This window comes from Podarcis raffonei, chromosome 2, assembly GCF_027172205.1.
Source record: "Podarcis raffonei isolate rPodRaf1 chromosome 2, rPodRaf1.pri, whole genome shotgun sequence".
Taxonomy (NCBI): domain Eukaryota; kingdom Metazoa; phylum Chordata; class Lepidosauria; order Squamata; family Lacertidae; genus Podarcis; species Podarcis raffonei.
The window spans coordinates 66,973,466-67,077,760 of record NC_070603.1 but is presented as its reverse complement, the minus strand read 5'-3'; the positions used below and the strand labels follow the sequence as shown (position 1 = coordinate 67,077,760).

Genomic DNA, 104,295 nt, shown 5'->3' with positions numbered 1-104,295 from the left:
AGGGGTGGCTGGTGCTTATTGGCACCAACAATAGAACCAACAATAGGTGGAGCCAGAGCCAATGACAGGCAGAGCCAAGTCACCGGTGGAAGTTTGTCCCCAGCTGCCTCCCTGTTGAGTTCTGCAAGGGAAATCCAGAGACCAAGGAGGAGGAGGAAGCTGACAGGCAGGGTCATCCCCTTGAGTGGTTGTAAGAAGTAAGAAGGCTGAGGAAAGATTGAGGTTGGTGGGGTGGTGCTCGGTTACCCTAATGAACCAGCCCCCACTGATATAAGCTCAAGTTTACACATCTATGTTTGTTACTTGCCAGCTGCAAACAAAAGTCTTGGATGTGTGGATGGGCTGGTGTGACAAATATTACCAGCACAACTTTCCTTCCACCCAAAGTCAACTCAACAAATTCTTTCAGTTGATATAGTTCACACATGTGGCTAAGCAGGGCTTTTTTCCCCAGCCAGAACTTGTCAGAACTCAGTTCCAGTACCTCTCGGGTGGGCACAATTGTCATTATAAGAGAACAAGGGAGGCGTTCAGCTGAGTTCTGGCACCTCTAGAAAAATAGCAGTGTATTATGTATGATTCATGACTCATCAAATGTAGGTATGAATGTGTGAACCAGATTTCAGTGTGGAGAAAAGGGGTGTACAGAAATGAGGCTCACATGGATGACATTGACCTTACACGTGGGAATAGGGAGGAAGGACTTTCAGGAGAGGAGATTGAATATAGGGACTATGCTCTTGGGTTGCATACAGAAGAAGCTAACTGTACTTAGGTCCCATTGAAACTGGTATGGTTAGTAATAGCTAACTGAAGTCCCTTGATTCTGTTTCATTTAGCCTGGGTCTGACCCCCTGTGAGTTTGTTTAAGAAGTGTTCGGCAAGCCCCAAATACTGTTTGACTACACTGAAATGAAAGGCTCGGACAACAGTGTTGAACTTTATTCTCACAGAATGCCTGGAGCAGAAATCAAAAGCAAATAAGATCCTTATTTCTTAGATAGCAAAACATGTGCTAACTATGCACGTACACCATTGAAACATCCAATTCCCACAGAGAAGGTGAGCAAGTTTATAGACAGGGACTGTATGCTTTGTATGCAAAAGGTCCCAGGGTCCAATTTCAGCATCTCCAATAGACTGTTCTTGCTGGGCTGACATTTTATCATCAGGTCTAGGCCCTGCTGGGACTTTCCATCAGCCTGAGTGGTGGCTGCTGTGCAGGACACGCCCCCCCCCGGCATACCTTGTTCTGGTGCCAGGAAAGAAAAGAATAAAAACTACAGCTGCCAGTAAAGCTGATCCCAAAGGATGCTCCCCTTTTGAGTTGCTTTGGCCCATCCCCTTTAAATTAGTTTCATAGGCTATGGTTGAAATTGGTTCCCCGCCTTCTAGGCTGTTTCTTTGTGATTTTCTTTGGACCGTTTCCAGGGTATGGGACTACAGCTGTCCTGGACTGGTGTGAAAGAGAGAGAGGTACTGTAGTATCAGGCCCTTGGAATGAGAGTCCAGCTTTGCATGGAACTATGCCCTTCCTGGGGGAATGATTTTTATCCCAGGTGACACCTGGCCCATGGGTCATGCTTGATACCTTTAACACTAAGAGACACTGAAAGCACCATATCCTGTGACATAAGACTTGCTTGTATTGCTGTGTGTGGAGTGCTTCTGTTTATGCAGTATGCACCTGGAAAGTCTTGGGCTTGGTGGGAATTGGGGTATCCTTTCAATCTGAGTGGCCAGTCTGCTACAGGGGCACCTTCTGAATGATTTGTTATTATAATGACGATACAAATAGAGTGCCCAATAGATTGAAGTTCTTTAACTGAAGCTATTCAACCTCATTTCCTATCCTACACATTGAGAGAGAATGACTTGTACCAGGTCATCCAATTGACCAAGCTGGCTAGAGTTTTTTGTACTATTGGCATAGTTCCTCCCTCTACTAAATTCTTCTTTCTACAGGTGGAAACTGATAATAAATATTCAGTGTTTACATGCCCGCCAGGGGGTGGGGAAAAAAATCATGGATATTCTTCTCTTTCCGTATTAGATTGTTCTCCTATTTGTGGTCCAGCCTATTTGAATTTCAAGCAATTCAAACAGTATCATAACAAGAAGTATGATTTCCCCCTACCTGATGCAGTTTGGAATGGAAAAGGGATCTGAATACAGTACATGCATTTGACAAATGAGTCCCTTTTTACAAGTCCCCCCTCCATCCCTCCTAATGAAACTTCCCTGTAGAACACTGGTCTCTTAGCAATGCAGCCACACTTGAAATACTGGTTTGGAAACGGTGTGCTGTGAGGCTGAGGCAACTGTAAGTATCTGGAGTGTAGGTTAACACAGGTTTTTGTCCCTTCTGGTATGTTCTTTGGCTGTATGGGGAGATATGGAACAACTCAGGGTACCAGCAATCGGTCCCTCGCTATTGCGGTCTCCATACCACACTTTTTGCCATTGATCTGGACATTCAAGGACAATTCCTCCTGCAGGAGGCTTGGCTCAACGTTCGGGACACAAGTGTATGAGAGGGTATCACACAGCAAAATCAGGTGCTTTGAGGCATTGTGAAAAAGGAGCATTGTGATGGGGTGTAGTTTCGGCTTCTCACATTCATAACTAAATGGGAGGTCCCATCCCCCACCCACCCAGCTCACTTGACAATGTAGAGGGGTTATATTAGCACTGGATGAAGAGAAATCACAGTTGCAAAAGTGGTCAGTGATCTTTAAAGTGATACAGGCATCTCTCTCTAACATGATCTGCGTGAATATTGTGGTCGGTTGTTTTTATTGTAAGTTTTTGAAAACAATAATACTTTTTTTAAAAAAGGTTCATTGCTAAATTTTTCAGTGTGTGGCTGTAACAGAAATTATTGCTTCCCTGGTGAATATTATCCAATTGCTTTGGAGAAATGAAATGGCCATGTCTGCTTTCCAGAGGGAAAACATTTTACACACTAGTACTGTAAAGGAGAGTGGACTTAACTATGCTTACGAAGACTGACATACACACAAAGCCATGATTGTGTGTGTGTATATAGGAGAATGGTGGTCTGAGGTAAACTACGTTTAGCCTCAGCTCCCTTCTCCGTCTGCAATAGAAAGATAGCTCTTGATTATGTTGAAAAGGTTACTGATATACTGTATCTGAAATTCTCTGAACAAATAATCTCAGTAATCTTTACAACAGCCCTCGACGGTAGGTCATTATTACTAGTATATCCATAAACAGGGTGAGGGCTGAGAGTGCCTTGTGCAGCGTACCTAGTGCTCATGTAACTGGGGTGAAATTTGCTAGGGAGATTTACCTCAGCCCACACTTTCTGTGAGCTCCAGTGGCTATTGTATTCTTGCATTCAGAGAGGCATGAAAAGGGTGGAAGAGAGGTTAGCTTCACACAGGTGCAATCTCCAGTTGCTTGAAAAAGCCCTGGAGAGAACTTAGATGGCTCTGGGGAGGCAAGGACTTTCAGTCTTTGCAACAGATCCATGGGGCAAGACTTACTGGGGATGAGCTACTGTGCTTGTTATGCCTGACATTCCACTATGGGGTGGTTTATTGCTGTCTTGCTCCTGACACTGTGCTTGCTGAATTATAAGCGTAATAAGAACATGGCAGTGACAAGCATTGTGGCAACTGGATGGGCAAGGGAACTACAGCTTGGAAGATTTGAATCCCCAGATCTAAATGTAGCACCGAGACCTGTATAAGCCCCAATTTGGGTTGATTCGCCTCATACCCCAAACCACCTGTTTTTGTAATAATGCTACAGCAACTTTGTCACCCTTTCATTCAAACCATTTATGACTCAACTTTTATTTTTCCCTTGTTAACAGGATTCATCCTAGCTTTGCTGTACATATTGTTGGAAGTTGCAATACAGGTCATCATGTCACCACACACAGGGTGTCTTATCGATACAGAAGCATTTTGAATGGAAATGAAGAACTTCTGTTGACCAATGATGAAGGAACAAAAATACAAAACAAGATATATCATTTCCCGCTGCATAGCAAATATGATTCAAGAATTCAAACACCATAGTTGATCACTACTGTGAATATACCGCACCATAAATAAATGTAAATTCATTGTACAAAAAAGTCCTGGACAAGTCTTCATACAAATATGATACATTTAAAAGAATTATGCAAAGTCCTTTTTTAAAAACATCTGTTCTTAAAAACAGCACCTTGCTCATGTTCTCAAATAGACAAATATCAATTAAAACCAGAATAATACAGAAGAGAATAGGAATTAATATGACCACTGACACTTCTGCCAAATTCTGTTGGTAAAGGGAACATGAAGTGCAGAGAGTTTGTTCTTTAACGTCAAGTCACAAAAAAATCAACCTGATAGACTGTTTAAAGCCTGAAAGGGCCACAGCTGTTCATCATCATTGCTGAAGTAGTCTGGAGTCTACATCCTCAAGGCTTGGTTTATCCTTTTGTCAGGCCCTACCTTGTGGTACGTACCTTTGTGGTTTCCTGGTTCCCACCAGAAACACTTAAAAAGCCAAATGACATGTTGCACACCATTGCATGTTTCTTTCCCGGCCCCTAAACATGGCGCTTGTTTTTATTTTATTTTTACTGAAAAACAACCTTGGAAGCGGCAATCAATACTTGAGACAGTGATGAGGATGGGGTTAGGGCAGCCTAACTAAGGGACAGGGAACATATGGTCTGTGTGCCAAATTTGGTCTTCTAGAGGTTCTAATTTTACTCACAAGGCCATCCCCTCCCCAGACATGTCCACCCAGACACCCTCAAGGTTGTGTAGGGCCATGTCTGCAAAGGAATGACCGGAAGCCTTAAAGGAGACTCCCAGTTATTTTATGGCAAGGAAGGCTTGGAAGCTGTGCCTTTTAAATCTGGCACCAAACACAAGCCCCATTGGGACTGGTTGTATTCAGAAGCACCTGATCAGAGGGGAGCCTGTCCCTGTGGAACGCCGGGCCTGCAGACAGCCATGAATTTAAATCCATCTCCAAGAGCAAGCCTCGCTTTCCGCAGGAACCTTTGCAGCTACGGCTTGAATTGTAAGCTGCGGATGCAAAGGGATAATTGGGAACATAGAGCACTTCCGATTCTTCCTTTGAAGCTTGAATCACCTGATGTCATATGATGCCAGGGGAATGACAGGTGGGCATGGGGGAGGGGGAGCCCAGATCACCCCCCATCCTTTACCTAGCCCTTTATCTTTCAGCCACTGGTCTACTCAAAAATATAATGGGCTGGAGCCAGAGAAGTAGACACAGAATTCTGCTCATGCAATGGGGCTTTCCTGGCCTGGCTCCTTTCCACTGTGTCCCCGCCACCATACACACACCCAAAAAGGCTGGGCATGGCATGGCCCACCCAAGGCTCAAAAATCAGCAGAACTCCAGGAGGTTTTCTTGCATTCCATTGGCACAGGATGAGTTTGGGTCCAAGCCATTGGGCCTCTCCAGTATGCTTTTCCACCTACAGGGGAAAAGGTAAGGATGACTGATCCGGGGTTTGTAATTCTGATAGGTGAGAAACACCTTTTTCTTTTTAAATAAAATAGAAGGTGCATTTCATGCTTACTCCCCCATAAGCTATGTGTCTGGAGTAAGAACTGTCTGTCCTCAGAGGAGTTCCACTCCGTGCTTCTGTATGAATCACTGTTCTGGGCATTCTTGGAAGGCAAGTAATGGCACTTTATGTAAGAATTATCCTCTTACAGTAGATGTTGATGGGAAGGCTAGGACAGAACAGTGGATCACAAAAGAGATGCATCCACAGCATCTTCCGGGGAACATTCTTGCAGGTATTCTTAATTATTATATTTATTTGTTTCTTGTGGCATAAAGTGTTCCTGTGGGACAGTGTATCTTCACACACAGTTGGGGACAGACTTAGATGTTACATTTCTTTTTTAGCATGGAGGAAAATCTGGTTCACTCAGCTCACTCTTTGATAACAACTTTGTTATTTAGTCTGCAAGTAGGAGGACCAGAACTATCTCATAAAGAGCATCCTATGAAGGCCACTGGGATTCTTTGCTGGGAATTCAAAAGATGGAAATCTCAGGGCAAAAACATCCTGGGAGAAAGGAAACCATGTTGGACAGATACTTTAAAAACTCTAGGAAATACTGTAAACTTACCCTGAGTTTTCCCCACACTCAAAGACTCAGAAGTCAACCCTGTTTTCCTTCTCACTTGTGTACTTAAAGCATTTAGGATTTCCCTATAAATAGCATTGATCTCAACAGAGAATAACCCACAACCCATGTGTGAGTAACAGTGTTAAAATGCAATGTGTGAGCATAGCTAAAAATTCCATTTCATAGAACTGGAAACGATTATTGGAATTATGATCATCTAGTTGACTCTTCTATTGGATATGGGCTGTTAAATATAACATATTGCAGCTGATACTACAGAGCAGGCCTCGGAATGGCATTTGTTCTGGATTGTAATGACTTTCTCAAGTGGCCTGAGTGTTTACACCTGTGGTATCATGCTCTGTTAAGTAACCACCACAAAAAGATTGAATTTTATTTTGAAAAGGCTGTGGGAATAAAAATAAAAATGAACAGCATCCTATTTGTCTAATTCATTAGATGTGTTCAGATTCTAACTCGGGGGTGTTTACATAGTGTTTGGTTCAGTTTTGCAAATCTGACGTTGAGGGTTACTAAGGTGCATGAAGAGAATGAAATTCAGGTAAATGGACAATATGCGCTCTCAAAAAACAACAACCCTGAAGCACTTTAATTGTTGCATTCGATATTTAAGATGGGATTTGCTGGAAGTTAATTTCCCCCCTTTGGACTTCCAAGCCCCTTTGTTTGTTTCTGCCTGAGTTAAGAGCCTTTAGGTTGCCTTAATTCCACATTGCAAGATGTATCTTGCAGTTTGAAATGCTGCAAACATGCTCCCCAGATTCTGTGGAGGGATATTTAATAGTTACTTTGGAAAGAGAGCCTTTAAGGAAATAAAGGTATCTGCCAAAGGAAACATACTTCATGGTAATAATTCCATGTCGTTGCTGTCCCTTGAAACAGAATGTTCTTCCTGTGCCTGACACAGACAATTAAGAGGTTTCTACTTCATGCGCCCGCAAGGAGAAAAAAAATGCTGAGTCTCTGGCTTCGTAAGATTTGTCATCATGCTGTGACAATGAACCAAACACCAGCAATTAAGTACTGTATCAGCTTTATGGTGAGACAAAGGAGGAAAAACACAGACTTAAAACACCTGGTTGTTGTTGTTTTTTAAAAACCAACACTTTTTTAAAAAGTGGCGATTTCTCTTGGCAAAAGTTAGACTAAAGAACTAAATGTCTGGAGTCTAGGATAAATGCTGGATGTTCTGACATCTGCCCTGACAGTGATGGAGCCTGACAGGGTAAAAATTAGGGCAACAAACCAACATATACATTCCTTCAACAATCTACCAGGATGTTTTCCTGAGCAAGCCCCAGTGAAGTGAACATGGTTATGCTCCTGCACGTCTCCCTTTCATTGTTTTGTGGCTTGTATAGGAGAACTTTCTGGTGCATTGTGTGCCCTTTGTCCAATAGACTGCATTTTAAATATTTCCTTAATGCTTTATTCTGAAATCTGTAGCGCAAATCAGAAGGGAGATAAAATGCTGCCTTTTCCTTCTAGGAAATTCAATCTAAAGTACCTAAATATTAAAGGCTTGCAATTCTGAAACCCTTAAATAGTCACGGTAGGCAACTGGGAGACAGGAAACTTGCATGGTAAATAACTCAAGTGCCTTATGATAGCCTAGCAGAAACTAATTCTTCTCTCAATATCTTATAGAATTTATTTTCATTTCACGCTATTATACAGCCCTAAACTTTGGTACCTGTCTCAGTAGACTTGTTCTAAACTTTCTCATTAGTTTGGAGAGACTTCTCTGTAGCATTGTCGCATGGCTTCTTTGCATTGTCTCTGGTATTTTCTCTCCAGGCTTTCTCCTCCCATACACATCCCTTTCTTGTTTCTACCTTCTACAGGTAGTACACTCTCATCTGAGCTCTAGGGTACACTGGTGACAGGAGGTCTCCTTTGGTGTAGGGAACTGCAGAAGCATGACCTTTTGAGCCCCGCCTGGATCTCCAATTCTGTGAATCGTTCACACAGAAATTCCTATGCTTACCTCTTTGTTCTACAGGGTTATGACAGGGCAATTTTTAACTTTTGTTGAAATTCTGCATGCCTTTGGAACCACACATATTAATGATATATAAGCTGCTGCCTTTTGTTTGTCTCTAAACGTCCTGAAGTCATGCCAAATCTATTTTTTAGCATTGTTTCCAAAGTTTGGATACCTAAGTTTGAACCGATTACCAAATGTCATATATTTTTCCAGAATGGGGAAGTGTACTGATCTCATTATTCTATTGACTATATCCCAAAGAATGCATCAAACGCATTTCTCAAAGAACTTACTAGTTCCTTGACCCGGCAACTTTATCAAGAGTCTGGGTCATGACAATCAGTGCCTCTTCTCCTGGCTGTGTAAAATCCTAGACGCTCAGGTAAAACTACTGCCAACAGTACTTGGTTAAGGGGAAGGTATTATACAGGGCCACCATAGCAGTGATAATCAATTCAAAATATGAGAAGACTCTTTTGTCAGTGCTCCACTGCTTAAGAAAAGATGCATCATGAAACTTAGAAAGGTTAATAGCACTGCCCTATACATGTGGCTTGTTTCCAGCTAATTGTGCACAAGATTGCACCCGAAACAATTCTAGAAGGGCAGAGGACAACAAGGCAATGACAAAAAATCCTCTAATTCTAGGTGGAGAATGATAGTCAATATTCCATCTCTAAAAGAACCTGATTTTTTTGATTTTTTTTTTTGCTTGCGTAAATCACACAGCTCTTTATCATCTATTGCAGAAACAACTTAGCATTTCTGAATGTTTTAAACATTTAAGCTGTTGTTTCCCATCAAGCAGGAAGGCTTTTCAGTCTCATGGTGCATCAAGCGGAAGACTTGCAACACAATGAAGCGATGACTGCTTCAACTGTAACCCCCCCAAAAAACAACAACTCTTTTAAGGGCCATAGAGTTTTGTGCTTGATTGGGTTATTCTTGGTCATCACAAAAGCTGACGATACCACAGGAGAAAAAACCACATTTTGCTCCATCTCACCACATTTTCAAAGCTATGGGTAAAACCAACCAGAAAGATACTATAGAAGAACATGCATTCAAAACAGGCCTTCTAGGAAAATGCTTCTTTGTATACTGGGTCCATCCAAGTCTGCACTGTTGACAGATCTGTGTTCTCAGGGTTTTCCCTTCCAGGCCTCTGAGATCCAGTCGCTCCTTCCTCACTGACTTCAGATGCAGAGACACAAATGCTCACATTTCATTTCCAGCACAGACTATTTAACAGGTGGTGGCCAAGGACTGGTGGATGGGGGGCTGGAAGCAGCGCACATGCTCGACTGTAGAACTGTCTGTTTCCACTGACTTCATGTACTTGTTCAGGATGGCAAAAATCTCATTGTTCAGAATCTGGTACTTCCTGATCCTGTCAGCCATTTTTTTAAGAGGCTAGAGAAGAAATGAAAAGACAGGCAAAGCAAAGAGCAATGAAGCTTTCAGACCTCTGCTTCTACAGCTAGCCTAATGCTGAAAGGCTGGAGTGAAGACAGCTAGAGAAACTAATACCTGGCACACTTCCTTCCTAGCTTTTTGCAGTGACAAAATGCCAATAACACCTCTTATTCCCTACGTATCTATTAGCAACATAATGACATCACTTGACTGACAGGTGGGTGGCCCTGCCTGCCTGTCAAATTTGGGCCATGAGGCAGATCCAGATAAAGATCTGGCCCACGAAGCGAGAAAGGTTCCCCAGCCCAGAGGTGCTTATCATTATCAATTGAATTTATATACCACCCTATACCCGGGGGTCTCTGGACGGCTTCTTGTGTCAGTGGCGTAGCGTGAGGGGTGCGGGGGGGGCCGGCCGCACCGGGCACAACATCTGGGGGTTAGGGTTAGGGGGCGCAAATCCACGGGTTAGGGGGCGCAAATTACTTGCCTTGCCCCGGGTGCTGACAACCCACGCTACGCCACTGTCTTGTGTTCCACTCCAGGTAGCAGGTGATGTGATGTGAAATATCTCTGTCTCAGACCACAGTCAGCCAATGCCAGTTGGAGTAGACCAGTGGTTCCCAATTAGCTAATTACTGAGGACCTCCTATTTTTCAAAAGCCAAGCCACGGACCCCCCCACCCCACTTTTGAAAATGTTGACAACTCTATTGTAGTTATCTCTGCAAAGCAATTTTTTTGAACAAAATGTGTGGTAGCCCCTAATAAGCAAATAATTTTAGATATACTGAAAAACAGACCATAAAATTTGTGATATTTCCATGCAAAAATGACAAAAAATTAGTTGGGGAGGAGAGGCAATGGTGAGGGCCGTGGACTCCCTGGGTGATTCCACAGACCCCCAGGGGTCCCTGGACCCCTAATTGGGAACCACTGGAGTAGACAATATTAAGCTAAATAGTCAAGCAACCTGACATTCAGCTCAGTGTTCACCCCCAGACTTACCACATTCTTTATGATTTCGTCTTTCCCATCCTGCCTCTGTACTTTTAACAGGTGGTAACAGAAGTCAAAGAGATCAAAGCGACGCTGCTGTCCCAGGAGGACTATGACTGAGCAGCCAGCCCAGTTCAGCCCATCTCCAAAACATTGCCTGGAGGGAAATAGGACATAGAAGAAATTACTTATCGAGAATGACTGGCTGGCATGGTGTTATTGAGTTGCTTGTCCTGAGAATTCCTGGTTGCTTGATTCTTTGTTAAGAGAACAGCAAATATCAGTTCATGAGCAAATCAACTCAGAAGCCAGTATAACGAAAGCCAGTGCTTTGTCTTAGGCCAAATAGGTCAGAGTCATTCAAAAGATAACTCACTTGACTACCACTAGAGAATCCCAGACCCCATTCCTGGCATCAGAGATACAGTGTCCAGTCATTAGTAAAGCAGCCCACACTCCTGCATGTAGAAGCAAACCTCAAGTAAGGAGGTATTTGCAGATTTGCTATAGCTTTCCTGGCTGTGGGGAAAGATCCTCTAATACATGATCATTAGAACTCAATGCAACCCAGTGCAGGCCTACTCACTCAGCAGTGAATTCATTCGTCCCCACGGGAATGCAGTACACAAACTGCATGGCACTCCAGAGCCGGTGGAACTCAACGCACTCGTCAACATGCATGACGCCATTGGTAGGGGGAGGCCCACGCCAGATGGGGTCCTGGAGGTAGCTCCGAATGCGAGTCAGGATAACCTCAAACATGGACAGGCCACAACACAACCTCTCCTTGGTCAGCAAGTCTCCTTCACGGGCTATGGCTATTTGCTGAGGAGGAAGAGAAGCCCAAGAATAAAAGAAGGTGTAAAACGTCACTTTCCACACAAATGCTCATCACGTTGACCTTTTCCTTCCTGTGTTTTGCACTTGGAAATAATATTTCTAGTAGGAGTTTCCTTTGCCCATAATTTGTGCTTAAGAACATTGCGGTACTTTTGTCATTTAGATTAGGAGTGAGTTGTCAAAAGTATCCTCCCTTTATCCAAATATTCATTACTTTGAGGATAACCAAGAGTGTGGTGGAAAAGAGAAGCTGAAATTTGCTTCTCTAACAGGTGTTTCTTTTTATTATTATTATTATCTTCAAGATTTCCTGCACATTTTATTGTTTCTGCATACTTAATGCCTGGCAGCAAAGTACTGCTATGCAAGGGCACTTTGTTTCTGCAGAGTTTGTAGTGTACGTTATATTATGATCATGTCTTTTACATGCCTATTCGTTAGACTGTTGTTAATAACAGCAGGTTATTGTGAAATATTAATCAAAATATGCACATCCACACTAGTTATTTCATATATGCTCTTTAGGATGTCTTAAAATATACAACTGAATGTGCAAGTTTAGCTTTGATAATCAGGGATGCCATCCTCTATGAATATTTTAAATTCAGACAGATACTAAAAGGGAACCAGGGTTCCAATCATTTTTTTGTATGTATTTTAGTTATATTGACTAGAAATTGACGGCTGGTTAAAAGTAAGATAAATGGGTAAATAGGTTTTCTCCCATTTGTTAATAATCTCAAAAGTTGAATTTAAAAAGCATCGACAAGTTAAGATTCCTCCACCCACCCAGTTTTCTAACACTCACTGCTAGAGGGGACCCCCTCCACATTTTACAATAGAAACAGGGCAGTGTATTTGCAGACTGAAATGAAGGAGGGTCACACAGGACCACTGCCTGGAGAATTGCACTCCTAAGTTGTAAGCTTTTGCTTGATGTAGAACAGTAAGATGAGTAGAATACAAATACGCAGCACAGAAATGGGAGGCAGGATGGCAGGATGAGACGTGGCAGCACGGGGAACAACTAAAGGCACTTCAGCCATCATACAGTTATGTCATCTCAACCCTATGTAGGTGGTATATAGCAGTAACTGCTGATAATGTAGTTGCAACCAACCAAAAGCACAGCAGGATGGATTTGACCTATTCGCTTTGAAGGGGATGTTGCAGCACCATTTTGGCACAAGCCATTCGTCATGTTGCTCCAGCTTCACACAACTTTATGACCAGAATGTCAACAATCCCATTAAAGACCCATCCATCATTCCCTAGTGGTGGTGAGCTGTATCTGAATTTTTGCTATGTAACCTGGAATTGTTTCAATTCTGGATTCTTGGCATGGCTGACTTTAAGTAAACTGGTCCATTTTTTAAAAACACATTCACCGTTTTTCTTTTTGTATCTTCACCGACTAAAACTGGAAGACAGAGAAAATTATGACTAGACTTTCCTATCCAGGAGTAAGACAAGTGACATACAGTAAGGCATTTATAGGCCTGGAAATATCAACTCCATACGTTTCTCAGTTCTTGCATATCAAGGATTCTTAAGTGGGAATCATACATAAAAAAACCCCCAAGGGTAAATCCTATTGCTGCTGTTGTTTGTAACAGTGGTGAACAGTGGTGTTCAGAGGCAGCTAGAATTCTTCATTAAAGTCAAAATACACCAACAGGAGGGTCACAGGCTCTCCTTCTTGGCTGCAGAGTATCAACAGATTCCCAACATTCCCAGACCTGATACTATCTCAACTCACCATCTATTTTTCAGTTGGTAAATATTGAGATTAGGAGTTCCACCAGTGTTATCTAAGGCGTAGTTACAAGGACATTCTGTTGGAGAAGTAATTAATACTCAACAGAAAGCAAGTGTGAAGAGAAGAAAGTCAAATTACTGTACAGAACCTTTTCAGATAGAGGCTTGGATCCGAAGAAGAACAAGGGGAAGGAAGTTGGTGGAATGTGACTTTCTCACCCGCTCCTTCCCCCAGAAAGCCTTACTTAAAGCTTTAGTATGGGAAGATGAAGGGGAGAGGGCAAAAGAATTGGGTGGAGGCACCTTCCGTGGGCCAAGTTCTGTTACCATTCTCAATGTATGTTGGAGCCAAGTGCTGTTGATGTTCTTCTGACATTTCCCGCAATAAAACGCAAAGATGTATGCGGCTCCCCATTGCATACATGCCTGAATGTTGAGAGATCCATTTCTGCCCTTCATAATAACTTCTGCCCTACCATGGGAAGCACTGGTGGAATACAGCTCTTAAAACAGGCCAACTAACCTACTTTCATCAACAGAATGGGAAGTTCACCCACCCCAGGTTTGGACAACTGTCTCACAACAACTAACTCCTCCTATTAATCAGGTGTAAATGGATATAAAGGAAGCAGGTCTGTGGCTCCTGTGCCTATGAAGAAGTTGACAGGATTTGTGTGCCTCTTGCCCTGGGTTGTTTTATGTGCACATCCAGCCCAACAATATCCCCCCCATGACAAAGGAGTAGGAGCTGTGAATGCACATAATGTCTGAGGCAAGTGCTCCATGTGGAAGTCCAATCTGCACAGTCTTTCAACCCATGCTCTCTTCGGAGAAAGAGAGAGAGAGAAAGAGAGAATGAATTACACAACAGTGATCTGCTGGCATCAAACGTTACATTAAATGTGTGTTGGGGGTTGCGGAATGCACTTCTTCAAAACAGAATGAGGATTGCTGGGACAACGTAAATTGAAAGAAGACTTGCAAAATATAGCTTCCCTTTTCCTTGGGCACAGGGAATATTTACAGCCCTCCTGCAATCAGGGTTTGAAGAAATGCTAGGTGTTCAAAAGTTTCAAATAAATCTAGTAAGAAGTAAATAAATAAGCTAGTTAGGAGGACACATTCAACAAAGAGAGCCACATTCAACAAAGTAGCTGCACTCGCAGGAACTGGTGTGATGAGTCCTGCTGGCGCAATGGGACTTTAACCCTTCTCCTCCCCCATGTCCTCCTAAACTGGCTCCGGGAGGACTGGAGAACCCCCAGAACATCATGTGCAGGGAAGAGAGGGGAGATTGTTCTGTTGGGCAAGCTGAAACATTTGTGCTGATGGGACGGTTGGAAGACTGTAATGTTGAATTCCTATGTCCTACAATCCCACTATTTTATGTACGTAATGGATAGTTAACTGCCCATCCAAAGCTCTCTAACTGCCTATACATGTTTCTGAATCTACTGCCTTGGTTGTCAGCCTAATTCCTTTGATTAAGAAAACAGAACACAATATAATAGATTACCTGGCAGAAATGGGTCTTTGGATGATGTAAGATGAACACTGCTAGATCCAAGCAGGGGTCTAACTAGTTCAGCATCCTGTTTCCCACAGTAAAGTTTCCAAGCAGGACACAAAGCCAAGAGCCCCAACCTGCTGTTGTTCCCCAGTGACTACATACAGCCATCACAACTATTAGCCATTAATATTGATAGCCTTGTCCTCAATTAAATAATCACTGGTGGCAGCATTCAAAAAGACAATGGTGTACATTAGGACCAGAAAATTCTTATAGGGATTCCCAGTTAAATGGTCTGAGGATGTGGAGAAGTGCCTGGGTGGAAGGCCATGGAAACCCATTCAGCACTGGCCTCCTGGCAAGGAACTCGCAGCTGCCAGGAGGGAGAGGGGTGGCACGGCGAGGAGGTTGGTATTGTCAGCCTCTTGCCACCTCTCCCTGCGGGAAAGCACCAGTGACTCACATGCTAGGAAGTTAGCATAGTGGCTTTGACCCGCCTGGCAGGCTGCTTCTGGTACTGGAAAAAGGGTTCCCTAGGGAGATCCTGATCCCATCTCTCTTACATCACATTCAATTTGACCATAAGTTAAGCACTCTTGCCTGTCACTGATCACAGTCATACATTGTATATGCTTAAGGTTGCAACCCTATACTGAATACCTGAGAGTAAGTTCTACTCAACTCTGTGGGACTGATTGCATAGGAGTATACTTTAAATTTCTTTTACTGAATCAATGGGATCACCAAGAGTGCTCAAATTTTTCTGGCTTGTTACTCTACTGTTTTATCTTCCCTACGAAGAAAATTGATGTGGAAAATAATAGGAGGAGCTAACAGACTCGGAAATTTGAGTGGAAAGCTATACAGCCAGTTAACTAAGCATTACATACACAAAGGCACACAACCGCATACACATAACCATCCTTGTGATTTTTTTCTTTGAATGAAATGCCCCCATTCTGCTGGTTGTAAAGGCAAGAAAGCTCTACCTATTTCAGTCACCTGCTGCGAGCCAAACCACCCATTCAAAATCCAGACCACAAGCAGAGAGCAGGTGCACTGTAGAGCAAATAGCTTCAGATGACTCATGCAAGTGAGCCAAGCCACAGGCTGCAGAGAAGAAATATTTGGCCTTCCAGAGGTTGCTGGACTCCAAATCCCTTCAGCCTCAGCCAATATGGCCATGGTTGGGGAAAGACAACCATTCAACAACCTCTGAAGGGTCACAGGTTCACAACGCCTGTTGTAGAAGAAAGAAAATCTCCCAGGCCAATCTGCTTGGAAGTAATTCCTTATTGCCTCTAGATCTGACAATCATTCAGAGCCACTTCCTGTGTTCTTTTTAGGTGCACAACTATCATTTTTAGGTATACATCTCATAAAATGTATGTGGAAACATGCATGACAGATGTACCCTCTTCAAAGCTCCTTCAGAGAGTTGGAGAAAGCCCCAGAACAGCTGGGGGTTCACCGGGGGAGGAGAAGTTCCACTGTGCAAATGGAAAACCTTGCACTGATGGAACAAGTTAGCTGGATACTACCCCAAATGGCCAACGAAGAGGAGTACACACTCTTAAGTATCTTAGACATATTATGTTGGAGGCAGAGAAGCTGGCAAGTTGATCACAATTGATGTGGGAAGTGCTGTAATATGCTATAAGCCAGGTGTCAGGACATAGATTTGCCACTGCAATGCAACAGTGCTGGGTTTTACAGGAATAAGAGAGAGGGTTTTAATTGTGGTCATATTTGTGATCATGTGGCAGCAGATTTGAAACAGGAGCGGTTGTTCATGTGAACCCGTATTTTGACTCAAAATCCATTTGGAATAGCCCAATAACAGGATCGTGGTAATCAGGAACAATCTGATTCTTTTTCTATCTTTGCTTCAGTTAGCTTCTGAGTGATATCAGGGGCCATCATGAAACACACACAGTGCCCTGATCCTCACTAAAGATAATTTAATTTTGCTTGGTAACAGTGAAATATCTATGGACAAACTATACCGTGTAGAACTGAAACCAAGTCAGTATCCAGAAAGACTTCTTGTAGCTCAGAGATAATCTGGGAATTGCGGGGGGGGGGGGGGTAATGTGAAATTTTTAGTTACCCCGTGTGGGTTTCAATGTCATCCTTACCTGCGGTGTTCCCAGCCTCTCTATTAAGGGAACCAGGTGAAGTGGGGCATATTTGGCTTCGAGACGCTTCATGCGTACCTCCAAGCGTTCTCCTTCTGTTAAGCGAGCAGCAAACAGTGAAATGAGAAAGCAAAACGGGAAAAAAAATTCCAGCATTTCAGAGTCACCTCCCAACCATTATCCAATTCTGGGACCAGTGTGACGGAACAAAAGCAGGGTAGCGCATCGTGAAGAAGGGACTCTGCGATTTACAGCCGCAACACCAGCACATCTTGTTTTGAAAGCAAACATCTTGCTTTTGCCGATAAGGGTTGTGCAAAGTTACCTTTCATGAGGACTGCTCAGCAGGGCGACTAGTAAATTCAGTTCAATGAATGGCTGACTAGTTGCTAAGGGCCTAAGCAAGTTTCGTTGAAACTTATCGATTGCCAGCTATGTCTCTGCAGCTCTATAGGTTTAACACATCTATGGGAATAATGACTGATATCTGACCACCTCTCCACTCCTTACCTTTGATGTAGACCCTGGGCAAAATATTTTGGAAGGGAGCAGCATGCAGCAAATCACACACTTCTTCCTGGGACTGAGGCAGGAGGAAGAAAGATAAAAGGTGTTAAAAATTCCCCGTGGGACTAGTTGTTCAGCTGTCTGAAAGACTTGGGGTGGCCATACTGATCTATGTGCCTCCAGAGGGCTTATTCAAATATAGCCCAATCTCATGGGTGACAGAACTGGAAGAGAATGCCTTTTGAATCCATGTTAAGTTTATGCAAACCAATAGAAGATTTTTTAAAAAAACTATGGTAAAATCTGGAGCTTTGCTGTGGTTCTTTAACTCATCTAGTAATAGGATCTAAGGCAAGGATGGAAAACGGTCCGAACCCTGTGGCTGAACACTCTGCCAGGATTCCAGATAAGTGCTGCTCAACCTCATTCTACTTTGTGTGACTGTCTGCACCAAGGTATACCTTGTGTGGTTACAAACATTTACACGTGGTGTACACTTGTAAACCTAAACCACTTGCAAGTAACTTGTGACAAAAGCAGTATATTAGCAGTAATAATAATAATAATAATAATAATAATAATAATAATAAAAAACCTATGCAAAGCTGGAATTGTAACTCAACTTCTATTCCTTTTATAAATGCCTCCTAGCCAGATCCTTCTGCCCAGGAATACCATGTATCTAACAGGTCTAATGTGGAATAATAATAATAATAATAATAATAATAATAATAATAATAATAATTTATTATATATACCCCGCCCATCTAGCTGGCTTTCCCCAGCCACTGTGGACAGCGTACAACCCATAAAAAATTGTAAAACATTAGACATTAAACACTTCCCTAAACAGGACTGCCTTCAGATGTCTTCTATTTATTTCCTTGACATCTGATGGGAGGGCGTTCCACAGGGTGGGCGCCACTACCAAGAAGGCCCTCTGCCTGGTTCTCCAAAGACCTCTCTGAATAGGATGATGACTTAGCAATTGCAGAAGGACAGCTCAGGCCTTGCAGTGTATAAACTGAGCCACTCAGAGCAGTTCTCTCTTCCATCAGCTTGCCAATGAAGAGAAGGCACAATCTATGGACATCTCCATACAGCACTACAGTAAAATAACCCCTTACATTTTATGAAACTCAGGATAAGTTAGTAGTGGGCCTTCTGACAAACCCAGGCCCTACTAGTAGACATCATGGCAATATTAAGCTGTATTGCATTTACATCTGCTGTCCTAAGTAACTCCTACTGGGAATTAGCCTAGGTCCTCAAAACCTCAGGGTCAAACTAGAAATGGCGCTGGAAAATATCACAGATATCCCAGTTTTCAATACATAAAAGCCACCAGAGGGGTGGAGGTAGTGATGGTAGTGCCGCTTGGATGGTGCTTGTGGCACTGTGAAAGGGTATTAACTCTTCCACCACACTGTTTTCCTGATTAAAATTCCCTTCCCCCCAACCCCCCCCCTGCTATTTACCGCCCAGAGGAAAATATATAACTACCAGGTTACGCACTGCTCTAATCCAAATTACACACACCTCTCAAGTTGGCTTTTAATTAAAATAAAAAAAGCAGAACATCCTGTTCATAGATCTTTAAGTCTAGTTTGCCCTGAGGCTGACCCTGCTTTCGTTAGTTGGGACTGGCATTCTGGACCTGTTACCTGATACTGTGTGACTCCAGCTAACACCTCAGCTTGGGGCTTAAAATGGCAAGCTTAAACACAGTCAATGTCCCTCATGTATCCGGACCTGGCATTGCAGAGAAGTTTAACGAGGTACAGACTTTCCCAGTACAAAGCCCAGAGGAAGAATCCTAGACAGGGACGCTACCAGGTGTGAAAAGCAAAACAGCTTCCCTTGGTGTGTTCTAGGGTCTTTTGGGGAGGGCAGCTGCTGCAGACACATCCAATATCTTGCCACTGAAAGCAGTTTGGAAAAACTGCTCTAAGACTCACACACACAAAAAAGACTGTCTGGTGGTTCATTCCAAGGAACATGTGCAACAAAGGGAATGCAAATGTCTGTTTGGCACCACATTTATAAACACGCTTAGAAGCCAGTGTAGTGCATGTAAGTTAGAGAATGCAAAAAAAATCACTGCAATTAATCATTGCAACCGTCTCTAGGTTTAGAAAACACTATCTCTTGGGAGGGACTCTGTAGCTCTGTGGCTGTAAGGCCTATGTTGATGAATGAGAAACCTTACATAATGTCATATGTATGCTTGGTTTTATGATGCTCTACAAAAGGCATTTACTGTTGATGCAAGCAGATAGTTAAGACCTACAAATGTTAATGAGGAGAGAGAAATAAATAGTATCCAAATTTCAATCCTCAGCACGCTCTTTTGGTAGTAAGGCCCAAGAGACCTTAGGAGGGACTTACTTCCAAGTAGCTGTGCTTTTGGACTAGGCTGGAAGAGGGTGAGAGGGAACCACAAGAAGAATGAGAAGCAACTTGAAAACACATACAGATATTCAAAGGTAATCCAAAGTGCAGACATACAAAGAGGCAAGACCTGGGAAGCAATAATGCTGGAGGAGACTTGAGTAATGGTTGGCAGCAAATTCTGCATGAGTCTACAGGGCGGCACAGCAACAAAGTAAACCATGATGGCTGCAGGCTGCATGCAAAGAGGCAAGACGCTGCAAAAGGGGGAGGTGCCAATATATCTCTGTGCGAGGACACATTCAGAATGCTGTGATCAATTCTCCAATCACCAGCCATGCCTTGTAGTGTCAAAAATACGTGCACAGTTCCCTCATCTAAAGCCTTCGCTGCTTACCAAAAATAGCACAATGAACGTCCTAGAAGATGGGTTTCAACTTCCATTGCAATACTTAATAGTTAACTGTCTAATGGTATGTGACTGCTTCCTACTTTTCAAGAAACCCCATGCTAAATGTCCAATCTCATCTCAAAAACAGAGGGGAGGCCTTCATTGCTGACTATGGCAGAAGGAATTCTCCTTCCATGGCGGGCAATGAAGAAGACGTCCGTCAGCCCACATCTCTTATGTTTAACTATCTGTGCTCTGTGGCACATCCCAAGCACAAGTTAATAGATTAGTAAATTGATAGATTAGTTTGTCCTTGGAAAAGGAAATGGGTTTCTTTCTTTTTTATTAATCATACAAGAAATTAAGTGGCATTATGATGTTCAGGAAATCATGAATTCAGAAGGTCTTTGTGAAAAGACCACTCTATGATTGGCAAAACCACTAGTACTCTGGAACTTTTATCCATAATAACAACAACAACAACAACAATAACAACAACAGTGAAATTTAAGAAAAGTAAGCTTGTGTCGAAATGTTCTCTCTTCAGTCACAAGCAGGAAATATATAGACACTCGTAGAGGAAAAATTAATAAATCAGTCATATCGAACACAGTAACCAAATTTGTATTGGATTGAGTTATGTGTGCCTTTATGGCCATCAGAAAGTACAAAGGAATGATTCATTTTACATTATTTAATCCAAATCTTCACTGATGAACTTAGAACTGAGAGAAAGACTGGATAGGTTTATTCACATACAACACATATAATTTCTGCTGATCATCCTTTCCCAGAATACTTGTCCTTGGACTATGACCCTGATGCGCTTACCTCCATGCTGCTATTGGCATTTTGCTCCTATATCAAAATAGTATTGGCTCCCTAATACACTAATGATGTGTCTCTACTATGAGAAGCAACTCAGTGAATAAGTATCCAGTAAGGGGGTGGGGGAGGCTGTTGTGCACATTCAAGTGCACGTTAACATTATGCAGATCGGAAGGACCAACATAGCCACAATGGGAGAAAATGCCGTTCAAGAGAGCTATGATACAGTCAAGCATCCCAAGAAGACACATTCTTCCTCTTAAGAGAAGATGGGATGCACCAAAAGGATTGGGCTGGGCACTAAGGGATATCCAGAAAGCAACTATCCGCACTCATGATTTGGTTCTGGTGCTAAACCAGGTGTGCAGGAAGCAGTACAGTGGAGGTACTTTAAGAATTCAGGCACTGTGTTTGCAAATTCAAACAGCAATGTCATGCAAAGTATGCAACCTGTACAGATATCAATATTACTAGCAATCCTGAAGTGGGGTCTATAAGAACAGGCAAGGGACCGGCAAAGGATGAAGTCGAAGGGATACATAGACTGTTTGGATTAACTCCGAGCAGGGTACATACCCATACCACATAAAAATGCCATGCAAATGAGAGTCCCCAAACCCCCCTTTATCCCTATAGCTCCATGCCATGTGTATGTAACACACTAAATCCACAACGAAGCCTCATGATGATCTGTTCTTCCAAACCAGTTAAAAGCACAGAGCCTTTCTGTTCCTGAAACCACTCCACAATCCCCACCACTTTCATGTTAATTTAATTCCCACATGCCACGGTTTGTACATTCTGATTTCCACCAGCTATCTCCTCAAGTCTATTCTCATTAAAATGGCTTTACAACCGATGCCAAACCATTTAAACACACACACACACACACACACACATGGTGCCACCCTCATTAATTAAATCACAGCTGCATCAACATATTAACTGAACTGGGTGAGATCATCTGGTTGGTTGGTTAATTTATCTATTTAAAACCCTGCCAATTTTTGAAAGAATTCATTTTAACTCACCAAGGCCTGCTCTATGAGAAGGCAGAAAAGAATGGCATTACCCACTTCTCTCAGACTCTGGAACACATCAGTCTTGAGCTCTGCATACTCAATTATGTCCTTCAGCTGGTGATGGAAAAACTCCAGGATTCCTGGTAAGAAGCAAAAGAGAAAGGAAGAAATTAACTAGGGATCGATATGATAGGAAAGAAGGGTACCAACTGCGAAGAGCAAGTTGGTGTTGCCTTTGGAAGTAGCTGTGGTCCTGAGCGCCTGCCTCATACACTCTCCTTTCATTTCAACCTTCTTAGAAGTCTATGGCTCAGGCTGCTCCACACCTGAAGAGCAATGCTGTGGAAGGACGCTACTGACAGCCAATCATACCCGGAAAAAAGTAGGGGAAAGAGAAAGATACTCCAGATGCCTCTGTTTCTTGTGAGCTCAAGATGTTAGGAAATACTACTTTCTCTAAGGCCCTGTACAGAGTAGGCAAAACAACAATAACAAAACCACTGCAAACTAGAGGATTCCTATTTGGAATTTAGTGACCTTCTAGTCCTACATTGTGGCCCAAGGGCAAGCTGGCAGGAGCTGAGAATAGCAAACAGAGAGGGCTGGAGCAAACTTATATAGCCCCATCAATTCAGACTAGGTCAGTATTGACATAACATGTGCTGACATGCTGATGCTGGTGTTCCACCACCGTCCAGGCCAAATACAACTCCATCCCCACCTGAAATCTCTTGAGGTAGGTGGACAGAACAGCTTTCTTGAATGATAACCTGGCTATCTGCTCCTGGCGGGATGTCAGCATGGACTCTCCATAATCTTTAGTCTTTTAGGAGACTTCTCCACACATCGACATCAACAAACTGAAACCACAGGAAAAGGCAGTGCGGTGTAATGAACTGAACACTGGACCTATGCCAAGGATACCTAGGTTCAAACCTCCATTGTTATGAAGGTTGCCTTAGACAAGCAACTATCTCTTGGCATAACTTATTTTACAGCAGGATAACCGCACATAAGCCATCCTGAGCAGAATGGTGAAAGTGCATTAATACAAATTTCACAGATAAAAAAGATGCACATAGGGAAGAACTGACATTGACAGCCATCTCATGAAGCATTCCAAGTACCAACCTGGAGATCCATACTCATGCCTTGGCAGGCGGCAGATCTTTGGCATCACCTCTATCAAGGTTTTCACATACTGAAGGATGGTCCCTTGCAACTACCAGAAGCAGAGGAACACAAAGGTCAGCTCTAGAAGATCAGCATAAACTTGAAAGCTTATTCTGTTTTACAAAGTGGCCACAGATGCGGTTATGAAAATGATTTACAACAGTGGTTTCATTTTTTTAAAAGTTCTAAACAAAGCTTCAGGGGACCCTGGGGAATGGTTGTGGCTCAGTGGTAGAGCATCTAGTTCAGTGGTACAGCATCTAGGGATGGGAGAGGACAGTGTCTGAAATCCTGGACAGCTGCTGCCAGTCATCACAGAAAATATTGAACTGGAGGGAATATTGGTCTGACTCAGTATAAGGCAGCTTCCTATGTTTCTAATTGCAAAGTGAGGTCTGGGGAGATCAGAGAGAGACTGATATAAATGTGCACTGCAGATACAGGTCCAGGAACATCTTCCATTTCCCAAGTTCCTGGTGCTTAATTTTGTTCTCATTGTCTTTGCTCCAATACAATGTAATTGTCCAGAACAGAATATTTTCAGTGGAGATATTCTGCCAACCCAAACAGGCATCTCAATGTAATGGGAATTATATTCTAAAATAATATACATTTTATTTTTAAAATGTATTGTTCAATATACAGAGTTGTTTTGACTTCCTGGCCTGAACCTCATCCACAACTGCACCATTACCAGGCTCTTGACGATCTTCAGCAATTCTTCCATCACCACAGCAATCCCTTGGTACCCAAGGAGCCGGCAGATTGTCTTGAAATGAGGAGGACCCACAAAGTTCCGGTAGGAGCTATAGATGTGGCTATAGGCAATGTTGAGTGGCTGTGGGGGTGGGCAAAAACAAAAACATTACTGGATCTTCAAAATATATTGAACAGCTATACAAATAGTTTGAAGCTTGCAGATCACTAAGTAAACATTTTCCTATTTTGCTAATAATATAACAGAATCTAGTGGTAGGCTGACAGAGAATTTTGAATTCTCTGCACAAAACTCTGGAATCTCTGTCCAAAAGCAAATGCGCCTTTCATGCAGTGTTCTTTTCCCTGTTGTTATCTGTGTTTCTTTGCCAACTCTGGACACATTTTTCTTAGGCTGCACTCCTGTACACACTTTCCAAGAAGTGAGGTCCACTGAACTCAACATGTCTAACTTCTGAGGAGACATGCATTGTTCAATCTCCATTTATAAGGAAAGTTAAATGAACAAACTGTGATTGCAACACCATTACTACAATAAGACACTGGATGTTCACTTCTGTTTAACATGTCCGACAAGTACCCTTTGGCCTTCTGTTGGCTTTCCTTGTATTATTCTAACATCATGATTACAGCCTCCTATAAATCATTAGCTTGTGCATCAATAAGGTACTATATTTTGATATCAATGAGATAATGCAATTAATGTGGATACTGGAGTAAATATAATTAACATGATTGGCTGGTGCCAAGCAACGGTAAATTGGGTCATGACATATAAACAGAGGACTCTTTGCTTTGTATGTTACTTCATTTTCATGAAGCAATTTATGGAAGATTGGAACACCAGGTGTGTTAATGGGAGTGTCCAAGTGAAATCTGAATAAGCAATAGTGAGAAGTGCTTTGCTATAGTCCTGTTTCCCAAGACTTTCATCATAGCCTTGTTCAGACAAGTTCAATCAATACGCAGAGTGAGCGAGGAGCAGGATTGTGTGAATTGACCCTTCACCTCAACATTTTGATCAGAGCTCCTGATCACAGCCTATGCACAACTTTCTAGTGACGAGGTGAAGGTAAAACAATATATTTATAAAAATTTAAAAATAGTTCAAGAAATGCACATAAGGATCACTTTATGTGGGACAGTGATGTTAAAACAAGTAAATTCTTTAAAAATGTGTAAAAATAATTACAAAGATGAGCACAAGAAGTGTAGTTAAATTTCTCCCTGTATTAAGTAGCATAACAGTTTGCAGCTATTACAAATACGACAGCATGTGGATGCTAAACAGCTGATGAATATTCAAAAGTGGATTTACACACTGAAAAAGGAAGACTGCAGCTACTGAACAGAAAGGGATATAGCAGCAGTGAATCAACATGTTCTTCTGTGTGGGAGTTTTAGCAGCTCTTTGTCCCTCCCTGAATTCATATGTAGCAATAAGCAATGGAACAGAAAGGAATTAATTCAGTTGCTAATGGATACTTGTGCTTACTTCATATTCCTGGAAAATAAATATGATGCCATTTTTACAAAAGGACCCCAGAAGTACTTGCAGTTCTGAATTTTCAGAAATTGTTTAAAACATGGAAGGCATTATGTATCGCTGTTTTTGAGGCTGGAATCCTAAGCACACATTCCTAATAATAAGCTCACTAAACACAGTGAGACCTGCTTCTGAGTAAACATGCATAGGATTGTACTGTAAGATTGGTTAATAAAAAATAACTACTGCTGATCACAGAGCTTCAATTCTAGTTGTGGATATTTTTGGATACAGTATTTTTGGTGTGGATTAAAGAGAGAGGGGCACAGAGAGTGTTTAAAGAGTGCTCCCCACTTTACCTGATTTCACTTATGTGCACAGGGGGCCAGAATGTTACCCCCACATAAGTGGGGAGTCATCTTTATAGAAGTATCTTATATATATTTGAATCCCTACTCTGTTTCACAGTCACACCAGAGACACTTGACATCAGCTCCACACCTTATAGCAAAGGCAGAGTGCAATTTCCTGTACTGCTACCAGGACAGACAGAGTCCTTAAATTAGGAAACAACAGAGAATACCACCCATTCTTCTTGCATTGGGTAACTAGAGACTCCTTAAATCAGAATTACTAATGTTATGCTACCAGTATCTTTTGGGTGAACAAACTCATGAAAACAATAGTCATGTGCTATATTTGTACATATTATTTCCTGTTTTGATGGAAAGTAATACATTCCATTTTTTTAACCTACAATGGTTGCTGCAAAAGGTGCTATAAAGGTGCATTTACGTGGGTGGCTGGCTGGCTATTTTCTCTTGACAGTCATCTCTGACAAACAGTTTCCTACTGCCCTGCTTATAAAATAATAAAAAGGAACCTGAGCCATCCAAACATTACTACGGTATTTTAATTTCAAGTAGAGTGACAAACAGTAATCTACAGAAAAAAGGAATAATTTTTTAAAAAGCTCGTCAGTTTGCTCAACAATGCTTTAGAGAACCTAACATGAGAAATACCTAGTGCTTTCCAAATTTTCTTTATATTTTCCTGTGGATACATTTGAACATAGGAAGTCCCTAAGACTACAGCATGCAATTCTGAACCTGATCCCAGTCATCTCTCTCTTCCTTTCCACTTATATAAATGATAGAATTGTAGAGTTGGGACCTGGGGGGGTCATCTAGTCCAACCCCTGCAATGCAGGAATCTCAACTAAGGCATACATGGTTTGCTTAAAAACCTGAAGGAGGCCGTTCCACTCTTGAACAGCTCTTATTGTCAGAAAGTTCTTTCTGATGTTTAATCAGAATCTCCTTTCTTGTAATTTAGCACCCAGAACAGCAGAAACAAGCTGGCTCAATCTTCCATGTGACAGCCCTTTAGATGTTTGAAGATGGCTATCGTATTTTCTCCCAGACTCTTCTTTTCCAGGCTAAACATGCCCACTTCCTTCAACTGTTTCCCACAAGGTTTGGTTTCCACACCCTTGGTCATCTTGGTTGCCCTGCTCTGCACACGTTCCACCTTGTCCTTCTTAGATTGTAATGCCCAGAACCGGATACATTACTCTTGGTGTATTGATTTTCACATGGCAAGAGTGTTCATCAACTGTAAACACTGAACTTTAAAATGACTAAAACAACAACAACAAAAAGATCGACCTGCAATTCATCTAAACGGCTGTTGGTTGATTTGCTCCTGTTACCTATGTTTTACTGCAGCCCGTAATGTTCGAGTAAGTCCATCACTCCAGACTGTCAAGTGTATTTATGGAAGAGACATGTAGGCATTTCTCTACTGACAGGTGAAAAACAGGAACTAAATCTCAAGAAAATAGCTGTGCTTGACAGCCCCTCTCATCAATCTGCTTTGGTGGGTAAATTTTACTCTTCGATATACTAGAGCCAAAACTAATGAAAACCTGGCCATATACTTCTCTGGAGTCAGCACTGCATCCTAGATCCATCACCTGGGGTCCACTGGGCATGTGGACCCCAGGAGAGCTGCCATGGAAATGTGGTCCTCAGTGTTAAAAAAGGTTTCTCCAGCCGTCTTACACAATGAAGGGCTGCTTAGAATGAATAAATAAATAAATAATGAAAATACAGTGGTACCTCTGGTTACGTACTTAAGTCATTCCAGAGGTCCGTTCTTAACCTGAAGCACCACTTTAGCTAATGGGACCTCCTGCTGCTGCCGCACCCCCGCCACGCGATTTCTGTTCTCATCCTGAAGCAAAGTTCTTAACCCGAGGTACTATTTCTGGGTTAGCGGAGTCTGTAACCTGAAACGTGTGTAACCCGAGGTACCACTGTATACCAAGCAAATTAAGTGCTATCTTTACATGAAGCAGGTAAAATGGATCAGCTTCTGTTGGTGGTGGAGCAGGAAAAGCGTTTGACCTACACAAAATTCTTCACTCTACAGAATGGGAACTTAGTGGAGGAACAATCTATCTGCTGTGGCCCCCATGTGGAGGCAGCTGCATATTGCAGTCAAGATGGTAGCATCTCCATACTGCAGGTTTAATATGTGCAGGTGCTTCCACATCAGTCCCAGACCGTCCTCCTTTCTGTGACATGATGAAAGTGCATGAAATTATGCATGGATAATTCTCCTAGGCATTCAATGAAGGTGAAGATTAAAAGATAATAGGAAGTGCTTCTTCACACGGTACATAGTTAAACTATAGAACTTGTGACCACAGAAAGCAGTGTTGACCACCAACGTGGATGGCTTTAAAAGAGAGTTAGGCAAATTCCTGAAGAAGGCTGTTGAAGGCTACTAGGTACGATGGAGGACTTCATGGTCAGAGTTACTAATGATTCTGAATACCAGTTTCTGGAAACTGCATAAGGGGAAGAATGCTCTTGGGCTCAGATCCTACTTGGTTTCCCACAGGCATCTGGTTGGCCACTGTGAGAACAGGATGCTAGAACAGATGGCCCAGCAGACTCTTCTTAAGCTTACTGTGTGAAGAATCTCTATGCTTGTGCTGGAATAGCCTGAAGATCACTACTGAAGTACCATGGAGACCTTCCATCTGATGTAGAGGAACAATGTGTCATGTCATATTAGTCATTCAGATGGTTTCAACTGGTCTGTTGCTGGAGTAATGTGTAGAAAAGATCTAAATCTTGGCTAACACAGACAATAACATTTCCTATCAATGTGACTTTGCCGTCTCTGCAATCAGATAGTACCATAGTGTTTTATTTTTTAAATAATCACGTTTCAACTTTCTATAAAGCAAATATATGGAGTCATTAGCTCTGATTAAAAACCCAAGCCTAAAAATACAGATTGTGATGATCCAAAGAAGTGATCGGAGCACACCAGGGTGGGGAACTTGAGGAACATGTCTACAGTTGGGGGTCTTGTTGTAAACGCCTTTTTCAATTCCCACTGCAAAGATATCAGTAGTGTTATCAAAGAAGTTTCTGTCTTCAGCAGTTGGAACTGCTACGGCAACAGCAATGAGCAAATTTCCTGCTGTGCCTGCACCCTTCTCTCTCTGTGTGTACACACCTTTAGATAATGGCCACTAACTTAATGATTTTAGTGAAAAACATGCTTACCATGTTTGCCTCAGTCCAAAGCTCTACAGATGCTCTGATGAAAGAATGAGCTCCAGAATTTGCATTGACTTTTCTTTCATTGTAGTGTTGGGGAAGGGCTTTGCATGTGGCCTAACACTGCTTGCTATGTACATTGGAACATTTTTAGCCATGAAACGAACCTCAGGTTGGAACAGAAAAATGTACAGGAGTCAAGAATCTGATCCTGCATTGTGATTGAGGGTAATTCTTAAACAACAGTTTCCCAGGTCTGATGTCATGGGAAACCATGGTTTTGAAAACCCACAAATGCAGGGTGCTTGAGAACAAGGCAGAAGTGGGGTGATGAGAAGGAAGCCATAATTTATTGGACTGGGATCATTATGCATGAACCAGGCCCATCTGTCTATAGTAAAGGGGTAATGGATAGACTTCTCCAAAGCTTGTTTTTATTAAGGAAAAGCCAATAATAAGGAGAAAAGGAAGTTGAGACAACAGGTGGGGTGATGGATATTGCGATATTTGTCCAATGATAAAGGGACATTATGGGAGGGTTAGTAACATTAACATTTAAGCAAGGCAATGCGGTAATGGAGCACTGATGCAGACAGTTTGTGCAATAATGTGAGGACTGCACCAGCCCCCTGCTGTATTTCCTGGCACAAATCACATGGAAACTGGCCAAATGGACATCATTTGTGAAAAATGTCTCACTGACCCTCAGATACACTAATGTTACAGAAAGCCGCAATGCAGTTGCTACGCTCTGACATTAACTGAATTAAGGTGCATCTTTCATTAAATCATTCATTTAAATGAAACTCCTTCCAAACTGGACTCTGAATACCCAATATGTTTCCTGACTCACCTTAGATCCATAAAGATAGTACGGCTGGACGTTGGCTGGTTTATCTCTCTGGGGTTCTTGGGTAAATGGAATGGCTGTCCGTACAAATCTGGTATTTGTGAAAAAATGGAAGAAAATGGCGTCCAAAGCTTGTTTTGGAGTAGATGTGTATCGCACTATGATTCCCTCCTTACATTATTGCTTTATGCACCAAGTTAACTAATTATTTTCCTACATGAACTGGCAGTTTACTAATATTTTCAGTCTGAAACAGTATTTTCCTATTTTTATTGTATTCACCTACCAAATATAGTGGAAAAAACCCCTTTTATTTTACTTGTGAAATGAACATTTCTAACTGTTAATACCAATCACTAGAATTTCAGTGTTACTGAAAATATATTTTATCATAAATGCTTTTTCAAAGAACTATATCAAACAATGCTACATATTTTTATCCGCAGTTTAGTCAATAAGCTCATTATAATGTAATATAATGGAGTTCCGTGTCTATTATAAATTCTGTGGGCTGTATCCAATGGTGTAGAAGGCAGAGCTCAGTCAACCAACCTTTCTCTTCCTCTCCTCCCTCCTCTAGCCTCTGAAAACCCTCTTGGGCGATGCGAAAAAGGGCTGCAATATGAGGGAGGAATTATCCAATATCAAGTGGAAGGATTTTGGTCCAGTAGGACCCCTGCAGGGGCTGCAGGGGGGGGAAGAGAGAGATCAGCTGTATGCTTTTTGTTCCCACAACTTTGGATAGAACCCCATCACATTTGTATACAAATATTTACAGTATCCTCTAAGATTCCCACATTAACCAGCTTTATGTGACCCTTCCCCTTCAATCCAACCCTGACAGCTTAATGAGATGTCATTTTTCTGATCTAAAAATAACTATGCCGAAACCCTGACCAACTCAAGAGCAATGCCTATAATTGTTTTTAGTTTCAATACTCTATTGTGAAATTGATTATGTGTAACCCACCTTGGTTTGGGTCAAGAAGGATGAAAAGTATGAGTCTTGAAATGCACCCATAACCTATAACTAGCCTTCAAACTGCACCTCACTTTGAATGACAGAACTGTAGAGTTGGAAGGGACGACAAGAGTCTAGTCCAGCCCCCTGCAATGCAGGAAACCTTTGCCCAATGTGGGGCTTGAACCCACGACCCCGAGGTTAAGAGTCTCACGCTCTACCAACTGAGCTATTTGACATTTTCTTCTTACCTGTTAGTAGACCCATTGTAGCAGTAATTAGGTAAAAAGTCAAAGTTCAGCTCCCAGAAGACATGCAGGGTGATGCGACCATAAGGAGCCGAGACATTGTGATTGGCCTCTCGGAACATGGCATCGAAACTGTCCAGGGTCATGTGCTTGCACAGCAGTCTGTGCGTCAGACGGTTTATCTCCAAAAGCCACTCAAGCTCCTGCACCCAAAGAAAGGAGTGGGCACTTTTCTAACAGGTTGTGGACTGAAAACACCATACATCTGATCTGAACTGATGCCAGGGGAAGAATTATAAAGACAACACAATATTCTTAACATTTATATTTATATCGCTTACTTACATCAGCTGACTAACCCTTACAAAGCTTATTATTGTACCCATTCTGCAAACTGTAGAAGAAAGGGGAGACGCAGGCTGAGACACAGTGACCTCCTAAGTCCACTGACTGGATTCATGGCAGAGACAAGACTTAAGGGGTTCAGGCTGAATTTTCACAAGGCAATCTCTTAGCCATTGTATCATACTTGGCAATTGCTTAGTGACCCAACTATTTGAAAATCCTCATACCCCAGTGCCTCTTCTTTGCCAAGAAAAGAACCAATAAATTTTATCTACTGTATTTTTCTGCCTATAAGACGCCCCCATGTATAAGACTCCTCCCTATTTTGGGGGACTCAATTTTAAGAAAATGAGGGGAGATAGCCCAAAGTTGTTGAGCTTCTCCCCCCATGCAGCTGCGGGCAGCAAAAACTCCCTAGATTGTTTCCCATGTGCAGCGGCATCAGGGGAAGTTGTGCTCCCACCTGCCAGCTGGTTGGCGGGAGAGAAACTTCCCCTGATGCCGCTGCGCGCGGGAAACAATCTAGGGAGTGTTTCCCGTGCACAGGGGCACTGGGGGAAGCTGTGCTCCCACCAACTAGCTGGCTGGCAGCACACAGCTACTCCTGCCTGCACAGCTGCGGCCAGGAAACACTTCCTAGATGCTCACTGCGGCATCGGAGGAAGTTGCACTCCTGCCAACCGGCTGGCTGGCGGGCATGCCGCTCCCCCCCATGCCACTGTCCATGTATTGGACGACCCCAGTTTTTTGACACAATTTTTGAGTCAGAAAACATCATCTAATACACAGAAAAATACAGTATGTTATGCTGAATGCCCAAGGTGTGGAGGCTATCAGCAACTACTGGAGGATGTTGACAGTTCTTCCCCCATCTGCAGATAAGTCCAGTGAATGTAGACAGTCTTCTACGGCACCATTCTCAAAAGATGCATATAGGATTGACAACTTCCCTTTCTGATTCCTGACTGTAACATATACACGAGAAAGACCTGAATCTACATACTGTGAGCACATTAGTAATAAGAGAATAGACTCCACTGGGGATTATAAATGTACTAGAGATGCAATATTTGTGCATTGGGAAGCAGGTCTTTCCATTCTGCTTCCTCTCCTTAATCCAGACCTGAGAGGGTCTTGGGAAAGATCATATGGTGCCCAGAGGCATTCTGACTATGAGACCATGACTATCTCGATCTTCTCTCCACAGTACAGCTGTTCTATGTAAAAACTTACAAAAACAAAGAAAGGAAAAAATGTGTTGCGGTTACTACTGTTGTTATTTAGGAACACCCCACTCCAACCTGCATCATGTCATCCAGCCTTAGTAGAGCCACTGGGAAAACTTACCACAATGGATGTCAGATCCTCACTTTCAAAGCGACTAATGGCCTGGTCTAGTGATTTGTACATTGCGGCTGAGATACGCTGAGTGATGAGTCTATTTAGGTCGATGGATCGGCCCAGCAGCTGTGGAAGTCACAAGACAGACAGCAAGTGAGAAGGTGATTAAGAAGTGGTCCTTGATTCGGAATAACTATGCAGAGAGAAAGAACTAACTTGTACCCCATATGTATGAGTTGGCCTTTCTATACTAAAATGGGGGTAAGGATTTTGATCCATTCATTTCAGCAGTCAGGGAAAGCCCATGCTTGCAAAGGAATATGCACAAGGATCTGCTTCCTCCACTGTAGTAAAACTGAGGGTAAGGGAGTAATTTTATACATGAAGTGGAGCTTCAGTCGGTAAAAAAACCCCTGCTGGCTGGGGCATATGAGCGAGAAGGGCTGTAGCTCAGTATCTGCTTTGAATGCAGAAGGTTCAGTCCCACATCTCCAGACAGGGCTAAAAGAGAACTCTGTCTGGGAGGCTCCCAGTTAGTGAGCAAGACAATACTGAGTAAGATGGACCAATGGTCTGACTCAGTATAACGCAGATTCCTATGTTCCCATTAAAACAATAAAAAGGAGAACAAAGAACGCTTCCATATTTGAAAGTATGCCATGAGATGAATGGATGAGAAATGCCAACCATAACTGTCCATTCTACTAAAGCCCATTATTTCACTAGGGATAGAAATCATATTATGAGTAGATTCACACAGTTACTTTTAAGGGCCAAGAAATTTTTGTATGTGTGTGATGCTTCTCACCAAGCAACTACAAGAGTACCTTTGGCTGGCTTGGGATCTGAGATGTGCTATATGAAATTATTTAGGCTTTCATATTTACATCTCTGTGCATGGCAGAGATTGGCAACTCAAAGATGTCTGGAATGTAAACCTGATGTACAACTCCTCCCCAGCTGGCAAGCCAATATAAAAGAATCTTGTTGCAACTGACTTAAGTTGTACCTGGACATGTCTCTGTTTGAGCAACGTTTCATAGCGGTTGGATGGCGGGTAAGGTATAATCACTCCATAATTCTTACATTCAGCCCGGAATCGTTTATCCAATAACACACTGTAATTGGAAAGCAACTTGTCAATGCTTTTACTTGAATGGCTCATGAATGGCTCAGTTTATGTTATTAACAATATTTCACCTAAAAGTAGCGCTAGGCAATAGGTGGTGAACTTGATGCGCCCCAGAAGTCCAACAGAGTCTGGAGGTCTCCATTTGGCTACCCCATGCTATACACATTCAGCAAGGGTATCTGAACCATCAAATTGATTGTGGGATTTAGTGCATGAAAAAATCTGTAAGTTACTAACATAGAAGTTCTGTTTCCATGATGCAAAATTTGGAACAGAGGTTAGGCAACATATTTTGGATACGTGACAATATTTAGTTGTTTAAAAGGTAGTTGCCAGTCAAGAGTATGCAATACAGTACTAAGCAGTTCGTGTTATTAACATGGACCATTTTCAACTCTGTGCTAACAATCTCCTCTCATTTCCCAGCAATGTATATTTGTTGTGATCTCACCACCTGCACAAGCCATAAGATCTTCAGATAAGGAAGCAGTCTGTCCTTTAAAGAAGTACATAGCAGCTGATACAACACAGTTAAAAGCTTGCCATGTTTTGACAATTGAACCAAAACCATGCAGAAGTCTCCTACCTGCCAGCCATTGCTTTATAGTAAGCAAAGATCTGGTCTGCCAATTTGTAAACAAATTGATCAAAACACAAGTTGACCTGTCAGAAGAGTGAAAGAAACAGGCTTTAGGACCAAAATGCATAAGACTGGACAATTGTTTATGAAGTTACTAGAACAATTAGGTAAGAAAAAAGAAAATAAGCTCACTTCTGCTTCAATTTCATCATAGAGAAACTGCTTTTTAAACTTGGTCAAAGCATAATAAGCGCTGTCGTTGTAGAGGTCCAATGGATACAGCACATACCTGCAATGAAAGAAACAGGCTTAGGACATGCCAGCACAGTGTTTGGGTATGACAGTCACCTCTGTTTCTTTCTTCTTTAAAGCAGAAGTTCTCTGCCTGCTCACTTAGCACTAAAGCCAACCTGGAGTGTGTAGAATCTTGCCCTCAAAAGTATTTGTATATGAGCAAGAAGGGAAAGAGCACATGGGAAGCATGGGTAGGGGGGGCATGTCCAAGGGTGCAAGAAGTAGGAAGAATGGCAAACGGGAGCCAGTGACGGCAGACAACGGAAGACCTGATAGAGATACAACCAAAAACTGTCCTTGGGTACAGCATCTGCTTTGCATGCAAAAGGTCCCAGGTTCAATTCCTGGCCTCCTCAGGAAGGGCTGGGAGAGAACCGTGCCTGAAATCGGAGAGCTATTGCAAGTCAGCATGCACAATACTGAGCTACATGGGCCAGTGGTTTGATTCTGAATATGGCAGCTTCTTGTCAGAGAGATCAGGACCTGCATTTCGGTGTGCCATGGACACTTTGTAAGCATGTGTTTAAAAACCAACCAACCAAGCACACCCAGTGGAAACTTAGTTTCGTGCATAAAATGTAATCAATATTTACAATTTAACAATGCATGTTATTAATCCTCTGACTTTTAAAAACAAATTTCTTCACACACACAAACTGAAACTGATGGAAGAGTTTGAACTACCCAAGTGAAACATACCCCCCTGCCATAAATCAATCTCACTTGTTTCACAAGTTCTAAAAAGACCAGAGCAATGAATGCTGATTTTATGTATCACCTGAGGATCCCCCCATTAGGCAAAATATCTGGCTTACCCTTTAAGCCAGTCCTCATTGCCACCCACCCATTCTGATGGCAAAAGGAGACAATGTACCCCAAATGAAGTACAGAAGGCATAGTACCTGACCTTAGACACTAGGCCACTATTTCCTTTTACATGCTAGAAGGAATACATGCTACAATAAAGACAAATGCCTTCAGTTTGCCATCTCAAAGATATCCAACCCATTTATTTCCACAGATGCATTCCACAACATCCTTGAGCTCTTACTCCATCATAGAAGGTTCTTTGGTTTCCAGGATGTGATCTGTTAGAATCCAAGGCATAGACATCTCAATAGGGAACTGAATCCGGCGGCCCATGGTCAACTCCAGAAAAAATTCCCGGAACCAAAGCTGGGATAGGTCACAGCATTGTTGGAGGGCCTCTACAAACACAAATAGCGAAGGAAGGTTTAATACTTATGAAGGATGAGCAGAAGGCTAGTCTACATCTGCTATTATAAATTATAATATATATCAGATCTAAAAGCATATCCGAGTTAAGAAAAGAGTATGTACATGATATATGATTTTTATTTTAAGATATAAATATGCTTCATGGCCATAAACTACTGTATTCAAGAAACCAGTTTAAACACACATGCTAGCAATTTCTGGCAAGGTTCACATCCAGATCTAAAAGCACCTTAATATGAGCTACAGCAAAAGGGAGAGATTGCCCCAGATGCTACTATCCTTTGAAATGTTAACTCATATAAAACATGTATTCATATCAACAGAAAGGCTGCCTGAGACGCTACTATCCTTGACGTATTACACACACCAAACATGCATTCATATCAAACCTGCGTCTGTTACTACCTACCACTAATGTTGAGAAGATGAGTGAAGAAGAAGGACTGTTTGTGGAACTCTTCAATGGCCAGAACTATTGGTCCATCCAGGCTGCTCCTGAGAGTCTTCTTTGAGCCACTTTTGTCTGCAATGAGCGATTCCAGCATGGTTCTCACCATATAAAGCTGCAAGAGGAGAGCAATTATTCTTATTATGCAGGCAACCCCCCATTTACGTATGTTCAATATGTACCTGACTGTGCATACAGTCACAATAAAATTTACTTCCAAGTAAATTGCGCCAAACCCAGAAGTGAATTTTAAAATGGCAAAAACGGCCCTAGAAAGGTCAGAAGAGGCATGGAAACAGCACCTAGCAATCCCAAGAGCCTTTGAAAGTGCAATCCCAAGAGCCCTTGCACCAACCACTGATGCCTATGGAGGGTTGGGGTTTGAGCAAAGTTTGGAGAGAGCTACTGAGGTGGATGTGGGTGGCTGGTAAGTGCTGCTGGATTTTTTAAGGGGTTTTCAAGAATGTTTGTAGTTTTTTCCAATTGATTTTCAAATATATGCACTTTCACTGATGCATACCGTGCCTTGGAATTTAACCCCTGCATAAATCTCCTACAGCTAACAACTGCTCAAGTGTGAGTTTATCTGTACTTTTTCTTAAAAACCTATAAACAAAATTCCAGCTCAAAAGCTTGTGGGCAATTTATATTTCCCATGCCACTTAATTGCTTTGCTCAACCTGGAACACTGTAGTACAGCTCCCATCAGCCCCAGACAGTGTGGCCAATGGTCAGGGATGATGGGAACAGGAATCCAAAACATCTGGAGAACACCAGGTTGGGGAAGCCAAGTAAGAATGGAGATCTGATTTCATCCTGGACTACTGTGTCTAGGTGATTGGGGGTGGGCAGCAAGGATGTGCCCTCTTCTGCCTCTGCGTGGCACAATTGCCAGGCTAGAAGCAGGAAGATCTGTAAGTGTGCCGCCATGTTGATCCTTAGCACTGGGTTGCTGATAATAACTATACAGAAGCAGACACCAATAAAATCGCAATAAAATTTACTTCCAAGTAAATAGCTCCAAACCAATGAATATGAAAGGTCCTGTGTGTTATGTGTTGATTGGAATATATCTTGTTCCTCAGAGAACTACTGTGGAGTGGGAGGGGAATGAAAACACCATTTCCAGCCTCCATGATGTATACGTAATACTCCAGCATCATTTACTAGTTTTTCATTTCTGACAGTGCCAATCACCTATCAGGTGAGAGGATCTAACCAGACTTCCAGAGTACCCAAGATGTGACCTACACCACCTGAGCTAATAGTTTTGATATCTGTTGGTCAGGAGGATCACGGCTCCTTGAAAAGGAAAAGTGCACAAGCAGGCTGATGTTACTGGAGAGGCTTCTCCTTTTATAACCAATGTGTTTAAGGCTGAACTGCAAGCCAACTGCACGTTTAGAACAGCAAACAATGTTACGAACTGCAACCTCCTACTTGTGCAGAACAGTGTGATTCACAGAACATAATTCACATATCAAATAATTATACATGATATAATTAAGACAGTGTGACTGGTGTTAAAGAGAAACTTTAAAACAAAAGCATTCTAAATGTTTAGTTTACAGACACAACATCTTCGAGTCCCAAGCTGCTCTCAGCAGAGAAGGAGGTACATACCTGTGTGCTAGAAGGCCCTACAGCTCGGCGTGGGACCTTGATATCGAAACCGCCTTTGGGGTCCTTCTCACCTCTCAGACAGGGGTCATTTGGAGGCTCACGCCCTCCCTCCCAATCACAGATTGTCTTTCTAATTGCCTGGAGGACACTAGGAAGATGAAAGAAATTTGATTCAACTCTCCACTGAATAGGGCCTGGTAAATCACTGTTTCTTCAGACTGGCCTACCTCACAGGACTGATGCAAAGATACAATTAATACAGGAGCAGTGCGGGTCTTTTTAAAAGCCTTGGGGCCACAGCGCATCATGGGAAACCTGATAGGGCCAGTGGTACTGTGGCCAGAGGCCAAAATGGGTGACACAGCTTATGTGATCCTTACCTTCCAGCCACAGGAAAGTCAGAGTTTTATACATAAACAGAAGAACTGTATGCATGTGGTCCTTTGGAGTTTATTAATAAAGCAGTTTATTAAAATACATGGGAATGTTGGTGTTGTCTGTTTATCCAATCATAATCATCATCATCCTGCTATGGTTTCACACAAGCCCTTGGACAATAATGCAATTGTTGGGGGATTGTGAACCTTTGTCTTTATTGCTTAGGAACATCCTGAGATTATGGATGCAGGTTTTAACCATGTCAATAGCTGCTATTGTTCTTTTCTTCCAACACAGCTCTTGAGAAACAAAGGTACATTTAAGAGTAGAACTAAATTATGATTGACATGGAGTTGCCACTAAACCCATGTCAAATTTTCCCTCCCTCCCTAATGTTCAGAGATGCTAACTCCTGCTGTGACCTCATTCAGTTGTGTGTTGCTCCACCCCTATCAGAAGGAGCCAATGATATGGAACATCAGAGGGGAAAGGCTTAATGTGATAATGTCACAAAATGGATTAACTCTGGGGGAACTGCATTCAGGGCTGCCATTTTTGACAGTATTGTGTTGAGTGCAGCATCTGGTTTCTCCCTTAAGAGTTCACAGCCAAGTTTTGCTTGTATTGGGAAGGCCGGCCTCACCTGATTAGGACATTCTTCTTCTTCCTGACAGCTTGCCTTAGTGGCTCTCTCAGTGTCACTTGAGCAAAATCCTGCAGAGCTGCATAGATTGTGTTCCTGATGGCTTGGTTGAAAACACTCTCCATGCGGCCCATGAGCACCTGCAGACCTTTTATCATAGCAATCACCTGAGTAATTAAAGATAAAAAAGGATCCTTTATTTTCAATGCCCTCATGCAGTAAAGGGAAACATGCCAAGTCAATTTCCCCCCACTAATGTTTGGATTGCTGAATCGGAGCAAATGGGAATCTGTAGAAAACCCAAATTGCCATTTGCTCTGATTCAGCTTTAAAGAGCAGGTTTTCATAGGAAAAGCTCTGGAGAAAGAAAAAGAAAAAAGATGCTCTGACATGGAGCTTTAAAGCATGGGCATGTGCCTGGAAAGAGCATGGAGAAAACTAAGTATGGATAAACCCTAACACTGGTAGTGTTTAGTGGGACTGGTGTTGTTTTACCATGTATACAAGCCCTTACAGATAAAAAACATAGCAGAAACAACTTGGCCAAAGGAGAAAATGTTTAACCCCAAGTATACTGAGCCTCACATGCTAGCACTCCAACCACCCTTTTCCAAGAGACATTTGCCACTTTGAACGTATTGGGACAATGCAGCCACCCACCTCCACAAACGCAAACTTCTCCTCACTGGTGTAATTGTACCGTGTGGCTCTTTCGTACTCCTCAGCGGTGCCTGGGCAATCTTTGTTACAAAACTTATCAGTAGGATGGACCAGCTTCCAAGAATACTGAATAGAGAAAACAAAAGCAGATATTGTTCAAACACTGCTTGTCATTTGAGAAAAATCTTAGTGAAACCATTTCACGATCTCACAACTCCTCCACTGTATGCAAAATCCTTGCTTTATTCACGTTAAGTTTTGTGGCGTGGTAATCGATGGCCACCAATCAGGCTGAATAAGAATTAAACACATCTGACACCCTGAGTATTGTACGGCTATAGCCACTACTTACCACTTCCATAACATGTGCACTCCACTTGGACAGAAGCTGCAGTCCCCGTAAAGCCAAGTCAAAAAGCTCCCTGTATTCCTCATCTGACTTCTGGCTGTCCAATCCTGAGCCAGTCACAACCTGGAGAACATCAGATAAGTACCTCTGTCTGAGGGACACATGCCTATTGTAGCTTAACAACTGCATCTTATCCGATGCCACTATCATATCTTTTTAAAAAAGCATTACCCTCTCCCTTAACTGAGTTTCAGGTCTGAGCAAGAAAAAGTAAACAGTTGTACAAAAAACAGAGATGACAGCCCTGAAGAAAAGGGAGCTGGTGCAGAAGAACTGAGAGAGACATGGTGCTAAGTGGAAAACGAAACAGGAATAAACTGGAACCTCAGAAAGAGGCACATTACAGAGTGGGTATGGACTCTGTAATGATGGTGGGTATGGAGGATGAGTTTTGGCCATTCTGCATTTGTCTTTAGGTTGTAAAATGGTTGCTTTTGATTTTGGGGTCTTCTGCAACAGAAAAGCAAAAAGTTCAGAGAAAGGTTGAAAGTATGCGGCAGTGGGAAGTTTACAGGAAGGTTAAAAGCATGGCACAAAAAGTTTAGCCTAGGGATCTGGCAAGTTAAAAAAACCAGAAACACAACCAGGATGCTACTCTCCTTTGGGTTGGCTAAAAGTGGGTAGGGGCAGTGAAAATACTGAATAAAGTAAACCCGGAAAACAGAGTAGTTAGCCCCCACTCTTGAGGGGTGGTTTTATCTGCACTCTAACATTACAGATGAGATTTACCCACTAAGCATTTCTGAGCATTTCCCCAGGTCCACATCCAACCCTTCCCCCTTTCATTCCACAAATTGCTCCAGGGCCTTTGTTTCCCTCCATGGAAGCTTACCTCACTGTTGCTGTAGCGAGCAAGTTCGGAGATGAAGCGGATATGGTCATCTCGGATCTGAACCATCTGCTCGCAGATATTGTACTGGGGACTGATGCTGCTCTGAGTGCATGTCCACCTGGGCAGAAAACCAACGCCTTTATGTGACTGGGTAACACTCAACACAGTGGAGCAACAGTTACTGCTTGAGACACTTTTGCTCCATCACTCTGTAAATATGTCAATTCTTTCGCTTGTTGCTTCACCCGGTCAACACATGGGAAAGCGTGCTTGTCAATATCCCTCTGGATGACATGTTACACAGCCAATTACTTACCAAGGGCAACACTGTGGCCTCATCTTTCATACCTTCATGAAGCATCTATAATGCACTTATTTTGCAGTCATGGAGAAAACTGGACTGACATGAGAGAAAAGGGAGACTGGTCTTCAGCATCTCTTATTGTGAATGTATGACTGGAACCCAAAAGCAGCAGCTGGGAGAAGTCTCCTAAATACTTTGTCTTATTTGAAGGATTTGAGCCACTTTTTAGGGCTAAGTCCTCACAAATCAATTTAAAATGGAGTGAGAAACAAGGTACAAATAGTCGCAGCAGAACCAGTGTAGAGATTAATCCAAGCTGCTGCTCTGGTATCAATTAAAGGCAGCGTGAAAAGGAAGCCTTTGATGCCACGGTTGAAGGGACAAGATACAAGTTTATTGAAGGGGGGTCTATAGTTTTGGAGGCCATCACTGACAATGCCCTGTACACGCCAACCTAGCTGATTTTAATGGTGGGAACTTGAGGAGGACCCCTGGGACAGATGTTAGCATACTGCAAGGATTACAGGGGTGAAAGTGGTTCTTCAGATAACCTGGACCCAAGCCACTGAGGGCTTTAAAGGTTAAGACCAGCACTTTGTGTTGGGACAAAAAACCTACTGGTATTCAGAGAAACCGGAACAAATTTGTGCATTCATATTTTCTAGCTCCCACGAAAATCCAAGTGGCAGAAGTTTTCCACAGCTGTAGCTTCTGGACCATCTTCAGAGCACGCTGCAGTAGCCCTCATGTGCTCAGAACAAAAACAGCAGCAGCAACAAAAAGTAACAAAAAAAAACCCATTCCACAAACTGAGTTGCAGGGTCTGTGTGTATTATGCCTATATTATACCTATCTGGCAGAAATGAATCATCAGAGTAGCTCTCTGTAAATGAGAATTTGAATGAATTAATTCATTGATTCAGTTCAGACATCACACCAAACCATGGTTTATTCCTACCATGGTTTAGAACCCAAACCATGGTTTGATTTTCCAAATGTACAGGCAAATTAGCTAGTCTGCTCCCCCAATTTTTGTTCTGCACAGGCCTCTAGAGGTTTGTTAGTTTAGACATCACATCAAACCACTTTGATGTATGTTTTTAATTCTGGTTTACTGGCCGATTTCAAACTACAGCTTGTCAGTTTGTACATCACACCAAAACAACAGTTAAACTTTTTGTATGATGTTTGAATTGAATCACTAACATTTCCTGTGATAAATGTGCATTGTTTACAGATTCAATAACTGGCCGTATAAATGCTTAAAATAAATAAATAGGTGCAACAAGTAAAAAATGACACTGTTTGCATACCACAGTAAGCCATTATTGATGACTTACCAAGAATGAGGAGTGTGCTAGTACAAACTGCACAATTAGTCAGGTGCAAGAAGGAACAACAAGCAATGCAACTTAGTTTGTCATTATGTTTGAACCAGGATCATGGTTTGTTCCTCCCCCCAAAGCAAGCCTAGAACAAATATTGGATTTGTTATTGTGGTCTTTTCAGAAGAAACAAATGACAGCCCCAGATTTGGACATAGCAAAAAGCCAAGTTTCATGGTCTGTTGCTCCTATTCACATAAGAGGAAGAACAAAGTGGGAGTGATTAGGGTGTGTGCACTAGAATGCTGCTAATTCATGATTAAGCCACCAACCATGGCTTACCATGATGTGCAATTTGGCCGTTTGCCATGTTGTTCCACTATTCAAAATCTGCTAGGTCTTGTGGGGTTTTTTGGTCATTAGCTATTTAAAGATACAGATACTTTTTTTATCCTGTTTTTGGACTCTGAACTAGCTCTCTTCAGTGACATTTTGGTAGATGCATATATGTTAACTATGTTGACGGTAGATGACCATCTCTAATTATATCTTCAGATGTCACACAATCTCAGTATAAAAGCATATATATTGTTTTTATCCCATTTTTGGAATCTGAACTATGTCTCCTTGGTGACATTATGGTAGCTGCAGTTAAGTTAACTATGCTCACAGTGGATGGTCATGTCTAATTATATCTTCAGATGTCCCATGATCCCAATACTTTGCTCTTACCCTTTCAGTGTCCTGCTTCCCCCAAAGGAATCGGCAGGTTAACAGGGATGGTCAGAATTATAAGGCCATACAAGAAAAACATAGTTAATTGCATCTCGGCACAATGGTGAAATGAATAAGGAGCAAGAAAAGTAAAGGACAGGGTATGAAAGCACAGGAAAACAATTCTGCAGCCCGTTAAAGTCCAAAATCTGTTCTCCCTGGAAGGAGAAAGTTGCAGGGGGCCATGCTGCTCTGACTGAAAACTGAATGAAAAAGGAATTGTTAGTAAGTGAGGACAGTTGGAAGAAATATTTCACATTTTTACTATTGGGATGGAGTTGGGAGATATTTGAAATGGGACTAAAACATACAAATTGTTAAAACAGCTTCCACAAATGGAAAACCTTTCCATATACCGTGGAAATTAGTTCATGACAGTTAGGATCCAACAGACTGTGTAACAAGTTAGGACAGGCATAGGCAAACTCGGCCCTCCAGATGTTTTGGGACTACAACTCCCACCATCCCTAGCTAACAGGACCAGTGGTCAGGGATGATGGGAATTGTAGTCTCAAAACATCTGGAGGGCCGAGTTTGCCTATGCCTGGGTAAGGATGATCAGTGACAAACCACACATACATGCTGGTGAGGGAAACCACTTGTTAGATACTTTACACCCATGACAAAATCCAGGGCAGTATTCAATGAAATGGTTTTGCATGCAGAAGAATTACTGCTGGCGCAACAGGACTTCCTCCTACTTTCCTCCCTTTGTGTGCCGTCCCAAATCTGCTCTGGAGAGTTGGGGGAAACTTCAGAACAGTTTTAGTTGGCGCATGGGGGTAGAACAGAGGGAGAATGTTTCATTGTGCAAGCTGATGTCCTTGCTCTGACAGAACCTTAGCTTTAATGCTGTGCTGAATACAACCTTCAGAATGTTAAATAAATATGCACCCAAAGGACACTGCCATTTTCAAAAGCTTGATATCTGTAAGGGTGATTACTTCCTATATACGATTGCTTCATGGACTTGCCTTGCTCTGAATCCAAGCAAAGAGCGCATGAAACAAGTTTCACATACTTGGCTTGTATTCACGGTCATTTCACGGAAGTCACAGAATGACAGCACCAGCTTGTGGAGTGTAAAAGAAATGGAAGTTGCTGTCCAATACATACCAGCTGAGAGATGTGGAGCAATATTTTAGCAAAGGTGGTGTTTTCGGCAAAGGTGATATAGAACAAGATCTTGCAACACGTTTAACAGCAGTCTTTAGAACTCATGCATGTAAGTGGCCCTACGGATGGCTGCTTGAAACACAACTGCGTGGAGATTGCTGCATGTACCTCCATTTCAAGAGAACACCCATGCATCATCTTGCATGTGTGAACTGAGGTGGGAGATCACCAAATGAATATTCAGCAGTGTATCTATTTAAATTGATCCTTGCTAAGCAATGACTGACATGGTATCTAAGGCAGCAGAGCCATGTTGTATGCATACTTTGGTGTTCAGTGTCCACTTCCATGTCATCAATTCCCTTCAAAGAGATTGCAGCTTGAAACAGTGGGTTTCACCTTATATTTCTTTGAAAAACCCGTTTAAAATTCCTGCATTGCTATCTTCTCTGAGAAAAAAAGTAGTCTGTACCGGACAGATAGAGAAAGTGTAGTGTCCATGCTCTGGAGAATTTTAGATCCTATTGGAAAATGCGGATAAAAACTACCCAGAGCAGGCACACCACATTCACATCCACAGCACAACCATCCATAACTGCTGCATTCATGGTCACCAAGCATAAAAGCATACAAGAACAGGTGGCAGACAGGTAAGTACAGACACTGAACTTGGCATTCACAAATATATTCACAATACATGCAGTCACACATGCACACATTCTTGCAATCACATAAGCACACTCCATATACACACACTGATGAGTATCAAACTTGCTCCAATCCTCATGAACATCTATCAGTCTGTAAAAGTACGAACACACCTGTATGCATTCAGATACTGGCATTCATACATTCATATCCTTTCTAAGCACAAACCACCAACATCTGATGCACACTCATACCTGCAGTCACCTACAGGTATCCTCAAGATATACCTATTCAGGCTTACAATTTATGAACAACATGTACATAGATAAGCATAGACACAGATGTGTATGGCATCCTTCCTCAACCTGATGCCTTCCAGCTGGTCTGGACTATAAATCCCATAAGCATCAGCAAAATGGTCAGGGATAATGGGAATTGTAATTCAACATCTGGAGGGCACCAGGATGAGGAAAACTGACATAAGGTACTGGCACATCTGTCTAACTAATGAGCATTCTGATGGTAATCCAGAAAGTCTTTGTAAGATTAGGTATGGGAACATAGCTAGTAAGGATCCAGTCAAAAGGTAGGGCAGGAATGAATGCAGAGGGCAATATGGGTCTTGCCTAGATTGTCTCACATCAGTGCTTCTGAGACTAGCTTGGGTGAGATCATGTGTCTGAAACAGATGAAAGGAGGAAGCACTAGCTAGCAGGCAGCAGATAACTCTAGGCAAGTAGTCAGTGACAAAATCTGCAAGATGTGGGGGAACTATCAGGGAATACAGATGTCGCTCTAATAAGAGTCAGAGTTTATTGAGTCCAAAAACTGCTCCTTGGTTGTGCCGTTAAAGGGGCACAGCCTTGGCTCAGTCAAAATAGGGACAGAACAGAGAAAGATAACTAAGGTTCCAAAGCAAGAACTCTTTTTGCTGGAACAGAGAATAGCTTGGACTATAACCAAACAATTTATTTCAATGGGTTTAGGTACACCTAATTCTGCACAAGATTGGGGTTTTCACCCAAGGTACAGCAAGGAAAGGATGAGGAATGATGAACCCACACACATCTGGCCTCAAAGAACTCACTACTACAGAGTCACACTCAGTAACACAATCACATGGACACACACACTCACTTGCAGGCACCCATGCACAGATCTCACACACAAGAGCAGGAGAGTTGCAAGTCTCTGGCAACTTCCTCTCTTGACCAGGACACACCAAAGCCTAGAGACATTATGGCAGGCACTCACTTGGATTTGTTCTCCTCATAGTGAGCACTGGTCTTAATGTATCTGGCCAGCTCTATCTGCATATCGCCGAATAAAGGAACCACCTGCAGCTGCTGGAAGAAAAAACAAAAGATGGTTTAAATAAGGCAGAGAGGCTCCCTTGGGTCTGAGAGAGCAATACAAGAGATTGGGGGAGAAAGGGGTACTTAACCGCCAGAGATGAATAAAGTTCTGGAACAGTCTTCCCAATAACTTTTGGATCAGCGAAGAGCCTTACTGAGTAATGAATTGCATACATGAGTTGTTTCATTGACTCAAACCAGATTCACACAGTAAAATCACCATGATGTGACTCTTGACAGTCATTTTTGCATGGTGATCATTTCTTCTGAAGATGTCACCTACATGGTGAGATGTTACTATATCCTGGGGAGCATTCAGTACCCCAGTAAATATTCAGAACTCACTAAATGGGAGCATATGACAGCTGACAATGAATAAAACTACTCATCAAAAAATCAGTATGAAAATTCAGCCTTGAGATGCTTTGCCCAAACAGACACAGCAAAAAAACACATAGTACGGTAGCAGCAATGTTCTACAAGAGAAAAGGTATCACCATGCTTTGACCCTTTTAACAGGAAGTGTCTCTTTAACCCAGTACTTTATGTTGTTCTTCCTGTGATGGTAACAACTGTAGTCTGGGATACATTTCTTCCTTAATATTTTGTTTGCAATTTCTTCTCTCTTCTTCCAAGGCGGTACAAAGCTCGGTTTATAGCTAACTGTATTAAAACATGGACAGTGGGTTTAAATTTCAAGTGTGATGGCTGTAGATTTTTGGTGCTTCTCATTTCTGAAACACTGCATTAGAAATTGGTTTCTGTTTTATCCTTTGTTGGATACAGGAGTCACTCTGTCATTTACATGCCTGGGAGAAATATAGCACGGAAACCAGTAACAACATGCAGATCTCACCCATATGTGTGTGACAAGGGAGCTCTGGAATTCATTTTGGAACCAGCCCACAGCTTCAAAGGATGGCAAGGTCAAAAAGCTTACAAGTACCTTAAATGAAAAAATTCACTCCCTTTACTACTCAGTGTCCTTGGCAGTGGACCCTGCTGGTGGGAGTGAGGCTATGTTGATAAACAGAAGCTACTATCACAAACAGATCAGGTTACATCGTTCAGCTGGTAAATGAAGAGTAATATTGTCACATCTGAAGAGCAACAGATGGCGTGCAGCCAAAGGGATGCAATTAAGCTAAAATGAACTGCAGTTCTTAAGTTACACTTCATAGTGGAACACAGTTTTCTTAATTAGCTAGCAACAGCAAGCAGAGGTCACAAGCTGGTGAATGTATCTGGCAGTGGTACAGGTCAAGTTGCTGCTAAAGGGTGGGGGCCCCCAGAGGTTTAAACTTTGACAATCCTAGTTTGCCTTCATCACAGGAATAGTGTGTGGCTATGAATAAATAGTACATTTCCAAAGCTCTTGCTGATAATCTGTGGGGTGAATTGGGATGGGATAGGGGTGGGTAAAATGGGAAGAGAAAACCAAGTTATTTTGGAGCAGGCAGCGAAAACTGGATAGGTTTTCAAAGGCAACAATGGGGCCCAAAACACCTTTTTTTAATAAAACTTTTCTTTAACAGAAATTTACTTTTTCTGTCACAACTGGTGGTGTGCAGCAGCTGTAGTCAGCAGACAATTGGCCTGTCCAGTCCCCATCCCCCCGGTGCCTCAGTTGTAACAACACCACATCATGATGTAAGGTCATTCCGAAGGCATTGTCGGGAGGAAAAACGGTCTGCAAACTCCATCCCAAAGAATGAACAGCACAGATTTTCAAACAAGCTTTGGCTATTTGGAATCACTGTACTTCGTTCTAACATTGCTTAAAATGGCAAGACCCTTCATGCTACAGCTACTAGGAGTGAAATTCCTTTATGTTGAAATTTATTTTGAAAAAGTTAAGTTTTCCTTTGTTCCCTGTGCATCTCTGTTGTAACCACTACAAGACTGGAAGAAACATGTTAACTTTGGAAACACATGGAAAACATAAATCATGAGGCTGAGGTTCTTGGACACATTTTTGCCACATGTTTTCAGTCAAGTGACTCCCCTACACACATTCATTACCCTCACAATATAGACATCAGCCATGAGAACTCATTCTTCATACAACACATGAAGCAGATTTCAGAATTCCAAAACTTGGTTGACAAAGTTTACAAGTGGTCATTGGGTCCACTCATAGGATGCCAGTAACACAGGTAACGGTTAAATTGTGAACTTTTTAATATATGCTGTCTGCCAAATTTTGTTGCCATGTTTGAAAACATATTACACGTGACAACACTGAGGAGAGAAAGAATCTCAACGAAACGTGGCATTCCAAGGAGCACCTCAACCTGCTATCTTGCTCTTCCTCATTGAGTCTGCCATTTTATTTCTCTCCACACTGGCAGAGCAAGTGGAACTTTGTCAAATGTCCACCCCAATAAGGCCATTCTAAAAGCAGTAAGGCACCACTGGCATTTTTCAAAAAACTGATATTGGTGTCTTGGTTACTGAAGAGGGCAGGGTTATCTGAAGAACTTTTCTTTGGCTCCTCTCCACAGTGTACTTGCCTTCTGCTTGCGACACATTCTATGATCTACATTGCATTGGTTGACATTGGTGCGAAGCCAGGGCTTGATGAGTACATTATCCAGCCAGCTGCCCCCTTCCAACTATTATGCACCTGTAGTTTTTGTTACACTTTTTTGAGCATGATATTTGCATGGTGTTAAAATACTCAACACATTTGGAAGGCTTCATTTGCAATTGTACAGTACTGACCCCAGCACCTCCCGCCTGCCTACCTATGTAGCTAAAATTCCAAGGCACTTAAATTCACCACTCATGGTAATGAAAGCATTGTTGATAACACAGAATACAGCATTTTCAACAGGGATGGAAATGGACTCTCACTATGGCAGCTCACAGCTTATATGTTGTGGGCACAATATCTGGGTATAAGTGGAGTCTACCTGTTGCATAACATAGGAACAGATTGCCCTACCCAATATAAAGTCCGTAGCAATGCTGTAAAAATCGAACGTGAGTACAATGACTCTGAAATGCTGCAGATATGGACAGTTAGCAGCACCATGACAATATTCCTCAAAGAAAAGTGATGGAAATGGGAAAGAGTGGCACACTAAGAAGCAGGTTGAGACTGCAACTTTAGCAAGTTTTATCCAATATCACAAACATGGCATCAAACAAAAACTCAGCTGTTCAGCTTACTGTAATGTCAGACACTGAAGATTTCCAATGCAATTGCATTCCAGCATCTCAATCTTTCACAAATTGTGCTTGCTTTGCCCCAGACAGATATCCCAAGCAGCATGACCACAGATTCCTTTGGAGACAATCCTAAGCCAAAGCAATGGCAGACACTGACCTTGAAAAACTTGTCAATTTTACTGAGGTTGATTCTCTTCTTGGCATCTAGTTTGTAAATGTTACTGACATTTCCGTCCATGAGATAGAGACCAAAGCCCATCACCTAGCAGAAAAATGAGATAAGCATAGAGGTCTGGTGGGAAGAACAGTGATATTTTCAGGAAAGTTATAAGCTAATCCAACATCACAGCTAGGGGTGTTTACGGCTTATCAATTCCAATTTTATTTCTTCTGAAATTCATTAATAATCATAAGAAGCTGCCTTATACTATGCTAGACTTCGTGCATCTAGCCCAATATCGTCTACTCTGACTGACAACACAGGTGAGGTAAGGGTTGTTTTTTAAATGGTAATGCTAGGAATAGGTCCGGTCTCTGTAATGAGGAATGTTTCCAAGATACAGCAAGTTTGCCTTTTGTGTGGTTCGGAAGCTTAGTTCAAGGGTAGAATCCTAAACTGGAGAAGAAATGTTTCACACCACCTGAAGACTGGTCTTTATTCTCTGAGGGTACATTACTTACTTTTCTATCCCACTTTTCAGACAGTAACAGTCTCTCAAAGCAGGCACATATCAATTGCCTCCCGTCAGTGGGAACTGTTGCCTGGCAACTGGCAACTGCAAGCAAGGGAAGGCTTGCCTACATCATGGGCTGAGTGAGTGTCAGCTGCTCAAACCCACACTCTTGTCTTAAAAGACACCAGTTGCCTAGTCGGCAGGGGCTTAAGGGAAACACCAAGGATGAGGGAAGGAACTTGTAGGGATACTATGTTATTTTTGTACCCGATACCAGACCTGAATATGGTTTTTATTGTGAGAAATCTTATGTAAGCTGCTTTGAGAGCCTGTCAGGGCTATGAAGTGGGATGTAAGTATTATTAGTAATAATAATAATAATAATAGTAGAAGTAGTAGTAAAATATGTGGAAGGAAGAGGCATTAAACTGACTCTGCCAAAGACTTGATCCCATTTGTAAATAAAGGGCTGTTGTGTCTTCACGAAGAGGTGAAACTTAAGCCTGACACAATATGGGTAAAAGAAAAAAAGGTGGAAGCAAAATGGGGAGGAAAATAACCAGGAACCATAAAAACATTTATTTTTAGAACAAGGATCACAATGAGAGAGGGAAAGATCAAGAGACAGATAAGTCATCTTTGGAGAGAGGTAGAGACGTTACCTTTAGGAGCATATGCTTCTCACTGGGCGTCAAGTACATCTTGTTTTCGTAGTAATCCACACAGATGTTCACAATATCAGCCAACAACTCCTCATAACCTGGAATGACTTCTAGCTGCTGATGCAGGCACTTAAAAAAACGTAACAACCCACAAGACCCTCAGTAATTTCAAACAAAGGACAAAAATAAAAATGTTTAAAGACTGTGAAACTTAATTTAATTACTTCAGTGTACAGAGCCAATAAGTATTGGTTATGGCCTTTCCAGATAACAAATGCAGGTAGAAAGGAATTGCGGCGCAATGGTTAGGGCAGCCTTCTCCAACCTGGTGCCTTCAATATTATTATTTTTTTGTACTGAACTCCTATTAGCCATAGCTAGTATAGCCAAAGGTCAGGAATGGTGGGGATTGTAGCCGAAAACACCTGGAGGATACCAGTTGAGAAGCATTGGGACAAGGATTGGAGAAACCCAAGTTCAAATCTCTACTCAAAGGGGCACCTTGGGCCAGTCAATCTTTCTCCACCTAACCTACCTCACAGATTGTTGCAAGGATAAAATGTTTAATGGGGGTGACAACAATCTGACAACAAACCTAGACTAGGTCAATTATTTAACTTTGCTAAATTATTTAATTTTAATTATTTAAATAATTCTATGTTCAAGATGACAGTCTATGACTTAAAAACAGGAATTAAAGCTTTATAACGCACATAAAAAGCAAAACAGTAGTAAGTTAACTGAGCACATGACGGGAGAAAAAATAATATAAAACTACCATACCTGTGTGATCCTGTTATGATTTGCTAGGAACATGGAAAGGTTCTGCGATTCCTGAATAGACTGGGGATCAGCCATTTTCCTCAAAAACTGGGCTGCTCTGAAAGACAACAGAAATCCTACCTTGACCAGGGTATTTCTGTACATACTATGCTAGTTTGTGGCCATGTAATACAGGCCTGTAAAAAGAGCCTTTACCATAAGGTTAAGAGAAGCATTCCGTTTCATTATCTTTGCTTCCCTAAAAATAGATTTCTACTGCTAAATATTTCTCATAGACTGCTGGAATAACACAGGGCCTAATTCCAAAGGTCCCAACAATTCACCCTCTCAGAACGGCAACACTAAAAATGCACTGGCATTCACCAATCTCACCTTTTGTAGGCAGAGTGGTCGTTTTTGACACTGCACTTCATATTTTTCAATTCATCCAGGACAGCAAACATGTTGATAAACTTTCCCAATGTCAGTAGATACGCTTCAGAAACAAAGTCTTTCCTTCTCTCTGCATGACACAAACGTTTTACCTCGCTGCAGAATCGCTCAATGGCCTTTCTCTGGAAAACAGCAACAAATGGATAATTCAGAGGTGGGGTGAAATGGGATGGCCTTGAGCAAATAGTTGCTGAGAATAGTCTTGTTCTGACTACGATCAGGATCCCATTGCCTGCTCTTTCCCCTTTTCAGCCTCAACATTACCATGTTTCCACCCAGCAGTTGAAATCATTGTTCAAAATATTGACCTTTTAGCTTTATCGACGAGAAAAATTCAAGCAGCAAAAGTAGTTGAATAGTATGTATGTAGTTAGTTAGTTAGTTAGTAGATGATGATAGATAGATAGATAGATAGATAGATAGATAGATAGATAGATAGATGATAGATAGATAGATAGATAGTCTGAAATAAACAAATATCAACTCAGCAAGCAGCAGGGCAGTTTTATCTGCTGAGATGAATAAAATGTGAAAATGAAATGTTAATGTTCTCTTCTGCTTGTCCCCTGCAGCTTTTCAGGTAGAAATTGCAGATCTCAAAACACATGTTCAAAACTGCTGACAGATCTTACAGGAAAGAAAACAAACCCACATTTGGTGCTCAGAGCAGCATACCTGAAGCAGAAAATGGTTCTCAGACCTAACCCCAACATTGCTGTTCCATTTAGTGTCCCTCAAAAAGGTGTTTAGGTACTTTGGGCAGACCACTGATTTGGCTGCTGTTCTTTATACTGCTACGTTAAAGAGGAAAAACTTCTGTTTCAAAAGGTTGTCATCATCTGAGATCATATTCTACGGCTTGCTCGTTTATAGACTATGTTATGTGCCACAAGTAAAGACCCAAACTGAATTTGAGAGACTAAAACTTTGCCCACCATCAGTTATGCAAGTAGTTTGTTGACTCAACAGGGGGAAGGCACAGAAAGTTTTGAAAATAGTACGGAAGGAATTCAATGCTGCACTAAGGCGATCGTTCCGTCAAGGCAAGTGTTTGGGCTTGCCAGATGGAATGATCCCCCCTTCCCCAGCCCTGTGCAAGGACTTCTGCTGGCAGGACTCATTAGCTGAATCCCACCCAAAGTTGAATCGTGTCAACTAAGAACTTCAAATAGGTCAGCTATGTGAATGAAAAGAATGTTACATTTTTGGCAAATGTGCCAAATTTAAAGCAGGCACACTGCTCTCCCACCTCCCCGCAATGAGATACGGTGAACTAAGGCACATTCCTAGAAGCATTTTCAGCTTTACTCTGCAACATCAGAACTGACCATGCTGTTGAGCAAAGGAGATCATATTGAAACAGGAATTTTGAAGCTCCCCCAAAACCTACCTGAAAATACATGAACTTCATGAGCTTTGTAACTTCTGGCTCCAAGACTTCCACAGTCTTTTCGTAAATCTCAACCCGATTTGGCTGTTCATTGCACTTTACCTGAAGGACAACACCTATTTTCATTAGTTATCCTAATGGGACAAATGTTCTGCTTTTTTATTTTGACAGCAGCGTGACAGAGATCTGTGATAAGGAGAGTCACCAAGCCAGATAATTTTGTGAGCATTTTCTAAATAGTAATATGTATCAAAAATGATCTTTGGCCAGCAGCACATACTTTATATTTGCTTAACACTTTGTTTCTATTTGCATTTGGGAAGACATCATAATATTGCATTTGCATTTTCATCGCTTATTCTTTTTTGTTTCTAAATTTTCTAAAGTTTTTGGTTTTTTAATTAAATCAAATCTTATCTTCCAAAACAATTTAAATAAAAAACACTGCTTTTTAATTATTTTCCTTTAGAAGAAAAAAATCTTCCACACTTAATAAGACCAGGTTACAAAAAAAATTCTACACTTATTTTCATATATTAAATGACTAGCTGAATAAAGAGATCTTCTGTAGCAGGACAGCCTATACCTATATGAACCTGCCAGAGCCCAATTATTGGCTTCAAAGGCCCTGTTCTCTAGCCTGACACTAAAGTCAATTGTTTTGGCAGGTACTAGGGAAAGAGCCTTTTCAGTGATGGCTCCACAAACGTCTGCAATTACCTCCCCCAAAATTATGGTTGCCTCCCTCTCTTGTGGCCTTGAAGCGGCACCAAAAGATTTCTTATTTATTCCACCAAGCTTTATTGATGGTGCCCTACATAGATTTTTATTGTAATCAGTTTTGTGAGTGCTTGTGACCTAAAAGGTGAACTAGAAACAGATTGAATAAATACACACGAAGCCTCTGTGAAGTTAACTGAAGTGTAGCATACACTGCATGGCAGATAGGCAGAACAACAGAAGTAGATACATCAGGGTCTCAAGAATTTGTGCACAATTTTTTTCTTTATCTCCTAAGAGTCATTCCCTTCATCAGTATGATCTAGTGGTCTTTTAACCTGGTTTGCATAAATTCGCCTGCAATATGCTTCAGTGATCAAAGCAAGAAACTAGAGCATGTGATCAAAAATTCATGTGAAGCAAGGAAATATTCAGCTGGGATTTACAAAGGCTAAAGGGATAGGGACGCATTAGTCAAACAGCAAAAGATAACCCTTAGGAGAACTGCATATTGATCCAGCTTGGAGTCCATAATGGCACCAATACCAGCACTGCTTGCTGAATTAGAGTATTTCCCAGGCTGCATATAGAGCAATCTGGTATCATACTGAATTCACACTGGAAATGGTATTTATAAGTTAATCACAATAGCCCAGAGGAGGCCTTAACAGTGCTTAGTGCAATGCTATTCTCTGTGACCTGTATGGCATTTGGAAGCTTATGCTGATGAAATAGGAATTTGTGTTTAATATAGGCATCTTAACAAACACAGTGGGAGAAAATTTGGATCCCCAGAAGACAAGCTCCTGACCCAGTAACAAAGGCCCATACGAACATAAGAAGAGTCTGTTGGATCTGGCCAGTGGCCCAACCAGTCCAGCATCCTGTTCTCACAGTGGCCAACTAAATGCAAGCAGGCCCTAAGCACAACATCTCTCTCCCCTCCTGTGGTTTTCAGCAACTGATATTGAGAAGTATACTGTCTCCAACCATGGAAGAAGAGCACAGCCATTATAGCTAGTAGATACCGATAACCTTATCATCCATGAATTTGTCTAATCCCCTCTTAAAGCCACCCCACCCTGATCACACAAACTCAGAACCTCAGCACCGCTTCATGAACATTTTGATAGTGAGAAGATGGAAAACGTGTATCATCCTCACCAAGACCCAAATCAGAGCCCCTATGCCAATACCTTAGCCCAGGTTCTCTGCAATTCTTCTAAATATTTCCATCCCTTGTTCCCCCTGGACTGTAATTTCTGTCTGAGTGGGCTGGGCTTGAGTCCAACCGTACATCTTACCTGGGGAATGGCCCTGGAACAGCTCCTCCAGGTGTAAAGCATCACTGCATATTCATGCCCTTCCTCCAGCATTTCATTCTGGAAGACAGACACACATTTTGGCAGAATGGCAGCGCTGGTTACCACAAAAAAACCAATTACACTTCAACCAACTTTACACCGAGTCCCCTTTAGTGTAGGCAGCTGTGTATAATCTATGGCACTTACCATGCTTGAGTGCACTGTAGCTTGTTCAATATACCTAGCAATGCCAGTTACAAAGGCATTTCTGTCTTCAAAATTGGTGTCAAAGTTGGCCTGCGAGCAAATAAAAAAACAAGGGTTAATGCCGCTCGCAGTTAGAGCAAGCTCTCACGCACAGAGTAACACTTATTTGATAGCTGGAACACATAGATTTATTATGCAGTCACTACAGTGTCATTGTCTTTTATCACCTCAAGTAATTAGTCAACAAGGGAAGCCATAGTAGCAGGTTTTAATAAACCGTATGGTGTGGTCATTCACAAGGCAGTAGCCAACAACCTGGATGAGTGAATTCATGCTTATTTGATCATTACTGTGCTTAGAACACACACCTATAACCAATACATGTTTCCACAAGACAGCATGGAAAGAGAAGCAAAGGGACCATAGCCCTGTTTGAAAGATAGTCAATCAATCTCAGGAAGGAAACTCTTATACAAGAAAAGGTTCCCGTGCTTTCACCGGGGTCAGCGTCAGTCAAACTTTCCCCAGAGAAAGCATGCAATGCAAGAGAGGGAAAAATATATATATGAGGGAAGAGTTCTGAAACTTTATTAAGGCCTGGAATCTCAGTGGTATAAGGTCTCTTCCACCTCAGTCATTTTTTATTATCTAAACAGTCAAAACAGAAAGAAATTGAGGCATAGGATTTAATCACCCTCAGCTTCCCTCCTCCATCTCAACCTTTCAGCTTCCTGCTCTGTTGAAAATATTTAGACCAACACAGGAAACAACTTCCCTGATTTTTTTGTAACTCCTTGTGGAAGAATTTATTATTAAAAGAGCATGGTGTAACATCAGCTCGTGTAGCACTGACCAGTTTTAGCAGAAGATTTACACTGGTTGCACGACGTGATACTTTGGGTCGAACTTGGTAACAGATGTGAGCAGTGAATATGCCACTTTGCATGTTTGCAAAATACTTCACTACAGCCTATTTGTGTCAGCCATCGGCCATAGCAACAAAAGAACATTGGGATGTACAGAGAACAAAATAAAAAGGTTGATTATATAAAACACAGTTTAGGATCATGAATCTGCAATCAAATAGTGGACATTCTTCTGAATGCCCCAGCTAGAAACCTTGCAGTCATCCTTTGTTGCTTACTGTATTACATATTTCCCCAATCACAATGTTTTCTGCTTGACTTCATAATACCACGAACTGCAGAAATGAATGGCAAAAGCATGCAGGCCCTAGAACAAAATGTTTGAAGACCTGCTGTTTACCTGGTACATGATAGACGATGGAGGTGGCTCGATGCATGGCTGCTGATCAGGTAATGGCAGCTCCTCCAGCAGGTCCACATTGGACAGAGCATCCTCCAGTGTTACGTGAGTCGTCATGGCTCCAAGCTTTCAGACTCACAACTAAACTCAAAGAAAATAAGATTATGTTAGAGAACCAGTGCCAGAAAACTTAGGGATTCAGAACAAATGGAATCAAATTAGACAACAGGCCAACATGCAAACACATGCCCCATTAAAATCAGTAGGAATTAAACAAGATGTAACTATGGATTAGAATGCAGACTGGGCTGTAATACTACACACACTTAGCTCCACCAGGCCAACAACACACCATATACTGCTGAGTTAACCTGCATAGGACAAAGCTGCATGGCTGCATTTCCAAAGGGAAACTGCCATAAGATAGCATTAAGATAGCCTGCTGGTAGCCCATATGTGGATCGTTGAGATCATTAGGAAAACCACGTTGACTTGATTTGATTCACATACACAAGCAGTTAAGACAAGGCTACACCACAATCATATAGTGGGCAGGTAGATAAAATGTTTTCGTCTTGAGAAAGATAAAAGAGACACAGATGAGAGGTACAAGGATAATTTGTAGCATTCCAGTACCTTGTGTATCTAAAGATCTTGTGACTACCTTCTGCATGCCATTTGTGCAATAGTAACCTTGTAATGCGGTTACCATGCTATGGGCAACAGCACACCATTACTGTGGTGCAGCCGCTTTAAGAAGCATTGCCTCACTGTCTTAAACTATTTCCATACACAAACAGTCCCGAATAACACTCTGGGAACTCTGCTCTGCTTTTTAAAAATGTACAAACTTTATAATTTCATGTTACTACGGAGTCCCCTGAGTATGGAGAAACCAACCGTTTGTCAGAAGTCCTCAATGATTACACTTTCACAAGTGACACCCAGAAAACATTTCCCTTATTTTGCAGCATCTTTCAATAGCTTCTACTTATCCAGTTAATTCAACTGGAATGTTCATGTGCTTCTTTTAATATTCTGTGTACTTTGTTATTTTTCACATCAGAAAAAGGAAACAACCAACAAATGTCTACAGCACTTGCACAAGCGCCTGCAGAGTGGTGGGAAAGTGTGGTTATATCTGCAAAGGAAACACAACCTTAAGAGAACATGTGCAGATTCAGTGCAGCAGATACACTGGCATTATTACTCAATAAAATAAATGCCTCTTCTACTTCTGTTTATGAGGTTTTATCAATTAAGTTTGGCCTCTGTCAATATAACCCAGAGGCCGACATTGCTGAATAAACTAATTATTATTCCTGAGTCTGTAAAATTCTGATAATTCATCCGAGCACACTATACAACTGTTGAATTATCTTTACATTCCCATGGGGCATTTTAGATTGGATCAAACAACTAATTGATTCTTTAGAGGACAAACTACATTCTCTGAAGTCTACTGAATGAGGAGTTGGGGGGGGGGGAGATGTGCAAAGGTGTGTATGTCTAGTGGAGAAATGTGTTTCCTCCCCTTGTATCAGGGTACAAGGACTTATGGATGTCTATTTATCTTTATTTATCTGTGGACCAGTAGGCCCTGCAAAACTGTAGTGTTCGTCAAGGCTCTGTTATTTAACGCGTGTTACAATCTCAAGTATGGAAGCGACAACAGATGGACACAACAATCAGATGAGGTAATTCTGAAAAGGTCCTTATGGCAAGTGTGATAAACAGCTGTCACAGCAAAGCAGCTGCCTGCCTAGGCTTTGTGGTCAGTGATTTACAAGGAAAGGTTTCCAGAAGGAAGAAATATGGGTCACACCAACTATTCTCATTTTGAAGGAGCTGAACTGAAACTCCTTACACATTCATAGAACCCAAGAGCTTGCATTTGGTTGCCCCTGGGAGCAAGCCCAAAGGTAGGCGGAGTAGCAATCCTCTTGAGGAATGCACACATTATAATAATATTCCCTCAGAGGTATTGAAGTGAATGCCTCTTGTTTATCTCACTGCAGTCTTGCATGAAATGAGGTTATATCCCACAGTTCGATTCTGTCACATTTTTATTCTGTGCATCTCAGGGCTGCTTCACACCTACTGATAAATGTGCAAACCTGGCATTGAGGTTTCCCTGCCAGGTGATGTGAGGTGATGTGAAAGTCCTATTTAAGGTGCCTGATATGTGATAACGCTTAGCATTTTGAAGTGTTCAGCAGCTGGAGAAGAGGGCTGGAGTGCCTCAGAAAGTGGCCATTGGTCTCAGAACTGGAATGTTGCATGTGGACAAGAGCATCTCTTTCTGACATGAACATTAATTGTTTTAGTCATGCAGAGAAGCTTAGAAAACAATAACAACAAATTTCTTGAAGTTGCTGGATCATTCCATGTTACATAATGTCTGCAGCCTATTTATAATAGTCCCTTTGCCTTCTGGGCATAAGATACATGACTAACAATGCAATCCTTATCATTTCCACTTAGAAATCTTATTGCATTTAGAGCGCTTACTCCCAGGTAAGTGGGCTTAGGACAGCAGCCCAAGTTTATCTTTACAAAACCGTGTTAGAAAGCAAAATATCTTCAGTGCAAACTCTATTCCACATAGCAGATTTCATGCTGTGCTTCTGCTCCACATATTTCCTTGTGCATGTGCTCATGAAATGAAGGAGACTACATGTGCGTTTAACGGCTTCATGACATGGGGAGGTTCAGCAGGCATGGCTGCTCCTGTCACTGCTGGTTGCTTTGAGATGCTGTTTTCTTTGAGGGCGGAAGTTTCACTAGCAGAGTCTCTGTGTGAAAATGTTGTTGAAAGTAAAGGAAGCTAGGGCAGGTCTGAAGCTAGAAAGCCTTGCTTACAACATGGCTGAGTATTGTTATCACTCAAATATTGCTTCTTACAAAAGTTTGGCTGTAATATGGAAAGGGGAAAGGATGTACTATTCCCCTCTAAAGCAGCACAATTGTTCATTGATATCATTCCCCCCAAACAGACAAAAATATTTAAATGAGAACAGCGAAGCAAAATATATGCATATTCTGCATAATTAGAATTGCCAGGGGTTTTTTTCTGGCTTGGTCCCTGGCATGCTGAAATGTTAACAACCCTACCTACCATTGATTCAACTTGAAAAAGCTTACACACTAATCTCATGTCTTTTCCTTTTCAATTCATGATTTTAAGGAGAGATTTTTGTTGCTATAATGGCAGAATTATCAAGCTTTCCCACATGAGCCAAGAACATCTGCTACTTAGTGCCGCCGCTGTCATCATCTCCACAGCCATAAAAGCCAAATAGTTCCTTCTTTTTTCCAGTGATACTGCAATGGGGTCACTGGGTCAGTGATCCTCAAAAGGTCAGCAGGGGGTATTAGCCAACAGAAGCCATCTGTGCCTCGTGGGTTTATATGGAACAGAGCTGACAAAGCGAGTGTTCAAAAGAGAAAACAGGATGGGGTGGGAGGGATATAAACTGTACTCTTTGTGGTTCATGTATAGGTGCAATACTTCCTGCGCTGTCATGCCTGACCGACTACTGTTACAGCACCAAGCTCTCAACAGATAACTACTGTACATACTTTCTACACTAGAAGTGGATTGCATCAGCTAACTTGAAAGAAGGGACTTTTTTCCACACACCCCCCCCAAAAAACACAAGGAGACTTTTGACCTTTCACACAGCACATACTCTGCTTCAAATTACATGATGAAGCACAGAAGACACTATCTCCAAAAAATCTTAAGTGATCCGCCCCCCTTTCTTAAAAATTATTTTCTGTGCAATGCCTTCTGTTCTTCACAGAGGACCTAAAAAGAGAATTTAAGTATTTCCAGACATCACAAAGCCAGCCTAAACCAGCAACTCCCTAGGCAAAATTATCACTAGAGGAGGATGACCTTGTGCTGTCTGGAAGCACTTGTTCCATGATGAACATGGGAAAACTACTCAATTGGTCTGGGGCAATTGCTTTCATAAATGTGCAGTCACCATCCTACGCAGATCAAAAGAATAGCTCCTCCATGTTTAACAAGGAGCATATGATTCAGAAATCAACTTAGAACGGCTCCATCTTCAACACTGCAGAATTCCAAAAAACAAAGTTGTGACTGAAGAAGATAGTCAAAGAGTCAAACTACTAGAAGACATTTGAACAGCAGGTAATCATCAAAATGCTACCTGCAAAACAGATAAACTCAAGCAGGTCAACCAACACACACACACACACACACACTGCAAAACAACAACACAAAACTGCCTCCCAGTAAACCGCTAGCAATCAAAACTGTCACTTAGCAATTCTGACCTAAGGAATAGCCCTTCTCAACCTGAGCATCAGTCATGAGCCTGAGAAATACAATACCATTTTATATGCCAAAGGAAATGTTATAGGGACAGTTCGAAACTCTCCATTCACAAGTCACATTCCACGTGTGGGAACCGCTCAGGCACAACCAAGGCAAGGTTTCTGGTCCCTTCCTTTGCGCATGAGCCGGTCTTGGAGAAGTGGAGAAGTGTCTTTCTTTTCTGGCCTCAGAGTCACCTGAGTCCTGCTCCCCTGCTTGCTTCGAAAAGACTGCTTGGGTGTTGGATGAGAAGTGAAGGGGGTGGGTGTGAAACTCTGAGCAGAGGCGCCTCCCCCCCCCCAGCTGGCCATCTGGGGTAACTGCCTGGTGGGCAGCAAGAGGAGTGGCACGTTTATTATTATTAGTGCCGGGAGAGGAGGTGGCCGGGAAGAAGCAGCTCTGGCTCAGGCTGTGATGGTGCTTCCATGCAGGGCTAGGAATACGCAGTCGCCTTTCCCCTCCTTCCCTCCATCCCTTTTGCTCGGTGTCGCCTCACTCACATTCACTGATCCTGCCTGTGGAGAGAGGCGACCCCTCCTTGGAGTGGGATCATGGAAGGACACTTAAGTCTTAGGTTTGCAAACTGGACACTCAAGGTGGGCGTCTCTGCCACAGTGTTAGAAACTGAGATATGAAAGCTAGGAGCTAAACGGCACCTTAACCCTAGGTTATGGGCGCAACAACAGAATGTCTAGGCACACTTCTTTAATAACAAGAATACAAAGCTGAAAATGAATGAACGGCAGCTAAAATATTATGTTCATTTTTCACATGGTCTAGTCCTCATGTGAAGACTGCAAAAAACGAAGCCATGCATACCCTGCCCACCCCCCTAATATTCTTGAAAGTGTCTCTTCTCCATGCTTCAGAGAGTGGCTGGAAGTGAGGAAGCAGAAAAAGGTCCTCCTTTCCTTCCACTCTGCAGGCAAGCCCTGGATTCTCCCATAATTAACACATATTAACACATAACACATATTAAAGGCCTATACAACTGATGGCAAAGTCTGGGGACTGTGTTCCACAGCTGTGATGTTGTTACTGGGAAGGCCTTCTGGCAGGTCATAGAACCCCAAATTTCACTCAGGGTTGGAAGCACTGGAAGGACCACCCCAGTAAACCTCAAGCCATAGGTAAGCTCATATGGGGAGCCTATAACAGCAAAGGTGCTCCTGATTCTTGTGTTGAATCACGGAAGGTTATATAGAGAAGGTTCAGGGAAGGCTTTCTGTTATTCTCTCAGTTTCAGTGCAGCTGCACCCACTCAGGCCATTCCTTGGCCTGGCGTCTAGGTTTGGAACTCACAGGGCACAACAATGGCATTGCCCTCAAAGAGGTGGAACTATATCTTGCTCTTGCATTTCAAAGTTGTACCCTCAATGTACAACTCAGGACTTGCTTGTCCTCGGTGTAAAGGAATTGTAATAATCTGATACTGTACATAGTTTTCCATAAAAGTCTTGCTGTTACACATTTTTTGAAATCGTTTTGGATTAGTATATATATGAGCACCTTGTCTCAAATATTTTGTTAAAAAAATATTATTTTGTTTGAGAATGATTAAGAAAAAACCACAAAAGTAAGGCCTGGGTGGGACATTCCTCCCCCCCCCCGATTCCTTTTTCAGGCCTTTCCATCTCTAATCCAAGATTAGCCATATTCAGAGTAGACTTGATGAATTAATAGCTATGACTAAGTTATATCCATTAATTTCAATGGATTGACTCTGGGAGGAATTCAGTGGAGCACTAATGTGATTGTTCTATCAGGACAAGCAATTCGGCTTGCTAGACGGACTGATCCCCTCTCTTCTCCATGAGCTGCTCCAGGGGGTTCTTGCAAACAACCTCCCCCCATAAGCCAATTGCAGGGGGTCTGCAGGGGAGGGAGGGGGAGAAGCCCTGTTGCACATGCATAAGTCCTTGTGCAGACCTTCTGGTGATGGGACTCATTTGTTGAATCCTGTCCTCTAAGTAATAGTTAATTGGATGTAAGCAAAACATTCTAATTAAATTATCAAAATGTGTGCATTCTGAATAAAGTAAATACCACATATTCCAAACTGACACATATTTCACAGAAATAATTAATATTGAAAAATGAGTTGGGTCAGCTGTCCCATCTGTTATATATCATTAGCCCAAGGAGCTTAGAGATCCAATTTTTGATTTTACATAATATATTGCTATGGTGGTAGAGTTCCTGCTGTGACCATAGGTCAGACTATGGCCAACTCATGGGTTCTTCTGACCCACGTGTGGAAGACCATTGGTCTAATGGGAACCAGCAGGAATACTGCAAAGAAGCTAAAAAATGTAATTGAGGCACACATTTACTGAACTACCATCAGCCTAAAGTTTTCAATAGTTTTAATAGTTTTCATTAGTTTTCAATAGTTCAAAATTTTTCATTTTTAATACCAGTTCTCATCTCATTTGCTCAATTCTATGAATTAATGTATGACATTCATTCCCACCATATGTCCCTATGCTATCACTGTACTCCACTGGGATACTGCTTTTCTAAACACTTTATACCAAGAAGAACTATTAGGGGGTCCTAGTGGTGTTGTAGAAATACCTGTCGCTTTGATGGATAGCTATATATTTACACTAAGCCAGGACATGGAAGCTATGCAATTAAAGCACTTCCTATAAGCACACATTAATTCTTATGAAATAAAATTCTGCTCTGTAACAACAAGCTAAGCTAATGAAACATCCACCAAATTATTTGAAAATGCCCTCTTTCACTGTTGTCTACAAAGCGTAACATTAGTTATTTATTTAAGGGACATATACTGTACTACACTTTCTGAGAGTGTCCACATAGTACCTTCTCATACAGTATTTTAAAATGCAAACACATTCCAAAAAACCTTTTAAAAGTCAGCAACAATAAATAATAATGTTAAAATCACCAGCATAAATTTTAACTCAGCCTTAACCCAGTTAACTCATTCATGTCCCCCTCTATCAAAAACTTTAAAAAAAAACAACGTGTGAGATGGGGGTCTGCCTAATCACTACGGAACTGCATTCCATAATTTCAGGTTATATACATTTGCTCATCAGTCAAACTGACTTTACAGGCAGGCACTGAAGTCAGCCCTCTGAGTTCTTAAGCTGTGGGGAAGACCATATGGCTTCAAGTGATCCTTTAAATAACTTGATTGGCTCCAAACAGTCCCGGGCTTTAAAGGTAATAACCAGTACTTTAACATGGGTCCAAAAATGCACTGGCAACCCAATCAAGGTAGCATGTGCTGACCACCTGCAAATAACCAGATGGCTATGCTCTACATCAGCTGAAGTTTCTGAAACAGATTCAAAGGCAGCCCTATGTGAAACACATTACAGTAGCTCATGCACTGCTAGTTCTTCCTAGTGGGCTTCTATGGGTTCCAAGGTCTGTTTCATGAAGCCCCCACACAGGACACCCCTCACCACACAAAACAGCTCTGTTGGACGACACTGAGGTGGACAACGCTATATCACAATGGTGATGGACACATAGGATTTGTTCACTATTATCACCATCAAAGGCCAAGACATCAAGTGAGTTCTTACCTGTATTAGGTCATTTTGGCTACAAGTTGTCTGACACCCTGTGCTCTAGCCGTGGAGCCTATCACTTAATTACTCTAAGCTCCTACAAGTATATAGGAGTATATAGGACTCTGCAGATGGCCAGCGCTGACAGTCCAGGTCCCTCTGGTTCAATCAGCCAGCAAGGATGGAGCATCAAAACCATCCCAGACCCCTGGGAAGCTTACAGGTCAAACCTGATCAAGTAATGACATTATCATCTGTTCCAGACAGAAGGCAAGATCCATTGTGAGTTCTGCAACATGCACTGGCTGAGATATAATCTAAGACAGGTCCATGATTGTCATGCAGGCCATGAATTCCTGAACTACACCAGACAAAGTCACCTTAGCTTTTATGTTGAAATCACCCAGAACTATCTGCCTCATGCATTGATGTTTTCCCTGTGATGACTCCTTTCTTTCCTTCCCAGGAATATAAGGCGGTAGAGACGGAGACAAATAGACAATTCCTTGTTACACCCCTAAAGGGACACTCCCCCTTCTTCTCATAGCTGAAATGTTAGAATATACATATCTAATACAAGTTGAAATGGAAGACCCAATGACTGCATTTGGATGGGACACTAAACTATGATTTAGCATTAAGTGCACAAGCCTTGAGCTTGCACACTCCTCCAGCTCCCTCTCTTCTCGGGTGGCCACAAGGAATACAGAAGTTTCCATTTCCATCTAACCAGAGTTACTTATTATGTCAGAACAGCTCCAGGCGCATACCCAGCTTCTTCTCCATGGGTACTGTGGTGTATCTAACTTCCCATTCTGGCTGCAGTTTCCAACATAGCACCAGAAGCCACTGCAAAAGATCTTCCAACTTTCAGAAATAGCATTTAACTCTTGTTTGGATTTTAAATGACTGTAAGCTGCCTTTGGGGAGTGGGAAAGTGAGGTACACATAATAAATAAAATAAAATAAAAAGCTAAAATGAGGTTGGGGAATGAGAAGGTTTGCAGGAAAACAATTGTAAGAAAAACAGATGATCTAGAATATATGCAGAAATGCACACAATGACACCACAGGGAGACTTCTAAAACACTCATTTAGGAGAGTGTGGTTAGTTCGTTGGTAGGTAGGTTGGTAGGGGCTGTTTCCTAGATGACTTCTGTGAAGAGGTGCATCTCTCACTCTGAGAACTGCTGTGTTGAGCAAAGCTTGGTTTTAAAATAGTTGGAGCCAGATGATTACTTACATTTCAGCAACCAAAAATCCTCTACACATCCTGAGGTGCAGTTCACTGTCTAATACAACAAATAACACCTGATCACAGCTTGCCTTCCTTTCCATTTCCTGCAGGTCAGTTCAACCTCATTACTTAAGATTATTTTGATGTGAAACCCAACAGCCCCAGCCACCACAATGACAGCAACAGATGGCTCAGAGGCCCCCTCTGAATCACCAACAATATCCTTTTCAGCTGCAACTTCAAATTCTGGTTTGTTCTTTTATTTATTTATTTACATTTAACTCCCACTAGGCACATATGGGAAAAAGAGTCCAGAGAAGCTCCATCAGAACTCACCCACTTCTATTTGCCCTTCTCATGTTTTCTCCCCTCACAGATCTCAGCTGTGACTTGTGCAGCAATTCTCTGCAAAACCAATTCCTCTCCTGTCATCTGGGACCTTCTTGGCCCTATAAACTAGCTAATTCATTTCCAACCCACTCACACCTTGTGGGTTCAAAAGTTTGACTCAGACAAATGCTTCTGTATAACATTGTTTAAATGTATTCTCAAGGATGGAATGCAGATATGAGTGTACATGACACAGGACAGGAAAAGAATTTTTAAAAAATCAAGCTTGATTTATTATTGCCCAAACCAAAATATATTTTGAGTGAATTACAGTACCTCCAATTATACAAAGTTAAAGACCACATATCCCATTGGCTCCAACTGCTTATTTCAGTATGATCTGCAGCATTGTTTTTTCAACTATGTTTATTTGCACCTTCACCTCTACCACTTTATCATCTTTTTTATTTTATTTTTCCAGTTTTGACAATGTGCATGCTTGCTGTCAATCCACATCATTTCCCTTTGAGCATTTTCCATTCGCCTCCCACACCCTGATCTATCTCTGCCTATGCACCACACCTTTAATTTCCCAACCAAAAAGACAGAAATAAACAACAAAAGCAACAACAACAACCCCACAACCACCTAATGACTAAATTACTGACCAACTGTGCAAGGGAATGACAAGCTACGATTTGATCCTGGAAGCCACTGCTTAATTAAACCCTATGTGCTCATTAAGAAAGACAGAATAAGCATTTCATTTTTTGCAGAGAATCCTGGGAACCACCACAATTTTTTCCATCCCTACCCCCCCCCCACCGTAGGAAACAAACCAATCACACGGAACTTGCTTGGTGCTCTATAATAAACAAGGAGGCCTTGAAATATCCCAGGTAGCTCTAGGCATTCTGGGAGATCTCTTGGAAAATCCTTCGGAACCCAAGCTGGGCCCAATTTCTTTCGGTACCTGGCCACCTGCGACACACACACACACACCGCCAGGCCTGCATCCATGCTTTGAAATGCATCCAAGCAAGTGACACCCCCCCCCCCGCAATGCAAAAATAAAAATATACGGGCGGGGGAGGAGAGCCCGGGGTCTTGCCAGAAGCCTGTTGCAAACCCGTTTGAATCATGGCAGAGCTTTGCAGTCTCATGGTTCAACGCCCTTCAAGCAAAGCTGTCATATTCGGCCCTTGGGAGGTAACGGGCTCCCAGGCTTGGCGGGGGGGGAGACCCCTCCTGCCCAGATTTCCCCCCACATCAAACCACCATCACCTCCTTCCGCCACGGTCGGCGGCCGAAGCGAGCAGGAGATGAATGAATTGCGGGCAGGGGCGGGCGCTGGATGTTGACGAAGGTCCGCCGTTTCTGTCGCCGGGAGGAAAACGACCCCGCACCTGCGTCCTTATATATATATATATAAATGCAACCCCCACCCACCCACCCACCCCCGTCTCTCGTCCTCCGGGCCGCAGACCCTTCGCTAAAGCCGAGAAAGCGGCGCGCCAAGAGGCATCTTCCCACCCCGCCGCCGCCGCCTTAGTCGTGGCCGCTCCGCCTCGTGCTCGACAGCGGCTCCCCCAGCCGCGCGCGCCGGGATGCCATCGTCGCGCCCCCAGGATCCCCGGCTGCGGGTGGCGGGATCCTCCGGTGTGTGTGGTTCTTTTTTTACCTGGCCTTGGAAGCGAGGATGCTGCCGGCCTCTGCGGCTGGGCTCTGCGCGGGATGCAGCAGCGAGCGGCGGGCAACGGAGGAGGCAGAGATGCTGAGGCGCCGCTGCTGCCACCACTCGGCAGTCTCCACCTTCGCCGCCACAGCCTCGGCCTCCTCCTCCTCCTCGGATCTGTTCGTGTCACACACACACACACACACACACAGTCCTAGGCAGACAGGCTCCCTCTCTCTCCCCCTCCCTCCTTTTCACACACACGCACAAAGAGCAGGAAATGGCTACAGCTTGCGCGCTTCCTGAGCTCTTGTGCTCATCGCCCCCCACCCCCTGGGCGCGAGAAAGAAACCTGCCCCCCCCCCCGCGCAACCTCCACCCTGCACGCCTCCGCAGCGTGCATCGACCGTGTCCCCCTGTCAGGCAGTAACTGCACCTGTTAACGACAGGCGACTGGAGTTTCGCGGGTTGTGAAACCACCCCCCTTCCGCAAAGCCCGTCCTCCTTGAAACTGCTGGAGGAATGGGCTCCGCTGCTGGAGCAAATTCTGTAGGCAGACTCGGGGAAGGAGGGGAGAACGACAGAAATCGGCGGCATGAGCAGCAATTGCGTGTCAGCTTGCTTGCTGTGAGGAAGAGTGAGTGCCTGCCTGTTGGCCTCGGCGTTTCTCTCTCATCTTAAGGGCTGAAGAGAGGAGCAGGAGGCTCCAAAAAGAGTGGGGAGAGGCAAGCAGTTTAAGCCTCGCCTGTGGAGCATTCAGCCAGCCCTAGGTTGTCAGGTGTCTGCTTCTTATTTCCACCCTTATTTCCCCTAAAAGAAGGGGGGGGGAGAGAATAAATCACACACCCATAAGTGTGTGAAAATGAAAAGGCATCCCAATAAAAAACAAGTGAAAAGGAAATCAAGTGAAAATGAATCATTCAAGTAAAAATGAATCATTCAAGTGAAAATGAAAAGGCAGCCAAATAAAAGCACTCCAAAAATATTCACAAGACCAGGTACAGAAGCTAAGGGCAAGAAAGAAGGCAGTGTAGGAGAGGGGAAATTAAGGCATGAAAGGGCAAAAGGGAGAAATTAAACCTCAAGAGGAATTTTGCAGGGCTTAAGAAGAGTATAATTTTAAGGAATTCAAATTGTAATACAATAAAATGCAATATATAAAAAACAAAAGAAGCAATTTGGGAACAATTTAGGAAAAAACTGTTTTCAACCCTGATCGGATCTGCCTGTAAATCACAACCAAGTTCAACTGGGCTTTTTTGTTTGGTTTTAAACCCAACATGTTTTGTTTAGGTTTTAAGTGGCCTTGTTTAATGTACTTTTAATGTATTTAGATTAATGTATATAATTTAGTCACAGCTATTAATTCTACTCTGAATATGGCTAATCTTGGATTTTTCTGATGTTTTATTATTATTTTGTTTGGTAATGATTAACAAAATGTTTGACACAAGGTGCTCTTATATTTACTACTCCAAAACGATTTCAAAAAATGTGTAACAGCAAGACTTTTATGAAAAACTATGTACAGTATCAGATTATTACAATTCCTTTACACCGAGGACAAGCAAGTCCTGAGTTGTACATTGAGGGTACAACTCTGAAATGCAATTGTTGCGCCCATAAGCTAGGTTTAAGGTGCCATTTAGCTTCTAGCTTTCATATCTCAGTTTTTTACTGAGTTTTTAACACTGTCAAAGATAACTCTGCAGCAAAGTCTCTCTTCCATAGGATACAGCCTGGGCCTTGATTTAGCTGCAATGGTCTTATGCAACGATTGTGGTCCTGGATGCAGATGTACAGCCTTGCACCAGAAATACATTCAGTCAGTTAAGTAGAGCCTGGATGAGATGTGTCTGGACTACGGACATTAACACAAGGAAGACATGTAGGCTGCGTTTACCAAGCATAGGCAGACTCTGGCCCTCCAGATGTTTGGGACCACAATTCCCATCATCCCTAGCTAACAGGACCAGTGGTCAGGGATGATGGGAATAGTAGTCACAAACATCTGGAGGGCCAGAGTTTGCCTATGGCCTGGCATATACAGTGACATTCTTGCCAGATCAGGACATTTGCTTTAAAGTTCCTGTTTTGGGGCCAACCACCAATATCCAATAGAACTCTCCTTTATATATAAGATTTGTTAAATGTGAACCTGTGCATTGAAACTTTTTGTAATGACAGTATTTACATGGAAGACAACAGGACATATTACTCTCCAACAGTTTGTAATAGTTTTCTCATCTCATCTACATATTCCATATTTCCGTTATTATTTATTTTCCAGCATTTTTCTAAAAGAATCTCTAGTTTTACAAACTGAAAATGGTCAAAGAGGCTAGCAAAATTTATACAATGAAACACAATACAAAAACATAATCACAGCAATAACAATGTACAAAAACTCTTAAATAGCTATACTATTCTAATACAATACAATCAGTTCAAAGTCATCCTCGAATGGAGAGCAGTCCATCAGGGTATTTTATAATAATGTACATTGTAATTGACCATTGGAAATGGGTAAGCAGGTAAAGGGCCAGTTCAAGAAATTTTGACAACTAAGGTGGAAGTACAATATAATGTACATTATCTATCATATATTTATATTTCTCTCATGTAAAATAAAGTAACAATTTGCTGTCATTAATAGCATTCAACACTTGCCACCTGAGGTGCTCACATTTTTTTTTAACCCATGTTTCTTGTAACAACAGTTTTTAAACAGTTGATAGTGAAAGAATATATTATACAATATTTGTATATTAGCTAACCCTGCTGAAGATATATATCCCCCACCCTTTCTTTCAACACATTATGTAAAAAGTGAAAATAAACAAGTAGCAGAATCCTATAGTTTATACTCCAGAGCTTCAAAGCAAGCAGTCCATTCTTAACTTTCCCAATGTACAAGATGCAGTAACGAGTCCCACCTGTCCCTGCTGCATCCTATGTTAATCCATGCAATTTATTTTGCAAGAAGATTGTGTTTTGAATTTGCTGTCAAAACATTTGTTTATGAATAGCTTAATATTCCCATTCAGCTTCAAGCAGGCTTGGAGGACGAAAGTCATACTTCAGTTCCCCTTGAAATGAGTCATTTTTCAATTAAAAAAAGAGTGTCAGCTCCATAAAGCAATGACAGTTCATCATCTTCAATATCGGTATCACCATGTGAAACAGAAGATAGACTCCTGGATCCTCACTGAACAGATAATTAGACACAACCCTGAAAGCATCTTGCATTATCTGTTTTCTCAGTTTGTGTAGGACTTTTAAATAGCCAGGATTCCTGTTGCTATTTCTGTCCCAGGTCAGCTACTTCAAGGTGAATGAATACATCTGAACAAGGCGTGCTAAACATGGTCCTGCCTTTCATATCTTTTTTCTTTTTTAATTAAGAAGCAGCTTCCTTTCATCTTTAGTTAAAGATCAGATTCAGATATTTCGTTGAGCTGGTAGAGCAGGGTAGAGAAGGGGGGTCTGTCCTCTTGCTTCTGAAGGGACAACATAAAAAAACAACACTGAAGACCATATTGTAAAGGCCAGTAACAACCAGAAAAGCAATTAATTAATTAATTATTTTTTGCCGGATTTCTATACTGCCCGATTGTAATAAAAACTCAAAAGTGGTTTACAAAAAGAATAAAATTACCATGGAAAATACAGTTAAAAACAACTATTTTAAAACATTCAAACAAATAATTAAAATCAACAATAAGCTAAAAAAAACACATGCCAGCATTCTTACTGAAAACCTTCTAAGAAGGAATAATAATAATAATTTATTTGTACCCCGTCCATCTGACTGGGTTGCTCCAGCCACTCTGGGCAGCTTCCAGCATATATAAAAAGTATAGCAGCTGCAGTGTTGTTTAGTAAGCATTACATGATGGTGAAAACAATAGACAGCAGCTCATATGTGACAAGCCAGCCCAGTTCCGTTTCTGTGCAGTGAGCCCTTTTTCTTCTGGTACCAGGCAAAGCTTCCTCTCACCAGGAAGAAAAGGCTAGGTGCAGAATATGGCAGAGGGCCCCATGAGCTGGTAAATACGTGAAAAAGGTTTCGTCTGATTGTGGCCCTACGTCATCATCAACATTCTTAATTTTAATCTGACAAGTATGTTAAAGCTTACGAGAATTATATTGCTGATGAAAATGCAAACGTCCTGGCATTGGTAATCTAGTTAACACCTGCAGTGGGATAACCCCACCCTAACATGACAGATTTTCCAGAATTTTTGACCAATTAAAATTCTAAACTTGCATATTATTTTTCTTAGAATGTTTAAATGTGTTAGCAGGACTACTTCTGCTCTCCTTAAGTAAAGACCAGTGCTGTTTCGGATCCCCCTTTACGAGGTGGCATTCTGATCCCTCTTCTCATATATGAAGTAATCTGCACCTGTTCTAGGACTGACCTCACTCCAGCAATGTCTCATGAGCGTGTAAATGGTATTGGAGGCCAGTCTGGGCTTATACAAACGTAAACCAGCACTGATTTCTTCCACCACTTCAGCGTTGGTCCGGTTCTCGTAAGGCATTTTGCCTTCGCTGAATACCTCCCACATCAATACTCCTGAAAGAAAACAAGCAACATATAATTTTGGAAGAGAGCGCATCCACATTAATGTCATGGCCCGCCTTTCTCCCACAGACATCTTCTGTGTCTGGGAGGCTACTTGGTTTACTGAGGAGCCCTGGGCAATCCTCTTCTAGGGCAAAGGTGGCCCAAATCTGACTGAAGAGAGGTACATGTGCATAGCCATTCCTACCACATGGCAGTGGCAGCAGAGAATCCTAGAGTTAGAAGGGACCCTGTGGATAATCTAGTCGAGGGGTCAGCAAACTTTTTCAGCAGGCGGCCGGTCCACTGTCCTCAGACCTTGTGAGGGGGGGCGGACTATATTTTGGGGGGGGAAATATGAACGAATTTCTATGCCCCACAAATAACCTACCTCACATGGTTATTGTGGGGATTAAATGAAGGAGGGGAGAATCATATATGCCACCTTGAGCTCTTTGGAAGAAAAGGTGGGATATAAATACAACAACTAAAATGAAATAATCCCTGAGATCACTGGATGAAACAATGGTTTTAACTGTAACAGTTTTTAGAATGTTTTAAAACATGGGTAGGAAAACTAAGGCCTGGGCGCCAGATCCGGCCCAATCGCCTTCTAAATCCGGCCAGCGGAAAGTCCAGGAATCAGCATGTTTTTACATGAGTGAATGTATCCTTTGATTTGAAATGCATCTCTGGGTTATTTGTGGGGCATAGGAATTTTTTAATTTTTTCCCTCCAAAATACAGTGGTGCCCCGCAAGACGAATGCCTCGTAAGACGAAAAACTCGCTAGACGAACGAGTTTTTCGTTTTTTGAGGTGCTTCACAAGACGAATTTCCCTATGGGCTTGCTTCGCAAGATGAAAACGTCTTGCAAGTTTGTTTCCTTTTTCGTAAAACCGTTAATACCCAGGGTGCATTGCTTGAAGAGGTGCAGTTGCGACTTGAACTTCGAGGAGCAACACATAGCATGCGGTGTGGTAGCCTTTTTTGAAGTTTTTGAGGACTTTGCTGATTTTTGAAGCTTTTCCAAAACTTCTTTTGCATCCATTTGGTAAGTTAAACTTTTAAAACTTTTTTGGTTTTTTTTGGATTTTGGGTTGGGGTGTTTGGAATTCAAGGACTTGGTGTTGGGGAGAGGTTTGCAAGAATCTGGGAGCTTGTGTGGTTTTTTTCTGCATTTTTATGATTTTTTGTGACCATTGGGCCATGTGGTTTTTTAAAAAAAATTTTCTGGATTTGAATTTCTGTGTGGTGGCTGGCTGGGGGAACAGTTGAGGAGGGGTTTGCAACAGTTGGGGAGGGGCTGGGGGAACAGTTGGGGAGGGGTTTGCAACAGTTGGGGAGGGGTTTGCAATTTCTGTGTGGTGGGTGGGTGGCTGGGGGAACAGTTGAGGTTTTTGAAGACTTTGGTGATTTTTAAAGCTTTTCCAAAACTTCTTTTGCAGCCATTTGAGGATTTTGAAGACTTTGGTGATTTGCAGCCATTTTGTAAGTTAAACTTTTAAAACTTTTTTGGGGGGTTTTGGATTTTGGGTTGGGGTGTTTGGAATTCAAGGACTTGGTTCTGGGTTTGATTTTCTGTGTGGTGGGTGGCTGGGTGCTTTTGAATTTTTGGAAGTGGAGTACTGATTTTTTTTTCTTTTTCTGAGTTTACGAAGGTAGGAGCTGTGCTGCCATGGGACCCAAGCAGACTGCTGCTGCACAGGCCGGCGAGAGGAAGAAGGAAAAGGTGACGCTGGAAATGAAGGAGATCATCCGGAAGCACGACGGTGGAATGCGTGTGACAGACCTCGCCAGGGAGTACGGCAGGAATCCATCGACCTTCGGGACCATCCTGAAGATGAGGGAGAAGATCCTTGCGACGGATGCAGCCAAGGGAGTCACCAGGATCATGAAGAACCACCCAGCTGTTCTGGAGGAGGTCGAGAAGTTGCTGCTCATCTGGTTAGAAGAGAAGCAGCGTGCAAGGGACACAGTGACTGAGGCCGTCATTTGTGAGAAGGCCAAGGCCTTGCACGCAGACCTCGTCCGGGAACAGCCAGGAACCTCAGGCAAGCCAGAAGTCTTCAAGGCAAGCAGAGGTTGGTTTGACCGGTTCAAGACAAGATCTGGAATCCACAGCGTGGTCAGGCATGGAGAGGCTGCCAGTTCTGATGTTCCTGCGGCTGAAGACTTTGCAGCGGAGTTCCTGGAGGTTGTGAAGACGGAGGGCTACGTTCCACAGCAGGTCTTCAACTGCGATGAGACCGGGCTGTTTTGGAAGAGGATGCCCAAAAGGACTTTCATCACACAGGAGGAGGCCAAGTTGCCTGGCCACAAGCCCATGAAGGACCGTCTGACCCTGCTCTTCTGTGCCAACGCAAGCGGCGACCTGAAGATCAAGCCCCTGCTGGTGTACCACTCGGAGAACCCACGGGCCTTCAAGAAACACAAGGTCGACAAGGAGCAGCTGAGTGTCATGTGGCGATCCAACAGCAAGGCTTGGGTCACACGTGTGCTGTTTGTGGACTGGGTCAATTTTGCTTTTGGCCCTGCTGCCAAACAGTACCTGCTGGACAACGACCTGCCGCTGAAGGCTTTGCTTCTGATGGACAATGCTCCTGCTCATCCTAAAGGCCTTGAGGAGGACTTGTTGGAGGAGTTCAGCTTCATCAGCATCATGTTCCTGCCGCCTAACACCACGCCACTGCTCCAGCCGATGGATCAGCAGGTCATCGCCAATTTCAAAAAACTCTACACCAAGGAGCTTTTCAGGCGATGCTTCGAGGTGACTGATTGCACCACCATCACCCTGCGGGAATTCTGGAAGGACCACTTCGACATCGTCACCTGCTTGAAGATGATCACCACGGCCTGGGACGGGATCAGCCAGAGAAATTTGAATTGCGCTTGGCGCAGCCTGTGTGGCACCAAGTGACTCTGATACACCAGAGTCAACAGTGGTGCAGGACATTGTTGCCTTGGGGAGGACCATGGGCCTGGAGGTCACAGAGGAGGACGTCAGCGAGCTGGTGGAGGAGCACGACCATGAGCTGACCACCCAGGAGCTGGTCGAACTGCAGGCAGAGGCTGCGCAGGAGCAGGCCTCGCTGGAAGAGGAGGAAGCAACTGAGGAATGGCTGTCCTCCAAAGAACTGAGGGACATTTGCCAGAAGTGGAAGGATGTGCAGGCTTTTGCACAGCGGCACCACCCTAACAAGCATGTGATACATGACCTTGTGAACACTTTTGATACGACGGTCATGTCGCCTTTCAGGGAGGTGCTGAAAAGGCGGATGAAGCAGCAGACCATGGACAGGTTCTTCAGCAAGAAGCAAAGAGTGGAAGAGGAACCTTCTTCGAGTGGTCCCCCAGAGTCTTAGAAAATGTACGGTACACTTTGTTGATTTTTAAATGTTTTTCTGTCATGTTTAGAAACTTAATTTATTGTTCCTTCAATTTTTGAACTGCTCTTTACAGTATGTGTGACTTTAAAGAGCAGTTAATAAACTTGTTGTACCAAATTTGGCTTTGTTTGGACTTTTTTTGACCATAGGAACGCATTAATTGATTTTCAATGCATTCCTATGGGATTTCGTGCTTCGCAAGACGAAAAATTCGCTAGACGAAAAAACTCGCAGAACGAATTAATTTTGTCTTGCGAGGCACCACTGTACCGTCCGGTTCCCCCACAAGATCTGAAGGACAGTGGACCGGCCACCTGCTGAAAAACTTTGCTGACTCGTTTTAAAATGTATCTTTTTTAGGTGTTTTTAACAGTTTTGAAATTTATTTATTTTTAAGACTGGCTGTCCTTGCTGCCCTGGGCTCCTTCGGAAAAAAGTGTGAACAGAATTTCAGATAAATAAATACATAAATGAGGCAGCTTCCTATGTTGAGACTAAATGAGGCTTACAATAGAACTAGTCTCACTGGTTTCCTGATTGTCAGTACGTTATGTGTTTGCCTCTGCCTACGTGTGGGAGCCAGGACTGATCGATTGCATTTATATCCCATATTTTCAAGGAATTGGAGGTGGCTTGCATGATTCTCTCCCTCCTTGTTTAATCTCCACAACAACCCTGATAGGAATACTAGACTGAGAGGCAGTGACTGGCCAATGTCACCCAGTGAGCTTCATGGCTGAATGGGGAATTCAACCCTGACCTCACAGATCCAATTGGAGAACAGCCTTTACCAAAGGTGTCATGGGCTTTGAAGATGCTCAAACTCAGGACAAAAGGGAGAAACGTGCTAAGAGGAAGGCACACTTGGCAAATCCATACTGTGATTAACTCCCGCCAGGAAACCTATATCCCCACTGTGGAAGGATGTGTGGATCCAGAATTGGCCTGCACAGTCACTTACAGACTCACTGTTAAGACCATGTTTATGGAAGACAATCTTACACGGCTACAAGTGATCACCAAAGAAGAAGAATCCTGACATTCTAACTACTACACCACACTGGCTCTCTGGACTTTACCATTGATTCTCCACAATGATCTCATGTAAATTATTAAAATTTTCTTTGTTGCAGACAATGCAACTTCTTCACTGGAGTTATGATCTGTCTGCCAACTTGCTTTTCAAATGGGTCAAAATTAATTAATCAAACACAACTGCTGAATCAAAACACAGTTAAATCGAAACTGTGAAACTCACTTTAAACAAGTGTTGCTGTTCTGCATGACTAGAAACAAACCACCCAAAACACTAATTGTGAATTCAAAATAAAGAGGCAAAATGGAAAGGATATTTTCTTAATTGCAGTTGACAACTGTATGCAAAAAGCACAGAGCTACCCTGTCTCTAGCGGAATTCCATATTCATATCAGCTAAGTAATGCCGGCTCTCAAGAAGCATCTTCATGATACAAGCACTTTGAAACATTTATAAATCTAGGGGATGTCCTTCCAGGATCCTTTATTGGTGAATAAGCAAAATCACGAAACTCTTAGTTGAAGTGCTCACTCATAGGTAAAGGCTAGTTATCATTCCTCAGGGTGTTTTGACCCAGGTCACAGTAGGATGGTTTAATGACCCAGTGGAGAATGTGAAAAGATTGAGGGGTAGCAAAGCGGAAAGGTTCGCAGAAGCATGATGCCATGACTTGACAGAAGAATCCTCTTATGCAAACCATGCTATGCAAATTAATAATAAGTCACAGACCATGCTGGCGCCTGCAATCCCCCCTCCCCATCTATAGGAAATGTTAAGCCAAATATGGTTTAAAACATATTACATTTAAATAATAATAATGTAAGCCTTTTTACACAAAAGGGATATGAGGACGAGGCTGGAACTTCTTATCTAGAAAGGATTAACAAGAAGAAGTAATGAAGTAATTAAGTGAATGGGAATTTTGAGATTAAAGGCTCTTACCGAATGACCATACATCAGATTTGGTACTATACCGACTATAGGAGAAAACCTCTGGTGCTGACCATTTGATGGGGAATTTGGTGCCCATGGAGCTGGTATACTGATCATCAAGGACGTATCTAAAACAGAGCAACGTGTTTAAGGCCACAACCCATTTGAATGATTCCAGGGTCCACATTACACAAACACCATTGTACACAGGGAAAGGCTGCAGCTCCATGGCAGAATGCATACATTGCAAGCATAAGAATCAGTTCTCAGGATCTCATACAATATTGTGGGTGCGTATTGGGGGTTGTTTTTTTGGGGGGGGGAGTTACTGTTTTAGTTTGAGTTATTTACTTGTGTTTATATCTTGGATTTTATTCTGTGAACCACCCTAAGATCTTGTGATGGTGGTATATAAATTGAATTAATAGTAATAAATACTGTGCACTATGCTAACATAATATCCTCCTTATAATACGTGATTACTGGTGAAGAGGATAATATGTCCTGGTCCAGACTGGAAGCTAATCCAAATGGTTCACTGCCTCTGGTTCCATATTATCAGATACTGCCAACCATTTCAACAGTCCTGTTAACTACAGAACATATCCGGCTAGCAACTAGTGAAATGATGCCTGGAAAACAGCAGGTGATGACAGTGGTTTAACAGTTGATGGGATTTCTTTTCCAGAGGATTGAATGTGGTATGATAGAGGCATCTCATTATTTTCTTTGTTCTTAGTTTTTATAGGTTTTTACAATGGCTCAAACTGTTTGATTGGAAATGACAATGGGGCAAAAGAAATCAAGTGTGTAAATCATGAGAAATGGTGCCTCCAGCAATTTGAGTTCACATTAAAAAAAAAAAAATTGTCAAAGGAGGGAACAGCTAGAGGAAGTTTCAGCAAGAACAGGACAACTATGAGCTCCAGACTAAATGTATATTTTGCCACAACAATGAAATAGCTGCTGGACACATTTCAAAAGGAGGGGGAAACTTTAGTGGAATTCTACTTGTCCAGTATGCATACAAGGTTCAAATTACCGTGACATTCCAAAATCTGACACTTTGACAACTTGGAATTCTCCTACCAAGCAATTCCGAGCAGCCTGTGTAGAATGGAGAAAAAGAGAGTATTAGTAGGGCTGAACTGAAACAACACATTATTTCTCAAGAGCAATTTTAGCTGTGTTGAAAAGTACATCCGACACCTTTGAGCATTTTTCCACAGAGGTTGTGAAAATGTTTGCACATTCATTTACATATCTCAGATTTGCTCCTCCTCTTTTAATCAGATTAGTCTGTCTTCTTCACTCAATGACATAATCACATGGTCAAATCTGATTGGCTGGGTTCATGAATATGTTTGATCCATGTAGGTTTGCCCTCATTCTCAGCAGACTGTGTTCCCTCACTAATATCTTCATGTAGCAAAATATAATTGGCTACATAGTGATGTGATATCATCCCATTTAGCATGCGATTTTCAGTTGGCTGGGATCGCCCATGTGACTGGCCAGTCTGTGGAAAAACTCGACAAGGACAATGGACCAGAGCCTCAGCAGGTAGGGAAACAATAGCATTTGAAGATGGGGGGTGGGTCGCCTAAAAGAGTAAATATTCTGACAATAAAAGGATTTTTCAGGAAATAACTATAATGGCCCCACAACCGCTATTTTTGGCTCACATACTGAAATGGAAGAATATTTGTTACAGTCCTAATTATTTAAATTATGGTTTGTAAGTGGTGATAATTTCACTTCCTTCTTCATTTAAGAGCTGCTACTGTGGGTTAAACCACAGAACCTAGGACTTGCCGATCAGAAGGTCGGCGGTTCGAATCCCCGCGATGGAGTGAGCTCCCGTTGCTCAGTCCCTGCTCCTGCCAACCTAGCAGTTCGAAAGCACGTCAAAGTAGATAAATAGGTACCGCTCTGGTGGGAAGGTAAACGGCGTTTCCGTGCGCTGCTCTGGCTCGCCAGAAGCGGCTTAGTCATGCTGGCCACATGACCCGGAAGCTGTACGCCAGCTCCCTTGGCCTATAGAGCGAGATGAGCACTGCAACCCCAGAGTCGGCCACGACTGGACCTAACGGTCAGGGGTCCCTTTACCTTTTACTAATTTCTTTACAAGCGGTACAGACGGACATGACCCAGACATACCAAGTCTCTGTGGATGACAGACGCTTGTTCCAGATAAGACATTCCTTCACACACATCTTGGCACATTCCAAGCAGCTCTTCCTTTGAGAAACTCCCTCGCTGCCTCTTTAGATAATCAGCCAAACATCCATGCTCCATGAATTCAAACACTAGGCACATAGGAGCTTGTTGCATGCATACCCCATGCAGCTGGACTAATTTGGGGTGGGAGAGCTTCCTGTTGATATAGGAGGAGAAATCAGTGTAGTCATGTGAAGTCCTTTGCAGAAGCTGATATATGGGCATATTCAACCGGAAATTTAAGAAAAGAGCAAGAAAATCAATGTGAAAGAAGAAAACCAGACCCAGGAATGGTATACACACAAATTGTGGGTCCTGGAAAAGTTCGTGTTATATTTCTCTCATCATTGTATGAATCTCTTGAAAAGTAAGATGGATTCTGCACTGCTTGGACATATAAACAAAATGTAATTGACATTTCCACTATTTTCTGTTCAAGCAACAGCCTTGCTGAATGTAGTTTAAATACTCTTCACATACACAATGCATTTAAATACTTCAGAATGTGTATAATAAATGCTCATGCAGTTTCCCCAACAACCTGAGCTTGCTTTGTGTCTTTATGAAAATAAGCATCAGATATTAATACAATAGGGATTTTTATTGAAGGAGCTATAAAAAGCGAAAATTATGCCTTTCCTTTGAGTATAGCACCAGTGACATCAAAGTCAATCTTTCATTTCCAATCTTAGGAGAGATTGTGCAGCATCAAAAGTCCCAGTGGAAACAGCATTTTACCCCATCTTCATATTGATTCAAATTGCTGCTTTTTAAAATCGAAAATATTTTCTTGAAGCTTTAAAACAATTGATGCCACATTTTTCATGTTTGTTGTCGTGTCTAGAGAAATATTATCTCAAAACAAAAGCAAAAATTCATAGAATCGTAAAAAGAAGAATCACTGAGCCAAGCAAAAACTGCTGTAAAAATAGCCTGCTGTATGCCAGCTTTATATTCCTTATCCCTCTAGAACTGCCCAGTGTTTAAAAGGACAACATAAAGATCCATCATCAACCAGAAACTCAGGCTGAAATTATAGCCTTAGCTGGGACTGGAAATAACTCCCATCAAATTTCTGAGTAAATATATAGGACTGCACTAAGTAGCCTCCAAGCATCATGACTTCATTAATATTTATTTGTGCATATGTCTGCACATAGATAAAAAATGAAATTCAGTGATTAGCTCTTATTGTTCCAGTAAAGACCAATTCCACCAAAGTAAAGGGGACAAAGAGAACCTTACAAAGCACTCATATGTCCCACAACTTTTCAGCCTGTATTTGAAGCACAACGTTCGGTACATTTTAATTCTGGTTATAGAGATTGTCCAAAACTGGACATTAGTGAAGGTTGCACTAAGAGATAAAAAGTCATGCTGCTGTTCAATTCATATACTAGGAAATGGTGTCTCTGTTTTACACAACATTGGGTTCACCTGGCATCATTCTAAAGGCTTGACACAATGTAATGGACCTTGACTGGTATTGGACCTTGGCAGGATTGCTTACATCATGACTTGGGCCTCCTCAATGAAGTCTTCTTCTGACATGGCTCCTGTGCGAATGGTTTTTATGGCCACTTTCATCCGGCCCAGCCAGTAACCAAGATGAACCACCCCAAACTGGCCAAGGCCAATCTCCTGGTCAAATGTCAGTTCCTGAGGATTAATCATCCATTTTCCTAGGATAAGGCAGCAGAAGAACACTTTCAAGCCTGTGTAGTGCTTTATGGAAGAAAAGGAGTGCAGCAGTACTAGGCCTTTTACAATACCCCCAGCTATGATAATAGTTTTTAAGGGTTTGAGAAGTTTCATTCAAATTTTGACAATTTAATCTTGATAATAATGGAACGTGGTTAGTTTCTTATAGTAATTCATCAGTTCCCCATTAGACTGCACCATCATACACATTTTGTTTTAAACGCTCGCCCCCCCCCGTTGCCCCCATGCACTCCCCAAATCTGCTTGGGGGGGCATTCAGGGAGACCTCAAAACAGAATACAGATAGAGGAAAGGGGAAATTGTTCTATTGGACAAGCAGAAATGTTTACACTGATGGAACAATCTCCTTAGCGTTCCATTGAATTTCACCCTTAGTATTTAAGATACTATGAGGTTCTGTTGTTTTTGCTAAAAGTACGTTTCTACTTGATCCATTCATTGATGTGAGCCTGTTCTCAGTAAAAATGGATGCAACATTAACTTCTATAGAGTCATAGCACATGTCATTTAGACAAGTGGAACCATTATGCCAAATGAATATAACTGAAGAATAAAAACACAATCAAGTCAATGCAGTCTCCTCACCATAGCTTAGGCCCGCAGTAACAGGAGCCTTTTCTCTCCAGGAGCAAACAGCATACCTCAAACGAGTAACAAGACCTGCATGATGGGAAATATGTATACATGAATTGGAGGAAAAGGTGACACTGACTGCTGATTGTTGGAAGGGGTGGAAAAGAGATGAGCCATGGAGCCAAGAGTTAATGGAGACTAAGGAGATAGATGACAGCCACATTTCACATAATATGTTTGAATATGTCTAGGACTATGATTCATAGAGAAGTTACATCCCAAAGAAGTTCTATGAAGCTCTGTCAGTATAAAGTTTGGGCCCAGAGTGGCAAATATAAGAGACAAGGTATAACTTACAATCATTCAGATAATCAGAAACACAGGTAATTTACACAGGGCTGGATAAGTTAGTTGAACTTATTTCCCATTGAAATTTGTGTGAATTCAATTATGGGAACTAAGTTCAATTAACAGAGCAATCCAAACTCCCCACTGCTGACACCAAGACTCTGCAGAGGCACTGTTGCATCTGCAAACCAACCACTCATGTTTAAAAACAGCTGAACTGAACTTTTGATTTACAGAGCAACTTTAAAAAATGTATTAAAAAATCCCAACATCTTCAGATCATTTCAAAGCTGTTTCTCCTGTTCTTGCCTGGACATACCTCCTGCATTGTGCTGGTGATAGGTGATCAGTTCCGGGATACAATCAAAAACATGCTTCTCTGCCAAGTAGTATCTCCTGGGGATGTCGCTTGTCTCCTTGATGTGATAATGTTTTATAACAGGGTTGTTCTCGTTGCTTAAATAGACAAAACAAACAAATAAGGTTCCTTTCAAAACAGTATAGAAGCAGCTAAAAAACAAACAAACTAGAATTATCAAGCATCAGTGAAACTTTGGGCACATACTGTAGATATGAAGTGGAAAACACAGACACAGACACACACACACACACACACAGACACACACAAAAACACTTATTTGACTCTAGGAGCCTCTACTTTTTAAAAAGGTAGTGAAAAGAAACCCTTCCATTATTTCTCTTTAAACAACAATTAGAAAGAGCACCTTTAGAAGGTCACACTTTGGAAAGTCTGGGGACAGATATGTTTGATACCTTGTTAAACGATTCAATATTATTATTGCCAGATGGACAGGGTATAAATAATAAAATTATAATCGTTATTGATATATTAATTAGATTTATATACTGCCCTTCATCTGAAGATCTCAGGGCGGTTCAATAAACCCCCTGATAAAAGCACAAAATAAATAGTTATAACAAAAACAAATCAAAACAATATCCCCCCCAAAAAAACCCTCATTTATAATGTCGTGTGATATTAATCAACCAAAGCCCTGGTTGAAGAAGAATGTTTTCACCTGGCAGCTAAAGATATATAATGAAGGTGCCAGGTAAACCATCCTGGAGAGAGCATTCCACAAACAGGGAGCCACTGCAGAAAAGGCCACTCTCTGGATCTGTTAATTTAGCGTGATCAAATTTACATTTACTGATTTGTGTGTGTGTGTGTATAGCCAATCTGTCATGTGAAATAAATGCAGGAATTTACAACTGATACAACACTGTGCATCAAGATTTCTGCCGTGACATTTTCAGGGAATAATGTTCCCATTTTTATTACAGTTCAAACACATGTTTTGGGAGGAAGAGAAGAAAACAGAAAGCTGTCATGCTTGTCAAAATATTTAAAGAGACTCTCAGTTTTTAAAATCAATATTGTTATTTCCTTTTACAAAACACAAGAAACAAAAACCCAAATAACAGAACCACGGCAAGCATCCACTGGGATTTGACTTGCCTCAAAGCCTTTGTGAAAACTGAGACCGTGTATGTGCCAGGTTGCCTTGAATCTCTCACCATGAAGGCTCCTTCCTTACCCTGAAAAGGAGGAGAAAATCAGAGCCGATGAACAGTGATGCAACAGAGGCTTCAGAATCCCTAAACTAAGTGGCTGAAGCCATATCACCATTCCCCCAATTCACATCTCCGCCTGACCTAGAACAAAGTATAATGGTGCTGGTGCTAAGGCAGGAACTTGGGCTTCTTTTAAAAAGAACAAACACAGGTGGTACAAATATGAGAAAAGAAAGAGCCAATCCTCAAAGACGCTTGGTTAGCATAATGTATTATAGTTCATCCTGCTTTTTAGAGGAAGGCTGCAGCTCAGTGGTAGAACATAAGGTCCAGGTTCAACCAGGTAAGGATGGGAGAGACACCTGCCTGGAACTGGTGGTGGAAAGATTACTACTTACAACCCAGCAAATTATATAACCAGGCAATTCAGGTGACAGAGGATTGGATAGTGACTGTAAAAATCATTATTTTAAATTAATTAAAATAATATCTGTAGAACTACCAATAAGGGGAAAAAAGAATATTGTAGCATTGTGACAACCGAACCCTTCCCCCAATAAAATTACATTACTAAAACATATACAAAATACATTGCAAATCACTAGATCAAATTACTATATAAACATAGCTAGATTACTCCTCTGAGAAAGCCTGAGTGGACAGATCAAATCTTATAAGGCACCTTAAAATCCCTGTAGGTTTTTGCCTGATGTTCACTGAAAGCACATTTCAGTGTGGCACAGATGCCACCATTGTAAAAGCCCTGGTCTTATAGGACATGTTGAACATCAGGAGCGCATGATGCTCCTAAGAGTGTCGTTGCATTTCCCCAAGATGTCTCTTTTGCAACATGTTCAAAGTAACCAAAGCATAAAAATATATATAAAATAAAAATAAAAGACCATCACCATAGGGAATTCACTTTACCTCTTCCTTGAGAAGGGCTTCTGCCTTGCTTCTGCTGATACTCTTGTTGTACCACCTGCAATGGTCAAAAAAGTCCCAGAATGTGAGGTTAGGCTGTACAGCTTTAGCTGTAAACTCCTTGGCTTTGGAGTTATTTGGGTTACTTTCTTGTTTTTATGCTGCACATAAAATGGCACATGAACTATCATTCATGTTAATTTGTGAAGAACATACTAAGGAAATCAGAATTCATTTATCATTACAAATTAAGCAGATTCTGAATGTTCAGCGCATGCAAAAACTGCATGGCTATGGCCACGTCTGGTAAAGGAAAAGGAGAGTTACTCTCCACAATGGAGCAGACTAATTTTCCTTGAAATAGCTTCTGCCCCTTGAACAGATAATATCCCCCTTCACTAATTCCACAATCCTGTCTATCAGTTTAACCCTCCCAAACCTGAAACAAATTTACACCTTCATTTGGAAGGTTTTTTTAAAAAAATCTACTCAATTGAATTCTCACCCCCTTGGTAGTAATAATCGCTTGGCCTTAGATCTATTTAAGCGTTTGCCAGCAGAAGTGTCCCATCAGCAGCAAGACGCTCACATCAGCAGAAAGAAGTCAGTAGCCTTTCATGTATTTCACCTTTCCCCTGTACCCTTAAAAATATGCTTTAGGGGCTTTGGGGAACCTCTGGAGGCTGAAACACAGTGCAGGGAAAGAAGAGATTGTTGAAAAGTCCAGCCTTGTCCCTGTACCCCCGGGTGCCTTCTACTATGCTAGATCCCAGTTCCCTCTACAAATGGAATGAACTCTTCCATTTGTGGCTAGCTGGGATCCAAGCCAATGTTGTAGCTAAAGAAGAAAAACAATCTTACTCATATATTTGCAGATTTTCTGGTGATTTTTCTACCACATAGCTGCTTGGTACATATCCTTCGTGCCTGTTAAAAACAGAATGCTCTAATATTAGTACACTAGAAACCCAGGCATCTTCCACCCAAAGTATACATGAATTAAAATGGTTTATAATAGCACGAAGCCTTTTAAACTCTCCTCTACAAAGGGCTATTACTGGTAACAGAGGATAAGCTTCCAAACTATATTTATAGATGGAGTCCAGTAACCATCAATCTGAGCAGGAAGCAGTACAGTCTGAGATAGTTGTGTGGCTATTAATTCTGTGTCTGCAATTAAAAATAGAAGAGAAACTCCAAGCAAATGGCCTACCTACCCATTTCTATCCTGAACCAACCACCAGTGGACCTCAGAGTTATCAATAACATGGTATTCTTCGTTGCACCGTAATTCCAGCTCCTGAGGATTCTGTGCACTGTAGTCATAAATGGCTATTACTGGAGATTCCTTGGACTCTGCAAATAATCTCTGTACAGAAATAACAAAAAAAAACCTCGAATGAGCCATATTAAATATGCAAAATTAACTACAAGAAATACATCTGTATGTTTACCCAGTGTTCTAGCTTGCATGTCACACTTAAATGTGTGAGCTCACTTGCATGTGTGAGCTCTAGAAGATAAGACTGTGCCACTTCACTCCTCCCCTGTCGTTTTGCTGCTGCGCTACACTGACATAAGACTCACGATTTAGCTCTCTCAGGCAAAGCACAAGCTGTAAACTGTAGGGCAAACCTTGGTTACAGCTGGTGGTTAGTTTGGAGACAGCTGAACCAAAGTTGGACTTCATGTGTGAACCCAGTCAATACTCACAATCTTTCCATTCCCATTTTAGGATAGAAAGATTGCCCAGATTAAGCATATGAAAATAATAAGTATATTAAAATGCCTGCGACTCACGTTACATCATACATGCACTGGAGACATACAACAATCTTCTGCACATATGCATGATTTGTAGATTTGAAAGTACTGCATACAGTACTTAAATCCCAAACTATGAAATACTGCACTTCAAAGCTATATAGTCATACCTCATGTAACGTTTGCTTCAGGTTGAGCGATTTCAGGTTGTGTCCCGCGGTGACCCGGAAGTACCGGAAAGGGCTACTTCCGGGTTTTGCCGCTCGCGCATGCGCAGACGCACAAAATGACGTTACGCTCATGCGCAGAAGCAGCAAATTGCGACCTGCGCAGACGTGGGTTGCGCTCCTTTCAGGTTGCGAACGGGCCTCCGGAACGGATCCCGTTCGCAACCAGAGGTACCATTGTACATGGGAAGAAGATATATACCCAATTCAGGACCCTTACTATATTTTCCCAAAGACACAACCAAAATTACTATTTAAAAATGATTATGAGACAAGAGCATACAGTATTTTTCCATGTATTAGACGAGATTTTTTTTTTACTAAAAAACTGTGTCAAAAAACGGGGGTCGTCCAATACACGGGTAGTTGCATGGGGGGGGGGAGCGGCACATCTGCCAGCTAGCCAGTTGGCGGGAGCGCAACTTTCCTCGGTGCTGCAGTGAGCGATAAATGATCTAGGGAGTGTTTCCTGCCCACAGAAGCTCAACAAGTTTGGGCCATCTCCCCTCATTTTCTTAAAACTGAGTCCCCCAAAATAGGGGGGTCCTTATACATGGGGGCGTCTTATAGACAGAAAAGTATGGATGGATGATAGATAGATGATAGATAAATGATAGATTAGATATAGATATAGATATAGTGAAATAGATTAGATCTAGATCTAGATACAGATATAGACAGAGATACAGATAGAGATATATAGATATATAGATATAGGTATAGATACAGATATAGATATAGAGGTGCTCCTTTGGATGCATGCAAATATTATAGAAATATCTAAACATATTTGAATTTTAACAATGTTGCACTTCATCACTATGCCTGTGCCATTTCTTTACGCTCACCCAGTTATCCTCTGGAGTTGGGGGAAGAGGTTTCTTGGAGACTAGAAAAAGAAAAAGAAACGCTTACCAACAATATGATTCATGTTTAGAACAAAGGATAAAGAACAAAAGACAAGCCTGCTGGATCAGGCCAAAGGCCCACCTTGTCCAACATCCTGCTCTTACAGTGACCAACCAGATGCCTGTGGGATGCCCAACCACACTCTACTCACTTGCCGTTCCCAGAAACTGGTATTCAGAGGTATAATGCCTCTGACTGTGGAGGCAGAACATAGCCAAAGCGGCTAGTAGCTGCCGATAACCTTGTTCCCCATGAATTTAACCCTCTTTAAAAGCCATCCAAGTTGGTGGCCATCCCTGCCTCCTGTGGGAGAAAGCTCCATAGTTTAGCTAAGCAATGTGTGAAGCAGTGGTTTCTTTTATCTGTTCTGAATCTTTTAACATTCAACTTCTTTGACTGTCCATTCCTAGTGTTATGAGAGAGGATGAAAAACTTCGATCTACCCACTTTCTCTGTGCCATGTACAATTTTATAAACTTCCGCCCTGCTGCCTTTTACTCGCCTTCTCCCTAAGCAAAACAGTCCCAAACACTGCAACCTTTCCTCACAGGGGGTGGTTGCCCTTTTTCAAACCTCCTCTGAAAGTAGAAAGAACTATCGTAATCCTACAAATCTGGGCAAATTCAAACAGCCACAGGGTGGCTCTGTTTTCACATGGAGAGTTGGTTGCTCTGCAGTTTCTGCTGCTGCAATGAAGCAACTTTCACCACACTTTGGAGTGGCTCAGAGGCTGGGCATGGGGAAGAATGGTTAATTAACCACACGGCCAGAGGCTTCAGGCAAGCAGACCTGAAGTAGTACTTTCTTACAATCATATTATAGCAAACCTTCATTTGAACCGGCCCAAAGCAGACCTGCAAGTTCTGTCTCTGAGGTTCATATTAACCACTCCCAAAATTATAAATTTTAATGGCATTCACTATTCTCCCCACTTTTGGACCGAGTTTCCATTCCCCACAATGGCAGTCACACATTTATACAGTGCCGTTATGAAGCTACGTTAAACATGAGCATTGCTGTATGAAGCACATTGCCCACTTACCAAGGTTGCCAACACCTGAAAGGTAAAACTATTGCAGCTGGGTGAACATTGATAATAATAATAAATAACAACAAGAACAGCAATTATTTATACCCAGCCCATCTGGCTGGGTTTCCCCAGCCACTCTGGACGGCTCCCAACAGAATATTAAAAACATGATAAAACATCAAACATTAAAAACTTCCCTAAACAGGGTTGCTTCCAGATGTCTTCTAAAAGCCAGATAGTTGTTTATTTCCTTGACATCTGATGGGAGGGCGTTCTGCAGGGCGGGCACCACTACTGAGAAGGCCCTCTGCCTGGTCCCCTGTAACCTCACCTTGCAATGAGGGAACCGCCAGAAGGCCCATAGATAACAAGTAAGCCCAAGAAGTGTTAAGCCTTCCTGGCCTCACTTCTTGGCTCCACCAGGCCCCACTCGGTATCAACGCCAAGGGATGGAGCTTGTTGCTTCTCACTGGCCAGCCCAGCAGTAACTAGGCAGAGCTTTATGCAGCAGGGAATTTAGCGGTAAAGGAGCAGGAGCTCTGATGCACAGTGGATCCAGCAAAGAGAGGGTGGAGTAATCCCCATGGAAAATACCTTGTATACTTCAGAGACATGGATATTCCACATGCTTACAAATACCCTGAGGCTGGTTAATACCAGGGTAATCACTGATCTGTCTAACACAAGGGAGGGGAACGTTTTTTTCAGCCCAAGGGTTGCTTTTCCTCCAGAAGGGCTAGAGGGAAAATTGGGCAGGACAAATCAGTATCTTAATCTCAGGCTTGTGGGTTCAAGCCCCATATTGGGTAAAACATTCCTGCATTGCAGGGGGTTGGACTAGATGACCTTTGTGGTCCCTTCCAAATCTAGAGTTCTATGACTCTTCCTTTTGTACAAGAGGCTGCATTCCAGCAGCCACGCACGTCAGAGGTTTCTCCACACTCCTACCCATCTTTCCATCCATGCAAACGAGAGATATCACAGTTCAAGAAGTCATTCCAGCCAGGCTAAAGGAGGGTGTAGCGCAGGGCCAGTGAGTGGGGTGGCCTCGGGGGAAGTCCTGAGGGCCAGACAAATAGGTGTAAGGGCTGCATTTGGCCCCAGGGCCTGAGGTTCTAAAGCCATCAAAATGAAGGGGGGAAACCCCACCCTTGTGTCAAAGCAATAAATAAAACTGCAAGTAGAGCAGAGAACTCAAGCAGCCAAAGCCAGCTGCATACTATACGGAGCATACAACCATGCAACTAATTATTAAAGAACAAAGGATTTAGAAGACATTCCATATAACATGTAGCCATTTTGCAGATGGGCAACACTGAGGCTGTGGACCTCTAGTGCCAAGGACAACCAGTAAATCTATGCCAGGGGTTCAAACAATAGCATAAACAGATCACTCGTGTGAGTGAGTCAAAGCACAGAACACAGACAGCTTGCAATAAGCTTTATGTGTGTGAGCGAAGACTTAATTAAACACAAGGGAGCACTAAACATGGCATGGGATATCAACTGTCAAAGGTGACCAGGTGCTTGCTTGATATCTCATCTAAATTAAAGCATCATACATCAGGGTAAATCATCAATTCAGTACTGATTCAGAAGGGATGAGGACACTTGGAATGAATTACATACCAGTATTGGCTGGAACATACTCCACACAGCCTGTTGCCAGTTTTTCTCCCTGAGCGCAGCATCTCCATCTCCCATCTATCCAGAAATTTGGGTGAAACTTTGCCACCAAATTGTTGTTGTTCCTAGTTTCTGGAAAAAGTCGGATGGAAAAATTAAGATTGTGTCAAATTTCCCCAGCCTATCCATCTTGACAATGGCTTACAATCTTTATCGTTATGTGGCGTTCTGATGAAAAATGCTGTTATAGTACCTCCCATATAAACTGCCAGTAAGTGGAGAAGGTGTGACAGAAGGCTCAGTGTAGCTGAAAATTACATTCCACATGCAGAGGGGCACATCTGGTCCATCCCATCATTGTGGGCTATAATTGGAAGTGGCCAGCCAGCAGAGATACAATAATTTCTCTTCTTTGGCTAGGCCAAATTTCCAAAAGAAATACAGCTGGATTACTGAATATGTAACAGCTATGTTACATGGAGTGAAGCAACAGATTCCAGACTGCACTATTTTAAATTACCGATGTGGGGATCGTGGTTGTTGCATTTAAAAAATAATAATAATAAGTTTCCCTATGTCAAAAGTCCCTAGCAGGGACAGAAAATTATTTACTATAGGTATTTACTATAGGTATATTCTGCTGAAGCAGAAATTGCCTTCCTGCATGCCCTTTAAAGCCCTATACGGCCTAGGACCCTCGTACCTACGGGACCGCCTCTCCTGGTATGCCCCACAGAGAAACTTACGGTCTTCAAATAAAAACATCTTGAAGGTCCCAGGCCACAGAGAAGTTAGGCTGGCCTCAACTAGAGCCAGGGCTTTTTCGGCTGTGGCTCCGACCTGGTGGAACACTCTGTCACAAGAGACTAGGGCCCTGCGGGACTTGACATCTTTCCGCAGGGCCTGCAAGACAGAGCTGTTCCGCCAGGCCTTTGGCCAGGGCACAGCCTGACTGCCTCCCTCGGCAATCTTCGCGGAGCTCTGGCCCAATGGTGGCCAGTGGCTTGAATTTAATTAATTTATAATGAATGATTTTAGAGTGTTGTTTGTGTTGTACTTTTGTATTGTTTTATTGTTGTTAGCCGCCCTGAGCCCAGCTTCGGCTGGGGAGGGCGGGATATAAATAAAATTTATTATTATTATTATTATTTTTATACCATATCAGTGATAGTCCCTAGCATATGGGGGAATGCTAAAACATTCTTGCTGTTGTGTTTACGTATTTACTATGTGAAGGAAGCTTCGGTGCTTTTGCCCACACTGGGGAACAAACAAAAAGATATGACCCCTCATTTGCAGTCTGAAATGGTTCAGTCCAGAGTGCCAGCAACTCACAATTCAGCTCAAAAGTGACACAAAGACAGCATACAAGCTGAAGCAGAAATTGCCTTCCTGCATGCCCATCAATCAATCAATCAATCAATCAATCAAAAAAATATTATACAAAGGTTTTTGTAGCAGCATTTCTGTCTTTTATATATGTATGCTGACAGCAGGAGAGAGGCTTATAAGCATTTCAGGAGGCAGTTGTGCTCATACTTTACTGGGGAGTAAATCCCATGGAACTCAACAGGACGAATGCACTCAAAAGGAACTCAATAGTAGACATGCAGTATTGGCAGCATATGTGAAAGTGGTTGAAGTGGGCTCTGAGTCATTAAAGTTTATGCTACAACAATAGTTTTGATCCTGCTCTTGGAATATTTATTGACCTGAGAGGTTACACTGTGATCAGTTACCTTCTTTCAGAGCCAGCACCCATTTCTGACAGCTCGCTTGGCTGGGAGCAAAGACGTACAGCAGATAGTTGTCATGAAAAATCTACAACATGAAAAAAAGGTGCATAGAATAAATTCCAGGCCAATAGGAAAATAACCTACTTCTGACATAAGTACTTAAAAGCCAAAATATGGCATGGATATCTATCTATCTATCATCTATCTATCTATCTATCTATCATCTATCTATCTATCATCTATCTATCTATATATCTGTAGCAGAAATAAATAATTCAATTATTTGCCAAATTATCTCCAGTTGCATGACTCAAATAAATCACGCATGTTACTCTAATCTGCATGTAGCTCCAAAGCTAACTGCTGCAGAAAGGGTTAGGAATTGTCTTTTAGAAAAGGAAAGCCAGCTGAGTTTTTCCTAATGCTGAATTTCCCTCCAGATACCCAAATTCGTTCTTGTGCAGTTAAGAAATAGGAAAATAAACATTTTCCAGATACGTTTAAAAGTGAAAAATTGAGGCTTAACATATCCCCTCAGGGAAGAAGCTCCACAGTCTGGGCACTGTTAGCTACAGAAAAGTCTCTCTGACTCTGGTACTTGTCAAACTGATTGATTTAGCCCAGCTTAGGTTATGGAACTGATAGGGCTGGACCAAGAAGACACCTTGCTTCCTGAGGCTTAGCAAATCGCCCCCCACCCCACCCCAGGCAAAGTCAAGGTGAAAGGCAATTTAAGGCAAGCAAAGTTATTTGTCATCTAAAATAGAAAACTCCACCTCTTTTGCTTCTCTCTGGAAGCAAAAATGAATTAAATATCTAAATACTTGCTACCCTTTCATGCCTGATGTGGCTTCATTACTCTGCCTAATAGGACAGCTGGCCCAGAGTCACAAACTTTCACTTACCTGGAAAGGGTATTTATAGTGACATGGAATTGTTATATCACTTTTCACAATTTCTACACACTTTATCTTTGATAGTTCAATTGAGCCCTTTAGAATTCTTTTTTTCTACAAAAAAAAGAGAGATAAAAACAACAACACAGGATTCAGTTTGTGTCTGTAATTTTTCTAAAGGGTTATGTTATGAAGTAGGCAGTGCCTGTTCTACTGTTAACATTACAGGACCAAGTCTTGGTTATTCCTTCATATCTGAAAAGCACATTGGAAAAAATCAAGGAAAAAACTTATCTATGTTACAATTTTTAGTACCAATGAAAGAGAGAGAATGCAAAAAGAGATAGAAAGAAATATTAAATCAATCTTCCAAACATGCAATTGCTTTATTTTCTGATCAATATAATCATTTCATCTTGCATTTGCCTTTTTAGGCAGAGATTCCAGGACAATTTCTTCTACGAAGTATAACTCATTTGCCTAAAATCTTCTTCCTAACATGCTAGTTTGAATGGAAAATATAAAGATTACTCTTAATAAACATATTCTTATATGCAGTTTTGACTAATGTACACATTTATGCAAAGTAATTTCCCCTAACATAACACATTTTTGTATTTTATTTTCAGTATATGCATTTCTACACACACTTTCCCTATTTCAGCAACAAGATTGCTGACCTGGTCAGTCAGATCATATCTTGCAGTCGCTTCCTGTTCATTTCTGAGTGCAATTCAAACTGATTTTAATCTCCAGCTGCATAAAAACTTTTCACGCTTGCACCTAAGTGATCACTTCCTTCCACAGAAACCTACCTGTTTGTTACGTCTGGCACCAGAGGTCCTTCTCTACATATCCCTGCCACTTTGTAGGCTTGCATAATAATCATCATCATCTTATTATTTATATGCCGCCCATCTGATTGGGTTGCCCAGAGAGCCATGTTTTAGACAATATTTTTTTTTAAGTTTGTAGTTTTGTATTTTTACTGTTACTATAATTGCTTTTATATCTAATGTTTTTGATCTGTTTTATTTTTGTTTTATGGCTCTCTTTTGTAACCTGTCTTGAAAATCTAGATTTAATTATACATTTTCAAAGAAATTAAAAAATAATGTATCCCATCATTTTCATGACACCTGTCCCCATCTCCATTTTGTCACTTACTATTCTCATTTTCCTCCCATAACCTATTTCCCTCCTATAACCTATCACAAACCTTCATAGCTTACAAAAATAATTCACTGCAGGAAAATATATATTAGTAGTTGTGAGGTACAGTACTGGCATTCAGCAGCATAATGCATTCAGGAAAATTAGGAAGGGGCTGTAATTAATGTCGATTTTGAAGAACAATATCCCTCCAATTTCAAGTTCTAATTTCAACGCTTAAGAAATAGATACTATTTTATTGAACAAAATTGAACAAAATCTGCACATATTAACGGTATTTCGCATTTCCAAGGGAAGCAATCTCAGTAGCACTCCTACAATGTAGCAATCACCTACACTCCTACAATGTTGCAATCAGCTACAATGATCAGCTGCCCAGTGTTCCTGGAAGACACACTGGCTGTATTTGCCAGTAATGTGGACAAGCCACAGTGAAGCTCAGGTTCCCAAGCTCCCCTTTCCTCCTTTGTAATGCTAAACCCTCATTTAACACTATGTGTGAACTGAACCATTGCACCTAATACAGAGAAGCAGCAAGACCTTTTGGACACAAGGAGGAAACAGACCAGCATTTTGCAAATCCAAATAGCAACCTTCACAGTCAGTGTTATTTTCTGATTATATGGAGACTTGCTTTTTTATTTTGAACAATGCACTCACTTAAATGGCATCAATTATTTTGTGCTGCAGCCATCTTGGCAGTGGGAAACATGGGCAACTGAGCTGCTTTCTGCAAAAGTCTTGACAGAAATAATCTGCAGGTCTCTGTGGATTCTGCCATGACCCTGAAATTAACATGAAGCTGTGAGTTGCATCCAGGCACCCTGTTCCTATTTCCATACAGCACCTGAATGGTGTCATGATTGGAAATATTGCCCTGGTCCCATTCTTGACACATCCTAGGCTGAGGACTAACTAGAGCAACATGTATTGGCATCAGGTGCTAGGGCACTCTAGGATCTAATACTTATCTCCTTTTTCAGAGCCTCAAAAACAACGCAAAGCGGGAGAGGATCTGAGCAGCAAAGGCTTTTCGTTTCTTTCACACAGTGGTTTTAGCACTGAAAACCCACAATGCACACACTGTATGTGAAACACCGCTTAGTGAAACAAAGGAGGCAAAACAACACCTGCATGTTACTAGCATGCATTGCATACAATGAAGCTGTATATTGCATACACACAAAATGCAATAAAATCACATTTGGGCATAAGTAGCCTTGGCTAATCAAGAGGGGAAACAGTCTGACAGAGCTTGAGGAGGCTCACAACAATTGGGATTCTGCTGCACACACCACTTAATGTGAACACCTCTTATTAACAGGCGTAGGCAAGGTCTGTTCAAGCCTACCTTAACCCTGGTGAAGCAAAAAAAGTGGACATGCTAACCCTGTTAGTGCCCAAATGACCATATTAAATGTTTTATTAAAAATACGGCATTCTAAATCAGTCAATACTCCTGTGGTGATTTCACACGTGAGGATTAAAACAGCTTTTGCCTAAATCTACATGTAATGCTAATGTTCAACTGATATTAAGCAGAATGCAACCAGCCTGGAGGACGGCACTGCCTGATATTTTCCTCCTCCTTAGTCACAGGGTGGCCCTTGTAGAAATCAGCAGAGAGGAGGATGGGGACAGAACTAGAATTGGTTCTGCTTGTCACTGACTCTCAGGTGTTAATTGTTGATGGGTGACATTAAGGTCCCCCTTGCTCTCCCTTCTTAAGGTTCTTTATCTTTAAACCATACTTGGACCAGACAGGCCTTCAAACAGAGAGGTCTTCCAAACAGAGGACTGACGGCCCTTCAAATAGAGGATTATCCCTTGTAAAGTAGGGCACACTTCTGATGGTGTTGGAACTATGACAAGTGCCCTCCCTCTGCCTATCTTAACACTTGAGGGGGGGCAGATGGGATAGAGGCAGCATTTCACATATCTGAAGCATAAGTTATTTAGGGCTTTAAACACCAGTGTGAACACCATGGGCCTGGAAACAAACTGGCAGTCAACATGGGAAATAACATTTCCCCTTGAGAAAGGTTGGTGTTCAGATTGCATTAGGGATTAAAGGGCACATCTCATCTAGTTATTTCACTGGGGAAACCTGCCTCAGACATGGAGAATCTTGACCCAATGTGAACATGGATTCATACAGGCATAAACTAATGGAAATGAATAATGCAATCCTTTAGCAATGTTCACAAAGAAACACACACGGCGCCGCTGCCACTGCTTCCTTGATTCAATCTCCAGAGCTAACAGAACAGAAAGGAGAAAACAATTATCATTGTCACTTAAACCAGCAGTTATGAATCAGAATGCACACTGGGAGAAGGCCCTTTGAACAGCAAGAGGCCTTTTTACATAGTCACTTTTCAAAGTACAATTCCACTTTAAATTATTCTTGATCTATGTGCATCAAGGTTCAAGAGACAAACAGCACAAGTTACGCATTGTTCCTGGGTCCATACAGACTTCACTGAAGGAAACAGCACAAGAGGAAAGATATACAAAACAATACAAGGGGACATCTATATGCCATTTTTGAAAATCAAGGAAAAGCAAATAAAATGAAATTGGCTTTTTGAGAAATGAAGAAGCATAACTAACAGCAGGGGTCTGGTGCAAGGAAGGAAAATACAGAAATGTATGAGTTATATATCAAAATAGACTCCAGAAACTGTAAGAAACTCACTCTCTCTGTGCATGGAATTGTCCACCTATTGTGGAAGCTCCTGCATTGACTATAATACACACACACACACGGTTTTCATCATTGTTAACAAAAACAAATACAACCTACATACATATGCAACGGCACTGTACAAAAATATTGTACTTTTGATATTTAGAGAAAGTGAAATAATAACTATTCAGATAATATTGTTAAAGACACCTCTTGCTCTGCTTAATATCTGAGACCAGGTCTTTATTTGAACTGAATTGATTGTTTTATTCTATCAGTGTTTATGTGCTGTAAACCACTTTGGAATTTTAAATGTTTTAAATAAACTAGGGAAATGTTGTTAAATAAACCGATACAAATAAACATGTTGCAGATGCCATGAGGCTTGGAGGGTCTCTGCCCCAAATCATTGAGTGGCGGGGTGGAATGCACTTTGGACATTATCAAGATATGTAATGAAGTTGTGTTTGTTGTCGTATGCATTTATGAGGAAGAGAGAGCAAAAAGACCTGGAGAAACAGCAGCTCTGAGTCTCTTACGGCAGCTAAACCTACAAAAGACACAGGGTAAGGTGGCTTTGTTCAATATCGGCAATAAATAGCTGTTTCAGGTGCAGTTCCGTGTCTCTTGACTGTCAGCTTTGTTCATTATTGTCTCTGCAGCAATACTATGCTGTTTTACATTCTATTTTACACTGCAGCTGTTGCTATCTCAAAGAATTGTGATGGCAAAACACTTCTAACACAGTAAAAGCATTTCAATGAAACATCCAATATATTTCATCAAAGGTTTACACTCCTGGCTGACCAAGTGGCTGAAGCCTGGAGAGATGCTTGCTATTAAAGAGAGGCAGGGAGAACCACAGTGGATGCAATGGACTAAATTTCTAAATATACATATTTTTGTGCTCTCTGCCACAACGCTCTCCATCGAGAACCAAGAAACTTCAGAATATTTTAACAACCTAGCTCCCAGCCACTGAAACCATCCATGGCATTGTACTGATTTTGTAGTCCGCTTTTTTAAAAAAAAAAAAAGAGAAGAAAAACCGATGAAATATGTTGCTATTAGGAGAATTAAGAGCTATGTTCTTCCTAAGTGCAAAGCTGTGGTCTTCTTAAATGCAAGCTTTGCTATGACTTTTAAAACTCTAATTCTCATCCCTGGAACAGAAAGCTCTTTCTCCTCTTGTGTTTAGTGCATAATTGCCATTAACATTAATGAAAGGTTTGTACATACATCAGGGGAAGAATGAACCTCAGAAAATCCAGCAACAATAAGGATCTGTGTCTTCTAAATTTCATTATACAGTACACAATGAGGGGCCATCTTACCATGAAGTAAAGCGTGCATAATAGATATGTGTTTTCGAGATTGCCGCCCTGCATAAATCCACCAGTGTCTTGTAATCCGTGTCCCTATTATAACATGCAAATTGCTGCTACAGACAAAACTCTCTCTTTTTCCCTAACAGTCTGATTTCACATATACTGTACTGACGTATACATTCCTAACCGTGCGTATGCCAACAGTCTGACTGACAACAAGAATGTGTCCATTAGCGAAGACTGTCTTACGGACTGCAAATTTGTCAGCAACTTCAACAATTTCAGTTTACTTATTTGATTTTTAAAAGCTGTCTTATCAGCTGAAGGTGGCTGGGGTGAGGACATTTTGCAGTGGAAAAATTGTCAAAAGAAGAGCAAGTTAAGAGGCCCCTAGTTCCCTCCATCATGCCAGTCTTCCTCTTAAAATTGCAGTCTTAGTGTAGGAGAGAAACAAAGTCTCCACGCCCCCCCCCCAAAGAATGGAACCATGTATAACAAACAAAACCTCCACTGCCCCAGAATCACATACCTGTCCCAGAACAACATGCAATGTACACGTAGTTCCGCTATTGGAAAAGATAATTTATTTGGGAAACGCAGTGTGTTAAGGCAGCAGTATTGCTCTTTCAGCAGACCTGAGAAATAGGCCCGCAAAATATTTCATTTGCCAAAGGCTGCCATTGGGCTCTATTAAAATCTGAGTTTTGCTACAGGTTATTTGAAGATTAAGGGTCAAAATAGACAGTAAGACTGTCCATAAGAGCATAAGATTAGCCTGCTGGATCAAGCCAATGTCCCATCTAGCCCAGCATCTTGTTCTCACAGTGGCCAACCAGGTGTCTGCGTGAAGCCCAGCAAACGGAACAGCATCTAAAGCAGGGGTCAGCAAACTTTTTCAGCAGGGGGCTGGTCCACTGTCCCTCAGACCTTGTGGGGGGCTGGACTATATTTTGGGAAGAAAGATAAAATGAACAAATTCCTATGCCCCACAAATAACCCAGAGATGCATTTTAAATAAAAGCACACATTCTACTCATGTAAAAACATGCTGATTCCAGGACCATCCACAGGCCGGATTTAAAAGGTGATTGGGCCAGATCTGGCCCCCGGGCCTTAGTTTGCCTACCCATGATCCAAAGGCAGCAGCCACCCTGCTTTCTTATTTTAATTAATAGCATACATTAGGGAGGAACATCTGCATCAGGACTGCAGCATCTTCCCTCACCAGCCATTATCCCAACAAAAAACCCCTCTGCACTAGTGATCCTTCTCCCACACTAAAATAAGTGGGAATTTTCATTGGACACCCTACACCTGCATGCTGCAATCCTGACGAAAATTACCCCTATTCTGTCTTTTTTTATTCTTAAAAACAACACATCTTGTGTCTTGTAAATTGTATTCTAACAGTGTAATCCTAAACATGTTTACATACAAGAAGTTCAATGGTGCACAAGGGGTCTTCCCTAGCAAATATGTTTAGAAGTGCACTTTAAAGTGCAGGATCAGGCTATGTATCTTAAAATGTATTTAATTTAATTATGTATTTTATTAGCTTAATACCATCATTCTAAGTGATGCACAACAGGGACAGAGCATCAAATCAGAAAAACACACTTAAAATGCCTGTTGATTTTTTTAAAAAGCATTTACTGTGCCAGTCATCCCCATTTATTCCATGGCCTTAAATTATACCACAAAACTAGTGTTAAAAAGTGGGTAAGTGTCCTTATATTCATAGATAATGGGTAGTAAATCCCACTGCATTCAATGTGTCTTACTCCCAGGTAAGCAAGCCAAGGATTGCAGCCTAAATGTTGGGTTAAAATAAAGTCTTATGTCATGAGATATATAACAAGATCAAATGCAAAACATAGTTTCAGATTACCAGGGATTAAGGGCCAGATTAAACAATATGCAGGAGATCTATGACCAGGAGAGGCATTTGTATTGGATTAGAGCAGAAATAATGTTGGGGGCAGTGTGTGCTTCAACACCCCCACCCTAGTACAGTTTACCAGCAGAGTAATTTGGAGGGGGGGGGAAGCATCGGGAAAGATATTTCTGTTAGGAAAATCTGTACAGTCTCTAAACTGGAGCAGTAACGTGTTCCAGAGCAGGGCCCTCCTATGTGCATTTTCTTCAAAACTAAACAAGTTTATGCACACTTTTTAAAAATGCATTTACTATGAGATATGATTCAACTATAAATCACTCTCTCTTCTGAAGCTGCTATTAGAACTGTAAAGGAAAAAGCATTGGATGTTTTCTACTATGGGATAATACCTTAATAGGGGGTGTTGATGGGGAAAAGGGTTGAGGGTGGAAAACCCTTCTCCCTCCCAGTTCTGCAGCTATAATCCCATTTTTGGTTGCTTTTAAGTTAAACTTAATTGGAAAATCTGATCACATATTCTTCTATGTCTCATCAGTTTTGGCTCTAGGAATCTAGGTAAAGGTAAAAGGACCCCTGACCATTAGGTCCAGTCACAGACAACTCTGGGGTTGCGGCGCTCATCTTGCTTTACTGGCCGGGGGAGCCAGCATACAGCTTCCGGGTCATGTGGCCACCATGACAAATCTGCTTCTGGCGAACCAGAGCAGTGCACGGAAACCCCGTTTATCTTCCAGCCACAGCGGTACCTATTTATCTACTTGCACTTTGACATGCTTTCGAACTGCTAGGTTGGCAGGAATCTACCTCCATCCAAATTTCTATGTACAGTATGTACATAATTTTAAGAGATGTGCTCCTTTCAGGTCCTCGATGGAAGATTCTACTTTTTCTTATCCATTTCCTACTTTTTTCTATGCTATATGCACACAGGCTTGCATCAACTAAGGATGCAAGGAGGCACCAATTTTCATCTGGTCCTGTCCTTGTTGTAATCAGCATTGTTTCTGTTCCACTACAGAAGCTTCTGCTAAAACCTACATTGTTTGTCTCGCTATCTCGCTATGGCCAAATTTGACATAATTTCAATACATTTCAATAGAAGGGAAGGGAAACAGTAGAAGGGAAACATCAAAAGCAATGCAGAAAATAACACAATTAGCTATAACATTTACAGATTAAAGGGGGGGAAATGACAACAGTGAATACTGCCCATCTTCTCTTGTGTGGTTTCTATTCCTGACCTATGACGAACAGGAAGGCTGTGGCAACTTCCGCTCCTGTTTCCATTTCAGACAGAATCCTCTAGCATAACCACTGAGTCCCACACTGAGCAAAAGATTCCTGCATTGCAGAGGGTTGGACTAGAAGACACCTGTGGCCCCTTCCAACTCTACAATTCTATGATCCCTAGCATCAACTGAATCCTATCAAAATTAGTGGTGCTAAACAGAGTAGGTTTTAGTCTTACACTGCATAGTTAACCTAAATCTAAAATCTGTGTAGGGGAGTCCTAATTCAGATATGCTGCCCTTTTAACAGCAATGAAAGAAGAAAGCAGCAATGCTGCTCTCACCTCCCAGTTCCAGGGACACCTTTCCTAGAAGTCTTGTCCTTCCTGCTATAAAAAAAGACAGGTTGCAAAGGTATCAATGGGCCTTTGGAGCAGTTGGGGTAGGAAGAGGCACTTACTCTGTAAGCTCTTTAATAGTTTCTCCATATTGGATCTGCCATCTCAAGAACTGAACAAACTTATTAATAATGACATGAGAGCATCCTACCTATTGTCCTCTCCTACCCTGGACCGTAGGTGTTGCCTAATCGACATCATCAGTACCATATGAAAGAAGAGAAATGTAGCTGTTCCTCTTCTTGCCTGTTCGCTTTATTACCATGTTATCTGCACACAACTCCTGTTACTGCACTGTTCTTTAGGTGTGGTCTGTAGCATTTGAGGGATGAGAGCAGACAAAAGGACTGCAAAAGCTAGGGAAAGATTTTTTTTCCAGCTGGAAATATAACAGGCAACATCCAGCACCTGTGGCAAATATGCCAACAAAATCTTAGCACCCTGAGCCTGAACATTGGGTCTGAACTATCTACCTACAATGTTTATCTAAGCTTCTCCAACAACACAGAGAGAAAACAACCATTAGATTTCAATAAAATGGAACAATGAACAGCAAACTCCTTAGAAAGCAAGCAGCTTTTTAGCTGATGACAAAAGCCATGCAGGGGCAGGGAGGTGACCAATGGGTCCCCCAATAGCAGAAGCTGTAACTACAGGCTAGCTATTACTTAGTCCCGCTGTGGTATTTTAGCATGCCATATCAATTCTTTCCAAGGATATCCTAATCCCTGAAATAATAGTTCTGTCTGGACAATGAGACTTTGTGTGGTGTTCAAGGAACAGATTTGGGTGATACTTAAATGATGGGGTAGTATTTGTGTTTTGTGTGTAAGTAAGACTGGTGTCCTGTATGGCTCTGCAGGACTTGGCTCCATTTCCGTTTTTTCAAAGCCACAGAAGATAAAAGGCCCTGATAAACGTTTCAGCTTGCAGTTAAAAAGCTGCTCTAGAACCCTCAAACCACTGAGAATCAACATTCTCGTATCTACATCAAGCTGTCCGCCTTCTTGGCATCTATAAACTTACAATGACATACAATGAGGCAAACAATGCTTTTTAAATCAGTTGTGGATGCCTTGAAACAGTTCTCCTGGAAAGGAACAAGCACTATCGTATCTTTATTCAGAACCCTAAAATAAAATAAGAATGCATGGTTTACACATAGGACAATTTTGTTCAAACATAAAGCAAACACAATCGCTGGGAAAGCCACTATCGCATAAGCTAGCCCCAGATTACCTCATTCACTCAGTTTCTCCCTACCCCTTCGTTATCCTTTGATAAGATGCTCTGAAAAAGATATGGGAGACAACACACATACCCCAAGACGATGCTCAAAGTACGCCAGCCTTGATTTTGTCAAAACGAAGAATCGTACTTTAAAATTGGAGGGAGACGTCCTTCTCTTTTGCTGGGACTTTTTGATAAGCTCTTCTTCAAGAAGAACACCGTTGTTCATTGTTCATCAAGTAACAGGGGCCCTTCCAAGATGGAAAGGCACCGGCCCCAATACCAGAGCACATAAGCCTGGGAAAGAGAATTCATGTGATAGACACTGTTGTCTTTCACAAAAGTGGATGCAAAAAGCAGCGTAGGTGCTTATCTTTCCATCTGTCATTCAGGCAGTGCTGCTCAGCTAGCTTCCTTTCTGATGTAAAAACCATGACCACATCCTTTCATACACTGTCACCTGAAAAGTGCACACTATATTATTTTATATGCTCATAGAAAGGAAGGTGGAAATGAATAAGAAAAAGAAAATGGAAAGGTAAATCAGGCACCGAATTAAAAAAAAAAGCCAAGAGAAAGTCACTTACAATTTACCTAATAAACACAATAATAATAAAGGAATGAATGTGTAAAGCACAAACATTAGGTCTGATGAAGTCCACACCCACTATTTAAGTAACTGATAGGTCTGATGTTTCCATAGACAGCCCTTTAAACTTGCATGTCTTGCTGTCATCTGAGATTTATTAAT

The 104,295-nt window shown here is 41.9% G+C and overlaps 2 protein-coding genes and 1 long non-coding RNA gene across 8 annotated transcripts; 1 reads left to right on the top strand and 2 right to left on the bottom strand.

Moving 5' to 3' along the window:
* Positions 1–6,863: 6,863 nt before the first annotated feature.
* On the bottom strand, positions 6,864–68,444 carry CYFIP2 (cytoplasmic FMR1 interacting protein 2). 6 transcript variants are annotated; one of them, XM_053377111.1, is made up of 31 exons: positions 68,169–68,444; positions 57,022–57,162; positions 55,756–55,845; positions 55,549–55,626; positions 53,525–53,626; positions 52,075–52,256; positions 51,703–51,799; positions 50,920–51,048; positions 49,741–49,845; positions 46,309–46,397; positions 40,888–41,005; positions 39,999–40,118; positions 39,647–39,772; positions 38,987–39,153; positions 37,966–38,113; positions 36,304–36,457; positions 35,707–35,863; positions 34,554–34,650; positions 34,368–34,444; positions 33,659–33,767; positions 32,656–32,775; positions 30,967–31,166; positions 29,758–29,845; positions 23,818–23,961; positions 23,082–23,172; positions 21,960–22,090; positions 17,322–17,394; positions 16,812–16,906; positions 11,152–11,390; positions 10,575–10,722; positions 6,864–9,564 (listed from the first exon to the last, which is right to left on the bottom strand). In XM_053377111.1, exons 2-31 carry the CDS (start codon positions 57,136–57,138, stop codon positions 9,397–9,399), a joined length of 3,759 nt encoding a protein of 1,252 aa, XP_053233086.1. In that variant the 5' UTR covers positions 57,139–57,162; positions 68,169–68,444; the 3' UTR covers positions 6,864–9,396. The 6 variants fall into 6 exon arrangements, with proteins under 6 accessions (XP_053233086.1, XP_053233084.1, XP_053233085.1 ...); XM_053377109.1 differs by having other exon boundaries at positions 46,309–46,400; positions 68,169–68,443; XM_053377110.1 differs by lacking the exon at positions 68,169–68,444 and adding an exon at positions 67,772–67,885 and having other exon boundaries at positions 46,309–46,400.
* A 1,834-nt stretch (positions 68,445–70,278) lies between these two features.
* ITK (IL2 inducible T cell kinase) lies at positions 70,279–103,932 on the bottom strand. The gene is made up of 17 exons (XM_053377108.1): positions 103,636–103,932; positions 93,610–93,714; positions 92,708–92,789; positions 90,972–91,100; positions 88,252–88,292; positions 86,630–86,781; positions 86,274–86,339; positions 85,416–85,470; positions 84,433–84,512; positions 83,272–83,408; positions 82,617–82,691; positions 81,820–81,991; positions 80,250–80,466; positions 79,132–79,196; positions 78,099–78,217; positions 72,587–72,744; positions 70,279–71,662 (listed from the first exon to the last, which is right to left on the bottom strand). The coding sequence occupies exons 1-17, from the start codon at positions 103,771–103,773 to the stop codon at positions 71,591–71,593; spliced, it is 1,863 nt and encodes a 620-aa protein (XP_053233083.1). The 5' UTR covers positions 103,774–103,932; the 3' UTR covers positions 70,279–71,590.
* LOC128408010 (uncharacterized) lies at positions 74,644–76,237 on the top strand. The gene is made up of 2 exons (XR_008328953.1): positions 74,644–74,889; positions 75,803–76,237. It is a non-coding gene; the product is annotated as an uncharacterized LOC128408010 (long non-coding RNA).
* Positions 103,933–104,295: the final 363 nt, after the last annotated feature.

Coding starts and splice junctions, on each gene's coding strand:
- CYFIP2 (XM_053377109.1), bottom strand. CDS start 57,138: ATGACGACTCACGTAACACTGGAGGATGCTCTGTCCAATGTGGACCTG. Junction 34,445..34,553: donor ATGATGAAATTGAAGCAGAA/GTGAGCTTATTT, acceptor CTCTTCTGACAG/GTCAACTTGTGTTTTGATCA. Junction 17,395..21,959: donor TTCTCATAGAGCAGGCCTTG/GTGAGTTAAAAT, acceptor CTCCTGCCTCAG/TCCCAGGAAGAAGTGTGTGA.
- ITK (XM_053377108.1), bottom strand. CDS start 103,773: ATGAACAACGGTGTTCTTCTTGAAGAAGAGCTTATCAAAAAGTCCCAG. Junction 84,513..85,415: donor AAGCCCTTCTCAAGGAAGAG/GTAAAGTGAATT, acceptor CCTCCTTTTCAG/GGTAAGGAAGGAGCCTTCAT. Junction 81,992..82,616: donor TACTGCGGGCCTAAGCTATG/GTGAGGAGACTG, acceptor GCCTTATCCTAG/GAAAATGGATGATTAATCCT.